The 144,179-nt window shown below is 41.0% G+C and overlaps 1 protein-coding gene across 8 annotated transcripts; it reads right to left on the reverse strand.

Annotated features, from left to right (window-relative positions):
• Positions 1-12,582: 12,582 nt before the first annotated feature.
• On the reverse strand, positions 12,583-121,321 carry AHI1 (Abelson helper integration site 1). Of its 8 annotated transcripts, none has more exons than XM_068149971.1 (25): positions 121,079-121,321; positions 116,276-116,346; positions 114,744-114,865; positions 110,782-111,389; positions 109,349-109,506; positions 107,534-107,747; positions 105,501-105,693; positions 102,037-102,132; positions 100,289-100,474; positions 98,037-98,189; positions 96,444-96,576; positions 94,976-95,099; positions 91,338-91,567; positions 89,891-89,982; positions 89,205-89,323; positions 86,106-86,236; positions 84,659-84,799; positions 80,384-80,586; positions 64,987-65,095; positions 39,477-39,535; positions 32,767-32,832; positions 29,953-30,115; positions 28,614-28,714; positions 20,496-20,575; positions 12,583-13,931 (listed from the first exon to the last, which is right to left on the reverse strand). In XM_068149971.1, exons 2-25 carry the CDS (start codon positions 116,283-116,285, stop codon positions 13,703-13,705), a joined length of 3,720 nt encoding a protein of 1,239 aa, XP_068006072.1. In that variant the 5' UTR covers positions 116,286-116,346; positions 121,079-121,321; the 3' UTR covers positions 12,583-13,702. The 8 variants fall into 8 exon arrangements, with proteins under 8 accessions (XP_068006072.1, XP_068006063.1, XP_068006090.1 ...); XM_068149962.1 differs by lacking the exon at positions 121,079-121,321 and adding an exon at positions 120,967-121,051; XM_068149989.1 differs by lacking the exon at positions 121,079-121,321 and adding an exon at positions 120,987-121,005.
• Positions 121,322-144,179: the final 22,858 nt, after the last annotated feature.

The following is a 144,179-nucleotide window of genomic DNA, read 5'->3' on the forward strand; positions in this document are numbered from 1 at the left end:
TAAAGCAGCTCCAGCGCTTTGGAACAGACACTGAGGAACTTCCTCAGGGCCAGGCGTGCAGCACGCTACGGAAGATAAAATATGTCAAGTGCATTCAGCTGTACATCAGCAGCCCATTTAGAAATGTTCACCTTCCATCATTTGCCACCAAAACCCCCAAAATATTTTAATGGCTGGTGGGATCATTAAAATCCACGTGCCCACGTGTAGCACAAAACTACATTACAGCTGGAGTGAATATATTTTACTTGCAAGAAAGTAGATTTGGTACTTTCAGAGAGTTTGTGGGAATGGGAAAGGGTGGGGACAATAACCCAACCAAAACATGGTGTAATTAATTTCCTCTCTATTATTTCCCTCCTTTCCACCAAATACTGCATTCACTGACTACATTATTTCCTCAACAGAGTGTTAATTCTGAAATGTGGAGAAAGATTCCCCCCTTGAGAAGAAATGTGAGATCATTACATTCATTCACTGGCTGAGATCACAAAAGAAGCAAAATGGACATGAAAAAAAGGCCAAGTTCTCCAACAGTGAGGCTTTCCCAACTGGACTGAAGTGTTTATTTTAACTTAAACATATTGTTCAGTGAATTAATGAACTGAAGGTGCACAGAGCAGGACCCCCCAAGAACACCCACCTCTCCTGTCATAGTGTCACACTGCATAGTTTGCAAAAGCCTAAGTGGCAACAGCATTTATTAGTCCTCTTTCAATATAAAAGTACTCCCACTCCTTAATGAGGGCTTGCTTACAATTGACATAAACACTGGAACTGCAGCACGACCTTCTTATCTTTTGATGGGGCATTATTATCATCTCGTGTAGTGTAAAAGAGGCCAGGTCTCTCCTCAAGTACTCCTTAACACTCTTCTGTTCTATTACCAAATTGGCACACCACCCTATATGTTAGACAGGCATTCCCATTTGTGGGGGACAGCAGCTTGGGTCCTTTCCTTGCCAGCTTATCCAGCATTTATCTTCTCTCTGTGTTTTGATGGTAATTATCACTTACAAATACATGAAACCTGAGGGAAAAAGTAACTTCTCTTTCCTTGCCATGGAACGTACTTCAAGGCTTTGAGTTTTTCGGGCCAGAGTCCCATGCCAGACTTTTGCAGTTCCAGTGGTACTTGTTCCCCAGTCTATTAGAGCTGTCAGGGGAGAGTGCATTGTGATAAGTTATAGACTCCAACTGAATAATCCACCCTTATGAAGGCCTTTTTAAAGCTTTTCATCTCATGTCTGATATTGCCAGCCCCCAAAATAAGAGAATCAAAGTTGCCTATCCAAGCCATAAGACTGAAAAGCATCAGTTTACAGAAGCACATCAACAAAAATAACCCCAAACTCAAAACTTGGTCCCACCATATATAGGAACAATTTTCCAACCACTAACTGAGCCATATAGGTACGTGACAGATAAACTGTTAAGATTCTGCTAGACAAGGGCTTGAGGACTGTGCATTGTCAAGGCAGTTGTACCTAGATTATCTCTCAGGCTGTCTGCAGGACAAATATTAGTATCTCCAGCTAAAGACAGGGAAATTGAGGTGGAGGTTCAATTTACCCCAGGCCATGCCATAAATCATCAGAACAGTACAGTTAAAACTGAATAGCCATGGGCTCGTGAGTTCTGGAGAACGACTTAGGGTCAGGATTTTTGCTCCAGTTAGAGATTTATGACAGAGGAGATAATGAATAAAACATTTTCACTGCCATTTTTTTTTTTCTCAAAGAATGGTTATTAGGCACCAACACTGATTTAGTGGGTGTTACAGATGCTATTGTAGAGGAAGAAAAAGGCAACTCATAATAATATGCTTAGCACAGAGATAGGAAATATATAACCATCTAATTTAAATGGCCCCAGAGATACTTCATTTTGCTCTGTCACACTGCTGTCAGATAAAACTAAGCTTGGGCATAAGACAGAGAAAAAAATTAATACAATAGATATGCCTTGTAATGAAATCACATGGACATAGGTTATACCAGAGAGGGGTGTCTAACCTCTTGCTCTCTGTAAAAACCTATGCACAGTTAAGCATTCCTATCATGTGTCCCACTCCTTATCTCTTTTCCACCCAAATAAAACCAATTCCCTGCGCATTCCTCATAGGTTTCCAAATCTCTTGTCACCTCCACTGCTGTTTCCTGGACACTCTTCAGTTTGTCTACAAATTTCAGCATGTGGTACCCAAAACTAAAGCAAAGGATTCCCACTGAAGCTTCACCAGCATGACTTGGAAAGAAAGAACCATCTTCTGATCTTACACATTTCATCTCTGCTAATATTAAGATTCAGATGACTTGTTTTTCAAACAGCCATAGCATGTTGTTCACAGAATCACAGAATGTTAAGGCCTGGAAGGGACCTTGACAGATCATCTAGTCCAACCCCCCTGACAGAGCAGGATCACCTGTATCAGATCACACAGGAACACATTCAGGTGGGTCTTGAATATCTCCAGAGAGGGAGACTCCACAATCCCCCTGGGCAGCCAGTTCCAGTGTTCCATCAACCTCACAGGGAAAAAAGAAATCCTCCTGTTTCCATGGAACTTCCTATGCCTCAACTTCTACCCATTCCTCCTTGTCCTGTCATTGGGCATCATCAAGAAGAGCCTGGCTCCATCCTCTTGACACTCACCCTTTATATATTTATAAGCATTAATGAGGTTACCCCTCAGGTTCCTCTTCTCCAAGCTGAAGAGCCCCAGCTCCCTCAGTCTCTCTTCATAAGGAAGATGTTCCACTCCATCATTTTTGTAGCTCTCTGCTGGACCCTTTCAAGCAGTTCCCTGAGGTCTTCCTTGAGCTGAGGGGCCCAGAACTGGACACAATATTCAGACGTGGCCTCACCAGGGCAGAGTAGAGGGGGAGGAAAACCTCTCTCAGCCTGCAAACTACATCCCTTCTAATACACCCCAGAATGGCATTGTTGATTCACTTAGCTTGTGTTTGAAGCCATCACATCTAACATTTTCTGCATAAAACTGAAGAGCCAGTTTAGATTTTTGCCTGGTTACTTCTTCATCTACTTAGCACAAATCTTCCTGGCCCACATTTTACTAATTTGCACAATTATTTCCACTTCCCCAAGTAATTTTTAATTCTGATCACATCCTGCAAAGAGCCTTGCAACCTCCTGGTGCCACGCACAGGTTTTACAAATACTACTACATCGTCCAGATCGTTAATGGAAATAGTGACTTGAAGTGACAGAGAACTGACCTCAGGGACCCCACATGCAATATTTCCCTGGCATGATAACTGCACTTGGGTACCTCTTCTTTCAATGCAACTTTCTTTTTGCAATAGAATAGAATAGAATAGAATAGAATAGAATAGAATAGAATAGAATAGAATAGAATAGAATAGAATAGAATAGAATAGAATAGAATAGAATAGAATGGAATAGAACAGGACCAGACCAGGTTGGGAGAGACCTTCAAGATCATCGCGTCCAACCTATCATCCAACACCACCTAATCAACTAACCCATGCAACCAAGCACCCTGTCAAGTCTCCTCCTGAACACCTCCAGTGACGGCGATTCCACCACCTCCCCGGGCAGCCCATTCCAGTGGGCAATCACTCCCTCTGTGTAAAACTTCCTCCTGACCTCCAGCCTGAACGTCCCCTGGTACAGCCTGAGACTGTGTCCTCTTGTTCTGGTACTGGCTGCCTGGGAGAAGAGACCAACATCCACCTGTCTACAACCCCCCTTCAGGTAGTTGTAGAGAGCAATAAGGTCACCCCTGAGACTCCTCCTCTGCAGGCTAAGCAGCCCCAGCTCCCTCAGCCTCTCCTCATAGGGCTTGTGTTCCAAACCCCTCACCAACTTCGTTGCCCTTCTCTGGACATGCTCCAGCAAGTCAACATCCTTCCTAAACTGAGGGGCCCAGAACTGGACACAGGACTCGAGGTGTGGCCTAACCAATGCAGAGTACAGGGGCAGAATGACCTCCCTGCTCCTGCTGGCCACACTGTTCTTAATGCAGGCCAGGATGCCATTGGCCTTCTTGGCCGCCTGGACACACTGCAGGCTCATGTTCATCCTAGCATCAACCAGCACCCCCAGGTCCCTCTCTGCCTGGCTGCTCTCCAGCCACTCTGACCCCAGCCTGTAGCACTGCATGGGGTTGTTGTGGCCAATGTGCAGAACCCAGCACTTGGATGTGTTAAATCTCATGCCGTTGGATTCTGCCCATCTGTCCAGCCTGTCGAGGTCCCTCTTCAGAGCCTCTCTACCCTCCAGCAGATCAACTCCTGCCCCCAGCTTGGTGTCATCAGCAAATTTACTGATGATGGACTCAATGCCCTCATCCAGATCATCAATAAAGATATTAAAGAGGATGGGGCCCAGCACTGATCCCTGGGGAACTCCACTACTGACTGGCCGCCAGCTTATGCATCAACTCCTTATAGTTTCACCTAGAGAAACTGTAAACCACCTTTCCCTCCTTTGCTTATCAAAAAATATGAGCCTTATCAAAAAGCTTACTGGAATAAAATTTGTCACACTTCATGTGCAGTCTTGCTCAGGCCATTTAGAACTACAAAGCAGCAAATTCATTTGGGTATTCAACATCAGTGTTTTTCCACACAAAGACTTTCCCCTCCCTACCGCTCAAAAAAAGGTATTTAAGCACAGACATTCTCCGTGAAAAACTGTCCAAATGGACAACACTTCCTGTGGCAATGTAGCTACTATTTTTTATCTCCAAATCATTGTCTAAAATCACTGCTGGTATTTTCAAAGTAAATACCCAAAAAATTAGGCTAATTAATTAGGTCATTGAGTATTTTGGATGACAGTGTCAGATTAAAGTTGCTTAATCTGATTTAATTTCAAATTCACAAAACCAGCTGTAAATGAGGCCCAACAAACTGGAAACAAACGATAATTTCAACACCTTTTGATAAATCACTTCCTTGCCTTTCAGACAGCACTCGGGTTCCAGACTACAACTTTAAATTTAGCTTTCCAAAGCATTTTCATTTGCTTTTCATCCTAGAGCACGCACTGCAGCAGCTTAGGACAGAAGCAGCTAAAACCAGTTCTACTCACACCTTTCCAGTCAAAGAAAGTTATAATGATAGTGACGAATAACTGGCCAACTAACCTAATCAAAAAAGACAAGCTTCAAAAGGGCCGGCACAAAACCAGGCAACTATATCAATATTTGCACAAATTTGTCCAGGAGTGAATAGGTTCTTTGAATCCCAGGAGGCATGGCTGCCTGAAGAAGTGAGTCACCCTGGGGATGGATGGCGGGGTGTCTGTCAGAGAGAAAAGCAGCATTTGATGCCTGGGCATCTGGCACGCTGCCACCCATCCCATTTCTCCATTTCAGCTGGAGTTTTACAGAGGACGCAGGAGGCCAGCGGGGAACTGAGGGCGGCTGGGAGGGAGAATGGGAGCAGCACCACAAATTGCATGTCCTTCCAGGAGGCCTTAATCCCATGTGACATTTGCCACTGCTTACAAATCTGTGTGCAGCAGGGCCTGTTTGCCACACTGCTGTACCAAGCAGTGGGGAGACTGCCAGAGTGCTGCTCCAACACTTGGCTGGTTTTGCACTGGTTCAAGTGACAAGCAAACTCTCTTTTTCTTTCTCATGAAACTTTTACTTAATTCACAGGATTCAACCCGACCCTGCAGGATGTATTCATGCCAAGGAACTCCAAGTCGCACAATAAACTTTGCAAGTGAGGTTAACCACCGTTCAGCTACAGCTTCAGGTGCAAATAAGTGCACCTTCATGTTTGGAAGCTGTGCTGGTCCATTGTGGGGTCCTAAGTAAGCAGGTATCTAAACTTAGCTGATTCTAGCTCTAAGAAGTGATGGCAGGGTTCCAGAAAAAGGTACCAACAGTTCAAACGAATTAGGAACAGGTTTCTTCAATGATAGAGAGATAAGTTTCCAATATGTATTACCACACATTCAAAAAAGGAACAAAACCAGAAAACAAAAAGAAAACCCAGAAAAAAAAAACACCAGAAAACAAACAACAAAAAAAGATACCCCAGAACTTTCACAGATGTTACAGCACTGCTCTTAGCGTGGGAAACTGGCTGAGTTCAAACGATTCAGTGAAGCAACCTCAGCCTACAAAAAGACTGAACCTTGACAGTCTTTGACCAGTCCTCTCCACATGAAACTTATTCTCAGAATAAGCAACCTGAGATAAACACTAGGATGTATCATCTTTGGTGGCAGGCCCTGTAAGTATATTTAGGCTGAAAATCTTACAGCTTACTCCCCCTATTTTTTGATGGCTCAGCAGAAACTGTAGTTGATAGTGATACGACTTGGCTGTCAGCTTTACAAGTCCTGTTTTCCCTCCTGTTTCACTGGCATGAAAAACCCCCAGCAAATGCTAACTAAGCATTGCCAAAAATATCTCTCCTGATGAAGCAAATTGAATCAAACTGATGCTAGATGGATACCACAAACCAATTAGGAAACTGTAACTTAGATCATGTCTACACGGGTCCCTGTCCTTCAACACAGAACCGGATTAACAACCAGAACCTGGGAATTCATAGATTTTTTTCCCCCACTATGAATTCAGTCTACTCAGGGACCTAGCTGGAAGAAACAAAGTCTGTACCCCTTGGTCTATGAACCTGATATAAAAAACATTGCCTCGAGTGAGTTTCATCAAGAGCCAGGTGCCCAGGTTTCAAACAGGATCCAGACCCCCACCCTATTTTGTTGTCAGAGTATAAAGGGTGATACACAAAGACCCTGCCTTTTGCATGTCGCAAAAAAAAAGTGCTGTCTAGAGCTTCCACCTTGGTTTCCTTGTGCTGGCTCAGTGACTAGAGTGACTGACTCTGCCCTGCTCAGTGCCAACCTGCAGTGTCCTCTCTCAGGAATGTGCCCCAGGTGGCATGCCTCTGGGAAGTAAGTGTGCTCTCCTGCCTACTGATGTGCCCCTAGGGGAGCCCACCTGGTTATCATCCAGACCTCTGGACTGAGGCAACAAATTAGGGGCTTTGGAGTCTAAATTGGGAGTTCTGTTTCCAGAATGTTTCCTTCATTGAAAAGGACCTGCAAGGCTGTATCCTTTGTTGGGCAGCAAGCCAGCAGGCCACATGTTGCTCCACACCTTCTGTCTGCTTACACAGGTCTATGCTGCATCACCAAGGAAAGCTGCCCCAAGATATTAACTGCATTGTAGTATTTGCCTCAGTTAGCAGAAAAGCCATTTTTGGTCACCCACCCATTGTAGTCCAGACCTGAGCAGCTCCAGATACGCTGTTGGTGAAGCAGGAGGGGCAGCAGAAGCCCTCACAGCCACACTGCAGAGCACATTTACTGCCCCTTCTGCCCTTTCCCTGATGTCACTTTCTCATTATAACATTATACCAAATCACAATGGGGATTAACCACCCCCGTATAAGCTTATTATAGGCTTATGCAGGCTGCTAGGGCTTGGCTTTAGATGGCATTTATTTTAATGAGCCTCAGGCTGATGTCACTGCTACACTCATGACTGTATATCCCCGCTAAGTGCTACAATCAACATGGAACATAAAGTTCAGTTGCTTTATAAAGCATCTATACAAATGTGTGAAAATCCTGATGACATGCACTAAAAAAAAAAACCAAGGCTGATGATGCAATGGCAAAATAAAAATGTCAAAGTGTAACTAAGGGAATAATTACAGTCCATAATAAAAAAAAGACACTGCCAAGTGAGTAACACTTGATGGCAACTACCTGCATTTACTCTGCACCATTCACCTGCAGCAACACATATGCAAAGGCTTAACCTGTGCACATTAAAACATGTGGTGCAAGCAAGGACGTAAAACAAGGGAAGAAAGAGGACTTGTCTTCAAATCATACAGTTGTTCAGTGCTGAACTTGCTGTATTTAGCTGTGGATCAACAGCAAAGTCTCCAAGATGGAAGGTGCCTCCAGAAACACATGAAATTCAGTATGTCTTCATTTTAACTGAGAGCTGAAGCAACAAATTTAGGGTAAGAAGATGAGTATGTGGAGGACCTACTTTAGTCACCTTCATGAGAACTAAGCAGTAAGAGACACTGAAACATTGGCTTCTGAGAAATTAATTATTTCTCTTTTCAGCTCACAGACAATTTAACTGAAACTCACTCTTATTAAACAGAACAGTGTCTTTAACATAGGCAGATATAACAATATGGACTGATCAAGAAGAAAGTTAAAATTGGCAGAGTGTTTCAGCTTCACTTCTTATTTTCAGTCTCCAAACACAAGGCTAGAGCCTGCGCTGACTCACAAAATGTGTGAAAAGAGGCTCCTCAGTCGAACATGTCCACAGAACATCATTAACTCTTTTTCTGACTCCCAGAAGAGTGGGATTTAAGCCAATATATTCTGCAACTTCCTTTCCAGTTAGTACCTCTGCCTGCACTGACTTTGCCAGGATCACTTCATGATGTTGGTGAATGTAAGTCTGGGAAAGACGTCTAGATTCAAAGAAACAATGGTAATAGTGACCTTTTTTCTTCTTCTTCTTCTTTCCCCCCCACCTTCTCCTCCTATTCCAACTCTACCTGCATTTTATGTGACTACAGAGTTTTCAAAGAGCTATATCATAACAGCCTGTCGCAAGTGTATTGGGTGTTTCAGTTTGCCAGACCTGTCATAATAAATTAATTACAGGATGTTGCAGAAATGGCTGAGTTCCAGCAGCATCTTGCACAGTTTAATATAGCCCTGTTTCCCCATTTCGATGTATTTGTGGTTAGATAAATCCTCCGAAAATTTACAGCTGCTGCACATGAGTTTATTACACTCCCTGCCTGTGCAGGCGATGTAAGTGCAACAAAAATGTGATGTTCTGCTCACAGCATAGATTTTACTGATACTGCTTTAGCGGCGGGGAAACATTTTTCCGCCAAAAGTGGCATCTGCAGTTTCTGTCAAGTAATTTGCATTCGAGCATTTCGTCTTGTAAACTTGCCTGCCAGTCAAACAGAGTGCAAATTCATTCAGCCTGACATAGTTCTCACCAAAAACAAACCAACCACAATAAATCAGGTGGTTGCGGGGGTTGGATGAAATGTAGCTACCATATTTTATGAATACAAGCTAGAAAATATGTCTTCAGTCTTTAAAGTTAGTGTACTCTAATATATAAACCACAGCCACGATGCTGCTGCTGAAAGCCTAATCCTCCCTGACTTTCCAGGAGTTTTGAGTAGAGGGGCTCAGCCAATCCAAGCAGATTACAGGACTGAGAATCTATTTTTCATGTCACTGCTTGAAAACAGACCCTTCTGAAGGGAAGGCAGCTAGCAGTGGGCACATAACAGACTGAACAAAGGACAAAAGTCTTTCCAAAACCACTGAATAAGACACATCTATGCATAAGGAAAGCATCATAGGATATTTGATGCTGAGAACAGCAGCTCGACGCCTGATGTGAAATTCTCATCTCTGCTCTAGCTGTTTTGTGTCAGATGAAGAGGTTGGAGTGCACTGAATCAATGCAGACCTGCACATTGCAGCAGAAAAAATTATACACACGCCTTCTGAAGACCTCAGACAGAAATTAGGGGACCAAAGCTTCACCTATCCCAAGAGTGCTGCAAACCATAGCTAATACAGATCTTTCTAGCTCAGAGTTAGAACGATACTGAGCTACAAGTCACTGGAGAGAAACAGGAGAATATTCTTCATGGGTTCTAAGAGTTAGCCCAAAATGCTTCTGTAAATGCCATAGAACTGAAGCACATTAAAAAGTGTGTATTAAAACATGACTGAAGCCACCAAAGCTCTGCCATAACATGCCTTCTGTCTTGTTCCTTCTTAAGTTCCAATTTCTAATTGCCACATTCTTGCAAGTCTCCTCCAGACAGCAGTTTCCTTCTTAAGTTGCTTATTTCCTTCTCTCAGACCTCCTCGTTTCTACTCTTTCTGTGCAGTAGTTGTGTTCCTAATAAACATATTTTATACTCCAAGCAGTAACACTCCTTGAACTAACAGAGCATGTTTTTATAAGTGCAGGTGTACATCCGTAAATTAACTCGTCCAAAACATTCTGGAGCGTCACTCTACAACACGCTAAGGGAAAACCCCCCACGTACAAACCTGCACACAAATCTTTCTGGCCACCCTTCAGTATTCAGAAAACGCCTCTATCCCCTCCCAATTTCCACATCCATAAAATGGGCTGCACTGCATACATACTAATTTCATACATGCTAGAAGAAAGATCATTAAAAAAAATTCACCCCTCTTTGTGTTTACCAAACAAGTGTTTTTGCTTCAGTCTGTTCCCGCCTTAAATGAAGTATTTCCTATTCACCTTCGTAATTAGAGCAGAAGGATGTAGTGAATGAAGTGCCTCATTATCAAGTTTGTATCCATGGTCCCTGCAGAATGGCTACCATGCCGGCTATTTTTCATAGCTGTCTGCTTTTGCTTGTAATGGGCCATTGTTAACCCTAAATGATCCTGACATTCAATTCTCCATCAGACAATTGGGTCCAGCCGGCAGATTTAGTTCACTAGTCAACAGAGACTTTCAGTTGTCATGTTCCTCTGTGTTCTCATTAGCCCTTGTTTGACTGTGATCCGTCCCCTACTGCCTTCTGAATTAAGTGATGCTACAAATACACTTATTGTGTTTTATGATGTCTGTTCCTCAAATTATTTTAAGGGAAAAAAAAAACCCAAACCGAACAACCAACAAACCAACCCAATGCAATCTGATGGCTATGGGGAAATAGAGGGAAAATGGGCCAGCCCTTCCTTTCTGTTTTGCTAATTTATGCACTGCTCTCAGTGTCTCTGCCGTGTCATAAAAATGTAATAGGAACCGCGTGCTGTAACCACACTCACAAAACCTAAGCCCGGCAGAACAAGGAAAGGCTCCTGGTGCTGTTATCACCGGGCAGTTACAGCTACCTAATATTTACCCCTTTTTAAAGTAAGGGTTTATCTGCTTTGTTCCAGCAATGAACTTGTATCACCCTCTAAAAAAAAAAAACCAAACCCCAAATATCCTTCAAACAGACTTTTATAAGTCTTGTACTGTAATTCATGGCACAGGAAGCAATTTTGCAGGGCACTAACATTTTAAGACACTTAATGTAGATCTTCAATTAAGAGAAAACAGGAATGAAATGTGTCTCCAGTAGGTAATCTGGATACTCCTGGAATGCTTTTCTTCCACTGAACTTTTAAGTCCTCTTAAATACTTGGGACAATTTTCAGCAAATGTTCATTTGGAAGTGATGTTAAGGAGTAACACCAACAGAAACAAGAAGCATTACATAAAGTTTAAACTAAAAACTTGTTTGTTTGTTTTATTAAGTATTACCTTAATCTAAGCTGTCTCTAACTTTCAACCTGTCTTCTAAGATTAAAGTCTCAATGGCATTGTCTGAAGAGTAAAGAATCTACTAACGCTGAAGAGGAAAGCAGTTTGCTGAAGCCACATTTCCAAAGGAAAGGTCAAACCTGTCTTTGATATTAAGCCATCTCAATTTGTTATGAGATTTTAGAGTGAAGCTCTACTTTGAATCCTGAAAGATCACTTAGACCTTTAAAAAAAATAATCAGATCTTTTTGGTCATTTTCTGCCAAGTGAATGCAAAAAAGAAATCTAGCACCACAGTGGCATGGGATAAAGGATCAGAAGTGTTGAACCAACCATGTGGTAGAGAGGAAGATTAAAAAAAACACAAAGAAAACAAAACAAAAGCTATTGGAAGTGCAACAAAACATTATGAAAAGTTTATTTTCAGATCCCTGCATTTTCATGTTTGGCTCTTATCTGATTCCTTCTGCTTAATTGTTATTTGGAACTGTGCCTTGGAAGACACTACTGCTGCCTCTCCTCTCAATTTGGAAAGTGTGGCAAAGCAGCTCTATTCAGCTTCAGAGCAGTGAACATAATTGGAGCCCTACTTCGCAGGCATGAAAGGAGGTGCTGTGCCTTTGATTAGAACCACCATCTCTCTGTGGTGTTTATCTGAAGTGTTATTTCTGTCTTCAGTGTCCACAATGCCAAATTAACATTTTACAATGCTTTCCAATGAGCTCCCAGAACTTAGCTACTGCTCAGCTCTCCCTGACGTGGAGCTTGATGTCATGCTCTGCCCTTACTTTAAATGTGATCCAGGACATGTTAAGGAAATTAAAATGTTGAGATTTCTCTCTTTTATAAATCCTTTAAATCCTACAAGTTGCACAGAATGATGCATTACATTACATTGCAAAAGCACAGAGGTAAGAGGCTAGGAGCCTCCCTGAAGCAGGCAGTCCCAGGACAAAGATAATTTTACACCACCTCTGAGTGGGGAAATAGACATTGGTAAGTTTCCAGCATACATATGCAAAGCCCCTGTAGGGGAGGATTCTGGACACATGCTGTAGGTAGAGCAAAGCCAGCACTGTTAGTGAAGGACAGTTAACCAGTGGGGCCAGGAAGAAGAGTATTCGCTGCCACGCTTTACTCAAAGGGAGCAAGTTTGCAGATTTTTCTGGCTTTGAAACATGGGCATGGGTGTATTACAATATACAGCAACCAGTCATCTGCATCTGGGTGTATTTCACACATCAGTGCCCAACATGGTTATTCTCACTTCTTTTTTTAATAGACTCAAGTGCCCTGTCTACTGAATAAGGGCTTTCTAATTTTATGTTATTTATTGCTTCAGAAGGGGAGGAGGAGGAATTTCCTTAGCAGAGTAAAAATAAACTGGACATCATCAACCAGAAAAAAATACCAGCACTAACAGATAGAATGTGCTCTGTTTAATATAAAACATAAATTATTTAGCACTGCAGATAATTCAGTCAAGTCATTAGCAAAAGTTCACAACATAATACTCATTAAAAACAGACTGACACTTAGGAGGGGGTGAGGACTACAAGTAAAACAAACAGCACAGTTGGGTATGAAATATTTCATTCAGACACAAGAAAGTGCATTTGGCAAGACTGCTGCCAAAGCAGCCAGGAAATCTGACAAAACTGCAATGCATCTTTATTACATGCAGAAAACCTCATCTGAAAAATACAACTGCCTCCAATTGGCCACATTTATTTACCTTGGTAAGCATGAGTAGTCCCACTGGAGACAGTGTAGTTGCATAGCTGGTTATTCCAACAATTCACTTTGGAGCTGCAAAACGTAGCCCAAGTGAATATTTGATGTTGGGAAAAGTCTTTGTAAAAAGCTGATGGTTTAGGTGCACTGTGATGTTAATTTTCCTTTAGGATTTTACCATCCTGAACATTCCATTTTACTTACAACACATTTTTAAATGCTAATTTAATAACTCATGTAGTGGTTGGGCTTGTTTTGCTCTCCACTTTTTCACTTGATTCTCTGCTTCCAGTGGATTGATCTGCAGTCTACAGAAATGCCTAAGTTCAGTCGTAATCAGATAATAACGTGGTCAATGTTGTTGTTTTCAGTGGGGTTCTCATGAAGTATTAAAGTCAGATTCAGATTTTACCAGTCCAATGAGGAGCTGAACCTTCAAGTTCTGTTGATTTCAAGGAGCCCAGAGGCAAAAGTCTATCAAAACAGGTTTACACCACTTGTAAGTCACAACTGGTGCCATTTTGCATATTGGAGTATTTTATTTGTTCCTTTCTAATCCTAGAGGTGAGATTGTAGTTGCAGCCTTCCATGTGCGTGCTGAACATCACATCAGCATTTGGAATTAAATTATGACTATACATCATAGCATTCAGGCTCAAAGGCAGTGTTTGTCTTTCCATTTGTGGTTAAGTTTGAGCCTTTTGCTGCCTTTTTCTTCTTCTTCAATTCTACCCTGTGGGCTGTAGGTTCATTTTCAACACCGTTAGTGGTAACTGATGATACAGGAGTATCGAGACCCATTAAGTTGTGCTGATTTCCCCTCTCATTCCTCTGTATCCTTTTCTTCTTTTTCTTTTCAACTCTAGAGGAAGGTGGATATGAAAAGAGTAAAAAGAAACACAAAGTTAGTCCAAATTTAGAGCACTTTCCCCTCACAGCTGATGTGTTAGAACAATTGTTTGCCTGTTCCCCTTGAGTATAATGCTGAAACAGCTACAGAAACTACTGTTCCACAGCAGAACAAAGGCAGAAAACCCATGAAGACAAAATGAGAGACCATTCCACTAGTCCATTTTCTCACCTATCATAGCATTGCTTTGAAGAGAACTGATCACAGCTTTAAAAACCTGGACCTCAGCAAGGCTTTTGACACCATCCCCCACAGCAAACTCCTGGCCAAGCTATCAGCCCATGGCTTGGATGGGAGCACACTGCATTGGGTTAGGAGCTGGCTAGATGGCCGAGCCCAGAGAGTGATGGTGAATGGTGCCACATCCAGCTGGCGGCCAGTCACTAGTGGTGTGCCCCAAGGATCAGTGCTGGGCCCTGTGCTCTTTAACATCTTTATTGATGATCTGGATGAGGGCATTGAGTCCATCATCAGTAAATTTGCTGATGACACCAAGCTGGGGGCAGGAGTTGATCTGCTGGAGGGTAGAGAGGCTTTGCAGAGGGACCTCAACAGGCTGGACAGATGGGCAGAGCCCAACAGCATGAGATTTAACACATCCAAGTGCCGGGTTCTGCACATTGGCCACAACAACCCCATGCAGTGCTACAGGCTGGGGTCAGAGTGGCTGGAGAGTGGCCGGAGAGTGGCCAGGCAGAGAGGGACCTGGGGGTGCTGGTCAATGGTAGGATGAACATGAGCCTGCAGTGTGCCCAGGCAGCCAGGAGGGCCAATGGCATCCTGGCCTGCATCAAGAACAGTGTGGGCAGCAAGAGCAGGGAGGTCATTCTGCCCCTGTACACTGCACTGGTTAGGCCACACCTCGAGTACTGTGTCCAGGTCTGGGCCCCTCAGTTTAGGAAGGATGTTGACTTGCTGGAACGAGTCCAGAGAAGGGCAACGAAGTTGGTGAGGGGTTTGGAACACAAGCCCTGTGAGGAGAGGCTGAGGGAGCTGGGGTTGCTTAGCCTGGAGAAGAGGAGGCTCAGGGGTGACCTTATTGCTCTCTACCTGAAGGGAGGTTGTAGACAGGCAGAGGTTGGTCTCTTCTCCCAGGCAGCCAGCATGAGAACAAGAGGACACAGTCACAGTCTTACCCCAGGGGAGGTTTAGGTTGGATGTTAGGATGAAATTCTATTCTATTCTTAATCAGTAGTCAATAGATATAACTAAAACATAGAAATTACCAATCTCCTCCTCCCATAAAAGCCATTGTACTTTCGCCCCCATCATTTCCTAAACTCAAACATCAAAATACTTGCAATTAAAGAGAGATTTGTGATTTATTTTTATTCAAGAAGAATAAGACAGGTAGGCAAGTGCATAAAATAGGTTTTTCCATTTTAATTTACCTGACTATGACAGATTTACAGAGTTAGTAGCCACTCTAAGGGCTATTTATGCTTATCAGACTTCATACAATGCCAAAATCATCACTCAAGCTCCTGCATCTTTCCTAGTTAGTGTCTTTAACAAGGGAATTAGACTAGCCTTGGAGATGATGCCAGGGATTATGCAGATGTTACACTACTTCTACCATGAATTCCCACTCTTGGCAGGAGCTGTAACTTTATTTACCTATCAATACATAATAATATTTCAACTGTAAACTTTCAAGGGCAGGTACTGTCTTTGCTCAAAATTTGCATTATGCCTTGCCCAAAGGGGTCTTGGTTTGTAACCAGAACTGTTACGCTCAATGCTGATGAGAACACATAAATTAGTTGATGAACCAAGATTAAAGTATGTAATGAGATCACAGAATGTTAAGGGCCAGAAAGATCATCTAGTCCAACCCCCCTGCCAGAGCAGGATCATCTGTACCAGATCACACTGGAACACATTCAGATGGGTCTTGAATAAATCCGGAGAGGGAGACTCCATGACCCCTCTGGGCAGCCTGTTCCAATGTTCCATCAACCTCACAGAGAAAAAACGTTTTCCTTCTGTTTCCATGGAACTTCCTATGTCTCAACTTTCACCCATTGCCCCTTATCCTACCACTGGGCATCATCAAGAAGAGCCTGACTCCATCCTCTTGGCACTCACCCTTTACATATTTATAAACATGAATGAGGTCACCTCACAGTCTCCTCTTCTCCAAGCTAAAGAACCCCAGCTCCCTCACTCTCTCCTCACAAGGAAGATGTTTCACTCCCTTCATCGTTTCTGTGGCTCTGCACTAGACTCTTCCAAGCAGTTCCCTGTCCTTCTTGAACTGAAGGACCCAGATGCAGCCTCTTCTGGGCAGAGGAGGAAGAGAACCTCTCTAAATCTACTAACCACACCCCTTCTAATACACCCCAGAATGGCATTGGTCGCCTTGGCCACCAAGAGCACACTGCTGGCTCATGGTCAACCCTCCATCCATTAGGACCCCCAGGTCCTTTTCCCCTTTAATGCTCTTCATAGATGGGGTTGTTCTTTCCCAGGTGCAGTTTGTCCCCAATAAGGGAAAGAGCATTTTTGCTGGCAATGCTGTTCTAATATACTCATGGCAGATGAAAATGTTTACACATCAGCCTTGCTAATGCACTGATGACTATCTACCTGTAGTTTGGATTTTTTCTAAGGTAAATTGTGTATTCAATGAATGCATGAAATGAATGCAAGAACTGCTGCAGCTCTAATACTGGAACAACCTAAGGAAAAGGTTGTGGAGTTTACGACCCTCTGCACTAGGATTCCTGGAAGAATTTGAGAAGTATTGCTGCATCAGGAATCTGGGGTAGAAAATTGTAATTAATCAGTCATACAATTCCCAATCAATCAATCTGAGTGTTCAGCTTGGTCTTGTGCAAAATCACTTGTAAATTTATGCAGAGAGCACTACCTAGTGTAGCTCACCAAAACTGTACAGTAAGAATGTATCTTAGGAGATAATGTTTGCACTGAGAAATAATATCTGACCATTACTATTCCAGGGCAAACACTTCTAGCCTTTTCCAAAGACAGACTCACTACATGCAGTCACTGCTACGATTGCAAAGACAAGTGAATCACATTTCATTACGTTCTAGTCCATGGAAGAGCTTGGCAAGTGCATACTTTCAGATTCAAGCTTTAAGATCAAGGAAATCCATCACTCAGATTTGCATCCTGACCTTAAAGCGTGCAGTGAAACCTGCTCTCTCCATGTCAGGCAATACACAAGCGCCGGGAAAAAAATGCAGCAAAAACATAGGAAAGTCTACAATGTCCTTGTACATGGATGGAAAATACAGCACCAAGGAGGACTGACATGTCTGTCTGGCTCCCTTTCAATTTGGCTCTCCCTTGACAAGGCTGTCCCTCAGCACCAAATGTTACCTCATGGTATCTTTCACTCTCCCTCACTAATTATCAGGTGTAAATGGCTCAGTGTCTTGAAAGCTTGTGAATGAGGCTTTGCCACACTGCTCTTTGCCAAGACAGGGCAGCAGTGACATGAAGCATGACTTCAGAATGGCATTTCCATGATGCTCCTGCTAGTTCAGGAGGTGGGAGTACATTTCAGTGACGGTATCTTGTCACATTTTGAAATGTAACTGAAGTGGTTTTGGGGCTCTCTTTCTGCAGTGTGACCTATTCTAAGGACAGCCTTAGTTTCCCTTAAAATGAATATTTCTCATTTGATGTGACTCAAAAATCTTTAATTTGATCAAATAATTTGTGATTCCACAGTTTAAATCTGTGGTCCCACATTCTTCACTGGATGTCCTGGAAAGGCCACTCCAAATAAATCCTTTCCTGAGGTGCTATTAATGAGTTGAATTACACCAAACTTTTGATACTGGCTTCTAAAATACTGTTCCAACCACCACAGTAACTGTGCTTTTAAGGAACTTCCTTAATGCCTATGCTATCAGAATAGTTATGTCCAAAATTCAATGCTGAATTCTGCCCATGTGTAGTTACATGGCCCACTCCTCATCATCAGGAGGGTTAAACTTTCCACTCACAATTTATTTTCAGATCTAGATCTAGCTTGAGATAGAAAACGAAGATACAAAGGTAAGCTAAAATTAGATATGTATCTGCATCTACACTGTACATGTGCAGATTAATTAGATGGGGAGGGGACCACTCTGGAAAATGATCGGTGAAACAACTGCTTAGATGACAGATACCTGCAATGGCAAACACAGGAAGTATTTTCAGATGTGTTTCTTGAAGTCTGAATGGTTGCAATAGGTAATACATGGTGGAAGCTCTTGTTTAAAATCTTGAGATGTTATCTGTTTGCAGCTTTCACACAATGAACACATACAACCTTTTAGCAAATGTTGTCTTCTCACTACAGGACAAACTTCTGTCATTGACAGCAGTTAATTTTTAGAAGGTGCAAAACCAGATTGCAGTTTGCAGCAATAAAGCCTAATACACACAGCTGATGGATGACAGAGGGCAATCCCACATCCCTGAGGTTTGATTCTTCTTATATGCTTGCTCTTCCTGGGGAGAGAGTACATATGTGTGTCTATATAGACACACACAAACTGTTATTTCCTTCACAGTAAAGGTGAGGGAGCACTGGAACAGGCTGCCCAGAGAGGTTGTGGAGTCTCTTCTGGAGACTTTCAAAACCCACCTGGATGCATTCCTGTGCAGCCCACCCTAGGTGATCCTGCTTTGGCAGGGGGGTTGGACTTGATGATCTCTGGAGGTCCTTTCCAACTCCTAATGTTCCATAATTCTACGCCTCTATAATTCTATGATGCATTCTGGGCTGCACCAAGAGGAGTGTGGCCAAGAGATGTGATTCTTCCCCTTTCCACTGCTCTTGTGACACCCCATCTTGAATACTGTGTCTGGTTCTGGTGTCTCCATCATAAGGAGGACACAGAGCTGCTGGAATGAGTCCAGAGGAGGGCCACAAAGATGATCCAAGGTCTGAAAAACCTCTGCTGTGAGGATAGGCTAAAGGAGCTGGGGTTGTTCAGCCTAGAGAAGGGAGGACTCTGAGGGGATCTTAGAGCTGCCTTCCAATACCTCAAGGGAGCTGACTTGAAGGCTGGAGAGGGACTTGTAAAGATGTCTAGCAATAGGACAAGGGGGGATGGTGTGAAGCCGAGGGAGAGTAGGGTTACACTGGATCTCAGGAAGAAGTTCTTCAGTACAAGGGTGGAGGGACTCTGGAACAGGTTGCCCAAGGAGGTTGTGGATGTCTCCTGCCTAAGGGTGTTCAAGGCCAGGTTAGATAAGGCTTTGAGCAACTGAGTCTAGTTGTGAGGCATCCCTGGCCATGGCAGGGAGGTTGGAGTAGATGATCAATAAGGTCCCTTCCAACCTAAGCCATTCGATGATTCCTTCATGTTTCCTGTGTGAAGTACTTTTGGAATGATTATCCTAAAACTAACTTCTTGCTTTGTGTGCTAGAAAAAAGTAACCCTGACAACATTTCTCCCAGTTTTTTTTAACAGCAGATGTAGAACCATAGAATTGTTTTGGTTGGAAAAGACCTGAAGGATCATTGAGTCCAACTGTTGACCTAATTGCCACCATGGCCATTAAATCATGTCCCAGAGTGTGACGTCTACACATTTTTTTAACACCTCTAGGGACAGTGACTCCATCACTTCCCTGGACAACCCACTCCAAAGCCTGACCACCCTTTCAGTAAAACAAGTTTTCATAATATCTGATCTCAACCTCTCCTGGCCATTTCCTTTAGTCCACAGAATCATAGAATGGCTTAGGTTGGATGTGACCTCAGAGATCTTTTACTCCAACCTCCCCACCATGGGCATGGCTGCCTCTCAGCTAGACTCAGCTGCTCAAGGCCTCACCCAACCTGAAATACTCATTTGCTTTCTAAAAACATTGATTTTGTAAAAAAGTTCTATCACTTGATACTAGGGAGAAGGGACTTGCCCCCACTTCACTACAACCTCCTTTCAGGTAGTTGTAGAGAGCAATAAGGTCTCTTCTCAGCCTCCTCTTCTCCAGACTAACAATCCCTCAGCTGCTCCTCATGAGACTTGTTCTCCGGGCCCTTCATCAGCTTCACTGCCCTTCTCTAGACATGCTCCAGCACCAAAATGTCCTTCTTGTAGAGAGGGGGGAAAAACTGAACACATTACTCAAGGTCCAGCATCACCAGGGCAGAGTACAAGGGCACAATCACTTCCCTCCTCCTGCTGGCCACACCTGATACAGGGCAGGATGCTGTTTGTCTTCTTGACCACCCAAGCACACAGCTGGCACATTTCAAATGGTTATCAGCCAGAATCCCCAGGTCCTTTTCTGCTGGGCAACTTTCCAGCCCCGTTCCTTCAAGTCTGTAGAGTTGCATGGGGTTGTTGTGACCCAAGTGCAGTGCCTGGCACTTGGCCTCGTTAAACCTCACACCACTGACCTTGGACCACTGAACCAGCCTGTCCAGATCCCTTTGCAGAGCCTTCCTACCCTCATGCACATCAGTACTTACACCCAATTTAGTGTTGCTTATGAAATTTGAAGTAACACAGAAAATTGTTTTAAGTATGCCTTGCTTACTGTGTAGCAGGTGAGTCTTCATTTGTGTCACGCTCCAAACTGCATTTTAGGTCCCTTGACTTGCTGGTGACTGGTGACATCTGTAAAAGAGAGGGGGGAAATAAAAAAGCAGGAAGGTAAAACGAAGACATACAATGGGGCCAACACACATACATAGAAAACCCACCAGCTTCCTGAATAAGGAGAGAATATACCTCTTTTGAAAAAGAGTGTCTATCAGCCATAAAATGTTAAGTCCTATGTGGTTACAAACAAGGAAACAGTACCCTGCTTTGAAAAAAAATAAAGAAAGGGGAGGACAAAAAAAAAAAAGGAAGCTACTTGCAAATAAAAGACACTTTTCAGGTATGTGTAGAAGCAGAAGGTTATGAATCTGCCTGAAAGCAGCTTAAAATACATATTGTCTGTAATGAATTATTTTGGCTACTACGTAATTAAAGAGAGAGTGCTAAAAAGCTATCTTACAGCAGAGTTTTCACAGGAGAAACCTATTTTATAAGCCCAGTTCAAATCAGTCCAGGCAACTATAATTTAGGACTAAAAAGCCCAGCAACGCTCCCCCCCAAAAAAAAAAACCCACCCCAAACCCAACAAACAAACCACCAAAAAGCCAAACCACCAAACAACAAACTTCAAACCTGGAAGAATTTAAGTAAATTCTCTAATTTCCAATGCTATTAGTGGCTCTCTATGCAACTCACTCCCTCTATAATGAGGTCTCACACAGGAAATGTGAAAGTCCTTCCTGAGTTTATTGTCTTCAGGGACAAATTATTTTCCCTACAGTCTTACACTCAGTTCACAAGTACCTAGTAACTACCCATTCAGTTTCATTTTCATGGAGGGCAGAAGCCAACATAACTGATAGGCCTTATGCTTCGCTCAAAATTTGCTCTGCTGGAAGCAGGCATACACCATACATCCAGCTATGAACATCAAGCCTCCAGAGCACCACAGCTGAGAAGAACAACTGTGGAAAACAGTGCAGCACATTGTAGGTTCATAGACAAAGCATCACAATGGGAGAAGGATAGGCTTGAAACTAACTCAGCCCATGTTTACAACTTTTTGACAGTTGAATTTCAGATTCATGTCCAGCCTAAAGCAAAACCTACTATATTGTTTCTGAATAGCTCAAATAGCCTTAGTGTTAAAAATATCAGACCATCCAGTTCTGCCAAGCACAGAGATGCTCAATCTGCTTGTAAATAAGACGCTTAATGTTTTGCTATCAGCCTGAATTGCTCCCAGAAACAGTTACACACACTACTCTCTCTCAAACTCCAGTTAAAAATGAGCAACGTGAGGAAGGGAGAATCATTCAGCAGCTCTGGAGTGTCTAACAACTGCATCTCAAAAAACTAACCACAAAGTCAACAAGAGCTTTCTGCAAGCAATATAGAATTAAAAAAACAACAACCAAAAACCCCAGTTCTTGACTCCAGTCTGCCAGTTGTTCATTTTGTGTGACCTCATATCAAATGAAGAGAAAACAGTGGGGCGCTTCACAACAGTTCTTTTTATCACTAGTTTCAGTGCTTCAAAATGGAATGAAAATACTTCATTTTCAGCCCTATTTTCAGACACTAAACTTCTGCATCACATATTTCAAAGCCCTAATGAATAAGATGTAGCATTCCCCTTCTTGACCATAATAAAACTTAGCATTCAAGTACTAATGTCCAGCTTTAAATCAGGATGAAGTGAGGCACCAATGAAAAGTGTCTTGGCATGCTCCAATGAAGATCATACTGGAACCAGAACCTGTATCTCCCAAGCATCAGTTCTAGGTCATGACTAGTTTAATTACTCTCTTAAATTATAAACATAATTAATTAAAAAAATATGTCTACCCAATGTCAGCAGTTGAATGAAATTTGAGCTTTTTTGTCCTGGTCCTGCAGTCCTGCTATCTAGCATTATTTTATTAGCTTAATAGCATTGTTCTGCTGACTTAGAAGAAACAAGGTCAAACTGCCATTGGCTTACTAAATTAATATAAGCACACTGCCCACAACAGCCATACTCAAACATTAGTCACTAGAAAGAGTCTGTTGAAAACACAGAGATTGCTGGATTAGTCTAAGCAGGAGTCAGCCTATTAGAGTATAATAATCTAACATTGGTGGGACTATGAAGAAGCAAAAAAAAGTCTTCCACTTCACATACAAAATCCTTGTTAATACAGTAATAAACTTGAGACTAAGTCAGTGGTAAAAGTAAGCACATGCTATGTCTGTGAATGAGAGAGCCACAGGCAGAGAGGACATGGCCTTGACTTTGCCTCTGATGCACCAAAATTTTGCAAAACCCACATTCTGTTTTCTATCAGAACCCTTTCCTGAATTCCTGTGTTTTCTGCCCTCATTTAAGGAACCTGAAAACACCACATTCACTGGAGCACCCAGGTTACAGGCCCACCTCAATTTCTTGGGATTCTTCATCAGTGCAGCAAGAACTTCACTCCATGAAATTTCTATTGGCAGTTTAGATGTATGTTGTAATTAAAGATGACTGTGACCTAATTCTGTGGGTCAGAAGTTAAGTAACTCATAAGGCAGGAAAACAAGGTTTGCATAAAATGATTATGTTATGAATGCAAAGCTGATGGTAGAAAGTATTTTGAAACTAGCTTCTTTGAACTACAACTTTTTTCCTTAATTATTATTTGCAAAGATTAATATTGGATCTTGAGCACTACACCCTCTTCTAATGTTAATGATTCCATTTTATTCACTCACCATAAAATTCTGATGCTCACCTAGATATGGAAAACTATTTTTCATTAGACTATCTGGTATTATCAGTAATTAAAACACCATTAGTATTCTACATTTTAAGTGCCCTATTTAGCCTCATATTGTAGCAAGCTCTTAAAAGTAACTACTGCGATGGTTTTCAAAGTAATTGTGTTTTGAAGTCTTAACATTATGAGCTTCAGTACTCCCCAGCAAAAAAACCAACTAGGAAGAACAGTCTATGTAGCAGACCTGTGCATAACTCAGTATTTGGGAAAACATGCTTGTGGCCAAAACCCAAACACAACCAAAAAATGCAAGTTGGATCTTCCTGTACTTCAGTATTCCTAAGGTTGGAAGAGACCTCAAAGATCATCGAGTCCAACCTGTCACCACAGATCTCATGACTAGAGTAGGGAGGACACTACTGCCCACTGCAGGCTTGAACTCACGACCTTCCCATTAAGGGTCTTATGCACTTCCTGCTCATGGGAACAACTTAAGCAACAACTTAATTGTTCAATAAATAATGTTTGGATTTGAAAAACCAATAAAGAGGGGAGGGGGAAGGCAGCTCAATTTTCTGCCAAAGCAAATACCACCCCCCCTCCATAAGGCATTACAAAATAATGATTTACCTTATTTCTCATGTAAAAGAAATTTCCTTTCATCAGCTCTTATACTGAAAAAAATGAAAAGAAAGGAAGGAATAGGAAGAAAAGTTGCTGTGTCACTGCTGCAACACAGGAACTGCCATAACCGATCAGCCCCCTCAGTGGTCGTCTCAGCAGTTTTGTCTCAAAAGAATCAGGTGTTGCCTAAAGCCAAAATGCTGTAGAACTTTCCTGCATCATCACAGCTGAATGACAATTTGTTTCGTCTGTGTGGCGCTCTGTAGCTTTTGGAAAGCCGCTGCGTTTCAAGGCATCGCAAGTCTTACACTGAGATTTGATTCATCCTTTGATTCAGCTCACTGTCTTCTTCGCAACTTGAAATTCAAACCCACAACAAAACAGCCTGATTTGTGTTTCCCAATCATTCAGGTATTTTGGGGATCTCAGCCTAAAATGTGTGAGTGAAAAAAAAACTAAATCTAAGCTTACTTTTGACTTGTAGTAGGTAGGTTTAACAAAGATTTTCTTCTACCAGTATTTAGCTGGAGTCCATTCCAGCCTAGTGTGCCCTGAACTTGGTTAAAAGCAGAAGCTGAATACAACAAAAAAAGGGGGAAAGTAAGGATGCACCCAGCTCACTTTTCTACACCAGGTACTCTTTTCTACACTCTTGTCACTGCCTATTCTTTGCTTGTAAGTATACCCTCTTATAATATATCTTGTAAGTATCACAGTATCACTAAGGTTGGAAGAGACCTCGAGGATCATCGAGTCCAATCTGTTACCACAGACCTCATGACTAGACCATGGCACCAAGCGCCATGTTCAGTCTCCTCTTGAACACCTCCAGGGATGGTGACCTCCCTGGGCAGCCCATTCCAATGACGAATGACTCTCTTAGTGAAGAACTTTCTCCTCACCTCGAGCCTAAACTTCCCCTGGTGCAGCTTGAGACTGTGTCCTCTTGTTCTGGTGCTGGTTGCCTGGGAGAAGAGACCAACTTTTCCTGGCTACAACAACCTTTCAGGTAGTTGTAGAGGGCAATGAGGTCACCCCTGAGCCTCCTCTTCTCCAGACTAAACAATCCCTGATCCCTCAGCCTCTCCTCATAGGGCTTGTGCTCACGGCCTCTCACCAGCCCTGTTGCCCTTCTCCGGACACGTTCAAGTGTCTCAACGCCCTTCTTAAACTGAGGGGCCCAGAACTGGACACAGTACTCAAGGTGTGGCCTAACTAATGCAGAGTACAGGGGCACAATGACTTCACTGCTCCTGCTGGCCACACTATTCCTAATGCAGGCCAGGATGCCATTGGCCCTCTTGGCCACCTGGGCACACTGCTGGCTCATGTTTAGGCACCTGTCAATCAGCATACCCTGTTATATAATTTTTCCCAAGACTTGTCAATGATTCATTACTTTTCTCTGGACTCTAGCTGATTTTGTATTGTCCTTGGATGCTGTGTGAGATAAAAAGCAACATATTTGCTTGGTTTTGCACTGTTACTGTACACACTGTGTCTTTTGAATATCTATGTATTATTTAGCCTATTACAAGTGAATTATTAAAAAATGCAGTCAATTTAATTTGAAGTGGCAGAAGAACCACTGTACAGACTATTTTAATGAAAAATTATTATAATTGAGTTTTAATAAAAAAAAGTGCTACTAGTTAGTTCTATTGTTAGAAAAATATGTCAACCACAGGCCCTTGGGAAAATACAAGTGATCAAGACTAATTCTCACAAAGGTGAATAACAAATACCAGCTGTACATTCTAGTAACACTAGCTGGTGCACACAACAGCACTTTGATCCAGTTAACCAACTAGATTCCTGCTATATGAAAACAGGAAATAAGATGTCCCCATGAAAATGATCAAGTCTTTTATGACAGTATACATCTCAGCACCTTTCCCTTCTCTAATGCAGGTATAAGTGAAACTGGAGGACTATAGCAACATAATCCCTCTGGGATACCCTCCTTGCCTCTAGCAACATGAAAGAAATCCCCAGGCTTTCCAGTAATGTTGCAATTTTTTTCCCTGTATTTGTTGCAGTCTGCCTTTACAGGAGCATGCAGAAGTAATGCACACTTGTCTGTCATGCACAATGGTTTGGCTAGGAATTTCTCACTACAGCGAGGTAAAAGATACTTCAGATTAATTATTACCACTTGGTGGAGTGATGAATTCTGTTTTTCAAGTATAGTTAGAAGCAAAACACTTAGTAACTTGATTTATAGCAATTGGCTTCAACGAGACAGCCGGTTTCAGCAAGGCTAACAAGTGAGCAATCTGTACTCAATTTATTAAATGCTGTCTCTCTCTGTTCACCTATGAAAAACAAAAGCTACACAAAAAAAAGAAAGCGTAACAGAAGTAATTTTGAGTGTTTTAACCTTGAGCACTGGAATATATATTATGCAGCTAAGATTAGATAAATCACCTGAAGAAAAAAAAAGAGAAGAATTGTAACTAAGCAACACAGCATCTCTTTTGAGTCCTGCAAATCAGACAAAACATTAGACTCAATTGTAGAAAAGTACATGGAAAAGTCAAGCAATTTGGAAGAAATCTGAAAACAAATTTTGAAGTATTTATATTAGTACCATCTGACTAAATCAACAGCTGTGGAAATCACATTTAAGAAGGATACAGACACTTTGTAATTAAAAATGAATTAAACTTCAGCAGTTATTGGACGACTACTATTTTTTTGATTTCTTTTGCTTACAAAGTATTTCATGTTTTAAGATAATCAGCAGTCTTCAAAGAAGGGGAACATGAGCTATGCAAAGTTTCTAATCTGTGCTTTTTCTGGAGAAGTGAGAGCCATTTGGCCTGCTCTGCACATAGCAATATCTCTAAAGATCTGAAAAAAATAAAATCAGACAAATAATAAAACAAAACCCTCAAAAAAACAAAAAACCCCAATCAAACTCAGAAATCAACCCCCAATTTTTTCCCTTGACCAAAAAAGAAAGTTAGTTGCTGGGTTTTTTTTTATTCTGTACATAGCATATTCTCACTGCTCACAGGAAGAGTTGTTGGCCATTGGAACGGGCTGCCCAGGGAGGTGGTGGAGTCACCAGTGTGCCCAGGCAGCCAAGAGGGCCAATGGCATCCTGGCCTGCATTAAGAACAGTGTGGCCAGCAGGAGCAGGGAGGTCATTCTGCCCCTGTACACTGCACTGGTTAGGCCACACCTCGAGTACTGTGTCCAGTTCTGGGCCCCTCAGTTTAGGAAGGATGTTGACTTGCTGGAACGAGTCCAGAGAAGGGCAACGAAGTTGGTGAGGGGCTTGGAACACAAGCCCTATGAGGAGAGGCTGAGGGAGCTGGGGCTGCTTAGCCTGGAGAGGAGGAGACTCAGGGGTGACCTTATTGCTCTCTACAACTACCTGAAGGGAGGTTGTAAACAGGCAGAGGTTGGTCTCTTCTCCCAGGCAGCCAGCACCAGAACAAGAGGACACAGTCTCAGGCTGCACCAGGGGAGGTTCAGGCTGGAGGTCAGGAGGAAGTTTTACACAGAGAGAGTGATTGCCCATTGGAATGGGCTGCCCGGGGAGGTGGTGGAGTCGCCGTCACTGGAGGTGTTCAGGAGGAGACTTGACAGGGTGCTTGGTTACATGGGTTAGTTGATTGGGTGGTGTTGGGTGATAGGTTGGACGTGATGATCTTGAAGGTCTCTTCCAACCTGGTCTATTCTATTCTATTCTATTCTATTCTATTCTATTCTATTCTATTCTATTCCATTCCATTCCATTCCATTCCATTCCATTCCATTCCATTCCATTCCATTCCATTCCATTCCATTCCATTCCATTCCATTCCATTCCATTCCATTCCATTCTATCCCTGGAGGTGTTCAAAAAGGGATTGGACGTGGCACTTGAAATCATGGTTTAGTAGTCATGAGGTGTTGGGTGACAGGTTGGACTTGGTGATCTTTGAGGTCTTTTCCAACCTTATTGATTCTATGATTCTATGATAATCACATGAACAGGAAATCTTCTGCATACAGTATAGTATGTGATAAATGAACACCAACATAATGCCATATGTAATTGCAACCCAATACAAAAAGATAGTGGGAGTGGAGAGATATTAGATAGTCAGAACAAAAGCTTTTCTTTCCCTTTGCTCCTTCAAACTATGAAGTCCACCTTCCTGAGCAATCTACAGGATGAGTACAAGCGCACTCATTCACATCAGAGAACCCATCAGCAGCTTGCATACTGAAACATCCATTGACAAGAACATTTAGATGCAGCACGTCTCCTAGGCTAAGGCTTTATGATCACACTGTATATCTATAATTAGAATATTATTACATGGGCTGAAAACTCTTGAGAGGAAAAACTTCACCTTTTTTTCCTACACAACCTTAATTTAATAGCAGGAAAATTGAATGATCTGTGGGCAGTGCCAAGAATGGCAGTTAAGTACCCAAAAGTATGTCAGGTTTTGACAAATCCACATTCAACCACTACTTACGTTAGGTAGCTGGAAAAGAATCAGTGAGAGAATTGCCACTCATCACAATGAGTGCAAAAGTAGGCAGAATATTTAATTGGCACATGATGGAACAGCTGTTTCCACATGAGACAAATACTAGATATCTGCTGAAAATCTATCTGCTTACCTGGAATGAGGCTTATACATAAGAAATTCTTCCAAAAGGAATGAGAATTAATACAGGCCACCCAGCACACAAAAGACATATTCCACCACTATTTACAGAATACTTCCTTCTCAAGTTACTACCTTATGTAGTGTTGAAGAACCCTCCTCTGCTTCTGTTGGTCCTTCAGGTAGGAGAGGAGCAGAATCTGGTACTAATCCTGAAGGTTGTTCTTCATATTCTTCTGAAAACAGGATCCATAATTCACCATTATAAAAGAGTCATGAAAGAATTACTGGAAGTATGTACTTTATGTGACTATCAAAAACTATCAAAAATGGGATGTAAACTGAAATCAGTGAGAAGTGTCTGAGGAGAAATTTTATGTGAGAGTTTATCAAAATGTGCTCACTAAATTTTATTCATATTAGTTAGCTTTAAATGTGATTTATATAGAGACCATTTATAACATAGGTTGCTATACAAAAACAACCAAATGTTTACATGACTAAGAACAAATTGCATACTGGCAGCAGTGCAGCTGACACTTGACAAATGTGTCATATGCGTTTCTTTGGATTCAGTAGAAGGATGGTCACCAACTGAAACAACAAATTGCATACCAATGGTTTTTTTGCACAGTTGGATAATGCTCTCAGAACTTTTGTTTTATTTTTAAGAACAACAGATCATCACTGAAGAGCCTTCCTAAAGACTGCTCTTTGGCTAATTTTGCAAGGAATTAAGGAAGGAGAAAATGCACAGGATGTGCAAGTGGAGAACAGAGAGGAAGAGCATTAATTAACTGATTTTAATTATCACCATCAGGCTACCATAGTGCTACAACCAAGTTTTTTTTAAGAAAGAGGAAAAATACAGAGGGAAACACAGAGGGAGGAACTAGAAAATGGAGGGAAATATCTTGAGAAATATTGGGTTAACATTGGTAAACACCTGGTAGCAAGTTCAATGCCCAGATATGAGAGTTAACCATTAGTGTTCTTTTAAAACTTCACACTGAAGTCCACTTCTGGGGAACTCGGTATTCTCCATTAGACTGAGGGGAAAATCGAGAGCTTTTACAGCAGTGACCAGTTAGACCTAACAGAGACTGCCTAATAGCAACCTAAGATGTCTGTGAAATGTTTTGATGTGTCCTAGAACACTGCCAAAGCAGGGCATGAGCTAGGTGGCTATATGTAAGAAGAGACAAGGAATCAATCCACTTGATTGATAATTAAGCTATTACTATATAAACTGGAATGTTTAACTATGTGCCAGTACCTTCCTCAGCCTGCTATGTTAACTTGCTAAGTGCTTAGCTAACATTATACAGTTTCTGCATCACAGTAAGTCAGCACCATACCATTTGTGTGCTACATAAATTCGTACCTTCAGAACAATAAACAGTACAGCACAGTAAAATCTTGGACCATCAGTTAAACCCACACTGGTATACCAGGAAGACAGCAGTAAACTTACTTTCACCAGCCACATAATTAGCTGGAAAATAGCCTTGCTGTCCATTTGCTAGGCTGCCAAACCACCAGTTATCATTATCTTTGTATAACACTTGGATAATGTCACTGCGATGGATGGTTAGCTCATCTGATCGATGCGCTGTGTAGTCATAAAGAGCCACTACCTAAAAGAGAGATAAGAGCACCACAGCTTTATCACAACCATGCCACAGAGAAAAAAGCGCAACATTCACTTCCTCTTGCAGAAAAGCAGCTGAAACCAAAGCTGCACTTTGGTAAAAGCTGAGGCTGTCTCAAGTTTTGCTAATGGGATCAGGGGTGGTGGGAAAGCAGCAGGAGAGGCAAGATAAAGGACTGTGGGATTGTAGAAATGGTTAAGAACATTCAATTCACTAAGATTAGCTTCAAAACAGCAGCTGTTAGTTTTATAAGCAATTTACTTGGGAAGCAAAGGGAAGAGAAAAAAAAAAACAGCCTTCATATATTCACTTTCTCAGAATTGTTACACCACCTTCAGATCCCATTCTGTGTGTGCTCATGAAGCATATGTGTTTGAATAAATACTCCAGCAGCATGACAGCTTTACTGAAGGAAATTATTATTAATGTTTTCTGAAGCAACAAGGATTTACATACACAATTTTACAAATACCTGCCAAAAATACATTTACATTCCACTTCACATAATAAACCCATTTGCCTGTGAAACACAGAGCATCTCTACCTTTCTGGAAAAAAGTACTAGCAGCAGTCAGCACCATGCATACTACAAGAAGGTAGCTGATCCTTGGGGTTCCTTCCAACCTGGCATTCTGTGATTCCATAAAGACATCACCAGAAACCTGATTTAATCACTGAACATCCAAATATTGCCCTACAAACAAAAATCTGACCTGAGGGACTCATAGAAGACTGAAAACAAGTGAACTCTAGCAATAAGGGAATTGCTCACTTTCCTCATCATAAGAGCATAATTATGACCTATTTTACACAATGAACACAGCTTCCCTACCTATCATCTTCACCTCAGATATCTCTATGAAATTCTGAGGTCAGAAACAGGGATCGTTAGGAGGTTACAGGTGACTGATGGAGACAGCAAAGTTATTATGAAGATGGGGACCTGGAGAAAAAAAACTTCCTTTTTATATTACTCATGCACACATTGAAATCCTAAGACTGCTGAACTGTGCAGTGCTTTTCATATTTTTGTTTCTCTTTTGAGTAAGATCATCTGAGAGCTGTGTGTAAAAATACTGACAATGTCACTTGTTTTTTTCCTAATTCCCTATGAGCAATCAAGTGGATTACATCAGTTATGAGTGACAAAAGATGGAAATGATTCTAGCATTGCAAATTCTATTATGTAATTTGTGAGGTGGTCATCATCCAAAAATTTTTATGAGCATAGTTCTCAGTAGCTGGGAAATTCACCAATGCAAACATGCATTCATAAAGCGGTGAAACAATGAAATATCCTTTAGCATAGCTCTCCTCTCTGCATTAGGAAAGCTAATACAGTAATTACAGATGCTGACAATATACAAATAGTATCTATAGAACAGAACCAAACTCAAATATACTAATGAGTACCATAGAGAAACAATACAGAAAAGGAAGCTCACATGATTATGTCCAACAAGGGGTGCTCTACCAGTGCCCACTTCAGTTAAGTGACAAGAGTTTCCTTAGCAGAACTATGAAAATCATGAGGTCACTTAAGTTTAAAGAAGAAAAACACCCCAAAGGTAACATTGATTATTCGACAGCATGAAAAATAATGAGAGGCAGAACAACAAATACTCCTTTTTGCATTGTCTTTTGTAAGATCTGGTGTGATTATGGAGCAAAACTACAAGTGGGTAGATTCAGTCAGGAAGAAATTCTTCCCCATGAGGGTGGTGAGACACTGAAAAAGGTTGCCCAGGGAGCTGGTGGAAGCCCCATCCCTGGAAGTTTTTAAGGCCAGGCTGAATGCGGCTCTGAGCAACCTGATCTAATGTGAGGTGTCCCTGCCCATGGCGCGGGAGGGTGGAACTCGATGATCTTTGAGGTTCCTTCCAACCCTAACAATTCCAATTTTTATTTTTATTGTTGTTTGGAAAAAAAAAATCCCAAAATTCAGTAATGGGAAACGCTGCCAACAAACAGCTCAAACCAATTGAGCAAGTCCCACTGTCTGTCTCCCAGAAATAAAACATTAAAATACCAATGTGCCTTGTAATACAACTGGTTTAGCAAGCCTAACAATTTAAATGAAATGTAGAAATTGCTATTATATTCTCTGGAGACATATGATCAGAAAATGACCATACATACAAGAAATGCACCTCAGGCCCAAACAAGAATGTAAAACACTCACAATTACGCCCAAAGCAATATAACTTCTCCTGTTGTGACATTCAGACATATGGTAAGTTCTGCCTTGCTCTAAGCTCAAGCACAAAGCAAATAAGTAATGACACTGATATTCAGGAACATTTACAAAACTGGATTTTTCAGAAGTGATATAAAAGCAGCAGTAATGTGGCTGTGCTGGTTTTGAACACATCTGTAAAAACTACAATATAGTTAGCCATGGTTTAGTAGTCATGAGGTCTTGGGTGACAGGTTGGACTTGATGATCTTTGAGGTCTTTTCCAACCTTGTTGATTCTACGATTGTATTCTATGATCTAAGGCATTTAAAAAAAAAAGGCAATAATTCCATGAGATCATGCTAAACCAAACAAAAAACAAACCAAACAAGTGCTTTCAAAAGCACAGATACAGTGCAACAGGTGTAGAAAGCACTGAAAAAAATTACATAATACTTACTGTCTCTTGCCCGAGCGGACAACTGCTTCCTCCTCTCATTCCCAGGGCAGTCAGGCAGTCACCATTCTACAAGTAATTATTAAGAAAGCTGAACTTGAAATATTTTTATAAACTGCAATTTTGAGTATTTCTAGGTCTACTGGAAAGCACTAAGAAATTATCTGTAATAAAATCTTTTTATTACAAAAGAGAAAGCAGAAGTGGTGTTAGGCAACAGTGAGTAACACTGGATATTTGCAAGTACGCACACTACACCAGAGACAGCATGGAGGAAGGCAGAGGATTGATGGCTATGAAGTCTAAGCTTGTTTGCATTGCAAATGTTACAGTAAATGTTTAAGGAGTTGCTGCAGTGAACTTTACCTCTGAACCACTCTGCAAAAGATGGCACTTTCATATAATGGAGAATTTCAGGTTGGTCTTAATAACCAATGCTTTCCACTTAATCCTAATTGTTCTACCTTTATCACTTACTCTTCAGACTTCCAACAAAGTCAAAGGGGCAGCAGGTATGCAATGAAATAATTAAGATCTGCCTGTACCTATAAAATTTGATTTCTGTCAAACCAAAGAATTCTTCATTTGAATGAAGATTTAAACCAGAAAAAAATGATTAAAATTAGCTGAGGAACAACAAATTAGGAAGAGATGGAAGCCCTTTGTTGGTGTTAGTTATATTTTTTCAAAGGCCTGTTTTCAAAACAGGGAAATCAGTTCCTCCTAGATTGTGTGTGTCAAAGGACACACTATACAACACTGAATAGAAATATTCCATAGCAATGAAAATATTTCAAAGAATCAAATGTGAGCCTTGTGAAGCAAACATTTCCACCCATAGCACACTGGACAGCCTTACAAACAACATTCACACGTCAAAATTTCTGCCCAACATACTTCACCTTTTTCATAATCTATAGCCCCTCCTTTAATTGCCTTTGGCTTTAACTTCTTTCTCTCCTCTTGCTTTGTCACATACATCGAAAACACCTTGCTCCTTTTATTTTCTGTGAGCTTTTTTGTTTATTTTGGTCTGGTTTTTTGATACACTTTTATTTTTCTCTTTATTTGTGTGGCTGATCCAAGGAACATCATTACTGCAATCTTTAGCAGAATAAATGGCATTCTCCAGAACATAGACTCTTCCCTGCAACATTGTTTTTCTGAGCCTGCTTTATGCCATATGGAAAAGAAATCACTGGCTATCCTGAACACAGAGGTTGCATCTAGTCTCCAGATTGTTTCAATAGTGCCACAGTAGTTACAGACACACTAACAAGTATAAAAGCGAACAGTCTCATTCAGTTCTTATCATCTGCAAGAACATCTAAGCCTACCACCTAAAGAGTTCTGAGTAATTATGCACATAGACAGACTAAAAAAAAAACCCAACAGTGTAGCTGCCTGATTTGATAAACAAATTTTGAACAAAGAGTGGTGGAGCTGCAGTGCAGAGTACGTGGCTTGTTCAGTGGTCTACTGGTAGTTAGCACTGCCTTACAGGTTTCAGCTAATTCTCATTTTCCATTCTCAAGGTTAAGAGAACTGTGCAGGCAATGTGCTTAGCCTGTGGGATGGGAGTGCCTCCTGTTGCTCAAAAATGATTCATCAGAATTATTAGCAGTATTATTTAGGTATCTAGTCCAGATACTCATATTGCCCCATTATTGTGTCTCAACCTCTCTTTTTAATAAAGTATTCATGCGCTCTCAAACACTCAACATAAGAAGAGCTTGAAGAGAACCAGCTATTTGGAAATAACAAGCTAAAATCCATGAGTCATCCTGAGACTATGTTGAATGCTCTCAGACACTTTGTTAAACTTCTAAGGCAGCAACAATCCAAAGTCTCCTCATAAAGAGATACTCTGCAGGGGCTGCACATACTCCTATCCCCAGCGGGACTGGGGAATTGCCAGGGCAGCCTACCACCGACATAGCAACCACCAGGCAGCAGAACTACCTTTGGTGCACCACACCATTTCTCAGCGTCAAACACTAGTTACACTGCGAGTTACACAGTGTCAAATACTAGTTATGAAGCAAGTTACACACAGCAAAAAAACCCCTGGCCTTCCAGTTTAGAAACACAGCTTTTTAACAGTGTTACAACATTAAGACACATTTTCAGGATTCCATACTGAAGTGTATGAATACAACACTTTTAACACTATATTAAGATCTCCTTTTTTTTGTTTGTTTGCTTGTTGGTGGGGGTTTTGTTGTTGTTGGTTTTGTTTTAAATGCAGGATGGAAACTAGTTAGTCCTCTTCTTGCATCAGAACAGATGTGGGGCTATAGCCATGTTCTGAGGAGGCAAACCATCTGTGAGAAACAGGAACAAAACGCTTGCTGAAAATGCTTGCCATTTGTGGTGGATTGAAGTTTCCCCCAGCATTAACTTTAGCCAGACTAACTCAGTTAGAAACAAATGAAGCTGTATTTACAAGTGAAAACTACACTCTACAATGCAATGCAATGAGTATGTAAAAAATATACAGTATTTACAATTAGCAAACGATACAGAAACCCCCCTGGTCAAAAAGAGACCAGGGAATAGACTAGAATAGAACAGAACAGAACTGACCAGGTTGGAAAAGATCTTCAAGATCATCGAGTCCAACTTATGACCCAACAATATCTAATCAACTAAACCATGGCAACAAGCACCCCATCCAGTCTCTTTTCTGTCAAGGTTGCTCTGCAGAGATTTACTACCCTCTAACAGATCAACTCCTACCTCCAGCTTCGTGTCATCTGCAAATTTACTGATGATGGACTCGATGCCCTCATCCAGATCATCAATAAAGATATTGAACAGGGTGGGACCCACCACTGATCCCTGGGGGACAGTCTGCCAACTGGATGATGTGGCACCATTCACCACCACTCTCTGGGCTCAGCCTTCCAGCCAGTTCCCAACCCAGCACAGAGTGCTGCTGTCCAAGCCAGGGGCTGACAGCTTGCTCAGGAGTTTGCTGAGAGGGACGGTGTCAAAGGCCTTGATGAAGTCCAGAGAGACTACCATCCACAGCCTTCCCCACATCCACCAGGCGGGTCACCTGATCATAGGAGGAGATCAAGTTGGTCAGGCAGGACCTACCCTTCCTAAATCTATGCTGGCTGGGCCTGATCCCTTCACCATCCTCCAAGTGTGGAAGCTGCTCCACTGCCCACCCCCTACCCCCCAAACCTCCCAAACCCCCCTTGTACCGAGAGAGAGAGAGAAGCTGGGAGAAAGCAGTCTTATCTCAAGGTCAGCCAGAAGCATTATCTTCTCCCAGACAAAGCAGCACAGCCAAGATCAGAGGAGAAGAGAAAAGGAATGGGAATGGAAGTGAAATGTGAAGAATTGTTAAGATACAGATTCTCTATCCCAGACATTTATCTAATTGATTTGTTTAGAATAATCTTTTGTTTTCCTTTTTACACCCAATAGTAATTTATTTATATCTTTCTACTTTTCTGCTTGAAATCTGAAGCTAAATTTTAAAGGCATAGCCTAAAACTACCACACCATTTCACACTGATTTTGGTTGAAGAAAGCTGATAGGAGCTTTCAGCATAAGGAACATCCTCATAACAAATAGATCCAGCAGCTGATGAAAGGTTCTAGATCATGGAATACCATACTGGTTATCCATGACTAACCCACTTAGACAGCCTTGGCATTCATAACACACACACAGACATTCTCTCTCACACACAAAAACACCCCAAAATGTTTTAAGACACTAAAAGAGAGCACTACAGGTAAGAGTAAACTGATAAATAAGTTGCTGTATCAAGTGTCACTGAAACAATGTTTATTGTTTCTTTTGAACTGGGCAGTTTCAGTGACTGTGGTAACGGAGGTTTGCTTTTATCATGCAGATGTATAGCAGCCAAAGGATTTGGACATTACAAAGCATACTTTCGCTTGGAAGGAGCAACACTGTGTAAGAACAAGTGATAACTCATTACTGCCTTTTCTGTAAAAATCCCAGCATTTTGTTTCTGCTGTGGAACAAATATAATTCACATACCAAATTAGCAAAGTTTAAAGAAAAAAAAAGATATGGAAAAAATTTAAGGCTACCAGTGGTTTCTCATGCTTCTTCCTTATATAAAAATACATCCTTCATTGTAACACGACAGACATACAGATTAAGTCTCACTTCTAATTAGTCATTAACTCTCAATAGCTACACTTAAAAAGTAAGTTTTTCTAAGACTAAGGTTAAGCAGAGACTAGACACACTGTGTTCATCCCGAATGTATGCGTGTGCAGGGCCAAAGCCACTCTCCCTCCTTTTCCAGTTCAGAGTGACAGACTCAGTGACACTGGAGAACAGCAAACATTATTCTCTTGGATGCTGCACAGTGCCATCGCTTCTCTCCACTCCACTTCCCTATACCTGTTATCTGCCAGAATGGAAGAGAAACTGCTCATGCAAACACTCTGGTGAAGACACAGGGATTATGTGTCAAAGCTTCTCTTATTTGTTCACTAGATCTGTGCCTCAGTGTTTAATAGCCTAAGTTCTGGTCCCTTTTGGGTTTTTTTATTGTTGTTGCTGGTTTTGTTTTATGTTTTGTTTGTTTGTTTTTTTCCCCTTTTCTTTTTTTAAAGGAGACAAAGAATGAAATGAACCTGCAGTGCTCAAAGTAACTCACAACTGGCTTGCAAGTGAGAAAATATTGAAAACACAATAATTCTAAAAAGTCAGTCTGAGTTTTTACAGTTGCTCCATTGTTTTCATTTTTCCTTAGGAACCCAAGAGTTAGAAATGTACTTTATCCTCTCCTTCCCCACCAATGTCATGCCATCACTTTAACCCAGTAATTGAGGTTTTAAATGAAATGCTAAATAAGCTGAGTCTTAGCATAAACTAATTAAACATTGTTAGCACTATCATATTTCTGTTCTTGTTCTCTAATCCAATTAATTGTCAACACACTCCTAGCTCAGGACACCTAAGTGATAAATTTAGTCTACAGGAAACAGAAGTCCAAGGCCAGAATTAATAGCTAAATTAAAATTATTCAAAAACATATTAATTGCTAAGAATAATGTACTCTTCGTTGGTCTCAATTAATCTGTCTGTAGATACTGTAAAGTTACTTCCTTAGGCTTCAGATGACTACAATCTTTATTTGATTACAGCCCTTCAATATTTAATGAGCATGGGAATCCATAATCTGCCTAGAGGAAAGAAAAGAAAAGAAAACAAAACTGTTCCAGGCTGCACTTTATTGAAACTTGCAATGCACAAACAGAAAACAGAAATGCAAACACAGCTGCTTTAGTAAACCCTACAGGGATAAAAACCAAAACCAAAACCCAACAAAAAAAAAACACCAAAAAACACAGAAGAAGGAAAAAAGACACCAAAAAAAAAATCAATTCAGAAGCACATGAAATATTCCAGCTCCTCAAATGATTTAAAATCTCTTCAACTGTTTTGTTGTTTGTAAGCATGTTACATTCTTGACATAAATTACAGAGTTCACCACTGCTTACAACATATACAAAAGAAAAAAAATTACAAAACTGTTCAAAACCTGAATTTAACCTTCTCAGGAAAAAAAAATAAATAGAATAAAAATTGCTGCTCTGGAGCCTTTTTTCAAAACAGTTGATCCTGTATGTGTTTATAGAGCTTCCTGTGATGGAGAACACTAAAATACTGATTGAACAATTTATGCTTTTTCTTAAAAGTTACATGTTGACAGCAAAAAGAAATTAAAATGCCAAGAATCATTTGGCTCCTAACAAAACAGCAACACATTGTTTCACAATTTCGTGGTGACCCTATGTATCTTATGAGACTTACACAAACAGATTCTGCTTAACAAGGTAGGTTAAAAATAAGAATCCCTAAATCAACCCAACCCAAAACCTCAAATCCAAACTGTAAAACACCTATAAATGATCCAAGCTAATTTATGTCAATTTCTGGAAGATTACTATTAGCATGCAATTAAGACAGGATATTAAATCATGGCGTTCTGTCCATGGGTGTAGGAGGATTAATATCTCTAGTAAAACAGGCCCATCTTTCTAGAGCCACACTACATTCAGTATTCTGAAGCACCACTTGTTATTCTGTGCCTAGCCTCTCCACTTGTTTTTTTGGTTAATCCAGGTTTATCACGTGTAGTGTTAGAATTAATGGCATTTACACATTCTGTTGGATTTTTATTATGGTGATCAGCATATCAGAAAGGAAGGAACAACCTTAATAATTACTAGCAGTTTCCCATCAACATTTAGCAGATAAGTAATTAAGTAAAGAGAGGATGGCTATGATTTCGCTTGTTGCAAAAAGGTGAAGTATGAGTAAAGAATGAAAACATGGTGCTGCAAATAGGATTCAAGTTACTATCACAGCTTTCTCTACCTACTTATCAATGTCTGTATTGTTAGTAATAATAAAACCCAGAGGACTGTGAATTCAGTTTATTTATTTCTAAGACATCAACAAGCAATTAATGAAAGAAGTAAAAAGCTTTTAATTTGTAGATATCTGAAGTTGCCACCAGCTGGCTGCAGCACAAGCTTATTCGCCCATGTGGAGAATTTGCTTGAAGATACCTGAATAAAGGCAGGATAAAAAAAAACCCAACAACAAGAAAACCCAAAAAACTCCTTTCTCCAATGAGAAATTCTGAATGATGGCATTTTATAGTTAAAAAATCAATTTCCAAAAATGCAAAAATAGAATTCCTTACCGTCTGTAGTCTACCCAATAGTGTTCGGCTAAGAGGATTTCCTACTGGGCTGAAACACCCTGTGAAAAGAAAGGGCTGTGAATTTTCTGCTTGTTATCCTTTCCATCGAATAAACCATTTTATTTTAAAATCATTATGTTAGCAGGATATATTTGACAAAATTCTAATGAAAAGCAGCAGCATCTTTCAGCCACGACTATGCATCCTTCAGTCAGGAACAGTTGGAGGGTTTATTTAACTAACAGACCTGACACGAGGTTAACTAATCCAATATTTCCATTCAAATGATTTGGAGAAATAGCTCAAGCCATGTCCACATGCCACCTCATGCTCAAAGCTGACCCTATTATCTAGGCTGTATTGCTTTTCTCTTCATTGAATTTCTGAGTAATGCATACAAAGTTTTCCAACAGAAATGATCACAAAAACTCTCAAAGGAATTACTTCCTTATTTTATCTGAAAGAATAACTATGCCTATTCAGTAGTTCCCTTTGATCATCTGAGTCCCTATCACAACACATCTTGCTGTTTATTTTATTCACTCTCTACGTAGCGCATTTGAACAAGTACTTGTAAATTCTTTTCTTTTCAAACTATTATGTTAACTACTAAGATCAGGAAAATCCTTTCATCATCTATGGATTTCTCTTTTTTTGTTATTGGTATCTTCCAGGCTATACTTAAGAAAACATCTTAAGAGGAAAAGATAAAGAAATCTGAAAATTGTTGAGCAGGACAGCGAAAAACGCTGGCATCGGTTTCTGAAGTATAGAGATGCCAGACAACACAGAGTTAAGCTCACTGGATTTTTCTCTGATTCCCTTTGTAACAGTCTACTTTCTGAAGTCCAGTGGTTTTGACTTTCAGAGGAGATTTACTCATAAATGTTTAATCATTAAGACATTTAGATATTTCTAAATATGATAAAAGCCACAAGCACAAGTAGTCAGCTAAACTGTGCTCATGCAGATCGCACGCACGTGAATGGTTTTGTACTTGCAATAAATCTTAAGTAAGTGCAACAATTAATTGTTAGATGTTGTGCAGGAATTAAAAGTTTTCTGACCTGATCTTAGTAATTTCAGAAAAGCTGGCATAAATTCCAAAACACTTCCTTTTGAAATTCTCAGTGTGATTTTTTACTACTTTATTTCTATCTCTTTTCAGAAGAAGATGGAGATGAGGATAAAAATAATTTCCTGAATTTAACCCACAGCTGAAGATGGCAGACCCCAAGCTTACCTTCTTTCAGTTAAGCTATTTGCTAAATCATTTGTTCAGCACTAATACTGTAAGTCAGTGAGAATATTGCTCCCAGTAATTTGTTATCTATGTACTCACACAGTTACAAAACGTGGTGCCACAAAGAAGATACTACATATATACTACATGTATACTGTTGCATACAAATATCATATCAATTCTTTGAACTAAAAAAAAAACAACCAACAAACTCAAGACTAATAAAATGTCTGCAAGATAAAAAAGTATATCCTTCTTTTGACAGCTAAGTAGTCTACTGTAAGATTTTTTAGTCTGAGCATTGTAGCCAGTTCACAGAAACTCATTCTAAGATAAAAGCTATATACAACACATGATGAAAACAACTGCTTTGGAAAAAACCTTACAACTTTAATTAAAAAAAAAAAAGTTTGAAAGCAATGGTATTTTTATCAGCAATATCATTGATTTTCTTGTTCTCCTAAAGAAAAGGATGTATTACCCCAAATACTTCTGTACTGTATGTTTATTACGTGAGTACTCCTGTGTAGTCTCCACCTGTAGCTGTTTGTCAGATGAAAACGTTATGGTTGCACTGATATCCCTCCTCCTCCCCCCCCCCACCCCCCCAGACCTCAATGAAGGGCAGCACAGACCTGTTCTGCTGCAAGCATAGGAAAGAGACAGATGTGTGACTCAAAGTTGTAAGGAGTACCGAATTCTAGCACCTGGTACTGGTTTTGACTTCATACTTCCCATAACTAGAGCCTTCATCCAAAACAAGCAGGAAATTCTCATTACTCCACTTGAGTTCTAAATAGTGAACAGACCACGGCATGCCCAGGTGCAAAAAATCCACACTCTGCAGAGCCAGTGCTATTTGTTCACACTAATCATGCTATTGGATACTCCAAACTACTCTTTAGTGTCATTTGTTAGATCTTTTCAATTATAAAGCATTCCTTTAGTAGCTCCTACATTCTGAGCAGTTATTTAAAACAAAACAAAAAACCCACAAAAAACAGCCCCCATGAATATTCAAACTCAAATCTTCCTCATGCACAAAACAAAGTCCACTTGACAGTGAGGATATATCCATCCCTTCTTTCTCCAATGATGCAGTAGATTCTTAAAGCATTTTTACACAGCTATTGGCTTGACGTGGTTCCATGCTTGATGAAGCATGTAAATGACACCAAGCAGGTGTGACGAACAGCCTCAGCAGTGCTTTGCTCTGACCCAGGCTGTGCAAACTTTTCAACTACTACAATAATGTACTGAAATTGTGCTCAGGATCAAAAATTTGCATTTCCACTTGATCAAAAAGTGAATTTTACAGGACACTGTGAATTTTACAGGACACTGTGACCTACTGAGACTATCGCTTAGCTTGGGTTTACACAGAGATCAAACCTGAGAAAAAAACACCACCCAGGTCAACCTAGCCTGCCTTACCTTACAGATACCTCAGCATCACTAATGGAGAAGCATTTTTATAGATCCAGAGGGTTTACTTGACCTTTCCAACAATTTTCTTTCTCAACAGCATTTGCTGTCTTCACCTTCACAACCCTGTACATCACAAGAAGCTAAGCTTCTCTATGAAAATATTAGCATCTTCATTAATGTATTGCTTATTACTCTGCACTGATTCTTCAGTGGTTTCCTTTACATGGAATTTTACCTGGAAAGAAAATACTCTTTCTAGAAAAACCTCCTGCTAATGTCTAAATGTAATGTCACATGACTCAAAATGCTTGTGGTAGTGCTTTTTCATAAATGATCAGAATTTTCATGTTCACACAATTTAACAGCAGGACAGCTCTTTATAGTCCACATAATCCTCTTGCTACCATTATCTTGTGAATCCATGCAATGTGATGACTTTAGGTAAATGCCTACCAAAGAAGAGGTATTTTCTACATAGCTTTCTGCCTTGAGAGGGAGTCTTAGACTGTACTTGTTTCCTGTACAATTGGAACAATGAAATGAAAGCCTATCCTTAGTTACCCTGGGTCACTTCTGGCAATATATCCTCTGCCAGTGTAATTGCAACTAAAGGGAAAAGAAGACAGAAACCAGTAGTTGTCTTCCTATCCAAAATATGTCTGCACTGCTAGTTTTATTGCATGCTTTCACTGAAAAACTACATTCTGCTCTGGATAAACACATTAGTGTGAAGTGATCAAATCTGAAATAGTTGGGCTGAAATACACATGAAGTAGATGAGTTCACTTCCAAACAGAAGTCAAACAGATGATACAGACTATAACAGGAACAATGGCCCCAAACAGCACTTGTAATAATTAAGAACACTTCTTTTTTAAGAACAGTATCTTTAGCTATTACATTTGGTTTTAATTAACAGCAAGACATCCAAAATAGGGGAAAAAAGTCTATCTAGGGAGATGAGTAATTCCATTACTATCCTACTGGAGTGTTTACAATCACCTAATATTAAAGGTTTATGTGAAAAATTCCACTTAATAAAGGCTGCTAATCAGTAAAGGCATTTATGTACCATAAATCTCCAAGGATTCCAGTCTCATGGAATCATCATTGAATCATCATTCAGACCCTTCTGTGATGAACCCTTCTAAAACATGGAGGGGGGGGGGGGGGAAAAAATTGATTGTACCTATTCCAGTTCCACATTATTCTAGTTTTAAGTTTATACTATTAACATCTAAAAAACCCACAAACAAATTCTGAAATACATGAAAACAACCTATCTCTCTAGAAACAGTATTTTTTATTGCAGACATTCTTTTCATAATTTACATTGTAGCCTCTTGCAAGGTGGCATAGGTAAAAGGAACCCAAACAAACACCAAACACTAAGGTGGGGAGGGGGAAGCCAAATCCAATATGTGATGAATACGTGTTTATCAGCTCAGTCCTTTTCCTAATCATACCCTGTGGCTATAAAACTGTTCCCAGTAAACAGAATTATGTTTTCAGCACAGTCACCTATTCAAAAGTATGGCCTTTGTGACCAAAAGATCATTCAATATGCAGCATAAGCTCTATTTTAGGTTCCAGTGGAGGGTTCTGAGGTCTTTTTCAGAAGTAAAGATTTTCAGAGCAGTATTCTTCAGTTCTTTCTGTAATTTTATTTTTCAGACTAGGTGTAATATAAGAGAAAGATCATTCTGTAATGATCTAAGTACATATTAATATTCCCTTCAAGGCTTTATCTTCACAACAATTATGCTTTAATAGATCAAACAGAATTCATTAAACAAAAAGGTTGTTTATATTTTGGGTAAGATCCTGTCTTCCTTGACTTAAACACAGGATCACAAATACTTTCAAAGCCCACTGCAAACATTTTCAGATGCAGTTCACACAAAGTCAAAGGAATGGATGCACCCACTGGACATGAGTGTGCAGTGGACATACGTGTTTTACTGAGATCTGACGCCGTAGGAGGAAACCCACTTCAAATTCTGCTCCACATAACTTTCTCTAGCACCCATGATTTTGAACATATTCCAAGTTGAATAGGAGAATGCATAGGATGAAAGCGTATTGCAAACTGTTTCAATGAAGTTTAATGTGTACCATAACTTTTAAAACTACTTTGGAACACATTTGGCTGAAGGCAGAGCAAGAAAACTGCATTCACAAGCAGTTTGAAGTGAGAAAAGGAATAGCATTGTTAGCATTCTAATATAATGTTCTCTATGCAACTGATACAATGCCTGAGAAAATGGTTCATTCTCTTGAGAGCCTGTATCTTGCAAGCCACTTGAAATGTATGTTCTCAATAGAGATGGCTTTCACATGATATTTTAAAGTGTATATACAAGAGTGCTGTGATGGCACCACTGCTGAATGCAAACATCTAAGATTCTTGCAACATACTCTGCACTGTACAAGTCTACTCAGCATTAGCTGAGTCCTTTCTGTTACAAGCCCTCTCCCAGTCTTTTTCTTACTTTTTTCTTCTGTTAAAGCACCTGAAAAAGATTGAACCACCTCCTCTATATTGCTTTCATTTTCTATAGGACAAATAAAATCCCTTTCTGCTACTGTGTTATTTTCTGTAACAATTAGAGAAACTTTTGTTAATTTATTATACCATTTTACAAGAACTGATTTCATGCTCTATACACTTAAAACTGAGAGAGAATCTTTTGCTATACTGCTGCCAGATGTCACTTCCCCAGTTAGTGCAGTGATTGATTTAGATGGCAGTGACAAAACCAGAAAAAATAATGAACCCCAAGTCCCTCCCATAAGCCACAACGGAGCTGCACTCATCTGTGGAGAAGAATAACTTCTTTTTGTTTCCCCTCCCCATCCCCATTAATACATTGAACATTTGTAAACTAACAAAATAAAAGAAACTTGGGAGCTCATGTCAGTAGATGAGGTTGTAGCTGCCATTCAAAAGACTATAGAAAAGTCTGCACAGAAGAATAAGCTTTCAACAAAAATGCATGGAATATTTATCTTTTAACCAATCCTTTACTAAATGCTGGTATTCAAAATGGTTATCTAGAAAAGCAAGTTGAGGGAGTTACACATTCAGTACCATGCAGTTCCACATATGCTGTTGCTGCTGTCAGTTTCCAATAGATGCCCCAGCTCCAGATGCTAGAAGAAATCACAGAATGTTAGGTGTTGGAAGGGACATTGAAAGATCATCTAGTCCAATCCTGCTGCCAGAGCAGGATTGAGTAGAGTAGGTCACACAGGAACACATCCAGGCAGGTTTTGAGTATCTCCAGAGAAGTCTGGGTTTGCCAACCATGAACTAGTCAGAGTCTTCCTAAACTGAGAAAGGCAACCAGTCTAGTGTGCTTAAACACTATAACTCACTTATCCAAGGAATTGTACAGTTGTCCTTAGCTACTGCATCTGCTTGTCTCTTAATTACCTAGCCCAAATAACCAAGTACACTATTTTGGCAAAACTATGTGAACACTGGAGCAGCAGAATGGAGCAAGGCTTGAATTCACACCTGTAGCTCCGCAGCCAGATACCTTCACTGTAACTTCCAACTAATTCCAAACCTCATCCAGCAGACCTCCAAATCAGAGAGCATCGACAGGAAAGAACCCACTATGCTTGTGGCAGTGCCATATCCTACAAGATATTTGTATCTACCATCACCCAAAAGAATGCATAGAGATAGCCGTTCAAGGCTAGCCACCATTTGCATTCCCAATTTAAGGTGTACAAGGGCACAAAGATGTATTTGCTCCAAAATCTTAGAATAATCCCCCAGAAGGAACTACAGAGACAGTCTGTCACTGACTTTGAGGAGAATATTGTTTCATATGAACACATTTTTCTGTATTTGGGCAGAGTGAACAGACAGAATTTGGCCCTTATTTACAAAGCTATAATGAAGTAAGAACTATTGCATCACAAAAACAATTAAAAATCCAACTTTTTAATTAGAGATTAAAATCAAATACATTTAGTAGCCTACACACCCACCTAATTATTTCTGAGTAATCTTATCAAATCATCATCTTACATTTTTCTTCCAAATGTTAGGTTTCTACAGTACCATATATAAACAATGCAAGTAGTAGCACGTGTCCAAAGCATTCTTTTGAAGTAAAGAGCATTTATTGAATTAATGCTAATCAGGAATGTGCTAATTTATGACAACCTCCAACGTTACATCATAATGGCAGTAGATACAACTGAAAATGAGCAGGGATTGGTTGTAGTATCCAGTTGTTTGTCTCTACAATAGAGAACAGAAAGTGACTAGAGCAAACATCAATAAGCCTGCACAGATTATCATCAGCATTCTGAAATCAGATGGGCAATATTATTTACAAGTTCAAGATAGTAGATAAAAAAGGTGTAAGGAAAACGCAGACTATGACACATATTTTGTATTAAGAAGTTATTTTTCTTCTAGTGCTGTAGAGAGCTTGAAAAAGTAATTATGAGTTTTGCTAAGATCAACAGCACCATTTAAGAGTGAGGGAACTGAACTAAATCTGAAAACACTTTCTGGGATTATATTAAATGAATCTTGTGGTGTCATCCTATTGAAAAACAGCTGTGGATGCACAACACTGAAGTAGTAGCCTTCACTTTTGGGTTTGGTAATGTTTTTGTTTCTGCATTAGCTTATTCTCCCTGCATGAGAGGGAATAGAGCTCTTCAGCAGGATTTGTGCTTCTCTGTTTCCTAAAAATACATAGCACAGTTAAATTCTGTTTAAATGCATTAGAATTAGAATTACATAGAATAAACCAGGTTGGAAGAGACCTTCAAGATCATCACGTCCAACCCTTCAACCAATCCAACTCACCTAAATAACTAAACCATGGCACCAAGCACCCCATCAAGTCTCCTCCTGAACACCTCCAATGACGGCAACTCCACTACCTCCCCAGGCAGCCCATTCCAATGGGCAATCACTCTTTCTGTATAGAAATTCTTCCTAACATCCAACCTAAATCTCCCCTGGTGCAGCCTGAGACTGTATCCTCTTGTTCTGGTACTGGCTGCCTGGGAGAAGAGACCAACATCCGCCTGACTACAACCTCCCTTCAGGTAGTTGCAGAGAGTAATAAGGTCACCCCTGAGCCTCCTCTTCTCCAGGCTAAGCAACCCCAGCTCCCTCAGCCTCTCCTCATAGGGCTTGTGTTCCAAGCCCCTCACCAACTTCGTTGCCCTTCTCTGGACTCGTGCCAGCAAGTCAACATCTTTCCTAAACTGAAATTAACTCCATCTTTAACTCTTGCCATGAAGTATCTACTGACCTCAGGAGGTCTACTCATGTCTTTTATAAACAGACTTAACTAAGGATAAAAGACAAATAATTCAAATTATGCAAGGAAGGAAAACAAAGTCATTAGCTTTGCATGGTTCCTCCCACAACTAACATTCAGCAATGGTCATTTGCTCACAGTTACTTAAACCAAATTAGCCTATTGCACTACAAATAGAAAGCTGTAAGTAAGAAAATACACTCAGAATACCACAAACACTTTTCAAAATCAGCCATTATCACTTTTGTTATAGCTGCAATACAGTCTTCTCAGCTAAAAGAAATACCAGTTATTTCATAAGCTATTGAGCTTCTGTATTACCCAGTAGCTTCACGATGCAAAATCAAGTCTTGGGGGAAAAGACGACTGCAACAACAACTGAACAAAAACCCAAACAGACACACACACAAACAAAACTAAAAGAAAAAAACCAAACACCACAACCCAACCAACCAACCAACCCCCAAACAACCCAACAATGTTTTAATTGCTTGGAGGATGTATATAGCCTCTTTCTAACATTTGCATTCAAGGAAAAATAGTAGCAGCAACCTCATATGATATACATTAGGAAAAAATCAGCTTGATATTTCAGGTCTTTATCATGGCCCAAATAGCCACTAGTTTGTACCTTGACTACCTTCTCCATTAAAATAGCATTTTTAGCCAGCACTGAATACCAAATTTGAGAAAATAGAATAGAATAGAATAAACCAGGTTGGAAGAGACCTTCAAGATCATCGTGTCCAACCTATCACCCAACACCACCTAATCAACTAACCCATGCAACCAAGCACCCTGTCAAGTCTCCTCCTGAACACCTCCAGTGATGGCGATTCCACCACCTCCCCAGGCAGCCCATTCCAATGGGCAATCACTCTCTCTGTGTAAAACTTCCTCCTGACCTCCAGCCTGAACCTCCCCTGGTGCAGCCTGAGACTGTATCCTCTTGTTCTGGTGCTGGCTGCCTGGGAGAAGAGATCAACCTCTGCCTGTCTACAATCCCCCTTCAGGTAGTTGTAGACAGCAGTAAGGTCCTCCCTGAGTCTCCTCCTCTCCAGGATAAACAGCCCCAGCTCCCTCAGCCTCTCCTCATAGGGTCAGAAAATTCTAAGACCTTGCCAAACGACTCCTACATCATTAAATCTAAAAAGCGTGTGACCGTTGGCAGGCACTAAATCTGGAAACTGTTTATGTAAGAGCTTTACTATGGTCTAGAATCAAAAGAGTAAGGAACAAAAGTTCACAGCACATACACTTCTTACTGTATTTTTAGTAGTAGGCAGCTGTGTCCTTAAAATACAAATTTACTTTCCATTTTATAGTTCAGAAACTAGATGGTGTAGATATTTCAGGAGTATGCGTGTGTGTGGTGAGACGAGTCTACCACATGAGTCTTAGTGCATGCATACTTTCAAGTTTTCACACACATTATGCATTGTGCCTGGCAATCCCAGGCACAAATACAGGCTGGGCAGTGACTGGCTAGAAAGCAGCCCTAAGGAGAGAGACTCGGGGGTGCTGGTGGACAAGAAGCTCAACATGAGCTCTCAATGTGCACTTGCAGCCCGCAAAGCCAATCAGATCCTGGGCTGCATCAGGAGAAGTGTGGCCAGCAGGTTGAGGGAGGTGATCCTCCCCCTCTACTCAGCTCTGGTGAGACCCCACCTGGAGTACTGCATCCAGTTCTGGAGCCCCTATTACAAGAGGGATATGGAGGTGCTGGAACGTGTCCAGAGAAGGGCCACGAGGATGATCAGAGGGCTGGAGCACTTTTCCTATGAGGACAGACTGAAGGAGTTGGGGCTGTTCAGTCTGCAGAAGAGAAGGCTCCGAGGTGACCATATTGTGGCCTTCCAGTATCTGAAGGGGGCCTACAGGAAGGCTGGGGAAGGACTTCTCAGGATATCAGGTAGTGATAGGACTAGGGGGAATGGAATGAAGCTGGAGGTGGGGAGATTCAGGCTGGATGTGAGGAAAAGGTCCTTCACCATGAGAGTGGTGAAGCCCTGGAATGGGTTGTCCAGGGAGGTGGTTGAGGCCCCATCCGTGGAGGTGTTTAAGAGCAGGCTGGATGAGGCTCTGGCCAGCCTGATCTAGTGTGGGGTGTCCCTGCCCATGGCAGGGGGGTTGGAACTAGATGATCCTTGTGGTCCCTTCCAACCCTGACTGATACTATGATTATGAACAAACTACTCTGAGTTTTTCTACATACCAGTGATTAGAGCAATTATCACAGAATCACAGAATGTTAGGGGCTGGAAGGGACCTTGAAAGATCATCTAGTCCAATCCCCCCTGCCAGAGCAGGATCACCTATACCAGATCACACAGGAACACATCCAGGCAGGTTTTGAATGTCTCCAGAGAGGGAGACTCCACAACCCCCCTGGGAAGCCTGTTTTAGTATTCCATCATCCTCACAGGGTAAAAATGTTTCCTTATGTTTCCATGAAACTTCCTATGCCTCAACTTCCACTCATTGCCTCTTGTTCTGTCATTGGGTATCACCAAGAAGAGCCTGGCACTCATCCCTTACATCTTTATAAACATTAATTTAGGGGACACAGTCTCAAGCTGCGCCAGGGGAAGTTTAGGCTTGAGGTGAGGAGAAAGTTCTTCATCGAGAGAGTCATTAGTTATTGGAATGGGCTGCCAGGGAGGTGGTGGAGTCACGATTCCTTGAGGTGTTCAGGAGGAGATTGGACATGGCACTTGGTGCCATGGTCTAGTCATGGGTCTGTGGTGACAGGTTGGACTCGATGATCCTCGAGGTCTCTTCCAACCTTGGCGATACTGTGATACTGTGATATTAATGAGGTCACTCCCCAGTCTCCTCAAGCTAAAGACACCATGCTCCCTCAGTCTCTCCTCGTAAGGGAGTTCCACTCCCTTTATCATTTTTGTGGCTCTAATTCTGAGTAAGTAAATATTTTCTAATTAGTTCCCAACTGCAGATGTATGCAAATAAAATAACTGTCTGTAGCAACTCTGGTAACAAAATCTGAATACACTTTTTTGTAAGTGATATCTTGACAAAATGCTTGAAGCTAATGCTGGTATTAACTATTACAGAGGAGTTAAACCCAATGTTAAAGCAACACACAACAGAACCAGTGGATACAGATTTCAACAATGCAGATTTTTTCAGTTTCCTTTTCCCAAGCAACAGTATAAAACAGAGAAAACTGTCTGGTAACACTCTAGAACTTGGAACTCTCAAAGCACATGCCTTTAATAGCCTTGTTCACATAAAAGCACAAAGTTGTTAAATCTTCCTAGATGTTTTCATTTTTTTTTTTCACATTTGCATGTGCCAAATTCTTAACTCAATAGCTGGTGATACAGATAACACTGGACACACCTTGTTCTCTGTAAGATTCCCGGAACCTACCCTGAAAATTTGTTGTTTTGGTAAGAAAAGCTGGTTTGTAATTTGAATTAAGAAGCTTCCTGCAGTTTCAATAGGTGAAGATCCTTTACATGCATGAGTAGAGGAAATAAACATTAAAAAAACAAGACAGAAGTGTCCTTTATGCTCCTTACACAAGGAAACAACTTTCCAACAAAGTGCTGCTATTAAGGTACACATGATGTGATATGTTATAGATACATGTGAAGTGGGCACTGCACTCCAGATTTTCCAAATAGCAGTAGCTAAACCATCCTTTTTCTCTCCTGCTAGTTCTGTTGGTTTTCTTTTAGACAGAAGCAGCAAAATCTGAAGCAAATATAATTGGGCTGAACATATTGTTAGGACTGAACTGCCAGATAGAAAAGGTGAAAAACTTACCAATTAATCAATGTTTAGTACAAAACACAAGTCCTGAATAGAATAAATAGAATAGAATAGAATAAACCAGGTTGGAAGAGACCTTCAAGATCATCACGTCCAACCTATCACCCAACACCACCTAATCAACTAACCCATTCAACCAAGCACCCTGTCAAGTCTCCTCCTGAACACCTCCAGTGACGGCGACTCCACCACCTCCCCGGGCAGCCCATTCCAATGGGCAATCACTCTCTCAATGTATTTATAAAACTAAAAATTCAAAGAGTGTGACTTGGAGGCCTTAAAGGAGATAAATACCAACTCAGTTTTAGCTTGTACATGGCTCACAAGTGAAGTTCTTCAAATAGCAATGTGTACCATATAGAATTTATCAAGAGCTTGGTTACAACAGATTCTCCAGAACAAGCAGAGGAGGTGGCAGACTTCACAGATTACCTCCTCCCCTCCAAACCCCCCAAACCTTCAAGGATAAGGCTATCCGTTTTTGTTAGAAGTGAACTCTGCTTAGATGTGGGTATCCCTAAATGAAAATTCAAAACTGCAAGGAGTAGGAAGAGTTCATTTATCATCTTCACCTGAAGAGAGTAGAGAATATGACATCTTACAAAGTGAATCTTCACAGTTAGTCCTTGCTAGGAAACAGTAAGAAGCTAGGAGAATCACTTCTCATGCTCTGCTGGTGGAGTGAAATCAGAAACCTGGTGAAAGAGTTCTCAAAATATTTTCTGCTACTATGCAATTTATCACACTAAAAATGATCAATATATATTATTAAATAAGGTCTAATTTTCTGTATTTCATTCTTTGGTATATTATCTGCATCAGTCTGCTTCCTTTGACCAGCCAAGATCTGAATGGATTCCAGAAAGGCCTGTACCAACATATGTCACTGCAACACCCTTCAGCTAAACTGGAAAACCCCCCCAACAAATCAATGAGGCACCACAAGCTAGCATACACAGCTGAAGTAGGAACACTGTCCCTCTATTTGAAACAAAAGATATTGACAGAGAAGACACTATCCAGAAGCATATGGACATGCAATATGCTGGGATCAATCTTCAGAGGAGAAACACAGTTTCCAATACTACGTGTAACTAGTCTGAATAAGTCTTCTGCAGAAAGACTATCAGGCACATCAGAGCATGGCTGGGACCAAGTGAGCAGGAAAGACTCTTTATAAAGAGGTTTTTTGATTTGCCTTTGTGTCATTCAGATCTTTTTTCTCTGGCCAAGATAATAAAAAGTGAAGAAACCAGGCCGTAGTTCTGAGGAGAGAAGATGAGGAAGGAACCTGTGCAATCTGTTCCTTCACTGGAATGTGCCATAAGTTTCCAGTACAGTTTTAAAGTGATTGTACTGCCTTATTTGAGGCCAACAAGCAATGAGTCACTGTTCCTTAAAACCTCCAGTAAGCAAGAAAGTAAGCTACGAGTGAGCAGGCAGACTCCAGCAAAGCTCATCTGAATCAAAGCAGCACTTTCAGGCCAGCTCTGCAAATAATGTCAGGTCACTAGGTTGCATGACAACAGCAACGTGTAAGTTATATGCCTCTACAGGCCTTCACTTCTCTGTATGTGCCTTCTGCTTTCTAAGTGCTTTCCCAAGCCACTATCCTTTATCATCACTTTCTATTGGACCAACATGATCAGCATGAAGCTACATTGGTACCCCAGTCTATTACAGGGCGTAATATGAACCACAGATACCCAGAGTGAATTTAAAAGGTGTTATATTAGCAGCATGAATCACACGAAGGAAGCTTGCTTTCACTGACTTTGGTGCCTCAGCAACAAGGGTAGAAACAGTTGCATAAAAAATCATGAAAGCTTAGTTGTTTTCATGCAGATCAAAAAAAAGGTATCTGTCTGTGAAAATTGCAAAGGGTTTTAAAAATACTTGAAAAAGTAGGTATGTATACCACAAAAAAGGGTGGATAATTTACCTTAGAAGTACAGATTTTACCGTTATTCTTAGCTACTTAGGTATTCTTACGTACTTAGGTTTTGCTCACTTGTCAAAACCAGGAATGAAGTCAAAGGACCTAGAGTGTCTTCCTGGGAGAAAGAGGTGCTGCCTTCTGTGCACCATGGCTGCTACTGGATCTTCTGCACAGTTATCCCATATCCACTGGAAATGATAGGATCAGAAGCATTGCAGCAGTGTAAGGAGGGATCAATTCTCTCATCTCACTCACTCATCCTCATTGCTGTACAGTATTCAGTATTCAGTATCACTAAGGTTGGAAGAGACCTCAAAGATCACCGAGTCCAACCTGTCACCACAGACCTCATGACTAGAGTAGGGAGGACACTACTGCCCACTGCAGGCTTGAACTCACGACCTTCCCATTAAGGGTCTTATGCACTACCCACTGAGCCACTATCCTTGGCAGCATCCTTGCTGACCTGAACTTTTTGCTGGCAGGGAATTGATACTTGAACAGAAGAACTGTTTCCACCAGCTAGAACTGCATTTAAGCACACTGTCAACGCTTGCTGTTTTGTGGCTCAGTAGTTCAAAAAGTACAGACAAGCGCTATTTGAAAGTACAGAGCTCTATTTGAGAAGCTCAGACTGAAAACAGTTAACAGGACCTCCCTACTTAGGAATTAATTAGATTTAGTTGTTTTAGGATCCACATAATTGAGAAAGTAAGGGCACACTCAGGCCAAATCACTTTTGGCAGAGTCTTTCCACAGTACTACGTCACACCCTGGTTTTGCAATCTATACCTACTGCTGCCAAACAGAGAGTAATGCTTCATTTAATCCACACCCTTGTATAATTTGGCTGAGAGTACTTCCTTTAGCCTGAGGGCACAGCAGTAATTAACCTAACATACACCAATTTCAAGTAAATATAAATGGTGTTCTTTTGATAAAGTTTTTGGAATCTTCAAAGATTGCTGTTATTGTGCTCTGTATTTAGTGCAATTTTTAGTGAAACATTTTAATTAACTTGGCTAGAAGAAACATGAAAAAGAACATATAATAAAGGAACATGTGTATCTTTGATCTCAGTATATACAATCCAAGCAAGTTTAACTAGAAAATACAAACTCAGATTCTGACATTTATAACAGCTTATCAATCAGATAGTGGAAACTGGATAACCAACCTTTAAAACAGAAGAACTAGATTGTCATTAATGTTAATGGTTTTGTCTCTATGTCTTTATTGTTCTGTTGGAACATTATTGTGGTTAGATGAACCTATCCATACACCTTTTGTTTTCAAATGTAAAAAAATAATGTAGCTTTACTATTAACTTTATAAATGTAAACACTCAACTCTTCTGCCTTAAAAAATGGTTCTGTATTTGTGCTTTGAGTTCCAAACCCTGACACTGGCAACTGATGTTGGTGGCACAGTAAGGCCACAGAGCTCTGATGAAGTTCCTTCCCCTGCAGAATGACCTGAGCTGCCTGTAAGCCACGATGAGGGCATGGCTGTGTCCCTGGTGCTCTTAATTTTCATTTACAGCCATGGCCAGCTGCACAATGGAATACCTTAGATGCCTCTAGTGTGTAAGCAGAAGGATCAAAATCAGGGAAGTACATACAAAGGTTGGCTGCAGGTGACACGCAAGCCTTTGTAATCTGTTTGCACTGAAGAAATGGAGACATAGTTTCTTCAAAAGTAATTTGTACAGACAAAACTGGTTACAAAAGAAGCAGAAAGGCATTAACATTTTAAAAAATGCTTTGTGATTAATATTTTTATTGTTTTAAAAGAAAATGTGAATTCTTCAGTACTTTGTTTGCTACAAGCAAATAACAACAATTAAACTTCACATAATAGAATAGAATAGACCAGACCAGGTTGGAAGAGACCTTCGAGATCATCGAGTCCAACCTATCATCCAGCACCATCTAATCAACTAAACCATGGCACCAAGAACCCCATCCAGTCTCTTCCTAAACACCTCCAGTAATGGTGACTCCACCGCCTCCCTGGACAGCACATTCCAATGGCAAATCACTCTTTCTGTGAAGAACTTCATCCTAACATCCAGCCTAAACCTCCCCTAGTGCAGCTAAAGACTGTGTCCTCTTGTTACACACAAACTGCAAATTGCACACACCAATTACACACATAGTTCATAGATACTACTATGATACTATGAACTATTTAAAAAGTTTTATTTCCTTTCTCCCTTCTCCCTTACACCTTTACCATAAGTAAAAGTGAGAGATATGAATATCTAAAAATGAGTGATCATTTTCCCCAGCGGAGTTCCCATTCAAATTAGTGCCCAGATGTATATAAAAAGCATTTTAGACCTAGCTATTTTTTGGTACAAATATTTTTACCTAACTTCAGTGTAGTTGAGTCAGTTCTTACATGCTAAAGAGATGATTTTTGTTGGTACTTGGCCTCTACTCAGTTCTCTAACCTTCTTTTAAAAAATAAAGAAAAAGACCTGGAAATTGGATTGAAAACTTAATCGGTTATAGTATTTTATCTATGACCATGCAGCACTTTATAGTTAAAATAAAGCATTGTAATGAATGTCAAGGTCTGTATCATTTTTGGTTGACAGGATAAAATAACAATAATAATCATCATCATTAACTAAAAAAAATAGACACCAAAATAAGCAAAGTTTATTCACTTAGAAAGAGCTGGTTTCCTGCACTTTCTTATAAGAGTTTTCAAATGTTATTGTTGTCCAGACTAGGAGGTGAGGGTGTAGTTAAGTAATTCACATTCTGAGAGAGGGAAAATAAACACACTTGATCCAATTAAAGAACTAAAAGTAATTGCACTTTACAAACTCCAGCAAAATGTGAGCATTCGGCAGAACTGCAATTAGCTATTTGCTAGGAGCTGGGGTTGCTTAGCCTGGAGAAGAGGGGACTCAGGGGTGACCTTATATGCTCTCCACATCTACCTGAAGGGAGGTTGTAGACAGGCAGAGGTTGGTCTCTTCTCCCAGGCAACCAGCACCAGAACAAGAGGGCACAGTCTCAGGCTGTGCCAGGGGAGGTTTAGGCTGGGGATGAGGAGGAAGTTTTACACAGAGAGAGTGATTGCCCATTGGAATGGGCTGCCCGAGGTGGTAGAGTCACCATCACTGGAGGTGCTCAGGAGGAGACTTGACAGGGTGCTTGGTTGCATGGTTTAGTTGATTAGGTGGTGTTGGATGATAAGTTGGACACGACGATCTTGAAGGTCTCTTCCAACCTGGTCTATTCTATTCTATACTATTTTATTCTAAAAAGAAATTAATATTTCTACCTTTAGGAGTGCAAAAGAACATTACAGGCAAAATTTTCACCTTTTTAGAACAACTGTCCCATTACAATCATTGAAGGGTCACATGTCAAAAAATTTCCTTCCCCATAAAAAATTTAGAGTAATTCTCTTATGGATTTTTAAAAGGCAGCATCAGGTCTTCAAATACATGACAGAGCAGGGAGACAGAAACACAACTGATAAGGGAGACACAAGTAGTGGGCATACATCGTCCATCTTCAGGAATATTTACCCCTTTCAAACACATGGCAATCTACTATAAGCAAATTATAGCTTGCAGGAAGCTAAACATTTTGTAAGCATTTCTTTCAGGTATTCTTAGACCACTTCCTATTTCAGCAGCACCTCTACAGGACATACTAATGGTATTCTGTATTTATACACAGACAGCTGGTAATAGACTACTAATCAAAGGTATCTCCCCCACTGCACTGCCTCATTACATTGAGGTGACAGTGAACAGGAAACTTGCACATATCAGGACATCAGGGGGGAAAACAAAAGAAAATCCACATGCCTCATAATGCCATCTCAAAAAGCTCTGTGCACTCAGTGATGCTAATGAAACTGAGAGACTGTCAGATTATTAAACATTACTTCCCTTTTGTAGGCATTCTCATAAAAAAAAAAAAAAAAGATTAACTTTCCATCCTCACCTATTCCTCCTAGCAGCTTGCATTGGACTTAAATCACTTTCAACTAATAGTGTGGGTACTGAACCACTTTTAGGTATGTTTTTGGTACTCTTCACCGCAGTATGTTCCTGCCCTGCTTTTAAGATGATGTGGGGCTGAAAAAAAGACATCCCAGTGACTTAAAGACATTATGGTAAATTACTACACTATTTCCATAGCTCTGATCTGTGCAGCCCTGCAGGCTTAATTGCTTTCCCCATCACCGTGTATCTGTATGAAGCTGCTGGGTGAGCTAATGAGGCAACACACACATTACAGTTGAAAAGAGAACAAATATAACCAGACTCTTTCCTGACAAAATTGAGAGTTCTTTTCCTATATTCATATTCTAAAAAATAAATAGCTTGAGTGTATGTAAAAATTAACAATCACTACTCCTTTAAAATTAAACAAACCACAGTATTTACAGTAATGCAGGATTTAAACAAACAAGCAAACAAACAAGGCAACAAAACCCTCTCAAAAGAAAAATATCCAAACCAAACCAAGAACTATCTATTCAAAGTGATCTGCGTGCCATTTAATTTGCATGTACGGACTGGGTCCCAGCAAACAGATTTCTCCAACTGGTGCTGCTGCTGCCACTCCTGCTAAACAAAAGTGGTGCCCCAATGTCAGCATTATATGACTTCCACACAGCAGCGTCAGAAACCTGACAATACTCCTGGCTGTGCTACATGTTTTCTCTCAGTCACTTCTGTCAATCAGTTCTTTCAGTCCTGCCTTTCAGTCACTAACCTGTATCCAAACATAGCCAGAGGTATCCTACAAATACTGTATTTCATGTTACACTTGCACTATATACTACACATACATGCAGCCTTAATTAACACATACTCTGTACTACTGTTTACTGTTCATTTAATGTATTTCCAACAACAGTTTGTATGAAGCTTTCTTCCTTTCATATTTTCTCAGTAAGAGATGAAAACAATAAGGCCACACTGAACTAACTTTCTAAACGCATCCTTCCTTGAGTGGAAGCAAGATAAATAGCCCCAAAACAAATGAACAAAACTGCTGAAGTCCTCCAGGACTGTGGTGGTACTGAATATTGATGCCATAGAGTTGGGGAAAATGTATGAAATATTGAACAAAAAGTAATCAATGATACCAACAGACATATGAGGATGTAACTTTGGACAAGTCTCTGCAGTATCTCTGTAAAAATGTGAATGCTCCTATTTGCCCTATCTCCTTTCTCTGTTCCTAAACAAAACAAAACAAAACAAAAAATCAAACCAACCAGTATTTTGAGTGTGTTTAGTTGATGCACAAATACTTTTTATATTTTTGATGTAGAAACCCATTTCACTGCTTGCTTGAGACTTAAAAAGAGATGTTTTAAACAGTCTATCTAATGTAACAGAGGACTTAAATGCAAAGTCAGGTTTGTTAGTATCTTCAGAGAGTAGGAAAGAATTCTTTGAAGCTAGCATTTTATATAGGTGGAAAACACCTCTGACTGTCAGTTCTATTAAAGGAGAGAAAAATTCTAATTGTTCTCAACCCTGCCAAAGTGTTGTGTTTTTTTTGTCTTCAAGATTTCTTAAAGATACAAGAACCATCATGTTCCCTAGCACATCTGTAAGTAATTTTTAACAGCTCATTTAATTAACTGCTTTTATTGAAGTCAAAGTTTTAGTGAAAATATCTGTGCAGTATTTATAGTCAAACTTCAATCTCCCACATAGTTGATAATTAGGGTCACTGCTGATTACAATTACTTGAAACTCAAAACTCAGTTTTACAAAACATGCCCTGAACACAGTGGGAGTTACCAAGGAGTCACTGTTGAATAACGCTTGAAACTATGAACCATTTCTTTCGCAGCATGCCACAGGTCTGCGAGAGAGGGCGAGAGCCTGGGAAGGTGATTTCACTGTCCAAAGATGCTTAAGGGTCTTAAGCAGGAAAGGCAAACAAAACCAGAGGGGATTTTAATGTCTCTCAGAGAATAGGTAGCTAGAGCTTTTGCTATTCCCTTATTTCTTAACACATAACAAAACTAGGAAATGGGTTATCCTGAAAGAAGCTACAAAGATGACAACATGACAAGGAAAAGACAGGGATGTCTAAGATGAAGTCTTGGACAATGCTTCAGTGGAGTGCAGCATAGGAGTAGTACTACAGACTGGTATGGTAAAATTAGCACTTAAGCATGAGCATATGCAGAACTATACAGCACAAAGAAGGTAAGACCTCAATTACTGAAGACAGGTTTTAGACAAATTTTATTACCATAAATACTTTTAGGAACAGATTACCTAAAGTGTCCTCAATAATAATCAACTAAGAATAAAATAAATCGGCTTTACAACATGGAGAAGTTTGAGCAGAGAGGAAAGACTTCATTAATCTAAATTACAGTATCACAGTATCACAGTTTCACTAAGGTTGGAAGAGACCTCGAGTCCAATCTGTCACCACAGACCTCATGACTAGACCATGGCACCAAGTGCCACATCCAATCCCCTCTTGAACACCTCCAGGCATGGTGACTCCACCACCTCCCTGAGCAGCCCATTCCAATAACAAATGACTCTCTCAGTGAAGAACTTTCTCCTCACTTCAAGACTAAACCTCCCCTGGTGCAGCTTGAGACTGTGTCCCTTTGTTCTGGTGCTGGTTGCCTGGAAGAAGAGACCAACCCCTTCCTGGCTGCAACCACCTTTCAGGTAGTTGTAGAGGGCAATGAGGTCACTCCTGAGCCTCCTCTTCTCCAGGCTAAACAATCCCAGCTCCCTCAGCCTCTCCTCATAGGGCTTGTGCTCAAGGCCTCTCACCAGCCTTGTTGCCCTTCTCTGGACACATTCAAGTGTTTCGATGTCCTTCTTAAACTGAGGGGCCCAGAACTGCACACAGGACTCAAGGTGTGGCCTAACCAAAGCAGAGTACAGGGGCACAATGACTTCCCTGCTCCTGCTGGCCAGGATGCCGTTGGCCTTCTTGGCCATGTGGGCACACTGCTGGCTCATATTTAGGCAGCTGTCAATCAGCACCCCCAGGTCCCTCTCTGTTTGGCCGCTCTCCAGCCACTCTGACCCCAGCCTGTAGCTCTGCATGGGATTGCTGTAGCCAAAGTGCAGCACTCGGCACTTGGACTTGTTGAATGCCATCCCACTGGACTCCGCCCATCTGTCCAGTCGGTCGATGTCCCTCTGTAGAGCTTTTCTACCCTCTAACTGACCAACATCTACTCCTAACTTGGTGTCATCTGCAAATTTGCTGATGTAAATTGTAAAACTTGCAGGGGATGACACACATCTAACAAACTTCTGAAACAGTTGAAATAGCTATCAGCACAGCTGCTGCTTTACTGAGGCAGACACAGCCCCCGCCCCCAATACAGCAACATGAGTTGTTCTCTCAGTGAAGAATTCCTGTGACAGGCTCTCAGGATTGAGAGCAGGAAAACTTAAGTTCTGTGCCTTCCTCTCAAATTTAACACAATCTCTGTGACAGAAATGCACACAACACTTTTTTCCCTTTTATTTTAAGATATCTTTCTAATGGAATGTTTTATACATAACACATAAAAAGGAAGTTCATCCACATCTTTTATCTGCTTTGCTGTTCCTACTTCATTAATGACTATTTGTCAAAATTCATTACTTTTTTTGTTAATTCTAACCATCCTCTTGAGAAAACTTAAAATATATTTCTTGTACAACACTCTACAGCATTGATGGGAAAGCAGCAGATGTTGCCAACCCTGAGCTTTAGCATGACTTTCAATACTGTCTCCCATTACATTCTCATAGACAAACTCATGAAGTATGGATTGTTTAAGACAGTGCAGCAGACTGAAAATAGGCTGAGCTGTATGGATCAGAGGTTTGTAGCCATTTGCATGAACTCTAACTGGAAACCTGCCACCAGAAGTCAATACTGAGGCCCACAGAGTAGCATCTCCATTAATGACCTGAATGATGGGAATGAGCACACTCTCAGTTTGAAGATGATACAACATTCTGAGGAGTGGCTGATAACATGAGAGGACCATGCAGTCCTTCAGAGAGGCCTTAACAGACTGCACAAATTAGAGAAGAGCAGATTTAGATTGGATGTTAGGAACAGGTTCTTTACTAGGAGGGTGGTAGAACACTGGAACAGGTTGCCCAGGAAGATGGTTGGGGCCCCATCCCTCGAAATATTCAAGGTGAGGCTCGACAGGGCTCTGGGCAGCCTGATCTAGTTGAGGATGCTCCTGCTGACTGCAGAGGGGGTTGGACTAGATGACGTTTGGGGGTCCCTTCCAACCCAGACAATTCTATGATTGTGGACACAGGCTCTCTAGGAAGGACTGACAGGGAAGACTAGAACAAAGAGTACTGTAAGAGAGAAATGGCTCAAACGCACAGAGCTACAAAGCAGTTGACAAGTTTGTCAAGATTGTATGGTCAGAATTGGAAAAGAGTCCCAAAAGATGTGGGAGGTATCTACTACAGACTGCCTGATCAAGAAGGGGAAGAGAAGCTTGCTTTACACAGAGCAAGAAGTCTTGCAATCATAGGCAGTTGCTTTTACAGAGGTTTTTAACCACCTCAATATTGGCTTCAGAGACAAAAATACAGGCTAAAAGCAATTCAGACTCCTGGAATGGACTGGGGACACCTTTTTGAAGGAGATGTCAGATAGGCTAAGGGGCCTGCACCCCTGAGCATGTTAATAATGAATAAGGCAGAACTGGTCACAGACAAAGGCAATCCTGCTTCACTAACCATGAGATAACTTACTGTGAGGAAAGTTAAAAAGCATAACAAGGACTAGGGTTTCATGAAAGCTGATAAACATGTGAATGTATGCACTTAAGAAAAGCCAAAACATACTATATGCTTGAGAGGATACAGCATCTGTTAAAATGAATAGGCACGTTTAAAAGGCAGAGCAGTGAGTGAGTTGTACTTGCACCTGGAAAACCAACTACTTCTGTAAATGTATCTGGACACAAGAAGTTGTGTAAGTCAGTAAAAGATCTGCAGTATTACTGATATTGCCCATAAATCACAAAATCAACCAGGTTGGAAAAGACCTCCAAGATCATCAAGTCCAACTGGTCACCCAACCCTATCTAATCAACTAGACCATGGCACCAAGTGCCTCATCCAGTCTTTTCTTAAACACCTCCAATGATGGTGAATCCACCACCTCCCTAGGCAGCCCATTTTAATGGACAATCACTCCTTCTGTGAAGAACTTCTTTCTCAGATCAAGCTTAAAGCCCCCTACACAGCTGGAGACTGTGTCCTCTTGTTCTGTCACTGGTTGTCTGGGAGACACCCACCAGCCTACAACCATCCTTCAGGTAGCTGTGGGCATCAATAAGGTGTCCCCTGAGCCACCTCCTCTTCAAGGCTAAACAACCCCAGCTCCCTCAGCCTCTCCTCATAGGGCTTGTGCTCCAAACCCCTCACTTGCTTTGCTGCCTTTCTCTAGATACATTTGAGCAAGTCATCATCGTTCTTGAACTGAGGGGCCCAGAACTGGACACAGGACTCAAGGTGTGGCCTAACCAGTGCCGAGTATAGGAGCACAATGACTTCCCTGCTCCTGCTGGCCACACTATTCCTGATACAGGCCAGGATGCCATTGGTCTTCTTGGCCAGCTGGGCACACTGCTGGCTCATGTTCAGCCAGCTGTCAACCAGTACCCCCAGGTCCCTTTCTGCCTGGCCACTCTCCAGCCACTCTGACCCCAGCCTGTAGCACTGCATGGGGTTGTTGTGGCCCTGCATAATTAAATTGTCTTGTTAGAAGAAGAAAGTGTTGCATGTATCCAGGCTACTGCACTGTCTGTATCACAGGACACCAGCTACAACCTTACCAAGTTAATACAGCACGCACTTACATGGTTAAGACTGCTAACAGAGCATACACACGCTGCCTGTGGGGACTTCACTGTCTACTAAATACACAGCAAAAGGTGACAGGAAAGTGTGACAAAGAGAAGATTAAGTAACTGTCAACATGACCCTCAGCAATATGTTACCATCTGTTGGACAAAAATGAAGGATCTCTGTACTGCAAGACAGTTCTTAACAAATGCAACATCCCAATAACAAGAGAACAGAAAAGCATGTATGTCATGTGTATAAAACCAACACAGAAAAAAAAGGTTTTGTAATTCCAGCAAAATCCATAAATTAATTACCTGGTTAAGTACAGATCTTTTTCTTACTCCAAAGTAAAATGAAACTGGCAGTTAGGAGCTATGAACATAGGCACCTATCTTCACACTTCGAAACCAATGAGGGAAGATCAAATGAGTAAATCTTTCTCATATTTTCAATTAAACAACTCTATTACAGTAGAACAATTCAGAGGACCCCAAATAATAGAGAAGAAATTTAGGATTTTAGAAGATTTCCTTACAGGAAAATCTATTTCAGTTGTGCTCTACTAGGATTTTTCTAGTCTTTCCCCCTAAAAATCTTCATTTTCTCATTGCTTTCACTGACTGTTGAAAGATCTCTATTTTTACTCCACTTCTCTTGCACTATTAGTCAGTTTTGGAAAGAATTACATTGCAGCACACACAAATGGCTAAAACACATGTCTGTCTGTTCATGCTATTTAAGAAGTTTCCATCAACACATTTATCTGCATGAAGTAAAACTTAAGACAATAAAATGCACTGGTAGTGCCATTTAAAACAACTTAAGGTATACATTAATGTCCTTTAAAAGGTTCCCTTATTTTAAATATTCACAGTATGAAGAACAGCATATGTATTCTTCTGCTCCTGTAAGATTCACACACTCAGGGCATCTGTGGTGTGATAGATGAAGATTATTATGGCTCTAGGGCAGAATATGGAAATGAAGAATTAATTGGTATATAGCCATGTGCATCGTCAGTTAGTGACTGAAAGTGATTCCGAGACTAGTGGTCAATCTTTTAGTCCATGGCAAGGACCCCTTCCCCCACAGCTTAGAAAAGGTAATTGTAACTTGATTTGTAAAGTAAATCATCTGTCTTTAGGCTATAATAATATATAATTATATACAAGACTACCTTTACAGTTTAAATCCCTATTAACTGTTTTTAGTTCATTATATATCCCATCCTCCCCCTGGATTTTTTACTCTTCTCAAGGGTACCAAAAAAAACACAACACTGAGACTGAAGTTTCAGTTTTCTGTGTTATTTTACAGGTGCCAAAAAGAAAAAAAAAAAGGCATGGAATTATCCATTTCATTATTAACTACTGTGATTAGCAATGCAACAGGTACTATTAACAAAGCAAGTATCACAAAAATGAGTATTTTCATAGCTTATCTTTTTCTGAATACCAAATGTCTTTAGAAACAACAATCTAAAAAATGTCTTTAGAAACAACAATCTAAAAACTGATTTAACACAACTGCAAACAGACTACCAAGCACTGTGGTTCTTAAGTAAACTGCTTTTCCAATTAGTGTTTTCTTACATCTGTACACATGCTTTTAAAATGTCATTTTATTGGTTTTCAGTGTCTATGTTCAAGATACTTCAGTAAGTATTAAATACTATCAAATAGTAAATTATGAAAAGTTAATAATCTCATATGGTTCCCAGAAACTCATAGCACTAAAAAATAAGTGTACAGCTTCAAAAAAAAAGGCATTACAAGGGAACATCTATGAGTACTGGGCTCTATCACACGACACTTTAGAAACAGTATCACAAATGAGAATCAGGAAGCTCCCTAAAGAGCTGCCCAGCAAAATTTATGAAGGTAGGAAAAAAACCTTCATGGAACTTATTACCCATTCCCTAGTGAGAGTGAAGAAATAGAGAAACTTACCACTTTTATTAGTGACCGAATACAGAGGATTCAGAGGAGTGCTTGCCAGTCTTAGTTTGGAGTCTGGTGACAGTGATGATGGCGCAGGAAGCAAGAGATTTGAGCTTGTCTGTAATAGGAAAGGCAAATCAGAAAGTGAAGTGTAATTTCCTGGGTTACTTACTGATGCAACAGCTAGAAGAGAAATATTCAGTTACTCTAGCTACTTAATTTCAGGAAAAAAAAAAATCAAGACTGAAGTTGATGATAAAGAAAGTTCCAGTGACAGGGTAATATTTTTGGGAATGTGTGTGTGTGTGTGTGTGTGTGTTCAGAATATTTGGGTACATCAACTTTGAAAAATTACTGAAAGCTGTAAATTGAACTGCTTGTTTAGCTAGGGACACAAGCAATGCAAACAATGTAAGCAGAAGTGTTTGACCTCGCATCATGTTGTATCTCTGCATATAAAAATAAAGTAACATGTGGTTTTAAACTTATAAATGTAAAAATTTGATTTTTGACAGCTCAAACTACACCACATCTATGAAGAAATTACTAAATATCTAAATGAGAGAAAACAGTAAATCTTAAACCAGTCCTAACACAAACCTGACTTCTACAAATCAATAAAGCATATGTAGATCAAATCACCAGACACTTCCTTTATGCAAGCGACACAAAAAATATCTGCAGTCCTCATTTCCACAGCAACAAAGATCATGTACTTCAAATTTGCTTTGCTATGGAGTTTCTTGATGTGCACACACCTATCACACAGCAAAAATCTTACCCAAACTTTACTCTTGACATATTATCCAATATGTGTAATTGTGACAAACTTAAGTTTTTTTTTCCATCTGACCCCACTGACAATAGTAGTTTGTGAAACAAAATTCACCATCTGCCTTGATAATACAGGCAAAGGGGAGGGAAACAGGACTTAAATAAAATATTGGTAACTTTCTTCAAACAAAACAGATTCATATGCTAAAAGTTTTGAGAGTCATTTACATAAAACAACATAATTCTTGACCCTTTCACAAGTCAGGCCTATTACACAATCTAAAATAAATACATAAAGTGACTTAATCCAGCTAAACGCTGGCACTCAGTTAAGCACTTCCTGTGGTCTTTGTAAACTCTAGATCAGACCTTTAAATTTCAGTTGTGGATCTAAACAGAACAATGAGACATTGCAAATTTTGAAACTAGCTTGTAAATTTTGTTTAAAGACAAGAGGCAGCTAAAATAAAGTGAATCAGTGGATTATTTCCAGAACTGATCTAATTTATCTAACTACTGTGTTGTGTCATTTAATAAATATCAAACGATTCCCCAGGTTTATATAAGGCAGAATATTTGGGAATTGGCAGGTGTAGTGGGATGCAGGTTATTTAGCACTAAAAACATGGAACTTAATTGGGTGATAGAATAGCATGCTGAAAAGGACCTCAAGAATCACCTGGTCCAACTTTCTTGGTAAAAGCAGAGGATATCTGTATTACTAACATTAGTTTTATAGTTTCATTCAGGGTTGGAAGGGACCACACAGATCATCTAGTTCCAACCCCCCTGCCATGGCCAGGGAGACCCTACACTAGATCAGGCTGGCCAGAGCCTCATCCAGCCTGCTCTTAAACACCCCCAGGGACGGGGCCTCGACCACCTCCCTGGACAACCCATTCCAGGGTCTCACCACTCTCATGGTGAAGAACCTCCTCCTCACATCTAGCCTGAATCTCCCCACCTCCAGCTTCCTTCCATTCCCCCTAGTCCTGTCACTACCTGAGATCCTGTGTCACTACCTGACATTTTATTGGTTTTCAGTGTCTATGTTCAAGATACTTACATCTTAATGTAATTGGGCTCTGTGTAGCAATATGGCTTTAATTCTGCTGAAAGACATCTATAATAACAACTGTCTTTTACTAGTCGAGTACTCTCTCAGCTACTGAACTTACTGCAGTATACAAATTTAGCAGAATATTAGTAAGTAGTAGCTGTGAAGCATCAGCAGAAAGGAGAGGTCTGTTTTTCTCCAAAAAAAAAGGTATCAATCTGCTTTTCTTGTATTTACACACACAAGTGACTAAGTTTCACTAATACAAATTTTTCCCTGATACACACAAATACAGGGGAAAGTCACTACTTTGTGTGCTTACTCAAACACTGTAAAATAACCTGTTCTGCAAACGTGTCGAGCTCAGCTTCTGAGTGTTTCCTCTTTTCCACCTACTGTCAGCTCCAGGGAGAGTCTTTCTGCACTAAGATAAATGAGATCTCCCTGCTGTATGACTTGCTTGCTGAGTGCACATTACTCCATCAGTGATACAAATGTATGTTTTCCAGTCAAGTATTCTCAAGGAATTTTCTTTCAAATTTGCTATCAAAAAGTTGATTTCACATTACTGAGAAATGAAGATGGGAAAAATCAGACTAAACATAGCAGAGTAGACTAGTCAAAGCTAGACTTAACAAAGCCTTCCAGGATGGACAGTTAAAGTATCACAGTATCACAGTATAACTAAGGTTGGAAGAGACCTCAAAGATCATCGAGTCCAACCTATCAACACAGAGCCCATGACTAGACCATGGCACCAAGTGCCACATCCAATCTCCTCTTGAACGCCTCCAGGGACAGCGACTCCACCACCTCCCTGGGCAGCACATTCCAATGATGAACAACTTGCTCAGTGAAGAACTTTCTCCTCACCTCGAGTCTAAACCTCCCCTGGTGCAGCTCGAGACTGTGTCCCCTTGTTCTGGCGCTGGTTGCTTGGGAGAAGAGACCAACCCCTTCCTGGCTACAACCACCCTTCAGATAGGTGTAGAGGGCAACGAGGTCACCCCTGAGCCTCCTCCTCTCCAGGCCAAACAATCCCAGCTCCCTCAGCCTCTCCTCATAGGGCTTGTGCTCAAGGCCTCTCACCAGCCTCGTTGCCCTTCCCTGGACACGCTCAAGTGTTTCGATGTCCTTCTTAAACTGAGAGGCCCAGAACTGGACACAGTACTCAAGGTGTGGCCTAACCAATGCAGAGTACAGGGGCACAATGACTTCCCTGCTCCTGCTGGCCACACTATTCCTAATGCAGGCCAGGATGCCATTGGCCTTCTTGTCCACCTGGGCACACTGCTGGCTCATGTTTAGATGGCTGTCCATCAGCACCCCCAGGTCCCTCTCTGTTTGGGAGCTCTCCAGCCACTCTGACCCCAGCCTGTAGCTCTGCATGGGATTGCTGTGGCCAAAGTGCAGCACCCAGCACTTGGACTTGTTGAAACAAATATCATCAGAAATTCATCTTAGTTGTGTTTGGATTAATTATATATTTATACATATAATGTATTTTCCTGCTGTCATATGCAAACACTTTCTTTTTACCTGCCAAACAGCATGCTTTGAAAACAAATGCAACAGACACTAACACTAGGAGAATGAATGCACACTCCAGAAGATTTAAGAAAACAGACCTTCTTAAATTGCAAAGTTCTGTGTTACAACTCTTCCTTCCTCTCCAAGGCCTTAAAAACCAAGATAAACCCCATTTTTATAAAAGATACATTAAAAAGAAAGCTTAAAAATGTATTAAATATATATACTTTATAATATATATCAAAAAGACAGTCTTACAGTGATTTATTCCTTCCCTTAACAGCAGTGAAGTTTAGCACAGGTGAGCTATAAAAGATTGCCCATCCAAAGTAAACACAAAATTAGTGTTTTAATGGCTTTTCTCCCGCTAGATCTTAAGTATTATTTAAATCTCTAAAACACCCAAAGAGGAAAAAACTCCACAACTATGTAACAGAGGAAGGCTCAGTTAATAATTATTAATGATTCAGCAGAACTATTTCCAGGTGAAGTACACTGTCCTATGAAGAATTATCACAGTATCACAAAGGTTGGAAGAGACCTCGAGGATCATCGAGTCCAACCTGTCACCACAGACCTCATGACTAGACCATGGCACCAAGTGCCACATCCAATCTCCTCATGAATTCTCCTACAACAGACGTAAGGCTATCTAGAGAAGAAAGTGAAGCAATCATCCTTTTTTTAAATGCATGCTGTGAGAAGTCATTGCCAAATAACTTTACAACGAGTAAAGTTGGCTAAGATAGCCAACCATCAGCCTACTGATTTTTCACAACAGGCTCCTCTTGCTTCATGTACAAACCACAGCTTTATCAAAGACACAGTTTACCACTATCCTGGATTGAGTAAAAGTAAGAGTTGTAACATTCCTGCAGTTTCTGTAGTGAAAAAGGATACCTACACGGTTTTGCCATGTTTAAACAAAGCTGATTTGCATTTTGGCTTGGTTTTTTTGGCAAATTACGTTTTCAAAGGAACTTGTTTTCAGATTAAAAGTCAATTGCATGACACAAAAACCAAAGCACCACAAAACTTGACAAGCAGACAATTACAATTTATCTTTTTATTTCCCCTGAGAATGCAATTTTATGACTTTTGCAATCAATACAATTAGCATTTCTATATATGTACTTGCAAGTCAAATCAAGTTGTTCATCTCTGTATTACCTCTTACTCTTTAATTTTTAGGCTTCCCTTTTGAAAATGTAGGCCTCTAGGATATGTTGGGTTTTTTTATAAAAGATAGTTAAAAACCACTATTAAACCATGATTCTGCAGAATTGAAAAGCTGGCAATTGAATCTGAAATAAAAACAAAGTACAAATTCTGCTATTTTTCTCAAATGATATAGGCAACAATGGTTGAACTAGGAGGGCAGTGCTACTGCTTTTAAATCTGCAATGCAAGTTTTAATCAAGTGTCCACATATGAAAAAAACCAATTATTACTATAATAGCTGCATTAGGAAGACTCTCATGAAGGCTGGGATTCTACTAGGGCAGGTGTCTGGAAATCACTTAGAGACTGCTCTCCTCTGAAGTAACTTCTAGACTTAAACCAAAAAAATCACTAGGAAAACCAAACAAATTATTTGTGTAAGACACAAAAAAGTTAAATACAGGCTCAGTTATACACAGGCTGTGCAGACTCACTCAGACACGAAGCACAAAGAGTGCTCCTGGGCTGGCTAAAACTGGCATTCTGTCTTAAAGGACATGCCTAGATAATACACACATACTAATATTAGTATCCTAATCTGATATAATGAAAAGAATATTAGTAACTCCTATGCAGAATTATCACACAACCCACTCATATATAGTATGATGTCACACACTATGTATGCTGTATACATACTCCATAACATAACAGTATCACAGCATCACAGTATTGCCAAGGTTGGAAGAGACCTCGAGGATCATCGAGTCCACCCTGTCACCACAGACTTCATGACTAGACCATGGCACCAAGTGCCACATCCAATCTCCTCTTGAACACCTCCAGGGATGGTGACTCCACCACCTCCCAGGGCAGCACATTCCAATGACGAATGACTCTCTGTGTGAAGAACTTTCTCCTCGCCTCGAGCCTAAACTTCCCCTGGCGCAGCTTGAGACTGTGTCCCCTTGTTCTGGTGCTGGTTGCCTGACATAACTATTCTATGTTAGGGCAACGATCCATCCTCTTTTTTTTTCCAACAACAAACTGTATTAGATAAGATTCTTAAGTTTAGAGTCATCTTTCTCCTAGGGGCTCTTTCACTTTTATCACTCAACAGTTTAGCAACTTCCCAAGCATCAGCTAGCAGTAATATGCTGTAATAATGTTGAAAATTTCCTTTACAAATCCACCCAAAATCTCTGCAAATGTATGTACTCTATGGCCTTCACCACAACTTCTTGCATGTGCCAACTTAACCTGTTGGTTTTTCCCTCCCAATATTGTTCATTATTTATTTTTGTCACAACTTTCCTCTCACTCATCTTCACTTGCAAAGCTGAGGAGCTCTACTAAGTCTATTTAATCTCATTACATAGGAGCTCTTCAATAGCTCTTGGCATTTGTGTTACTCTTGTTTGAACCTCTGCTCATTTCACTATGTTCTTTTTCAGAAAGAGTAATGAAATGTATCAGTGTTAAACATGTGGACTCAGCCTAGATTTCCTAAATATAATAAAAATAATCATCATCATCATCAACCAGGTTGGAAGAGACCTTCAAGATCATCATGTCCAACCTATCAACCAATCCAACCCACCTAAACAACTAAACCATGGCACCGAGCACCCCGTCAAGTCTCCTCCTGAACACCTCCAATGATGGCGACTCCACCACCTCCCCAGGCAGCCCATTCCAATGGGCAATCACTCTCTCTGTATAGAACTTCTTCCTAACATCCAGCTTTACCTCCCCTGGCGCAGCCTGTGACTGTGTCCTCTTGTTCTGGTACTGGCTGCCTGGGAGAAGAGACCAACCTCTGCCTGTAAAGGGCACAAGCATCCTCCTCATATACATACCAGAATGGATCTTACTTATAATTTTCTAAAAAATACTCAGCTAAAGTTTTGGTCTTTATTATAATGTTTTTTTTCCTCCTCTTGTGGCTTTTTCCCCTCATTTTCTTATGCACAGTTGTGGTGTAGATTGTAGTTTTGCTTGTAAATACAGCTTTCATTTACTTCCAACTGAGCTGGTCTGGCAAATTTAATGTTGGGGGGGGCGGAAATTTCAAGCCACCACAACAGACAAAAACTGGTTTCCTATTCATTTGCAAGTTTTCTTTGGGGAAAAAAAACAAAGAGAAATTTAAGACAATTCTATAAACCTACTCAGTAAAAGAGGTTTTAAAAAGGCTACAAATTTCTTATAAATATGATAGATAAGATTACAGAATAACAATAACTCCTCTGACAATTTATGGATAGAAATCTTGCATTGCAGACATAATCAAGTGAAAAAGCTATTTTGGTCTGCAGAGACACTGTGGCATTGCCTCTCACTTGGCCAAAAATATTCATAGAATTGGCAATGTTTTTACATGAGTCCTCAGTCCTCTGCTTTTCTATCTTCAGGGAAAACTTGTAGTAAGTTACTAAAGAACTCTTCTCTTCTTGATTTGCACTAAAACACAGAAGCCAAGCGTGGTATTTCAGAATCTCCTACAACCAAGATGACCAGGAGGACAGACACTTGAAAAAATGAAAACATACATCACTTCAGCATTCCTCACTGACTCTAGGTCTTTGTTGCAGACACAAGGATAACTTTAGATCTTTTTCCACTTAATGGCTTTGTAGCAGTACCATTTTCATGCATTCATTAAAAAAGCTGCATGGTTTTTTTCTGAACAGCAATGGCTTTGATTCTGCTCTATTTTCACACAACGAGATATATTTTGCATCTCAACTAAATTCTCAAAGGAGACCATCTGGAAGAAGCACACATATTATTTGATGTATACTGTATCAAAGCATCATGTATAACCACACTTTATAGTCATACAGCTTAATGATGAAAGTTCAGTACATTTGATGCAATCCAAGGTAAAAAGCTTCTGGATTTTCACACAGTACCCACTCTGTTAATGAATTCTGGCATAGTAATAAATACACTCAAAGGATAAAAAAACCAAATTTAAACAGCTGTATTTCTGTATATAGAAAAGAATACTTTTATATTCTACTTATCTAATATTGCATTAGAAAAATATAACTTTTTAATATCTCTGAGCATCAGAATTTTGATAACCACTTTGATAACCATCTAGTAACATTTTTCCAGAAATGCACAGTGAAATAAAGACTGGAAAAAACAAACACACTCTTAACAAATTTAGAAGTATCCACATATTAAGAGATGAGGCAGTCAACATATAATTGATTCAAGGACTAGTACTACAGATGTAAAGGTTGTCCTCAAGCACTACAAAGCTGTTTTTCTCCTTCAAATTAGAGTAGGCAAGTTTTGACATCTAAAAATCACAGCTTCAGAGCTAGGATATTTTATCTTTAAAGGAAGCTCTTCTTCCAGTAGCTACATAACTTTGCATAACAAGGGGTGATAAATACTATAAACAGGTATTTTAGAATAGAATAGAATAGAATAAACCAGGTTGGAAGAGACCTTCAAGATCATCGTGTCCAACCTATCACCCAACACCACCCAATCAACTAACCCATGTAACCAAGCACCCTGTCAAGTCTCCTCCTGAACACCTCCAGTGACGGCGACTCCACCACCTCCCCAGGCAGCCCATTGCAATGGGCAATCACTCTCTCTGTGTAAAACTTCCTCCTGACCTCCAGCCTGAACTTCCCCTGGCGCAGCCTCAGACTGTGTCCTCTTGTTCTGGTGCTGGCTGCCTGGGAGAAGAGACCAACCTCTGCCTGTTTACAACCCCCTTTCAGGTAGTTGTAGAGAGTGATAAGGTCACCCCTGAGTCTCCTCCTCTCCAGGCTAAGCAGCCCCAGCTCCCTCAGTCTCTCCTCATCGGGCTTGTGTTCCAAGCCCCTCACCAACTTTGTTGCCCTTCTCTGGACTCGTTCCAGCAAGTCAACATCCTTCCTAAACTGAGGGGCCCAGAACTGGACACAGTACTCGAGGTGTGGCCTAACCAGTGCAGTGTACAGGGGCAGAATGACCTCCCTGCTCCTGCTGGCCACACTGTTCTTAATGCAGGCCAGGATGCCATTGGCCCTCTTGGCTGCCTGGGCACACTGCAGGCTCATGTTCATCCTACCATCAACCAGCACCCCCAGGTCCCTCTCTGCCTGGCTGCTCTCCAGCCACTCTGACCCTAGATAGAATTTTAGACACACAAATAGTGACATACAATAAAAAGTACTTATGACTTCTGTCAATGACCAGAAAAGGGTGTCTTCCCATCAAAAACTTCTCTGCATAGAAACATACATCACTGTTAGTTTCTTGAGGCAAAGATAAATAACTGCTGCCAAGATTCAGGATACTGAAATTTCCCTGTGTGGTAAAAAAATAAACTCTGCATTCTGGTTTCATGCAGAAATTAGTACTTACCTTTTTTTTTTTAAAGGAAATGTCCTACCTTTTGTGAGTTGATAAAGCTTTAGCTCAATACTCAGATCTTGGTTATAATTACACTTCTTTTGCTCTAACAATTTTCTGGGCTAAGAAGGAGAAGAAAAGAGACTTCCCTCTATCACAGAATGTTAGGGGCTGGAAGGGACCTCAATAGATCATACAGTCCAACCTCCCTGCCAGAGCAGGATCACCTGTACCAGATCACACAGGAATGCATCCAGGTGGGTCTTGAATATCTCCAGAAAGGGAGACTCCACAACCCCCCAGGCAGCTTGTTCTAGTGTTCCATCACCCCCATAGGGGAAAAAAAAAAAAAAGTCCTATTTACATGGAAGTCCCTAAACCTCAGCTTCCACCCACTGCCCCTTGTTCTGTCATTGAGCATCACCAAGCAGAGCCTGGCTCCATCCTCTTGGCATTCACCCTTTACATATTAATTAACATTACTGGGGTCACCCCTCTTCCCCAAGGTGAAAAGCCCCAGCTCCCTCAGTCTCTCCTCACAAGGAAGATGTTCCACTCCCTTCATCATTTTTGTGGCTCTGTACCGGACACTTTCAAGCAGTTCCCTGTCCTTCTTGAACTGAGGGGCCCAAAACTGGATACAATATTCCAGATGAGGCCTCACCAGGGCAGAGTAGAGGGGGAAGAGAACCTTGCTCAACCTACTAACCACAGCACTCCTAATACAACCCAGAATAGCATTGGCCTTCTGGGCCACATGAACACATTGCTGGCTCGCGGTCAAGCTTCCATTCACTAAAACCCTCAGGTCCTTTTCCCCTTCACTGCTCTCCAACAGGTCAGTCCCCAGCCCATACTGATCCATGGGGTTGTTCTTTTCCAGGTGCAAGACTCTACACTTGCCCTTGGTGAACTTCATTAAATTTCTCCCTGCTCAGCTCTCCAGCCGAAATCTGGCTGAATGTCAGCACAACTTTCTGGTGTGTTAGCTACTCCATCCAGTTTGATGAATATATTGAATAGTACTGACCCCAGTACTGTCCCCTGAGGTACTCTACTAGTAGATACAGGTCTCCAATTAGACTCCAATCAATTGACCACAACTCTGACTTCTTTCCTTCAACTAGTTCACAATCCACCTCACTACCCAATCATTCAGACTACACTTCCTCAGTTTAGCTGCAAGGATGCTGAGGGAAAGAGTGTCAAATGTTTTACTGAAATCAAGCTAAACCGCATCCACTGCTCTAGCATCACCTACCCACCTGGTTATGTCCTCCTGAAATGCTATCAGGCTGATCAAACATGACTTCCCCTTCGTAAAGCCATGTTGACTGCTACTAATGACCCTTTTGTCCTTCATACGCCTAAAGGACAGTGCTGAAGATAACTTGCTCCATTACCTTTCTGGAGGTGGAGATGAGGCTGTCTGGTCTATAGTTACCTGGCTCCTCCTTCTTACCCTTTTTGAAGATTGGAGGGAAGTTGCCTTCCTCCAGTCTCCAGGCGCCTCTCCTGTCTGTCATGACTTACCAAGGATGGTGGAGAGTGGTCTGGTAATGACTTCTGCCAGCTCCCTCAGCACCTGTGGGTGGATCCCATCGGGACCCATGCATTTATGGATGTCTTCCTTAATTGTTCCCTTACCCAGTCCTCATCAACCAAGGGAAAGTCCTTGGTCATGTCTTCCTCTGGGGCCTCAGGGGGCTGGGGCTCCTGAGGACAGTCTCCAGCAATATAGATGGAAACAAACAAGGCATATAGTAACTCCACCTTCTTAGTGTCCTCTGTCACCATGGCACCCACCTCATTCAGCAGTGGGCCTAAACTGCTTCTAGTGTTTTTTCCTGCAAAGTATTTGAAGAAGCCCTTTCTCTTGTCCTTGACCTCCCTTGCAAGATTGGCTTCCAAGGAGGCTTTAGCTTTCCTAGTTGTCTCCCTACATGTTCTAACAACAGTTTTATACTCCTCCCAAGTAGCCAGCCTCTCCTTCCATGATCTGTAGACTCTCTTTTTCCACTTGAGTTTGCTCAGCAGTTCTGTATTTCATCATGTGGGTCTCTTGGATCCCTTTCTTGATTTCCTAGTTGTTGGAACGCTCTGATCTTGAGCTTGCAAGAAGCGGTCCTTGAACATTAACCAACTATCATGGGCCCCTTTACCTTCCAGTACCCTGTCCTATGAGATTTCCCCTAGCAACTGCTTGAAAAGGCCACAGTTGGCCCTGCTGAAGTCCAAGGCTGTGATCCTGCTTGGTATTCTGATCCTGAACTCTACCATCTCATGATGGCTGCCCTCAACCTTTGCCACTTTAACCAGACCCTCCTTGTTTTTAGTAAATATCAGGTCCAACAGTGCTGTTCTTCTAGCAGGCTCATCTACCATTTGCATTAGTCATTCATTATTGTTCCTGTAAAAGTAGCAAAGAGTAAAAACAAAACCAAAACCAACCAACTGAAATTTGCTTCTAAAGAGACCTGGAAAAAAGGCACTGCTAACAACAGACATGATCAGAGTATTCTCTATTTCTGTCTAGCTAAATCAGATTGTCATGTATTTATAATATAGTTCCAAATTATATAGCCAAGTGACAGACCACTAAACCTTGCACTGACAATTAGTAGCTTTATATCCATTAGTTACGGGTCTTACAGGTCGTACCCATTGAACCCAGAGACCCCTGTGATTCCAGCACCTTCCTATCATAAAACAAGACCCCAGGTGTGACCTCAGGCCAGGTTTACTGTCTACAAGGTATGCTGCTGACATCCTTGTCCCAACATGGTAATCCTTGTGTGTCTGTAACAAGGCTCTGGCATGCAAACGAGACCCAAAGGCTTGCACAAAGCTTATGTAGTTTCCAGTTCCTTTTTACTTTTCCTATCACACAAAGCCCTATGAGGAGAGGCTGAGGGAGCTGGGATTGTTTAGCCTGCAGAAGAGGAGGCTCAGGGCAGACCTTATTGCTCTCTACAACTACCTGAAGGGAGGTTGTAGCCAGGTAGGGGCTAGTCTCTTCTCCCAGGCAACCAGCACCAGAACAAGAGGACACAGTCTGAAGCTGCGCCAGGGGAAGTTTAGGCTTGAGGTAAGGAGAAAGTTCTTCACAGAAAGGGTTGTTGGCTATTGGAATGTGCTGCCCAGGGAGGTGGTGGAGTCACCATCCCTGGAGGTGTTGAAAAAGGGATTGGACATGGCACTTGGTGCCATAGTCTAGTAGGCATGAGGTCTTGGGTGACAGGTTGGACTTGATCTCTGAGGTCTTTTCCAACCTTATTGATTCTATGAAATACACACAACGCCTGAATTCTCATTTGGATTTGCATATTCCAATCCTGTCACAGGGCGCCCTGCCTCCCCTGTGTGTGGCCTCTTAAAGACTCCTTTCACTATTTTCACTTTTCTGTACCCAGATGTATTAGCACACTCTAAGATATGTGGCTGAGTGGCCTATCTTGATGAACACTTCAGTGAAGCATTTATGTAAGTAGCATTCCAGCGAGCATTCCGGCAAAGCCTGCACTTAGTTCTATGCATCATTTTTCACATGAAAAGGGAGTTGAACTCATAAATCATAAAATGTTCTGGGCCAGAAGGGACCTCCAGAGGTCATCTAGTCCAACCTCCCCACAGTTAACAGGGACATCCCCAACTAGATGAGGCTGCCCAGGGCCTCCTCGAGCCCCACCTAGCCTCACCTTGAGTATCTCCAGGGAAGGAGCCTCAACCACCTCCCTGGGCAACCTGTTCCAGTGTTCCACCACCTCACAGTGAAGAACTTGCTCTTAACATCCAATCTAAATCTTGTCTTCTCCAGCTTAAAGCCATTGCCCCTTGTCCTGTCACTGCAGGCCCTTGCAAACACTCTCCCCATTCTTGTAGGCCCCCTTCAGGAACTGGAAGGCTGCTATTACATCTCTCTGGAGCCTCCTCTTCTCGAGGTTGAACAGCCCCAGCTCTCTCAGCCTGTCGTCATAGCAGAGGTGCTCCAAGCCCTTATCTTTTTTGCAGCCCTCTTCTCGACCCTCTCCACCAGGTCCATGTCATTCCTATATTGAGGGCTCCAGACCTGGACACAGTACTTGAGGAGTAGTCTCACCAGAGCAAAGTGGCAGAATCACTTCTCTGGATCTGCTGGCAATGCATCTTTTGATGCAGCCCAGGATGTGATTGACCTTTTGGGCTGCAAGTGCACACTGTCTGCTCATGTCCAGATTCTCATCCATCAGCACCCCCAAGTCCTTTTCATCAGGGCTGCTTTCTAGCACCTCATCCCTAGTCTGTATAGATAGCAAGCATTGTTGCAGCCCAGGTGCAAAACCCTGTGCATACACATCACAAACTCTAACTCCCAATTACAAATTAGTAGATGTACGTATTATACTCTGGGGCTGCCCAGAATGTCTTGTAATACATGCAGGCAATACTGCACCCACATGCAAGAAATGATCCTATTCCTACTTGGAAAGAAGGTACCCTGAGTTCCCCAAGTCTCATGTTGGATTGCTGAAAAGAGGAGTATGAGAAGAAATCCTTCCCAGTATCTTAGCAGATCATAAAGCCCTGCAAGGAAGCACTCTTGGTTTTTTATAATCATCACTGTTATGTGACAGACATCAAACTGCATGTGGACTCTTTCAACCACAGTCCTGCACTATTTGGAAATGCACTTGGGGAAAGACTCAGATGACCTTTCTGACATCTCCCATAGACCCATCTCCATTGGGACCGACTTTGGAAAATGCTGAACAAAACCTTTGTCTGCCTTACTCACCCCAAGCTGTTGATTGAGCAACAGGAATCTAGGCTTACAAAACTCCTATGGCTGAAAGTTATTCCCCCAACAATAGTTGTAGGCTTATCTACTCGATCTAGCTACATAGTTCCACAGAACCACTACATGGTTCTGCTAAACTAGGTTTGTTTTCCACAGCCCAGAAACACTGGCTAATCAGGGATTAAACAGCTGCAATGACAAAGACTCTCAAAAAGGCATTATCCTTGTCTTTTTCCTCAGAAGACATCCAGAAAAGTAAAATTTATTTCTTCTAGAATATTTTCCTGGAGTACTTGTTTCAGACACGAGGTAACATGCTCATTCTCTCCATATGTGCCTCTCTGGCTGATAAACAACTTGAAGGCACTAAGGCCCACCTGTAGATAAACTCGAACACAATAAGCAGAAAACAGAAACAAGGCTTGCTTCCTTTAATTTCAAAGGTCACTACATGCAATTGTAAAGGCAGCAGCAACATGCTATCATTACCCATGTGAGCTTTCTTTTGGATAGTTTCAAAGCACAGGCCTAATGGGGATGTCCAGGTCAGGCAATAAAACTAGACTTAATCCAGAGCAAAACTCCTAAAACATGAAGAGCATCCTCATCAACAACTGCTTTCATTATTTATCTCTTTTGCACTTCCTTATTTATTAATACAGAGAAAGCCTAAAGCTGCATAAAAAAAATCATAACCTATATGCACTCAAATTTACTTAACAATGCAAAATAGTAAACATAAGCCCAAATGCAGTTCGTGCCACTGCAAACAGTAATTATACCTGCACAGTGCTACTGAGGATTATTCTATATTATCCCTGGCTGTAAAATTGTCCCAGTTGAATTTATTGCCAATTACAAATCTTTAATTACTGATTTGGGTATTGAGACACCACACACAGAGTCAAGCAAACACTCAAAAAACCCACTTTTCCACTCTCTTTGTCTCAGCTTCACTTCAGACACCTCTCTTTCCTCATTTCTAGTCTCCAGACTCTTTGCTTTTGCCATTATGTTACACTCAGTCCCTTTGGGAAGGCAATAGGTGGTGCAGGAGTGAGGTTACTGCGCAGCACCTCGCTCTTTTTGCCTCTCTTTGTTTCTTACTCCTTTCAACAGTGTAGGTCTCCACAGGCCAAAAAAGCCGCTCCTTCCCCTGCATCTCCACTTGTAACTCCTAAAATGTTTTCCTTTGCATTTCCTCTGTGCTGGTATCTCCTGTCCGTAGTAGCTACTGACCTTTAGTAAACCTGTTTCTTCCAAGGTGCAAACAGGCTCTTCTGTTTGGTTCCATTTCAGCTGCACAGTGTGTCTGCATTGCCCTTTGCAGAGTTGGTGGGAAATGGCTTTGCCCAGCACAGGGTAGTCTGTAATCTCTTCCCACACAGGTCAGTGCTGCAACCCCCTGCCACTAACCCATTGCCATTTAGGCCACATAAAATTCTAAAGTTCAGTTGTAATGATCTATAGAGTGAATCATATGAGCAGCAATGGACCTTGACAAAAATCATTAAACATCTCTTGTAACCAATATGTGATAAACCAAAATAGCTTCGGTTTATATGATGAATCTCTTCTAAAGACCTACTTACAGGTACATTAATACTAGTGAGAGATGTATTCGTTTCTGAAGAACAGATTTCCAGACTACATATATAGGTTTTGTCACATATCCCAGTTCTAGAACATGAACTTTAGCTGAGAAGACTACATAATTCTGGAAAATAATTAAATTGACTTACCATTACAGAATCAAGTTTGTGTTTCACCTTCTGCATTCTCATTGATGCTCTGGCAACACTGACAAACTGATCTGCTGGGGACATGACTGAACTTTTTTGTACAGGAATTTCAGAAAAACTGCTAAGGAGCTGTGGTCCTCTTGGTGCAGCTGTAGTAAGTGATGAACTGAGATCTTTTATGAGTTCAGCTTCCTGTTGTGCAACTGTAGAAATAACCAATATTGAAGTGTCAGGTGAAGTCTTATGTTGCCATAGAAAGAAAACAATTGAATGCTTGCTCTCCTTTTGCCAGTCATGTCTTCAAACACCATCAGAATCTGTATTAATAGTGCTACATGAAAAACCTGAAAATGACTTAAAATTTTCCCCACACTACTCCATATCCACCTAACTCTCCCTTCTGTGATGTGTTCAGTAACATCACACACAAACCCGGTATTTTAGTTTGCTTATAAACAATAGTATTTACCATGCAGAAATATTGGGGAGGGGAAGAGAAAGGAAATTTTTAAAGGCAATGAAGTTCTAGAGCTTTCACTGAGTTCAACCTGGCTATTTTACTAGTGCATTTCACCTTTTTTCCAGCCTAGTTCAAGTGAGCTTATTATACTTAACTAAAATTTCAGAAGTTGCTAGGTGTATATACAGGCATGGAAGGCACTCTTAGAATAATGCACTTAGAGGACACAGTCTCAAGCTGTGTCAGGGGAAGTTTAGGCTCGAGGTGAGGAGAAAGTTCTTCACTGAGAGAGTTGTTAGGCATTGGAATGGGCTGCCCAGGGAGGTGGTGGAGTCACCATCCCTGGAGGTGTTCAAGAGGGGATTGGACGTGGCACTTGGTGCCATGGTTTCGTCATGAGGTCTGTGGTGACAGGTCGGACTTGATGATCTTTGAGGTCTTTTCCAACCTTATTGATTCTAGGATTCATAAAAGTTGTGCTTATTATTAGAATAAACCAAACCAGGTTGGAAGAGACCTTCAAGATCATCATGTCCAACCCATCAACCAATCCAACCCACCCAAACAGCTAACCCATGGCACCAAGCACCCCATCAAGTCTCCTTCTGAACACCTTCAATGACGGCGACTCCACCACCTCCCCGGGCAACCCATTCCATAGCGCAATCACTCTTTCTGTATAGAACTTCTTCCTAACATCCAACCTGAACCTCCCCTGGTGCAGCCTGACACTGTGTCCTCTTATTCTGGTACTGGCTGCCTGGGAGAAGAGACCATCATCCGCCTGTCTACAACCTCCCTTCAGGTAGTTGTACAGAGTGATAAGGTCACCCCTGAGTCTCCTCTTCTCCAGGCTAAGCAGCCCCAGCTCCCTCAGCCTCTCCTCATAGGGCTTGTGTTCCAAACCCCTCACCAACTTTGTTGCTCTTCTCTGGACTTGTTCCAGCAAGTCAACATCCTTCCTAAACTGAGGGGCATTTAAACAGGTTGAGTTTTGCAATTTTTTGTACTATGGTCTCAGCCAAGAAAGGTTAAAAAAATTCTTCATGCAAGTTTTGCCCAGGATATTCATAAAGCTGTTGGTGTATGTACAACACTTTCAAAAACTGTGTCAGCGACTAAAATTAGTATTACTATATGATTAACTCTTTCAACACTAGGGCAGTAAGATTATCTTCTGAAAGCTGCATGTGTACTTTTAACCAAAAAAAAGGAGCAAAAAGTTAGTAACTGTCAATGTAGAAAAGGCAACAGCTTATGCAAAATCTTACAGGCACCAGTGACTTAGTTAAGCAGATTGTACAAGTAAGTACCAGAATGGTATCTGTGTGATTTCTAAATATACATTCACACATACATATATTTTATACTACTCTATTAGCTTTTTGAAGACTCATTGTCTCCTTAACAGTCAAAAGCATCTTAAAGAAATCCTTCACCCCCACAATTTTCCATTTCTTTCTACAATGCAGACCTTACTGGGTTGAAGCTTAACACTGGGTACTGATTGTAAAAATTTCTCCACTCTGTTTTCTGCAAAAGTCAACCAGTTCAACAGACAGACAACCTAAACTGTGAAAATTGATATGACTAAATTCATTACCACAGGTTGCTTAAAAGGCAAAATGTAGAAATAGAATAGAATGGGATAGACCAGGTTGGAAGAGACTTTCAAGATCATCGCGTCCAACCCATCAACCAATCCAACCCACCTAAACAACTAAACCATGCAACCAAGCACCCCATCAAGTCTCCTCCTGAACACCTCTAATCACGGTGACTCCACCACCTCCCCAGGCAGCCCATTCCAATGGGCAATCACTCTCTCTGTCAAGAACTTCTTCCTAATATCCAACCTAAACCTCCCATGGCACAGCCTGGGACTGTGTCCTCTTGTTCTGGTGCTGACTGCCTGGCAGAAGAGACCAACATCCGCCTGTCTACAACCTCCCTTCAGGTAGTCACCCCTGAGTCTCCTCCTCTCTAGGCTAAGCAACCCCAGCTCCCTCAGCCTCTCCTCACAGGGCTTGTGTTCCAAACCCCTCACCAACGTCGTTGCCCTTCTCTGGACACCTTTCAGCAAGTCAACATCCTTCCTAAACTGAGGGGCCCAGAACTGGACACAGGACTCGAGGTGCAGCCTAACCAGTGCAGTGTACAGGGGCAGAATGACCTCCCTGCTCCTGCTGGCCACACTGCTCTTGATGCAGGCCAGGATGCCATTGGCCCTCTTGGCTGCCTGGGCACACTGCAGACTCATTAGCTTTAGAAATCAAAGTTCATTGCAAATATAACTCAAACAAAAATATTTTACAGATAGGCAAAACTCATCACATAATTTGTATTAACATTATCCCCTGCCCAGATGCAACACGACATCTGAAACAATGTCCTTAATTGAAACGACACTGCTAAAGCTACCCACAAAAACACAACTGACAGAAAAAACCTGCAAAGAACAATCTAAGTTTTATTTTGTCTATGATACATTTTAAGTTAGCATTTATCACTCTCTTCTTTTTAATGTAGCATGTGGAATAAATATATTTCTCCCATAAACAGATGTTACACCTGTTTATTAAATAACCTATAATCTCTCACTGGTTTCTGGATAGCTCCTCAATGTTATTTTCTAACAGCCAGCACAAAATACTGAGTTGTTCATTATTTTTCAGAATGATATAATTTTCTGGCTCCATAACCCTTGATGATGAAAAGTAACATTAAAATATTTGTGTAAAGGTGCCAATATATGAAGAACTGTTGTAAAAATCACACAGGATCGCATACAGGAACACATTAAAAACTGAGGTTGCAAGGCACCTCTGATGACTGGCAGGAACAAAGCCCCTGCTCAAAGCAGAGTCATCTAGAGCTGGGTTCTTGACATCATGGCCAGTTTACTTTTTGCTGTATCCCAGGGTAAAGATATGTATTATCATCAACTTACTTGTGCAGGGTCCTGCATCTGGGTCGAGGCAATCCCAGGCACAAATACAGGCTGGGCAGTAACTGGCTGGAAAGTAGCCCTGAGGAGAGAGACTTGGGGGTGCTGGTGGACAAGAAGCTCAACATGAGCTCTCAGTGTGCACTTGCAGCCCGCAAAGCCAATCAGATCCTGGGCTGTATCAGGAGAAGTGTGGCCAGCAGGTCGAGGGAGGTGATCCTCCCCCTCTACTCAGCCCTGGTGAGACCCCACCTGGAGTACTGTGTCCAGTTCTGGAGCCCCTATTACAAGAGGGATGTGGAGGTGCTGGAACGTGTCCAGAGAAGGGCCACAAGGATGATCAGAGGGCTGGAGCACCTCTCCTATGAGGACAGACTGAAGGAGTTGGGGCTGTTCAGTCTGCAGAAGAGAAGGCTCGGAGGTGACCTAATTGTGGCCTTCCAGTATCTAAATGGGGCCTACAGGAAGGCTGGGGAAGGACTTCTCAGGATCTCGGGTAGTGATAGGACTAAGGGGAATGGAATGAAGCTGGAGGTGGGGAGATTCAGGCTAGATGTGAGGAGGAGGTTCTTCACCATGAGAGTGGTGAGACCCTGGAATGGGTTGTCCAGGGAGGTGGTTGAGGCCCCGTCCCTGGAGGTGTTTAAGACCAGGCTGGATGAGGCTCTGGGCAGCCTGATGTAGTGTGGGGTGTCCCTGCCCATGGCAGGGGGGTTGGAACTAGATGATCCTTGTGGTCCCTTCCAACCCTGACTGATACTATGATACTTTTTCTTTTTCCTTCAAGAGAAGTACAAAGACAAGAAAATAATTTCTACCAACACGATATTTACAGGCATGTATCAACATAAATAAATCTGTATTGTACCTTTATAATCATATATGTATACAAGTATTGGCTGGTTTTGACCAAAGGCACAAAATGACACCATGTGTTCATGTGGATGAAAGGCAACATCACGAAGCGGAGATGTGAAGGAGAGTTCAGAATATATGGCCACCTGATCTCCTGCAGAAGTGAAACATGTTTATTAATACCATAAATCCACATTTGATAGAGCAAAGTAACAGTTTGTTAAAGCATGTATTACCACAGAACAGTGAAGGGCAGTGTAAATAAATAAAATTCTGTCAATCTTCTTATTAAAGAGTACTATTTGGCATAAGCCACAAAACAGTGTATGCTTCTGAGTTACTGACTAAGTGAGAAAAGTCAGTGCTGTTGCAACAGCTGCAGGAAACCCCAGAGGATGCATCGGGTTAGCTGAGTTCTCTTGTACTGATAAGCAAGTTCTGGAAAGGTGGCGTTCCACAGTTTGTGCTTGAGCTTTGCCAGAGATAGCTATCTTAGTTGTGGATCTCAATTATATAATATTGGTAATAGGAGTGAAAGGGGATCACAAAATTATTAAAAAGATTAATATAATCAGCTCTTCAGCTGATTGGAAGTATAGGAAGTATACTTCATTATGGAAGTATAGTGTATAAGCAAGAGTAAGAGCATACCAGTAAGTTCCTCTCTCCTTTTATTGTTTCTTAAAGTTTTCAGACAAATTATGTTGTGGCCTAGATGCAAGCTAATATAGTTGGAAACACAGAAAGAAATTCAAACCAGAACGACTGGTTAGCTGCCAGTTCAAAAATACCTATTTTTTCCTTTAAAAAATATTCTTTAAATCATAACTGGAGACAGAATATAATGTCATCAAACCTAACAAGTGTATTCTGCTGTCTTTACTGTTATTTGTGTCCCGAAACAAAAATGACAAACCCTTTGAAGGTCTCTTCCAACCTGGTCTGGTCTATTCTATTCTATTCATCTTACATTTGCTTAATATTTTCCCAGAAATATTTTGGTAGACATTTTGAAATTACTGAGTTTGAGGAGCAATTCACAAGGAAACCTTACATTCCAAAGGCCCAAACTAATCAGAATCTCTGGCCACTGTTTGGAAACAAAGCCTAATTTCCAAATTCAAACACCATAAGAGAAAGACTGATTTGACTTACAACATTTTCTGCATTCTGTTCTAAGACCCTCATCCACAAGTAGAGAATTGCAGTACACAAAAAATTGAGTTTCAGGCACTCCATTCCTGTTGGATATTATAAACGCTACCTCTGCCTATTAATTTCCTCTAGGGAATTAAATCTCAGATATTTAGTAATAGCCATCTAAAAGGCAGAGCTAAGGTTTCAGAATTTAACATCATCTTACTGAAGTTTCATTCCACATCAAAACTGTTTCAATAAAGCTTACAAAACCCTTTCTCTCTTGGCCTTGACAACCTGCCTTAAGATCATAAAATAGTTACCTGTTTCTGGATTCCAAACATAAGCCTTTCCATCTTCACTTCCAGAAAACAGGAAGGTACCACATGGTGTTAAGGTGCTATGGATCTTTTCTCTGTAATTTGTAGCACCTATGTATTTCTTTGTAGCCAAGCTAGAGACAAAGAACATCTTGACAATGTAGCAGATACTTCAGAAGAGAAAAATACAACTTTTATGTGTCAATCCCCTCCTCTGTTCCTCAAAATAATCAATACACTTTGCACCCTAAACAGATACGCAAGCACCCACCTATTGCACAGTGCAGTGTTTACCCTTTCTTTTCCCTGGTTTTCATAATGCACCTGAAATTACAGATGAAAGTGTACATCCCTGTCTTTCAACAGAGAATGGAAACACTCAGATGTAGAGAATGGATACAGATGTAGTAATTTACATTTTCTTGATCCCAGGCTTTGCAAAATTGGGGAAATTGGCACTAATACTCCAAGCTCTGCCAAAAACCTTTTCATTACGCTTCCTGACTTGATTACATTCCAGTAGTGCTTAAATTTATCCAGCAGCTCTCTTCAGCTTTTCACATTTGGTTAGAAAACCAGCAGTAGAATCAACACATTTCAGACTTCAATGTTGGTTTACTATTAAAATTCATATTTTTAATATTGCTTTGCAACTTAGGTATCCTAATCTTTTTTTCAGTAGAACGCTACTGGTCCGTGTAGTAATGATGACCAACTAAGGAACTCCTGTCAAAAAGTTTATAGGCATCAAGAAAGAATCTGCAAAAGAATTTAAAGAAGCGTAAGGCATGCTTGTAAGAGGCCATGTCAAACATGAAGTATAGGTTGGAAAGCGATAGGAACGTTCAAAATGCAGACTAACACAGCAATACTACTACAGTGCAGAATCTGAGACAAGAAAATTGGTACTAGGCCACAACAACCCTTAAAGACAGAAGACAGCAAGTTTTAAAATGTGCTACTGCAGAAAGAATGAAGGTGCTCTGGGAGAAGTGCAGGGGAAGCTTTAACAGGAAAACTTTAACAATATTCTGAGTAAGTACACCCTAGATACAAGTCTGCTTGGCAAACGAGAGAAAAGGATGTTTTAATGATCACAGTATAAGACCATATTGGCCCAAACAGAAGCTTCAGTTGTGTGAATAAGAAAGATAATATCTCTGAGATGTCATGTAGAAGAGCTCTGCAAGATGTAAAACTAACCTGCATGTGAAACCCTAAGCAGAGGTCTGAACCAAAACCAAATCCCTCATCACATACCTGAGTGACAGGACAGCAGCATTATCAAAAAGGATCAAAAAGACAAGTTGAAAGAGGAAAGTTAAGAACAACTGGCTGTCAATCAAAATGAATTGTGTTGATCTGTGACCTCCACCCCCTCTTTTCTCATGCAGGGAATGAACAGTTAATGCTGACGTGTACAATTATCACGGCTGGGTATCTGACCTTGTGGTTTACTGATAGACTTAAGCCAATGGTGGTCAAAAGCAGCAGTCCTGCTGCTGTCCTCTCCACCCTTATTTTCCCAGGCTCTCCCTCATTTCTTCTCTAATGTTTGGGCAGCTATCAGATGAGTTAGATCAGATAGTTGATTAAAAGGAAAATTAATCATTTGTGTTTGCAGGCTGATTTTGAGTCGGATCAGTTCACTGATCTGTCTTACCCTGCATCAGAAGATCTCTAGAGATGATAAAAAGGAAATGCTAGGAATACATGACCAAAGGTATGGGAGATAGGAGGAGATGGCTTGTCCTATGGAAAAACTGACTTAAAGTAATTGGAAAACTGCACACCATATTAACCCCTTCTTAAATATCAATACGTAAGTCCATTTTTCTGTGTCTAAAAATTTGTACCTTTTAGGAATGGTAGTGATAGAACACTATCTGCTTCAAAACCTGCAGGTTTCCTTCTGTTAATCCACCAATTTTAGACTTCAACTGAGTGGACATTTTAGCCTTCTAACATGGCCATTACTATTTATCATTTATAGTAAAAGATGAAGTATGCACTGTAAGACTGGAAAGTCTTCTGCTAGTTCAAACATCCAACATATCAATTGAAAGTGAGATTTCCTGAGGCAGGATATATATGTACAAAAATAAGTTACAAAATAATGTCGCATGCTACTGGAGTGCAAAGGTATTTCCCTCAGGTAATTTCATGTAGATCATGAGGGACCTATGATTTTCTGCATGGGGAGAGGAGGAAGGGAACCCATCAAATTAAGGGCAAATGTTAAAAAGAGTGTTTATATTTTTAATATGACTTTACAGAACAGAACATTCAGATGCATCATGTGTGTAACTGATAGGAGCGAAACTCTTCTCAATTTCAGACAGTGAAAGGACAAAATGGAATGTGCACAAATTGAAATACAGGAAATTCTGTTCAAGAGGATTTTTTTTTCCTTAATTTATGTTGAGGGTGAAGAAACACTAGACCATGGTCATCACACAACTCTCCATCCCTTGAGATATTCAAAGTCCAACTCATCAAATCTCTGAGTAACATGCTTTCATGCTTTGATTACTGGGGTTGAGCTGGACAACCTCATAGACTCATGTGATTCTGTGATAGTCTATTGTAGTTTATTATTAAAGACTAATGTTCATAACTGTTAAAAACAAGAAAATTATCAAAACCTAAGTTAAAAGTATCTCTCAGCCTGCTTAATGTACCATAATATGTGTATCACTTCATTTTTCAGTATTTATGACAATTTTCCTTCCATTTTATCATCAAAATACTCTTCTCAGAATCTTAACAATGAGAAACTAACACACAAATGAATGTCATTTTCACACCCAGACTGCATTTTTAAAAGTGAATTCAATTTTTATGAGACTAGTGTCTTCTCCTTCATGCCACATTAAACTATCAAGTAGTTTAACAAATTTTGGATACCCTATTCTAAGAGACAACCAGTATCACACTAACGGTCTGCAATATCACAGGGTATTCAAATAATTTCCTAACCCTAATATTGCTATCCTTGCTTATTAGGACTCCAGAACAGTTAATAATTTTATGTTATTTCAATTCCCCAAGTGAGTTTTCAACTAAAAGGAAATACACATTTGTCACCACAAATCTACTTACATTCTGAGATCCATGATTCTCAGGGTACTGTCTTTGGCATGGATTAATAAACGTCTTCCATTTGGATGCATCTCCAAATGATTGATTGGTGTTCCTTTAATATCATTTTCTGCTATTTCCTACACAAAGAAGGTAAGTAAATTAAAAAATTATAACTGTGCTTTAAACCTCCTTATTCATTATTATTCATTTTTATCTTACATTACTCTTTCTCTGCCTCCTTCACTCTATTTGGTTAAGGAAAAAGTTTGTTCCTACATCAAGGCACTCAACGTTTCACAACCATAAAGCAGATTCTGAACTTGTGAAACACAGTTGACAATAAAAAATGTTAACTGAAAATTAGGCCTTTAAGGCATGGACAAAGGTAATTTGTAGAGCCTGTGGCCTATTTTATTGCTGTCTCTAGAAAACAAACCTAATCTACCTGTAAGAACAATGTTCTTAAACCTCAAGCATTTTCATGTTTTTTACACAAAAAAATTAAGATGCAAAACTGTTCAAAAGATTTTAAGTTAGCGAATCCCAGCATGTACTATCAGCTCTTCTGTACTTTTATGTAAAGGAAATGTTAAGTTTTCAGTTAAACAAAAGTTAATGTATAGAAAATTTGAATTAAAATCAAATGTCTAGATTTGGAACAGCTCACACAGAAGTTACAATGCCAGTTTAAGAAACTTGTATACCTTATTAATTTTCCAGTGTGGAGAACTTCCTCTGGCAGATGTATCCCAAACTATTATCAGTCCTGAACTATCTCCTGAGAACATGTGGAGCCCTGTGAAATATAAGAATAACACACAAAGAATTAAAAGAAGTATGTATGAACAAGAAACAACCTTTTTGTCTTTTGTGAATAGGTGAAGAGCAATTATTTCCTCTCTTTTGCTATGATATACTCATTGCAAATACATTTGGCTCATGCTGCATGAGGTAAGTTCACACCATAAATTTGGATTCAGCACTGAAGTCAGACAACAGGGTACTGAATACTCATTCAAGGTATTCCATTTTGACTCATATCTTAGTACCAGCAAAAAATAAGCATTTATAGCTCAATAAGCTTCACATGATAACCTACTGCTTACCTATATGTTCACTGAGAGCATCCTGAACAAGAATAATACTGGTTTCCAACAGATGTTCTTAAATTAAGCACAAATACTTATTCTCTACACAAAAGCAACTCTTTTCTCTTCGTAGCACCTACTCCAGTGAACACTTCCCAAAATGAACCATGCAATTACTAATGATGTCATTAATATTAGAAAAAGTCAAACACTTCCAAGTATCTTATTCATTCAATCTTCAACTCTTCCCACCCTCCACCACTACATGACTCACAGATGTTAATCTACCAGTTAACATTATTTGCAATGGTCAAATTTCTACCCTTCTCTCAAATTTTCACATTCTTTATCCATGTTGTAAAGTTCATTGTTTTCTCACTTCAGTCTAGCATTACAATTCTCACAATTTAAGTACTGCTACCTCATTTTCTTTACTTTTGTACTGCATTGATAATTTTGAATGGCAGTATGGTGGAGCTGTCTTTGACACTGATCTGATCATGTAATCTCCTCTTCTGAAACTCTGTTTCAAGAATTCTCTAGAAGCTGGTTTCAGATTTCCTGCTTTTGCTTTTTAGTACATAATTCACCCACCTAGAAGGGTTCTAGCTGAATCTGTCTTTTTTAAAACTTACCTCTCTACTAATTCCTATGCTTTCCACCTGCATCCTGATGCATTTGTCTCTTCTAAACAGTGGCATCTGTGCTTTATGCTCTGCTAATTTTTGCTGCAATGTGTACAAAGTATTAGCTAGCTAATAATAGCTAGTCATTGGGAGAATGAAAACTAAATTGTGTCCAAATTGCCCAGTCATCATTGCCTGACCATTACATATTTGTGTGCCTACATTTAAATTATCTGAACTTTCTCAGTTTACAGAAGGGACTATGCATCCCTTTGTGCTCCTCATCATAATAAAGTATTAATTGCAAACACAGCTAAACTATTCTGTTGTATCATTTCACACTGCCTCCTCTAACAAAGCAAACCAAGTAACACTCAAGTTTGTCTTCAACTAAACAGAAGATTATTTGAAAAAGTATTTCTAAGCACAGTACATACCTTCTGCATCAAAGCAAAGGGTGTTGACGAAACTTTTGTGACCATCAAGCTCCTGTAGCAGTTGCCCATGGATTTCATTCACATTTGCATTCCAGATTCTAATCACTGAGTCGTAACATCCTGTCACCACCAACGAGTCAGCAGTTGGGTGGTACTTTGCAGTGTAGACAAATGAAGGATGAGGGAAAACTCTCACTGCAGATGCTGCCTGCGTTTCTATTTTCCACATTCTAAAAGGAAAGGATGTTAGGATACCTACTGTACAAGTCTGTATCACATACATGGGTATAACTGATGGCATATTTTGTGCTAGTGGTTCTAGATGCAAACACTTGCAAACACTTAACACCATCTGTTTATCCTACCAATTTGTTCCACCTATATTTAATCCTTCAATGTGGTCCTTTCAAATAAGAATTGGGATGTATTTACTGCTTGACATAGTGCTCTGGATATTTTATACATAAATAAAAGGAGGGTAGAACCACAAAAATAAACCACGAAAGAATATTTAGGACCTTTAGGTAAAATTAAAATAGCAGAATGTTTCAAAAGAACAATAACCTACCACGCAGTGTGATCTCAAGGATGTTTCCTTTACATAAATTCAGCTCTTACTATTCATTTGTTTCCTGGAGCACTGTGTCCAGTTCTGGAGCCCCTATTATAAGAGGGATGTGGAGGTGCTGGAAGGTGTCCAGAGAAGGGCCACAAGGATGATCAGAGGGCTGGAGCACCTCTCCTATGAGGACAGACTGAAGGAGTTGGGGCTGTTCAGTCTGCAGAAGAGAAGGCTCCGAGGTGACCTAATTGCGGCCTTCCAGTATCTAAATGGGGCCTACAGGAAGGCTGGGGAGGGACTTCTCAGGATCTCGGGTAGTGATAGGACTAAGGGGAATGGAATGAAGCTGGAGGTGGGGAGATTCAGGCTAGATGTGAGGAGGAGGTTCTTCCCCATGAGAGTGGTGAAGCCCTGGAATGGGTTGTCCAGGGAGGTGGTCGAGGCCCCGTCCCTGGAGGTGTTTAAGACCAGCCTGGATGAGGCTGTGGCCAGCCTGATCTAGTGTGGGGTGTCCCTGCCCATGGCAGGGGGGTTGGAGCTAGATCATCCTTGTGGTCCCTTCCAACCCTGAATGAAACTATGAAACTATGAAAGAAACTATCCTTCTCTACCCATAGCTGTAAGATCAGATTTTTCTTAGGAAACATTTTTGGTTTGATGCCATACAATTTATTATTGAGCCATGCCTGAAGAGGAGTCTGTTAGGAAAGGAATGGTACCTGGATCATGAAATACAGATGGGGCAGTGCATTTCAGAGTTCAGCTACTATACCAAATTCAATTGTTTGAGTACCACCCTTCCAGGTATTTCTGAGGTGAGTTCTTTACAAAACTGCAATCTCTTAAGAGCGTAGCAATTAACTTGCAACTTGATGTGCAAAGGTCACAAGGAGTCTACCTACCTTGAAGAATGGTTTTTGCTCTAGTAACATAAAAAGTTCACTTACTGCTCACAAATCACATGGGACTAAAACTTGGAAAGGCTCAAGGTACACATAAAATATGATACAAAGCAAAATTCACATAAATTCCTAATTTTCCCTTCAAGTTGCCTTGGCATAGAGTCTGAGAGACGACTCAAGTAGTAAGTTCATGATTTTAAAGCAATGGAAAGCCTCTTATTCCTCATCTTTCAATTTTACCATTTGTCAACAGCAAGATGCTTCCAGCATGGAAAGGAAAAAAACATAAACTCCTTGCCTAAATGAAGACATTTTAAAGAAGCTTAAGGCAACGGACAGTAAATACAGGAACTAGTAACTTGTGCAGTGACTATGCATAGTCCACAGAAAAGGAGTCAGACCACTAGTTTCAACTTGCTGCCACGAATTCAAGAATTGAGGAACAGCTGGGCCTTCTTATAAGCAACATAAATTACTGAAATTGCCATTTCCTTCAATACACAAAAAATCTGATTTCATTTAGAAATTAGCTTAAGCTCTCAAAATACTCCTTTTTTTTTAATGTCAAAGTACAAGCAGGAAAAAAAAACCCACCACCTCGGTTCCATACATACAATGTATCATTTAACAATTCCTCTGGCATTTCAATTATGCAACTGCCTGTAGCATTTCTGGGTTGCATAACAGAAACAACAGATGGGGTTCTGAAGAACACCAAAAAAAAACACAAACTCTGTGAAAAACTATGAAGTTGCTTGTAATAAAATTGTGCAGTGTCACGGCCATATTTTCATGTATTCCTACAGTTTCAAGGGTTTGCTTTTAAACCTTGAACAGATTAGTATTTTAACATTAACACTGCACTAAAGTACACTTTTTAATTGTGAAGGAACATGCATAAATAGTCAGTCTCAGAAATGATACTGTAAAGTGTAATTTATGGAGATTTAAGTTGAATTATTTAACTAAGTGTCTAAAAACTACAGAAACCCCATAATCATGCAGATGTGCTGAGTGGCAAATTTATACCTAACCTGAGTCTTAAATTTCCAATTTTCTGCCTCATGAAGACTTAATACTACATTCATAGCATGGGAGTTTCACCAAGGATAGAATATTCTAACTGTCTCAGTGACTTCTTGAGAGATAAAGACTTGGCTTTCTGCTGCACTGTAGATTTAGACATTCTAGGTTTTGTAAAACCTTTTTTCTCAAACACATATATGTTAGAAAGCAATGTAGTAAATACAGCATAAGTGAAATACTACATCAGAATTTTTATAACATTGTAGGGCAAGTCAGGTTGTAACCCAGTCTTTAACTAAACATTATAGTACAGTTTCACAGTATCACTAAGGTTGGAAAAGACCTCAAAGATCATCGAATCCAACCTGTCACCACAGACCTCATGACTAGACCATGGCACCAAGTGCCACATCCAATCTCCTCTTGAACACCTCCAGGGATGGTGACTCCACCACCTCCCTGGGCAGCACATTCCGATGACGAACGACTCGCTCAGTGAAGAACTTTCTCCTCACCTTGAGCCTAAACTTCCCCTGGTGCAGCTTGAGACTGTGTCCTCTTGTTCTGGTGCTGGTTGCCTGGAAGAAGAGACCAACCCCTTCCTGGCTACAACAACCTTTCAGGTAGTTGTAGAGAGCAATGAGGTCACCCCTGAGCCTCCTCCAGGCTAAACAATCCCAGCTCCCTCAGCCTCTCCTCATAGGGCTTGTGCTCAAGGCCTCTCACCAGCCTTGTTGCCCTTCTCTGGACACGTTCAAGTGTCTCGATGTCCTTCCTAAACTGAGGGGCCCAGAACTGGACACAGTACTCAAGGTGCGGCCTAACCAAAGCAGAGTACAGGGGCACAATGACTTCCCTGCTCCTGCTGGCCACACTATTCCTAATGCAGGCCAGGATGCCATTGGCCCTCTTGGCCACCTGGGCACATTGCTGGCTCATGTTTAGGTGGCTGTCAATCAGCACCCCCAGGTCCCTCTCTGTTTGGCAGCTCTCCAGCCACTCCGACCCCAGCCTGTAGCTCTGCATGGGGTTGTTGTGGCCAAAGTGTAGCACCCAGCACTTGGACTTGTTGAATGTCATAAGCCAAGAAACTGGACCATTTTGGTTTTGGCTTCTGATGCTATCTGTCAGAACACCATCATACTGACCTTACAGTGCCATCAGAGGATGCAGTAAGAAGATATTGATTGTCCTTTGACCAACACAGATCATACACTATGTTAAGGTGACCATAAAATTCTCTCAGGAACCGTCCAGAAGGGATTTCATACACTAATGAAGTTTCAATACAAAAATAATAATAATTAAAAAAAAAGGTAAATTACAATCTATATTTACAATTATTAGTCCAAAGTTGAGTATGATCTTAGGCTGAAGTTTCTGCTGGCATAAGTCAGCTAATTTTCTTTACCTTTTCATTTTCAGAGAACAAGATCAAATAGCTGCTAGACATGCACAGATGGCAAGCATATACTTCCATCTAGTGGTTCATGTGTGTCACAAATGTCTCAACCCTTAAGAATGAGCCTACTTCTCAAAATTATTAGAAACAGATTTGGATCATCATTTATAAACATTTCCATGACTATCCAACAATTTTTGAAATAGATTAACACTGAGATAATTTTCTGGGGCTGAGGAACAAAGGAATTTAGATTTACTGTTCCTTACATTTAAATGTTTATTTTGTGTACACTTAGGCAGGGCTTAAGAACCGATGCTGTTTAAACTAGTGTGAAGAAGGAGCCCAAATCTGAGTAACAGGAATGTCAGGGAATTTGTAGTTACAACTGACCTGGAACATGGAAGACAGCTGCTTCCAGTAATCTGTTTGGAGATGACAATATTTCATGTATCTAACTTTCACGATAGGTTAGGAGAACAACTTACATAAAAAGTGTGTGAGCTAAAGGCTGGAAAAGTTATTTCACTTAATATTTTATTATCAGAAAATAAGCTCTTTATGCTAACTGATTTAATATTTCTCTTAGACCTCAGCACAGAATTAGTGTGACTTCATACCATTACACTGTATATGCATCACCATACATAAAAGCTAATCTCAGCCCTATTAACACAGAAAGAACATTTCCCTCAATGTTCTCTCAGTGTACAGAACAGTTTGCAAAATACAATTATAAAATAGAGCATAAAAAAAACCCTGTAGGAAAGCAGAAAGTATCTATGGAAGGTTTCAGGAAAAGGAAGAACAACAGGCCACTGATACTGGAAGGATGGCATGATGATAAAGAAGGGCTGACCGTGGTAAACAACCTGACATGCCAGGCTTGCCTCCATGCTGGAGAAGACCAACCTGATATGGGATGAAGATAACAATGGACAGCTGCATATCAAAGGAGAAAACCCGATTAGCAGCAGTGATGCAAGAATGTCAGGGAATTGCTTACCCTGCTCGATTTTTCCTATATAAGCTGCTTGTTCTGTACCAATAAACAATTCCTGCCTCACCAACATGGGAGTCTGTGCATGCTTTCCGAAAAAACCCCACCAAAAATCGCAATTGAAAACACATCTTTTGCCCTCTAATTTCAAACTATGTGAGTTACAAGGAAAAAACAAAAAACAAACCACAGCCTAAACTTACTATGAACTTACAAATAATGGGATAGCCATTCCTTCCTGCACATGCTGCTGCCAGTGTTTTTCCATCGTGGGAGAAGCGAATACAGAAGCAGCCCATATCTCCAGCTCGCAGGGAAAACAGGTGCTTGTTGGGTATGCGGCAAGCCTAGCTTTTCAGGCAAGAATTGGGATTACACAGTTATGAATATTATCTCCTCAATGCTTAAAACACATCCTTAGTTCCTCTCATGCATAAGTTTTAAAAAGCTATGAACACCTTAAAAGGAATTTAAAAGAGAAGTTCAACCTTATGAACAGAACCAGTTCTACTGCATAGTTTATCATAGGATGGTCTGGGTTGGAAGGGACCTCCGAGGGTCATCTAGTCCAAACCCCTCTACAGTAAGCAGGGGAATCCTCAACCAGATCAGGTTGCCCAGAACCCTGTTGAGCCTCATTTTGAGTATCTCCAGGGATGAGGCCCCAACCACCTCCCCAGGCAACGTGTTCCAGTGTTCTACCACCCTCATAGTAAAGAACTTAGGCCTAACATAGGCCACCAAACATACCTGCTTTGTGTATCTGTTTCTACTTTATTTTTACAGACAACTAGCAAGTTTAAAAAAACTTAAGAACACCTAAAATGAAAATATTTTCCTTCATGTTAAGAAGTACTTAATGATGATTACTGTGAATAACACAAGCTTTAGAGTTAGTCTGTAAGCCAAGCTTATTTAAGGAGGCTAAGGACAACTTTAGTAATTGCAGTGTGAACCCAGAAGACTAACTACAGTCCCCCAAACTTTTGGTCTACCAAATCACTTCTAGCATTCCTCATCTGTATTTTAATTCCTGATTTTTATTTTAAAATGTAACTGCAGATGAAAGATTTCCAAAAGTTGCACAGCTGTTAACAGTTGTCCTTCCTCTCTCCCAAAATATTTCTTCTTTTTCATCCAAGGCCTTTTTCTCCAGAACTAAATTCCAAGTTTAACAGGAATTAAAATACCCAGAGTAGTTATGTGATTTTAACTTAAACCAGGTTTGTGTTTATGAATAAAAAAATAGTAGGAACAGAATTGTAAGTATACAAATAGATAGATCTACTTGTGAAATAGCTGAATATTTCTAGTTCTTCAGTATAAACAGATCTTGTCAGAAACCATAAATGCTGAAAATCTGAGAAATGGTTTTCTAGCTTACCTCCACTACCTGCACAGCCCTACTCTTTAAAATTTCTGGATGATTCTGGGAATAAAAATACCTGACTTTTTTTGGGAAAAAATGGTTACAGGAGATGTCATTTAGTAAGAAATTCTACTGTTTCTGAGAGTTCCTTATGTTTCCTATTGTGTTTAGTATCTTTTTAATTTGCTTTAATGAATACCTTCATAATAGTATAGTATCAGTCAGGGTTGGAAGGGATCACTAGGATCATCTAGTTCTAACCCCTGTGCCATGGGCAGGGACACCCCACCCTAGATCAGGCTGGCCAGAGCCTCATCCAAGGCTTCATTCTTCTTAATTAAATTCAGCAATTAAAAATTCAGAGAAAGCCATAATGTCATAAAAAGCTAGTATATCTTTAAATTATTTTTCTTGAAAAAGCAAAGAAAAAGATCTCACCTGTCCAGGCAATCTTGTCCATTTAAATGTCTCCTTTTTCACCTCTGGAAAAGGTTCGCAAGGTTTTTTAGATCCTTCTCCCTGGAGTTCACCCAATGTTGCACTACTTCCTTCCTGCTGACCAGCTATCATAGAGGTGAAACAAGGAGCAACCTTAAGGCAAACAAAAGTAAGTATTAAGAAAAAATATTTTTTAAATGAACAGTGCAATAAGTAGAAATATTAAAAGGTACTTTTAACTTTAACTGCATTGTATTTTTGTACCTGAACAACAGAGACTGGAAAAAGTTTAATACATGAAAACTGCCTAGCGAAAACTTAAAGCAACCAGCAAGTCAGAAAGCAATCTGAGCTTCCAAAGTTGTGTCACTCAGATAAAAGATTTTTCAGATAGTTAATACTTCTGTTTTTCTATTAACTATCCAGGTTAGTGAAAATTAGAAATACTTTACCAGCTGGTAAAAGCTGATTAAAAAAAATAAAAGGATTTCAGCATGTACCCTTTCAGCAGCGACATTAACCTACCACCTTCCAATCAAAATATTGCTTCAGCATGAATATGATACTGAAATATATTAACAGCATTGGGTATTGAACAAACTGTGTTCAAGTGCTGCAAAGGAAAAAGCAGGACTTACCACATCTGTGATTTGAATTGTTGGTAGAGCTTATATACTTTCCAAACTTCTCTAAGTATGCTTAGAGAACCTTACCTACAAGTTACACCAAGCCTGAATACACAGAAAGCCTTAATGCTGTGAAGAGCTTATCAAGCCCCATGTCCAATGGTCACACAGTAGTTGCAGTTCTGACCAGTTTCACTAAGACAAGTCTCTTCAGAAACAGATCTGAATACCAGGCAGAATTACTGTTTTCTTCCAGGCTGACAGCTGCTAGGCATTCACTTCAGGGTGAATAACTGTCTAGGTTCCTGTGACTACAAAGGGAGGTCACACACCAAGTATAAACTGATTTAGGAGCTTAAATCAGTTGTTCACACACAGAGATGTCTACTTCCACATAAGATGCTATCTTTTATATGAGACATCTGTTTTTCTATCAGCCCATGCAGGAGGTATAGAGAAGCAAGAGAATATGTAGTGCAATCTTAAATGGAAGCAGAAAACTATGCATAGAAAACTCTGCCATGCTACAAGGCTCTTATTGGGCACTGAAACCCAGGCTTGCCAAATCTGGCATCTACAAGAACAAGAATGAAGTAATATCAGTAGCCAAGGGATCCAAGTCAAGCACAGCTCAGAAAGCCTATGAAAATTCATCATATCACTTGAACTTCATGGAGGACTGTAAAGTAGCGACAGCTGTAAACTAGTCGTAACACCTAAATATACTAGGAAAACTTTCAGGTTATGAAGAAGACAGTCTCAGAAGACTTCCAGAAAGATCAGACAGCTGCTCAAAGTGCACAAAATTCCTAACAACCTCAGCAGCTGACTGAGCAAGAGAACTGAAGATTTCATTCCCATATACAGATCAATGTCCCCCAAACGTATGAACTAATCCCATGAATTAGTGTGGTTTTGGACTCTACCTCACCAGGCCTCCACAGATCACCCTTAACTGCATAAACAGTGAGCAGAAGAAGGACTTATGGCAATTGTAAATATGTATGTATGTAAATTGTAAATGTAAATACAGAAAATGATGTAGAACAATATTCCACTTGCATTACAGAAAAATAAATGCTGACCTCGGGACATAATAGTATGTAGAGGAGTTTTCATTTGAGAAAGAAATATGACTAATTATAGTTTGAGAGCACAGAGAATCAAATTAAGTGGCTTTACATCTTCTCACAGAATTTACACACCTGCATGTGTCTAGTAAATTAAAATGTCATGTCTTCTAGTAAGGAGTATCAGCCTTCAGCAAAGTACCTTTGTGAGGTGTCCCTGCCCATGGCAAGGGGGTTGGAACTAGATGATCCTTGTGGTCCCTTCCAACCCTGACTGATTCTGTGATTCTACCTTGAAACCATTCTGACTGTCAATGGCAAAATATACAAAGTACGAAAGTCCTTTTCAAAAACATCTATGAAGGGCTGAGTTTGGAACACATAGGTTAAGATGCAATTTTCCTATTACACCTATTCACATACTATTTCACATACTGCATGTAAGTACAGCTCTTACACACATGCATTACAAACACATACACTCACATGCTCTTGCTGATAGTTCCTAAAGTCTGTATATTTTTTGATATATGGAAATATTATGTATTTAACTTACATTATCTGGCCGTTTTATGCCTCTTACTGTTACATATAAAGTTGATGGGTAACGATTTCTAGGACATTTTTCCCACCAGTCAAAAATCTCAACCACATTTGAATGTGACTTGGTCCTTGGAGGTGGGTAATACAATTGCAGGCGGAGTTTTCTATCAATGTTCAGAACTCCATTTGCACCTACAAGCTGGAAGGGTGATCAAAAAGAGGGGGGGAAAAAGTGTTACATTAATATGAAAGTAATAAAAGCCAATGTTTATTTCTAGTATCTTAAACAACTACAGAACAGATTCTGAAATCCACTTCTTGCTGGGAACATATACTATCCCTAAAAGCTAAAAAGCTATCCCTAAAAGTGTGTTAAATATGCCCATAATCCCTAGATGTCAGCCTAGATTTGCAACATGCTTTATATGCACAAGAGTAATATCTTGCATGTGGGATAACCTCTGCACAATCACCCTTATTGTTTAAATTACTACTTGCTGGAATCACCCAGACCTCAAAAGACAGTCGATCTAAAAAGAGCCTCCTCCAGCTCTGTCTCTTTTGAAAGCTGTAGCAGAGGGCATTGATAAGGCTTAAAGATACAGCAAAGCAGCAACCTTTCTAGCATCAGAGGAAAGAGTTCTTTCTATCAAACAAGTGTACCTCATGCCATTAACATTGACCACTGTTTATCAGGACATTTTTACTTTGATATAGATGAAAAGATAATGCAGATAATACACTTGTCTCCTCCTCTATGTCTCATCTTGTGGACTGCTCAATGGCTGTCAAGGTCTAATGTCTGCAGGGGTAGGTGTAAATGAACAACCCTGGAGCAAATTAAAGACTCAAAGACCAAATTAGCACATTCAAGTCTCTCCTAAAAGGGTAAAAAAAAAAGAGGAACATGATGTGCTGGCTAAACTACCTTTGTCTCATTGCTGTGGCATTTCAAACTGTGCAACTAAAAAATGTCAGGTATTTTATAATTAGGCTAGGGACACTTTTCAAAGACTAGTCAATTGAAAAAGCCACTACAATTCAGAATAGCTGAGGTCAGTGGATTTGTTGTTTTCTTCGCAGATACAATGTAGCAAAACACACGAAACACAAACCTAACAAAACTCCCACAAACAAAACCTCCTGTACTTTATTAACAACAACAGCAATTTTCTAACTCTTCTAACACTTCCTTCCTACAACTACCTGAAGGAAGGATGGAGACAGGTGGGGGCTGGTCTCTTCTCCCAGGCAACCAGCACCAGGACAAGAGTCTCAAGCTGTGCCAGGGGAGGTTTAGGCTGGATGTTAGGAAGAAATTCTTCCCAGAAAGAGTGATTGGCCATTGGAATGGGCTGCCCAGGGAGGTGGTGGAGTCATCATCACTGGAGGTGTTTAGAAAGAGACTAGAGGGGGAACTTAGTGCCATGGTTTAGTCGATTAGATGGTGTTGGGTAATAGGTTGGACTTGATGATCTCTAAGGTCTTTTCCAACCTGGTCTAGTCTAGTCTAGTCTGGTCTATTCTAGTCTATTCTATTCTATTCTTCACATATTCTCTACTATCAAGCATGTTACTGTAAATTTTATGGGATGAAGAGGACAAGAAGAGCACAACCAAGCAAGGAAGAATTTGCTTTTCCAACTCTGCAAATATTGCAAATACTAAAAAAGTGTTTTCCCATTAGCACAGTTACTGCCTTCTAGATAACTGACTAAGATGACTTACAGTTGTTCTTTCTTCTTTAATTACTTACAGTACCTTTAGAAAGGCCCAACAAATTTTTCGGAAACCACGTTCTTGAATTTGCACATCAGAGTTGTCTCTCACTTCATCCATATTTAGAAAAGCAAGGATCTGAAAGTATTGGTAGGAATATAAAGATATTTGCAATGAGCATATAGTGAATGGTAATTCACTATATACTGCTGAAAATATGCGTGCGTAATGCTCCTAAGTCCTGTATAATCCACAAATCCTACAGATCACAAATCTGACAGTCAAAACCACCTGTATGTTAATCTAGTTGGAAAATGGTAGTTTCCCTTTCCCAGATTTATCACTTCAATCATGGAATGGTTTGGATTGGAAGGAACCTTCAAGGATCATCTCATCCAACCCCACTGCCACAGGCAAAGACATCTTTCACTAGACCAGGCTGCCCAAATCCCTGCCCAATATGATTTTGAAAATCTCCAATTATGTCCATGAGATTCTCCACTTTTCTGGTCAGTAACCAGAATCTTCTCATATTCAGCCACTCCTGGACGTTTATCTGGTATACAAAATCTTGGAATTGTGATTTCTTCAAAATGATACTTCATAAACCATGATGAAGTCACAGAATCACAGAATGCCAGGTTGAAAGGGACCCCAAGGATCATCTGTATCACAGTATCACTTAGGTTGGAAAGGACCTCGAGGATCATCGAGTCCAACCTATCAACACAGACCCCATGACTAGACCATAGCACCAAGTGCCACGTCCAATCTCGCCTTGAACGCCTCCAGGGTCGATGACTCAACCACCTCCCTGGGCAACCCGTTCCAATGCCGAATGACTCGCTTGGTGAAGAACTTCCTCCTCACCTCGAGTCTGAACCTCCCCTGGCGCAGCTTGAGACTGTGTCCCCTTGTTCTGGTGCTGGTTGCCTGGGAGAAGAGGCCAACCCCCTCCTGGCTACAACCACCCTTCAGGTAGCTGTAGAGGGCAATGAGGTCACCCCTGAGCCTCCTCTTCTCCAGGCTAAACAATCCCAGCTCCCTCAGCCTCTCCTCATAGGGCTTGTGCTCAAGGCCTCTCCCCAGCCTTGTTGCCCTTCTCTGGACACGTTCAAGTGTTTCAATGTTCTTCTTAAACTGAGGGGCCCAGAACTAGACACAGTACTCAAGGTGCGGCCTAACCAGAGCAGAGTACAGGGGCACTATGACCTCCCTGCTCCTGCTGGCCACACTATTCCTAATGCAGGACAGGATGCTATTGGCCCTCCTGGCCACCTGGGCACACTGCTGGCTCATATTCAGGTGGCTGTCGATCAGTACACCCAGGTACCTCTCTGTTTGGGAGCTCTCCAGCCACTCCGACCCCAGCCTATAGCTCTGCATGGGATTGCCATAGCCAAAGTGCAGCACTCGGCACTTGGACTTGTTGAAAGCCATCCCATTGGACTCTGCCCATCTGTCCAGTCGGTCGAGGTCCCTCTGCAGAGCCTTTCTACCCTCTAACTGACTAACATCTGCTTCAACCTTTCTAGGTCATAGTGTAGTTTAAAAGAGATGGCCCAGCAGCCTGTCAAGCTGAATCTTAAAACTGTCCAATGTAAGAGAATCCACTGCTTCTCTTGGGAGATTATGCCAATATCTAACTGTTATCATGGTCAAAAACTTTCTTCTGGATTCCAGTCAGAATCTCCCCAGGAATAACTTGTACCCATTACCCCTTGTCTTTTCCATGTGACTCCTTGTAAAAGGGAGTCTCCATCCTCTGGGCAACCACTCTTTGGCATGCTTTCAGTGTAGTCATTCACAGGGTGTTAGGGGTTGGAAGAGACCTACATCATCATGGAGTCCAACCCCCCAAATCATACTTTGGTCCCAAGAATAATGACTTCCATGAAGAAGTTTGACATACTAAAGTAATCACTTCTAAACTAAGCAACTAAGGACTCAATTCTGTAAACTCATTTATGAGTATAACAAAACATAAGCACATGGTGATAGTGTATAAAACCTGCCTGAAACATAAAAAGGAGTTTTTAAAAAAATATTGTATTAGGTTCCCATTTTCAGGTCAATACTACAGAATCTCTCCTTACAGATATTGATGCACTTCAACCCAAAATTACGTTGAATATAAACCAATACATTATGTTGAATATATACAATTTTTCTTTTAAAGCTTTGTTGCACTGGAGAATTAATTTATAATTACTTTGTGAAGAACTGGAGAGAAGTAGATGTCTAAAACACTAATGGAAAACAATGCAATAGTTTGCCATTGGTAAAAGAGTTAAAAAGGGTTTTGCTACTAGCAGGCAAATTCCCTCTTTGAGTTTCTGGTACTTAAGCTTAGTTTCAGATTTCAAAAATGTGAAAAAGGAGAAAGTAACATCCTTTATACATTGTGCCTGGGGGGTCAGGCTGGGGTCAGAGTGGCTGGAGAGCTACCAGAGAGGGACCTGGGGGTACTGATTGACAGCTGGCTGAACACGAGCCAGCAGTGTGCCCACACGGCCAAGAAGGCCAATGGCATCCTGACCTGCATTAGGAATAGTGTGGCCAGCAGGAGAAGGCAAGTCACTGCGCCCCTGTACTCTGCTTTGGCTAGGCCACACCTTGAGTACTGTGTCCAGTTCTGGGCCCCTCAGTTTAAGAAGGACATTGAGACACTTGAACGTGTCCAGAGAAGGGCAACAAGGCTGGGGAGAGGCCTTGAGCACAGCCCTATGAGGAGAGGCTGAGGCAGCTGGGATTGTTTGGCCTGGAGAAGAGAAGGCTCAGGGGTGACCTCATTGCCCTCTACAACTACCTGAAAGGTGGTTGTAGCCAGGAAGGGGTTGGTCTCTTCTTCCAGGCAACCAGCACCAGAACAAGGGGACACAGTCTCAAGCTGCACCAGGGGAAGTTTACACTCAAGGTGAGAGAAAGTTCTTCACCGAGCGAGTTGTTCGTCATTGGAATGTGCTGCCCAGGGAGGTGGTGGAGTCACCGTCCCTGGAAGTGTTCAAGAGGAGTCTGGACGTGGCACTTGGTGCCATGGTTTAGTCATGAGGTCTGTAGTGACAGGTTGGACTCGATGATCCTCGAGGTCTCTTCCAGCCTTAGTTATACTGTGATACTGTGCCATCCCAGCAAATCTGAAAGAATTTTACTAATCTTTCCCAGAAGTTTGACAGTTGACTTAAGAAAGCTTTGTCCTCCTTACGACTATAACAAACAGGGGAGGTTTACTATGACAAATCTCTTCCAACCTGGTCTATTCTATTCTATTATAAATGTTTATTATTATTAACAATCACCAATACCACTTTTTTGGGTATCTCCACTTGATTTTGTATCTTAAGTCCAAGTTATTAATGCAAGATAACTGAAACAAATCAGCTGTGGTGGGTTGAAATTACACACCGCCCCCCAAACCCAGCACGTCAGTCAAATATATACTATTGAAGAAACAAACAGAACATCGTAACACAAACATATACTGGAAGTAAAATATTTAACCTTACCTCAAAAAACAAGATTATTTGAGGGCTTTCTTCAGTGTTTTGAATAAAATAACTAAAACACTTATTAAATATGACTTGCTCCTCCCACTCTGGAACTGTTGATTTAGACTGCCTGAAGTCATATGGTTGTGTCATAACAGGAAGAATGTGCTCCATTTGTTCCTGTTCATGGCGAGGTGAAACTTTCTTTGTGCTGTTTGAAAATTTCCAAAGAGTTAGAATTGCTATAGTGCCTTTTAAAAACCAACTCAAACTAGTACTTTCAGTTACTGAAAGCAAAGAAAAAATACAAGATACCATTTACTTGATTTTAGAAGAAGAAAATGCCTAAAACCATCCACAATTTAAGCCTATTTGCAATGTATAAAGAAGTGCTACATGCTGAAGTTCAAAGTTCTAACAAGCCAGTTATTGTTACCAAATTTATGCATAACAATCATGGTAAAGTATAGCACTCAAACAGTGTTAAAATTTGGTTTTCAGGAACATTATGTGTAATGACAGTGGAAAAAAGTAACTGAAGCAATTTGAAACATGAAAAAGTAAATTTCACTTCAGGAATTTAAAAGTTATTTTATTAAAAAAAAAAAAAAAGGCTGATACTACTTATGCTATGAGTTTTGCTTATTCTCATCTTCTTGGCTTCTACATATTTTTGAGATTTAGGAAATTTTCTGTCTGGAAGAATATGCAGAAGTATGTGCAGAATGGGTTTGATGGATGGACCATTCAGTGGATAAAGAAATGACTTGATGGCCGCACCCAAAGGGTGGCTGTCGATGGGTCCATGTCCAAGTGGAGGCCAGAGACAAGTGGAGTCCCTCAGGGATCAGTACTGGGACCTGTCTCTTTGGTGGAGATGTGGACAGTGGCATTGAGTGCACCCTCAGCAGGTTTGCTGACAACACCAAGCTGCATGGTGCAGCAGACATGCTGGAGGGAAGGGAAGCTGTCCAGAGTGACCTCAACAGGCTGTAGAGGTGGGTCCATGACAAACTCATGAGGTTCAACAAGACCAAGTGCAAGGTCCTGCATCTAGGTCAGGACAATCCCAAGCACTGATAAAGGCTGGGCAGCAACTGGCTTGAGAGCAGCCCTGAAGAAAAGGACCTGAGGGTGCGGGTGGATGAGAAGCTCAACATGAGCCACCAGTGTGCACTTGCAGCCCAGAACGCCCATCACATCCTGGGCCACATCAAGAGAAGCATAGCCAGGATGTTGAGGGAGGTGATTCTCCCCCTCTACTCTGCTTTGCTGAGACCCCACCTGGAGTACTGCATCCAGTTCTGGAACCTCTATTACAGGAAGGATCTGGAGGTGCTAGAACATGTCCAGAGAAGGGCCATGAGGATGAAAAGAGGGCTGGAGCACCTCTCCTATGAAGATAGACTGAGGGAGTTGGGGCTATTCAGTCTGGAGAAGAGAAGGCTCTGAGGAGACCTTATTGTGGCCTTCCAGTATCTGAAGGGGATCGACAAGAAAGCTGGGGAGGGACTTTTTAGGGTGTCAGGTAGTGACAGGACTAGGGGGAATGGAAAAAAAAATAGAAATGGGTAGATTCAGATTGGATGTTAGGAAGAAGTCCTTCACCATGAGGGTAGTGAGACACTGAACAGGTTGCCCAGGGAGGTGGTAGAAGCCTCATGCCTGGAGGCTTTTAAGGCCAGGCTGGATGTGGCTCAGGGCAACCTGATCTATTGTGAGGAGTCCCTGCCCATGGCAGGAGGTTGGAACTAGGTGATCCTTGAGATCCCTTCCAACCCTAACAATTCTATGATTCTATAATACAGAACGAATTTAGCTGTAAATACAGAGACCTCTAGAGCAATACAGCAGTGCAGGACGTTTAGAAATGCCAAAAGAAAAGGAAAATATCACTCCTATTTTCTGTAAGTGTACATGTATTATCAGAGATGTTGAAACTAATGAGTGACTTTGAAAGCTCAAAATTCAGCATTATTCTCAATGTTCTAGGGAAGAATCTGTGTGTGTACAATAATCATTGGTAATATGAACAATTTACTAAAAGTCACCTTTGATCCTTCTTTACATATAAGCCAGTTCTCCGATCAACGACGTGAATTTTAACCACCGGATGAGATACCAGGAGATCAGTTTTAAGTCGATCAGATCGATGGATATAAACTCCCAACACCAGATCATCACCAAATCCAAGCTTAGACTGAGCTGAAACTTCTGAGTTATTCATCTCCTCATCATTTTCTGCAGCAACTTCTGTGTTTTCTTCTAGAAACACGAACAATACAAACCAAGATTACTATGTTCCACCAGTGAGAGTTTAAAGCATAAAAATGCTCCGTGGTCTCTTAACAATCCATGACAAGAATATTTAACATCTCCTTTATGTAATGGTTTAAAATTATCAGATTTGCAGTATTTTATTTTAATGTATATTCATGTCTGTGTTTAATCTATTCCTATTGACATTTTCTATTTACAGTCAGAGGTCATCCTTCTACTGACAAAAGTTCTGACAAACAACTTAAAATCCCTACAGTTCAATATCCTGCTCTGGACTACAGCAGGTTTTAGAATAATTAGAATAAACCAAACCAGGTTGGAAGAGACCTTCAAGATCATCGTGTCCAACCCATCAACCAATCCAACCCACCCAAACAGCTAACCCATGGCACCAAGCACCCCATCAAGTCTCCTCCTGAACACCTTCAATGACGGCGACTCCACCACCTCCCCGGGCAACCCATTCCAATGGGCAATCACTCTTTCTGTATAGAACTTCTTCCTAACATCCAACCTGAACCTCCCCTGGTGCAGCCTGAGACCGTGTCCTCTTGTTCTGGTACTGGCTGCCTGGGAGAAGAGACCATCATCTGCCTGTCTACAACCTCCCTTCAGGTAGTTGTAGAGAGTGATAAGGTCACCCCTGAGTCTCCTCTTCTCCAGGCTGAGCAACCCCAGCTCCCTCAGTCTTGCCTCACAGGGCTTGTGTTCCAAACCCCTCACCAATTTAGTTGCTCTTCTCTGGACTCGTTCCAGCAACTCAACATCCTTCCTAAACTGAGGGGCCCAGAACTGGACACAGGACTCGAGGTGTGGCCTAACCAGTGCAGTATACAGGGGCAGAATGACCTCCCTGCTCCTGCTGGCCACACTGTTCCTGATGCAGGCCAGGATGCCACCAGTGACTGGCCGCCAGCTGCATGTGGCACCATTCACTACCACTCTCTGGGCTCGGCCATCCATCCAGTTCCTAACCCATCGGAGTTTTGCTTATTTGGTTGGGTTTTTTTAAGGAAAACATGAAAAAAAGATAAGCAGAAATTAATGTCTTCTCCAAACACATTTTTCCTGAATTTACCAAACACTGTTTACAGAATTTCCTCATTTACAAGTTATAAGCAAGATCATCACACCTATGAGAGACCAAAAAACCTACTCCACATCAATTTCTGTCATCTCTGCTTTTAAAATTAGTGTCTTATCTTTGGCCTCCACAGTGTTTGAGGAGATGAATTCTCCAATTTGACCATGTATTACATCAAAAAAGTACTCTTTATGTTTGAATTGAGCATTGGGCTAAAACAGTGGTGATACACACTTTATAGCATAAAGTAAGAAAGAATGACACATTAATAAAAATACAAGTAGAATATGTATCTAAGTAAAGCACTGTTCAGATATTATATTATTATGCTTTTAAAAGGTCCACTTAAAAAAAATTATCAATTTCAAAATGATTTACACTAACTGAATTCTAAAGATTATAGACAGATATATAAAATAAGATCCTCCATGCGTTACTACTATGGCAAAGGTAAAGGGGCTTGGATAAAGCAGCACAACATTCTAGCATTTTGTTGGCAGACCTTTTCTGGTTTTCTTTTTAACCTTCTTTGCTTTAGGTTTTTGGTTTTCTGTACTTTCCTCCAGTTTCTGTTCTTCTGATGTAAGTTGTCTTTCCAATGACTGATTTTCATTACCATCTTCTGCTGGGTGATGCTGGAGCTCAGAAAGGGACATTGCACTGCAACATAACAGAATTGCATTGTACTGCATATATGGATACAATTGGTCATTACCATTACTAATCCACTTGAAATTTCCCTTTTAATTCTGCAAGTCATCATCTGTGTATCTTGAAAACCCCACATACACACCCAACATTAGTATCTTGCCTTTTTCATTGCTCTTCCCTCTTCATTTCCCCTTATTTTCCAAATAATTGCAGAACCATTCATGGGAGTAGAGCTATGATAATAGCCTTCAGCTGGATCAGGGCCATCACTCATCACTAAAGAACCACGCACAAAATTACCTTAAATTACTTAAGAGTGTGTTTCAAGTAATGGAGGATATTTATAAATAAATAAAATAGATAGATAAACTAGAATCTTAAGAGTTAAATATTAATCTTGACAGCATTTTGAAAAAAATAAATGTATTTGGCAGTATGTTTTCATAACAGAATCATCCATTTCATCACTTAGAAAAAGGGATGGGATGGGATGGAATGGAATGGAATGGAATGGAATGGAATGGAATGGAATGGACCAGACCAGGTTGGAAGAGACCTTCAAGATCATCGCGTCCAACCTATCAACCAATCCAACCCACCTAATCAATTAAACCATGGCACCAAGCACCCCATCAAGTCTCCCCCTGGAAGAAGTTCTATACAGAAAGAGTAATTGCGCTATGGAATGGGTTGCCCGGGGAGGTGGTGGAGTCGCCGTCATTGAAGGTGTTCAGAAGGAGACTTGATGGGGTGCTTGGTGCCATGGGTTAGCTGTTTGGGTGGGTTGGATTGGTTGATGGGTTGAACATGATGATCTTGAAGGTCTCTTCCAACCTGGTTTGGTTTATTCTAATAAAGGTTTATTCTAACACCTCCAAATATAGAGTTTATCAGAAAACTTCTGCCTATCTTACTCCAAAATGAAACACTTCACTCATAGTTTCATAGTTTCATTCAGGGTTGGAAGGGACCACAAGGATCATCTAGTTCCAACCCCCCTGCCATGGGCAGGGACACCCCACACTACATCAGGATGGACAGAGCCTCATCCAGCCTGGTCTTAAACACCTCCAGGGACGGGGCCTCGACCACCTCCCTGGACAACACATTCCAGGGTTTCACCACTCTCATGGTGAAGAACCTCCTCCTCACATCCAGCCTGAATCTCCCCACCTCCAGCTCCATTCCATTCCCCCTAGTCCTATCACTACCTGAGATCCTGCCTAGTCCTATCACTACCTGAGATCCTGATTCAGACACACAGCATACAGTTTATCATGGTACCTTGTTTCAGATTCACTCAAAACTGCTTTTTCTTTCTTCTTTTTCTTCTTCTTGACCACTTCACTGCTCGATACAACTTCATGGCTTTGAACAGTAGAGGCAAGTTCTGACATCTGTTCTTTAAGTTTCATTTTTATTTTCTTTTTAATTGCATTTGCCTCATCCTCAGCCACATGCATCTGATAGGCTCGAATTAGCTCTTCTTCCTCTTCTAATTCACTTACATTTCTCACTTCAGTCAAGGAATTCTTACTCTTTTTATCACCTTCCTGATGAGGCACATCTGTTTGGGATTTATTTTTTGTGCTCTTCTTTGGAACATCAATCTTTTTCTCAACACTCTCCAATTTAGCTTCATATACATTTTCCTCCTCATTAAATTGTTCTTGTAACAGTGATTTCTTTTTCTTCTTGTTAGACTGTGGTTGTTTGCTCTGCTCCCTGCTAAGAATATCATTGTTTATTTTCTCTGCAATTGAGGCTTTCTCTCTCAGCTTATTTTTCTTAAATCGAGGGCTCTCTTCTTCAGGATTATAGGTGTTGTTTATAATTGCTTCATCATTCACACTCTCCTTTGCTAGATCAATATTACTTCTAAAGGTATCAAGCTATAAATGAGAAGAACATAAAACATACTAAAACTTATGTTCTAGGGATAAACAGTACTGTATTTCTTTAGCAACATTACATACAGTAAAACAAAGATCAAAGGAATTAAATCTAGTTTCTTTCTTGTTTAAAAGTGACAGATTGGAAGGCAACAGAAAAATCACAGTGAAAAATAAAATTCTATGTTTGGGCACTTCACCCTCAACTTTCTTTCACTTGTTTTTATATTACTTTTTTATATTACTTTTATGTCTATCCAGTAAGAAGAATAATCCACAAGTCTACTCCATAAAGAGTGGGGGGGGGTGCTACAAAACAGACACTGAAAATTTTGCAACCTCAAAGCTCCACAGATTTTATTTGACAACTGAGACAGAAGCTAAAGTTCTGAATTAGTCAGAAGAACCTCATAAAATATCCACCTTATGCAAAAGAATATAGTAATTTTCAAGCTTGGAGATAAGACTCACTATTTTTTGCACTCTCATGAAACTCTAGATTCCAACCTGTCATCCAGGGCCTTCTGAAGAAAGGGAAGGAGCAGATTCAGTAAGGTTGGAAGGAAAAAGCTGTAAAAGGATCTCTCTGTTGCAATCCTGCCTTGAATATAAAACCTTAGTTATCAGTGCAAGCCCAGCTCAATATTGTAAGCTGGTCAGACTACAATCTAGAGAAGAAATTCTTGTCTCCATAAGGGGATCTTGCTTTTCACCTGATAGAAAACTTCACCAGCTTCTTCTGAGACCTCTTTAACATGAAATTTATATTGAACCAAATAAAGTAAATGTTTTTTCACACTGACTACAGGCAGTTTAATATATCTGTGAAAAATAATCTGGGCACTGCCTGGACTGAGGCTTGCCTTACTCTCACAACTTGCAATAGGAGACACAACTGGTTAAAAACAAGTATGTTGACTGGTATTCCCGAAGGGATACTGGCAGATTCACTTTCTTACTGCTTATTGCTTGTTTTTTCAGCCATGCCTTCTGGTCTCTTATCCACTGCACCTGTGGCTACTGAGCAACAAAGCAGAACTTTCACTGGCCACAGTTAATGACTATTTCCATCTCCATTACAAGTCCCTCATTTGTATCAGTTGTGACTTCAAACTCATCTTGCCCTGCTGACATCAGCCTTTCCTCTCCTAGTCAGGCTACTTCCCTTCTCTCCAGGCACACTCCATGCAATGGAACACAAAGCAGAGCAAGCCGTTCTGAAGGGACAAGCTCCAAAGCATGCCCGAACCCAGAATATGGGTTAAGCACCTGTGAATGTGCAAACCTGGACATTTCCTGGGGTCCAGACGGTCCAGGAAAAGGTGTAGTACATGTAATTAACCTTGCAACACACAACTGTGAATTGTGTGTGTCCTTGGCCATATATGGATATGTCCCATTCTACAGGTTCAGCTATCAGGTTTCTCTGTTACCAGATTGTCTTCAGACAGTATTTGAACCAGCAGAGAAGGTAGGCAATTTGCCTTGTTCTCACCCAGAAAGCTGCAAGAGCCACATGTTTCTGCAGTTGCAACTGAAGAGCCTGCTCTAGCAGAAAAGCTACACCTGGGCCTTGCACCTGGACCAAGACAACCAACACTCTGAGAGCCCTGCGACTAAGTGCATGAGAGAGACAGAGAGGCCCCTCAGCTCTCTCTGAGCCAAGGAAAAGCTCCAGACTATGAATCGGGCACAAAAGGAGAGAGGCCCCTTAGCCCTCTCTGAGCCAAGAGCCACTTGAATTATAGTTAGAGTGTCTGGGAAGATACCAGACAGAGGAACAAGCCGTGAGTACCCAGATCATTTGCTACAGAATGCCCCGCATAGGAAACTGCAGATTGCAGCACCTTTCTTTCCAATTTAAATCACTGTATTGGAAATTCTCAGATTTGTGCTTAAATCATTTAACTGTCTTCATATGTAGAATGTAATACCTACAACTGAATAACAGAACCTGTAAATATATTTTGTAAGTAAGTTACAGCAGTGTCTTGAAGATACCGCTACCCAAAATATTAAATATGAGATATATAAAATACATATTTTATTACACAAACAAGGATGCAGGTGATCTCCTGTTTTTTAAAATCACAGCAACCTCCTGCAGCTTCAGAACTCAGGTTTGAAGGAAACAGTGGACTATGATGGAAGAGCCTTTATTAATTTAAGAAAGGCTAGATGCAGTAAAGCCAGAAGAAAAAAAAAGGATGACACAGACAACTGTCACAGATAAATTTCACATTATTTCAAGATATGTGAAACTCTGTATAATTAAGTGAGGAATAATATAATATATTATATAATAATAATAAATAGTTCATTATATATTATAATATATTATACAAGAATAAGAATATAATATGTACAATATAAAGTGAGGAAAACTGGGGCAAAAGTAAACAACTTCCCTCTACCTAACTTTTCTTCCCCTCCCACACAAATTTCTTTCTTCCAAAAAACAACTGGTTATTTGCTGAAGCTTTTACATACAGCCAGCATGGAAAATACCAACCTGAGCTCTTGCAACTTTCTCACACTCTAAGTATGTATTCAAAATGTTCAGTGTTAGGTTTGGATACGCATTCTCAAGCTCTCAAAGCACTTTTCAGTGCCTTGCCTGCTATGGCTCAATAAAACCATGAAGCAAAGCTTCCACACTGATTCTAAAAATGGGTTTGAATTTGTGTGCACACCACAAACTTATGATTCAGTTTATGGTGATTCTAAGTGTTTCTAGGTAACGTCAAAATACTAGTGGTTTACATCAGACTTCTGGAATAGAAACCAATTCTAAATCCAAAGTAAGCTTACAAAACCTCTGAGTAATATGTATTTGCCTATGAACATGCAGTTAAGTGCTCAAAAATACTTACTGGTACAGATTTAAAAACTCACATTCCACCAAAAAAGTGAAGCTAGCCAAGGAAGTCTGCACATGTTAGCTATGAAAAGAAAAGAAAAGAAAAGAAAAAAAAGAAAGGGGGGTGGGGGTGGGAGGGAACCCACCTCTTCTATGCTACATTTTAGATACCACACTGATCTGAATTCAAAAATCTTGAACTCTTCTGAAAAATATAACTGGAAAAAAAATGTACTGGCAGACTTTAAAAGAGTGCATGCCTACACGTGCCACTTTCTTTTTACCAGTATTATATTCTATTAAATTTTGGCATGCTTCCAAATTTCAAGGATATCTTGCTGGTACACAACCAACAAAAGCCAATACAGATCTAAAAATACATGTGAAGAAATAGACTTCATTTTTAAAAGGGCTTACATCTTCTACCACGTTTTCCTGATCTTTTTTCCATAAAGGAAAGCAATAAACCAAAGTTTGCATATGTTCAAACTCACCACAATATTCTCTTCAGTGTGAAACTTTTTCTTCTTTGATTTCTTTGTGTCTGCCAGACCAGCATGATGCCCGAAGATTTCCTCAAAGCGGACTCTGGTTTTTGCCTTTGCCTCGCTTTCAACTGGAAAACAGAACTCTAGAGTGTGATTCACGAGGTTCAATAGTCACCATTGCTAATGAAGTCCACAAGCATGCTTTAAAATGGCAAAGCACAAGAATTATTTTATCAGGGAAAGTTTACCAGGAAATTCACTTAGTATTCAGTTAAGAATTTCCACTGACAATGTAAACCACAAGGATAACTCAGAAACATTTTACAAACATGTCAGGCTATTCATTACTCGTTGCTGAAGTCTGTATTGTCTACTGTTTCCTGAAGAAAGCAACGCATCAGGATCAGCATAAAACTGCCAAAGCAGAGGACAGATTATTGCTCTCACTGTTTATGAACAGTGGCACACTGATAACAGAGGTGACAGAGCCTCCAGGAGAAGCAGCAGCTCTGGCTTCTTACTGCATCTGGCAGTCAGAGAAGCATTACCCTGAGAAAATTGGTACAAGGAAGAAGAACGCACAGGTCTGAAATCAGTTGAAGCTGAGAGTTCCTGCATTTCTGTGAATCATAATAGTGCTATCAGCAGCAACTCAAGCCTTGAAGTAGTAGGTATTCTAGACCCCCTGAAATAATGCTTACTTTGTAGCTAAAGAATTAAAAATACAGTCTGGCCCAGCAGTCAAAGAGGCTGCTGAATCCTCAGCTCTGGTGAGACCCCACCTGGAGTACTGTGTCCAGTTATGGAGCCCCTATTACAGGAGGGATATGGACGTGCTGGAGCGCGTCCAGAGAAGGGCCACAAGGATGATCAGAGGGCTGGAGCACCTCTCCTATGAGGACAGACTGAAGGAGTTGGGGCTGTTCAGTCTGCAGAAGAGAAGGCTCAGAGGTGACCTAATTGTGGCCTTCCAATATCTGAAGGGGGCCTACAAGAAGGCTGGGGAAGGACTTCTCAGGATCTCAGGTAGTGATAGGACTAGGGGGAATGGAATGAAGCTGGAGGTGGGGAGATTCAGGCTGGATGTGAGGAGGAAGTTCTTCCCCATGAGAGTGGTGAAGCCCTGGAATGGGTTGTCCAGGGAGGTGGTTGGGGCCCCATCCCTGGAGGTGTTTAACCCCAGGCTGGATGAGGCTCTGTCCAGCCTGATCTAGTGTGGGGTGTCCCTGCCCATGGCAGGGGGGGTTGGAACTAGATGATCCTTGTGGTCCCTTCCAACCCTGACTGATACTATGATATGATACTATGATATTGTCAGTTTTTCAAAAAGGCCTCAAATAGAAAACAAAATACACACACAAAAAAAAACCAAGACCAAAACCAACCAACCAAAGAGTAACACTTTGAAAATTACCTACAAACATGGACTTAAAATACAGTCAACACAGCGTTAAAAATTTGTAGGCAGAAGTAATTCCTAGTTACATCTAGTTCTGACTATAAAATATGTTTGGAAATCAAACACAAAATATTCTTACCTGCTGGCATTTTTAGTCCTCAGTTAGAAGTGGCTCAACACACCAGCTGCTCCTTCTTCAGAATTCACCATCTATATGAAGTAATTAACCACTTCCATTAACATAACTTGTCCATAGGCTTGAAGCTAACGATTGAATGCTCACTAATTAACATCAAGGACAAGCACACACCCTTTAGGAAAATATTTATTTCTAGACTATTTGTCTAAATTACTAGAAGTTCTCTGCCATCAAATCTCAGCTCAGGGTTCTCAGCATCTATCTGATACTTGTTATTTTGGAGTAAATAAAAGCCAGCGCGAGAGCAGTTGAATTTTAGTGTGGTCAGCAGGAGCTGGGAAGTAATTGTGGCCTTTACTGGGCATTGGTGAGGCCACACCTTGAATACTATGTTCAGTTTTGGACCCCTCACTACAAGAAGCACACTGAGGTGCTGGAGTGCGTCCAGAAAAGGGCAATGAAGCTGGTGAAGGGTCTGGAGAACAGGTCTTATGAGAAGCTGCTGAGAGAACTGGGATTTAGTCTTGAGTAGGCTGCTCTGTACAACTACCTGAAACAAGGTTGTAGTGAGGTAGGAGTCAGTCTCTGCTCCCTAATATCAAGTGATAGAAGAGAGGAAATGACCTGAAGTTGCACCAGAGGAAGTTCAGATCAGATATCAGGAAAAATTTCTCTACTGAAAGGGTGGTAATGCATTGGAATAGGTGGCCCAGCAAGGTGATGAAGTCACCATCCCTGGAGGTACTCAAAACTCATGGTAGACATGGCAGTTCAGGACATGGTTTAAGAGCCATGGTGGTATATTAGGTCAATGGTTGGACTCAGTGATCTTAGAGGTCTTTCCCAACTGAAACAATTCTATGATTCTGTGATTCTATGAACTAGCCATGTATTTCTGGGCAACAACCAAATAGTTCAGCACTGTAGTCCTCCAGCCACCTAAAAAAAACAACACCCTACAGTTCATTTCAGTAATACTAACCCATGAAACCATTTACATTGAAGCCTTTCTTAAAAGGTTCCTACCCTCACAAGCATCGCCAGGGAAGTCACATTGTAGCCAGCTGATAGTTTCCAATGCAAAGATTAACATCTGCCAGCAAATCTAACTTCATTACAAATATTTACATATTTATGTTTACATAAGGCATTTGTATTTTACATAAAGCAGACAAGCATTTACATGAAACTCATTTATCTAAAGAAAAAATGTTTAGGCCCTCCTGGTGGTGGAGAAAAGCCTACAAATGCAATCCAAACAAAGCTTGAGGGCAAATTAAAATACTATACAGCTTTATCTTCTCATCTAGAAAATGCAGAATGTTTTACAAAAAAATCTAACACACAAAGCTGTTTTGTAAACAGTGGAACTAATGAAACCTGTCTTTCTATGACTGTGGTATATTCCCTTTAGCCTTCTATGCAATAAACTACCATACATATCTCCTTAACAGCCCATAAGGCAATAGTTTCAAGATCCCCCTAGGTAACATCTCCTTCTGGACACCACTAACTCATGTTCATCCGGACTACATCTATCCTAGTAAGTTAAGACATAGTAGCAAATACTGCTAGACTATATGGCTGCATTATCCTCAGCACCATTTTGGTCCAAGCCACCTAACACTCACACAACTCCCGGGTACAGTTTAGGAACATCATGTGTTACAAATCTTACACTTACATCCCCAAGCATCTGCACTACTGTACCCTCAGAACCCTGTCATCCCCCTGACAGATTACTTGCTTCTTCCTTGTCTCCCACAGGCTTCATACCTAACAGGAAGTTTTGTATTTGTTACAGTAGTTTGGTCTGCTGGTTAGCCAAACCAGAAGAAACAAAAGGCAATGTGTTAGGACTGCTTTGGGATTACAGAAGTGGTGGTTAGTCAGTTGCCAGGTGTCAATAGTTTATTTCACGCATTAAGCAATGCTAAGTATCCAACAGTACAAGGATGTTTGAAAGAAGTGAGGGACTTCACAGGAAGAAATTAAAAACAACCAACCAAAACCAACTTTGTTCTCCCACATGCTTTCATGACACTGACAAAGCAGTATTATTTTCACCAAAATATGTTTTGACCCATAAAGCAAAGCTTTACTTTCACAACTAAACCAGTAGCAGTTAAAAGGAACACTTCTTGCAGGAAACAGAAGCAGCAAACATTAACAAATAAATGTGCTTTTGCAATTTCTACTTAGCTATACCAAAAAAGCCATTTTATTAAGTGCTGCTTTTCAGGTAGTTGGTTGACAATTGGCTAGAGAACACTCAGAATCTTAAAGAGCAGAAAACTAAATGCAGTTGTAAAAATATTACCACTTTAATAATTCATTGAGGATTGTAGGAACATGGAAAAGTCTCTTATTAGTTGAGATATTTCAACCACCCTTCAAGCACTAATTACAGACAGCAAATAAAAAGGTTAAGTGCTCTTAAAACAGCAAAATAAGTCAAGCGCGTATCTGCTCCAAAGATCAAATAATTTCACGGACAAATTTTAACCACACTATAAAAAAAACCTATAGGTAAATTAATTTGCATGTACTTTTGCTTATGATGGAAGAAACACCTTCCCAAAGGTTACAGTCACCTCACATCTGCCAGCCTTGTCTATAAACCATGTAGGTTTGACAATTTACCAGTGAGTGCAGAATCATAGAATTGTTAGGGTTGGAAGAGACCTCAAGGATCATCTAGTTTGAACCCCACCTGCCATGGGCAGGGACACCTCACACTAGAATGTTTTATTTACCTCTATTTATTCAGTAAAAGTCTACTCTCTTCTGGCAATAAAATTAAGAGATGAAGTCCTGTAATGATAGTGCTGTTATTTTACATAATTTCCAATTTTTAATTGCATTACCTTTGACATGATAAATTAAAGCAACTACTAGACTTGTGTAAATATAGATCATTAATCAACAAGGATAAGAACAAGGGTGTTTAGTCAGTGTAATCTCACCTTAAAATAGGAGAGATTTAATCATGTATCAAAGTTCAGCAACCACAGCGCCCCAACCTGCATAAACTCAGTTATCATTAGTCTTGTAAGATGCATTTTTGCCTGATCAGGGCAGTCCAGGAATGCCAAAAATACATACTTGCAACAGGGAGACATTCTAGCCACCAGGAAAAAACTGGAAAACCAAAGCATGAAGCCAAATCTTCCACAAATTTCAAGAATGACTATGTACCTTGCCAAAAATCATCTACTTTGCTCTTCTCTAATATTCCATCTGTATTTATAAATGTGATTTTACATTAAATACTTGCTCTTTTCACAGTATTCTACAACACCCACTGAGTTGCGATATTCTGCATAGGAATTCCCTATGCAAAACCTGCTGCAAAGTCCACTGTTAAGAAAAAAATCACTTTTATTGGTCACTAAAAAAAGCCCAAACAATCAAACCTATACTATAATGGAGCAGAACACACAGAATCTGTACTTCAGAACGGGAAATGACAAATGTCCCACTAAACTAGGACCAGTTGGGAAACTGAGCTGACAAAATGTAATTGCACACCAGGATTTTTATGATGTTTATGAATGTTTTACTTTTTCTTTTGTCATAAGAAGTTAATGTAATTTCCAGTGGCTAAAAATAAGCAGAACATCAGGCCTTGTTTGCTTCTCATTTTTCAGATGAGAACGTTCATCATAGTGGGAAATTCTGGGGTTTACTAGTGGGCTTCTAATTCAGCCATCTGTAGGTATCACCACTGAGCTTTAACTCACAATTACATACCAAAATAACACTGATATATGTTTCTCTTCACTAATGAGAAAAGTGACATCATAAACCAATCTGGTTTTGTTTATGAAAAAGCAGTATTTAAGTCCAGAAAATGGACGAGCAGGACGTTTAAAAGGGCTGGTGCTACCCAGCTTAGTTTTCTAATTGTAACACATTAGAAAGATTTAATTTCAGGCTAACTGCCAAGTTACTTTTCCACAGATTTGGCATTGCTGATTAGGATGTTAAAAAGCCAGTTCCTCCCTTGATGGCAAACGTATGAACTTCGGTTCTGTAGAAGGAAATAGAGCTTTAGGTCTCTGCCTTATCTGGGATCTTAATTATGAAAATGGGCTCGCATCACATGGCCACCCTAAGTATTTTAATTTCTAAAGTGTCATTTTGCTTTGCTTAGAGAAATAAACAACAGATACAAAGGAGCGTTCACAAATCACAACTGGATTAATAGACGGGACGAATGCCTCATACGAAGGAGGCATAGCTGCTCTGGGGTTTAACACGCCAGGCACAGGGCACTGGATCTCAATGTGCCGCGGCTCATGGAATCTCACCCTAGGAAAATCCAAAGGTTGTAGCGCGAGCGGGGAAAACCCCGACTAAGGAACGGATAACGCCACTACTCCGCACCGAGACCGGGGACCGGCATACACAGCGGCCGCCTGGCCAGGTCGCGCCTTCAGCCAGCACCCACGCGAGGTGCGGCCCGCATGCCCCCGGGTAAGGCTGGCCGCGGGCCGGCCCTCGGTCCCGCCGCCTCCCGCTCGCGCCGCTCCTGCCGCGCGCGCCGGAGGCCCCGCCGCGGCGCGCTCCGTAACGGCTTCCAAACACACGGCTGAGCCCCCTGCCTGTGGCGGGAGAGAGGGGACGCAGAACACACAGGAGGGGAGCCGAGGGAGGGAAGAGCAGAGTGGGGGCGTGCCTCAGCCTACCCGCCTCTAGAGCCGCGCACCCGGATGAGTGGCTACAGCGCCCGGCGGGACCCCGGTAGTACGCGGCCTCTGGGTCCGAGCCTTGCCTAACGCGACCCCTCGCCCGCCGCACCTCCGCAGCGCCAGGACATCACTCACGTCAGCTCCGTCCGGGTCTGGCAGCACCCCGGTCAGCCGACAGCTACTGATGCAGTTACCCTGTTTTCCACCCCCCCGGCCTCCAGTGGTCTCTCCCTCGCCCCGCGCTCCCCTTCGCAGCCCCACGCAGGTGGTTTTGCCGAAAACAATCACGGCTGCCAAGGAAACCGCGCACGTGGCGCATGCGTGCGGGGAGCGGCCGGGACGCCGCGATGGCTTAGGCAGTGCCGCCTTGGGCACCGAAATTGTAGCGCCAATGTGCGCATACGTAAAAAGGTCGTGTGGTGTGCATGGGAGCGCCTGCGTAGCAGGGTCGTTCTCTTAGGGAAGAGGAAGGCGAATGCGAGTGGCGGCCGTGGGCCGTTCTTGTGCTCATGCGCGGCCTTAGATCTTATGCTCATGTTCTGCGCTGGCGGGTGGTGGCTGTGGACTCCTTTGGTGCCCTGAGGCGGCGGGAGTGGGATGGGAGTTGACGATGAACGGGGAAAGCTGGCAGCAAGCGTCCCGGGCCGCCTGCGCGGGTGCTCCTGCCGCGCGTCTGCCAGCTGCGGATGCCACCTCCCGGCGGTGCCGCCTTCCCCTTGGCGGGGGCCCTGCAGCGCGGGCCTTGGAGGCGCGATAGCGCTGCCCGCCGCCCGGCCCGCCAAACGGTGCGCCGCTCTGTCTGGCGGACGCGAGGTGGACGAGAGCCAAGAAGCGTCTCCTGGCAGTAACCATCCCTGCAGACGGGTGTTGCCGGCGCAGAAAATGGCAAGCTAAGCCTGCCTTCTCCCCCAGGCCCTGTGTGACTGCACCTGTGAAACAGAACCGGTCAAGCGTGTGCGTTGCAGAGATGTGTGTTAAACCAGGGCAATGTGTTTTAGAAAACAGGCTAAAAAAGTTGCTTGCAGTAGTAACAGTCTCTGGGTGATAGCCTTGGTTGGAGTCAGGAGAATATCTCAGTTGTCTGAAATGGGCATCATCTCTTTGCAAATCCTGAAGCTACGTGGATACCGCAGAAACTTCCTTACTGATTTAGCAGGCAACTCACACATTAGGCTGTTAGGGATTTTTTTTCTCTAGGAACAGTAGCTCATCGTGCCTTTCACAGAAGAACTTTTTGTCACACTATTGGTCAGTTTGCATGTCCCTCAGGTTATGTCAAGTGACGCTGCCTGTCATAAAAATACACATTTTGAAGCCTTGTTTCCCGAGTATTTTTAGTGACACATCTTTCTGGTACTCGTTCTCTTTCTCTAGTTCTTACACGTACATAACCAATAGGTAGAGCAAATCAAATTAATCATAAACAACTGGTTATAATAAAGCCTAAAAAAAATCTTACTCTAGTTACATATGTCAGTTCCCAGTGTCTGATCCCTTGTTTCACCATTCATGCTCCCTGCTTTAGGTTTTGCTTTAATCAAAATCGTCTAATTGACACGAATTACTGCTCCACCCTATTTCTTTTCTCTTACAGCAGGTGTCTGGCATTGCTTTGACTTAACACAATTGTTAAAAAGTAGTTCTTCAGCATTTCTTTTGCAGATTTGTATACTTGGTATGTCTCTGTCCTTGGTAGTACCCAAAACTTGATTAAATAATGGCCTTGAACAGCCTGATCTCTCTTTGAAATTGGCCTTGCTTTGAACAGGAGATGGGTCCAGATAACCAGAGATCCAGATGTCCCTTCCTAATTAAATTGTATGGTTATGAACTTATTTATTATAATTAACTGTATGGCAGTTCTTGTGCAAGCTTTTACAGTAGCCAAGGTATTTTAAATGGTCTCAGGGTCTTACAGTAGACATACTAGTCCAATGCTACCTTTATTTCAGTTGTATGGTCCCAGGAAGTTGCAGCAAAGGACTGAAGCTTTATCTAAATTTTCAGTATTTATAGGTAGGACAACTATAATGTATTCTGATTACAGCAGTCTGTGTCTGTAGCCTAGCAGTAATTCTAATCCAAACCGTAGGCTCCAAATTTCAATGCAGAGAAAAGGACAAAGTGGTTCCTCAGGAGAGCACTGATTATTGTGGTATGTTAGCTGTTTGACTAGCCTTATTGTTGTCTCCACACATTCTTTAGGATGCAGCAGACAAGCTACCTCTTCAATATCTTCCTTTATAAATATCTATACTACTCCTAACAATGTCAAGAAACAGGTCCATACCAGCTTACCAGCTGTGACTGACAAATTGTATTGAAAACATATTTGCTTGAGAATCCATTGTACGACAGTGACTGGCAATGGCAGAGTCCCAAATCTTTCAGTGTACTGCCTGGCACAGTAAATTGAGAGGTCCTCTGCACAGTTTGACAGATACCTGGGTAATGTAGCATCAGAACTGTCCTACATATTGTGACAACACAGCCAGGCATCATCCACCTGTTCAATTAATCTCTTCCTTCCTGAAACCCTTCCTCTGACTGCGGGGATAGAGGAGAACCCCACCACTGTTCCTGATCCTTGTTCAGTGAGATACGCAGCCTCTTTGGATGATTTGATGTTGTGTTGTCCCAATATTATGGGATCCTACATGGTGTAGTAGGAGTGCAAAATAGCCTGCAAACTTTCAGCAAGCTTTGCAGCCTCTGAGTGATGTCATGAATGTCATCTCCTGGTGATCTACATATGCATCTGCTGTGTGTGGGAAGTGGAAAGGGACATCTATAATGCTGATGTAGGGTACAGGTAGGGAGTTTGTAAATGTCAAGTGTATTCTGAAAGTCTTGCAGGAATTCCAGGATGATGAGGAATGAAGCAAGTGTTTTGTTGTTTTTGTTTGTTTGTTTGTTTTTCAGAGCCTAAGCAAAAGGGTAAAATCTATCACATGCAGTAGACAACCTCTGGGTGTCACTTCAGTGTATAAAACAGAAACAGGATTTGCAGTTTTGCATCTTGGCTCTAAAGATGCAATAATGCTGCAGTGGAAGTTAATTGCTTAACTGATCAGTGAATTATTTTCTCTTGAGAGTAAAGTATAAATCAGTTTCTGTCACTGGTATTCTGAACAAACATATATTTATAAGAAAAATACCACAAAAGTGACTTTGAAATCAATCACCAACCTCTTTAATAAACTAAGAGACCAGTTGTGCTGGGCCCTTCAGTTTAAGAAGGACATCAAGACACTTGAACATGTCCAGAGAAGGGCAATAAGGCTGGTGAGAGGCCTTGAGCACAAGCCCTACAAGGAGAGGCTGAGGGAGCTGGGATTGTTTAGCCTGGAGAAGAGGAGGCTCAGGGGTGACCTCATTGCTCTCTACAACTACCTGAAAGGTGGTTGTAGCCAGGAAGGGGTTGGTTTCTTCTCCCAGGCAACCAGCACCAGAACAAGAGGACACAGTCTCAAGCTGTGCCAGGGGAAGTTTAGGCTTGAGGTGAGGAGAAAGTTCTTCAGTGAGAGAGTAATTCATCATTGGAATGTGCTGCCCAGGGAGGTGGTGGAGTCGCCGTCCCTGGAGGTGTTCAAGAGGAGATTGGATGTGGCACTTGGTGTCATGGTCTAGTCATGAGGTCTGTGGTGACAGGTTGGACTCGATGAGCTTTGAGGTCTCTTCCAGCCTTAGTTATACTGTGATACTGTGATATTCTGCATCCTGAGGTTGTTGTATCTTGCATACAAGATTTCTAGTGCTTTGAAAGCACACCCTGAGAGCTAACTATTTTGGAAAGCTAACATTCCCTAAATACGCAGAAACTGGCAGTGTAAGTGTGTGTAGATGTTTATTTGTCAGTGTACCTTTCTGTGGCTTTCAGAGAACTTCAGTTCCTTGAACTGAAAATATTTCCACATTTCTTCAGTCTGTGACCGCCTCCTGTTCCTAAAGTGAGTGCACTTAGGTCAGAGGATACATAAGCATGTAATGTACTGGATCCTTTCTCAGAAGAGGGCTTTTGTATGTGTTTCAAGAATGTCCTTTATCGAGCCATAATTACTGTCTTAAAGTATTTTCCTGAGTAGGGACAAGATAAAACTATTGCTGTGGATATTTTTTTGTTGTTGTTATTACCTATTTTGGGTGACAGCTCTCCCAAAGATGAAGTTGTGTAACGAAGAAGATTTGTTTCACAGTTTACTGCAGTTTTTACTTACAGAACAAGAGCAAAAGATTATTTTATTAGAAGTCAGCAAAACATCTAAAGAAACCTGCCTTTTTTTTTTTTTCTTCTATTTGAAGATGCTTGCAGTTTAGGACTTAGGACTTTAAGAAACAAAAGATTTAGTTACATTAATGCAGTGACTCGGAGCAAGACTGGAACTACAAAGCAGCACAATCCTAGGATCTGGTATTAATATGAAATGTGGGATTCCTAATAATTTTTTTTATGAATAGTTTTATTTTCAAAGTGACATCAATTTAATAGGAGGGTCACATCAACAATCCTTCATATGTGTTCTAAAATGTTCAGCATGTTAAATTAGCTCTTTATGACCATGTATTGTATTTTACAACATGAGGAAAAGACTTAAGCTCAATTCATTTTAACTGCCGGAAAACTAGGTTGCAAATTGACTTCCCAGATAAGGAGGTCACGAGCCCTCTGCAGTGAAATTTTTATTGCAAGTTCAGTAGAGTTAGTGTCTCTTGAGCAACACCTCCTGAGGTATAGCTAAATGATGTTTTCATGCCTTCAGAACAAGAACGCTGATTCTCAGGCTGCTAAAAGCAGGTTGTCGCCTGGAAAACAACGTGCGTGATGTTCACAGACAGCTGCAGGTATCTTGCCACAGGATGGCAGTGTAACAGCACGTGTCTTTAATTTTTCTCAAGTGCTCTGGAAACATTGGCTATTGGAGCTAGAATTTGCCTGCAACGATATGCAGCGTTACTGCTTTTTGACTTTTCAAAATACCGTTGTTTCCTTTGCATACATTTTAATGGCATTGTTTTCTGTTTGTGCTGTTTCTTAGCTGTACAATGAGCTTTAATAAAGATTAATGAATCTCCCAAATTCCCTTATTGTGTTCCATGATTAACAATCTTTGTAGGCTAGTCAGTACAGTATTTTTTTTAATATATAAAATAGTTTAGTCTTTAAGATGTGATTGCTGATTTGTTTGAAAATATAATTGTTGATGTGTTTCATCAGGTATGTTTCTTTTAAAGGGCTTTATTATTTTAGCAGGTTAGTTTGGAGATGTTAGTTCATAGTCCTTTGGTAGTTTTTCATAACTCTTGTCTTCAAAGCCTTCAAGCCTATCATCTTAATTGCTGTTGTTCATCTCACTGGGATATCTTGTCCTTCAGTGTTTTGTTAAGGCTCATTTCTTTCCATGCTTCCAGGGGTTCCTGTACACTGGTTAGGCCACACCTTGAGTACTGTGTCCAGTTCTGGGCCCCTCAGTTTAGGAAAGATGTTGACTTGCTGGAACATGTCCAGAGAAGGGCAACAGCAGAGAGCAGCTTGGGCTCAAGCATGTCTAAACAGCAGTCAGAAGCGAGGTATCTTGCAGTGACTTTCAAAATTTATTCAAACTCCAAAAATACAAGTTTTGACTGGCTTTCATTTTGTTGTGCTACGATATGAGAAGTCTCATCTTCATTTTGTACTGAAATTCTGCATTCAACCTAATGTGCTGCTTATTTCTGTAGTAATGAGCACTGAGTTATTCAGTAATTCTGTCTTTACTAGGGTGATGTGCTGGTACTGTGATATAATCAGATGTTGGTATCTGCCCAGCAACAAACCAAAAACACTTCAGCTTTGATTTGTGTAACTCAAATACACCACTCTGTCAAAGCTACATACAAGGTGTATAAAGACACTTTAAAAGCCACTATAAATTCATGTATCAGATTAATTTCTGAGTGAAATGAACTAAAAATTAATCTTGGTAATGAAAAGGACTGATTCAACATCCGAGCAATTTGTTGATTGAGAGCAAAATGAACACCACATTATTTTTCATAAAACATTTCCTCCTGAAGTACTATGCAAAACAAAGACGCAAATTACTTGTGAAGATCCTTGTAGTTAAAAACACTGCAATTCAGATATTCAACACAGACAAGATCTAAGTCTCTGTTCTCCTATTTCTGCCTCTTATGTTGAGCAAGAAACCAGGAATTGGCTGAAGATAGTTTTTTAGACGTTCAATTTTCAGTGTTGGCTAACTCTGCAATCTCCTCCCTTGGTCTCTAGAGGTCTTTCAGCGTCTCCTTTTGGCAGTTTTTTTCATACACCTTTCCCCTGTCACAATGCATAATGAGTATCTATTTTATCCATTGTCTCTATGTACATTTTATCAATTTTACATTTTCTAACTCCTACTTACATGCCTGTCTTGATTTTGTCACCTCCCAAGTGTGGGCATGAACTCATTTAGAAAGAAATTAGTGGCAAAAAGTTTCCCCAGTTTCTGATTTCATAATGCATTTATTAACTTAGTCCTAACTTTTGTTTCAAAGAACAGAAGTCTAGGAATTGTTCTTGGACCTCTCTCTTTTTCCTTCTACACTCTGTCTACATGGTGTGGACAGGCTTACTCTGCCTGCTCTTTGATTGCAGTCAGAATTTGTACTTAATGTGGTGTTGCCTCCATTTTCTGTGTTTTGGCTGCTTTTTTGTTATTTTCTTCTTTTTCTTTTTTTTTGCCTGACATCATCTTAAGATGTTTCTATACTCTCTGTTAAGCTAGGTAATCTAAAGGCAGCTACTCTTTCTCTTTGCTGCAAGAGACTAGCAATAATTCTTTTGCATCAAGACGTAAAACTTGGTTACCTGTGTTTTGCCATTGGTTTCCCATCACTGCAAAAAAACCATTGTGAAAAAGGACATGCCAACTGACCACATTAGGGGCAAAACCAGCACATGCAGACACATAAATCAATCAAATGAAAAAAACACCTTTGCATAATAGTACATTGGAAAATAACAGTGTCAACATTCATTGATTTACTCCTGCAATACTTAACTAAGTGCTTTACTACTCTTTAGTATTTTGACAGGCAATATTTCTTGATAGGCATTTCTATGATTTCCCAAGTTGTCTCTTGCCTATGGTCATTGTATAATTAGCAGTCTTGTCCTAAGATCATAGGTAGTCAGGTTCTACCTGCTGGACACAGTAATATTCCATACTTCTTCCTTTCAGCATTTTACCCTTTGGTTCAATTATTCTCCTTTTACGTGTCTCTGATCTCTATATTATTTCTCTGACTTGGGCCTGCATATCCTTGCAGGATTAAAAGATTACTGTTGTATTACCCCAACTCTCTGAAGCTTTCTTATACTGCTTGTTGAATCACCTTCTTTTGTCTAAATGGTTTTGTTTTTCCAGTTCCATGCTGCAGCCTAATTCTCTGCATTATTGGATGAAGCTGGCACTAGAATCCTCATGCCTATTAAACAAACAAGTCCTGTTACTAGTGAATGGATATGAAATTACTTTAATTTCTCTCTGCTTTTTGGTGTACTTTGCATTGCTGTGGGTTTTTTGGGTTTGTTTGGGGTTTGGTTGTGTTTTGTTGTCGTTTTGGTTTAGTTTGGTTTTGTTTTCATGACTCTTGCCTTTTGTACTGCCCAAACTTAAGGGGTTTTTTTTGTGACCTGATAGAGCCTGTCTGTCTCAGCCTGGCTCACTGAATTAATTCTGCTTACCACTCTTAGTAGTTGCAATGACTGGCATTAAATGAGCTGCAAAATGTCTGTTTCACATACTTGCCCTAGAATAATAGACTGTGGACTCCAAACTGGCCTGCAAACTGCCCCTTTCAAGGCAAAGTAAATTGTACACATAACATCACAGACTGTTCTTAAAGGTTTTCCAGAGCTGAGGTTTCCACAGCCTCTGCACCCACTGTGTCCTTACTGTCTTGTTGCCCTTGCTCTAATAAAGTTCACAGAACAATCCATTTTGGGAAAAGACCTCAAAAGATCATCTGGTCCAACTTCTCACTTGAAAGGGAGCCTATCTAGATGGGTTCATCTAGCATCCTGTCCAGTCACTTCTGGAAAACCTCCAGTTATGGGACTTTACCATGTCCCATCTATGTGCATACTTCCTCTAGAGTAGGTGAATTTATATAAGAAAGCTAGAGAAAAGTGAGAGCATCAAAAACTCTACAAACAGTGAATGTATGACATCTGTTGTCTCATGCACAAAGCTTGTTTCATAGAGAGAAATTAGGATCTGACACAATTTATTTTCATCATAACTAAGATGAATGTTAGTTCACTTATGGAATGGTAAGGGTTGGAAGGGACCTCTGAAGATTGAGTCCAACTCCCCCTGCCAAAGCAGGATCACCTAGGACATGCCACAGAGGAGCACATCCAAATGGGTCTTAAAAGTCTCTAGAGCAGGAGACTCTCCATGGCCTCTCTGAGCAGGTGCTCTGCTACCCTTAGAGTAAAGAAGTTCTTCCTCATGTTGAGGTAGAACTTTCTCTGTTCTAGTTTCTATCCATTGCTCCTTTTCCTGTCACAGAACACCACTGAAAATAGGCTAGTACCTTCTTGACACCCACCATTCAGGTATTTATAAATGGTTTTAATATCCCCTCTCTTTTCCAGACTAGACAGCCCCAGGTGTCTCAGCCTTTCCTCAAGACAGATGTTCCAGTTCCTTAATCATCCTCATAACCCTCTGTTGAACACTCTCTAGTATATCCCTGTCCCCTTTGAACTGGAGTGCCCAAAACTGAGCACAATACTCCAGATGTGGTCTCACCAAGGCAGAGTACAGCGGAGGAGACCCTCCCTTGACTTGCTGGCCACACTGTTATTAATGCACCCAAGGATACCATTTGCCCTCTTGGCCACAAGGGCACATTGCTGTGTTATGGATAACTTGCTTTCCACCAGGACTCCAAGTTCCATGGAGCTGCTTTCCAGCAGGTCAACCTCTAATATGTACTAGTGCATGATAGTCCTCCACTGATGCAGGTCTCTACACTTACTCTTGTGGAAGCTCATAAGGTTCTCCTTTGCCCAGCTCTCTGGCTTGTCCATGTCTCCTGAATGGCTGCACAGCCTTCTGGTGTATCAGCCGATCCTCTCAGTGTGGTGTCATCAGCAAACTTGCTGTGCAGTCCTGTAGTGGTTTAGTTATTTATTCCAGTGTTTTTTCTTTTTATTTTCTTTTTTTTCCTTTTCCTTTTCTAGGAACTGCTGCTAAACTGAATGTCCAATAATTTCCAAGAAATAGTTTTAATCTTTCCACTACCCTTTTATATTTGCCCTTGACCAGCCTTGGAAGTTCCTAGAGGCGGTCCAAAGAAAGATCACAGAAACAGAACTGCCGCAGAGGACAACCAATTCTGTTCACTGGAAAGAAAGTTGAGCTGACGTAAGTGCCTGTGCTGAGGTGCTTTCACGGCTGAGGTAATTAGCAAGCACATAATGATCCTTAGCTTTGGACCTGGGAAGGAGCCCCTTCTCTGGCTTGACTTGGCAAAACTTTTTCAAAGTTTTGCTTCCTTCGGCAGTTGCTGTATGGTTTGCCTGCTGCTATCATTCGTCTTGGCTTAGCCAGCATCTGTCATTGCTGAGAGCCAAATTCTCCTCTTTGCCTGGGACACACAGCTTAATCTTCTGAGAATCGAAACATTTTCCTATAGTCTTTAAGATTTACGTACAGGTACTTGGATAAAATCTAACCTCCATAGGTTTATTAGATGATTTAATGGTCCTTTCGGCTCATGGATCATAACATTTATCAAAGAAAAATTATTCTGATTTTCTGTTTCCTTTCACTTTCTGGCACCAGCAAGTATGTCCCTTTTGATTATTTTACTTCAGGTTTGTATTAATGTTCAGTTCTGTGTTTGGTGGGAGAAGTCCATATTTCACAGAATAAAAACAAACTCTTCATTGCAGGCTCTCATATGAAGCCACATATTGCCAAATAGTACTTGCTGGTTGCAAATAGTAATTTAGATCAACTTCTATTGGATCAAGTCAACTGAAATACATCTTTCCTTGTTATAAAATTAGGTTTTTATACATTCACTTCTTAAAAAGCTTCAATCTATACATATAGCTGAATCACAGTTATTTATTTTTAACTAATTGTTATATTAAACTCAATGTGTTTTTCCTACACAAAAACTCTGAATGCTGTAAAATGTTCAAGGTAGCTGAATACTATTCCTGTTTTTACTATTTGATGGACAATCTGGTAATTGTTGCTGGATGAAGAACTCCCAAGGTGTACTTTGCCTTCTTGTAACCACTCACTTGAGACCTCATTGCTCTCTACAACTACCTGAAAGGTGGTTGTAGCCAGGAAGGGGTCAGCCTCTTCTCTCTAGCAACCAGCACCAGAACAAGAGGACACAGTCTCAAGCTGCACCAGGGGAAGTTTAGGCTCGAGGTGAGGAGAAAGTTCTTCACTGAGAGAGTCATTCATCATTGGAATGGGCTGCCCAGGGAGGTGGTGGAGTCACTGTCCCTGGAGGTGTTCAAGAGGGGATTTGACATAGCACTTGGTGCCATGGTCTAGTCATGAGGTCTGGGGTGACAGGTTGGACTTGATGGTCTTTGAGGTCTCTTCAAACCTTGGTGATACTGTGAGATACACTACACTACAAAAGCCCTTTTTGTGAATTAAGAGACCTCAGCTTTTTCAGAGGCATCCTGCAAAGGAAGATTTATCAGATCCCTTATGAAATTCAATGCATTTTTCTATTTTTATGTATGTTTTTAGTGAATTAGCTATAAACCCTGAACAGCTAAAGAGAAGACGCTGAAATTTCACAGTCCTCTCTGCACTTCACAGAAAATGCTCAGTGTATGCACAAAACATCACCACGTTTCTCAGCCACAGAGGACTACATTATTTGCTGGTATGTGCCATGGTACATGCTGTGGAACTCCATCATCTCAAGTGGTTTGCAGCTGACAGCATTTGCTTGCTTCAGACCTATTTCTGTTAAAAAGTTCAATTTTCCTTTTTGAATAAATGCACTTGTTATCTTCTATTAACATAGAGAAATAAAACTATAAGGGTTTTTAGTCACTGAAAAGCACCTTTTTCTTTTTAACTTTGCTTTGGTTTTATCTTTTCAATTAAAATACTTCAAAGAATTTCTGTTTCTCTTTAACTTTTTCCTGGTTTACTCAACTATAATACAAGACAACATTTATGACAGAGGCATTGAGATCTTGTGCAGTTGTGTCAGACTGGTTTCATTGGTAATATTCTCACATTTACTCAGGTGTTTCATATAGGCTTTGTGCTCAACCATACAACCCCCACACTTGTACAAGGCCAGAGAGAGATCATAGCTTAACCTGCTGTTATCTGCATCACCAACTGTCACTCACAATATTTTCATGAACTGGTAGGTTTCAGCTAAAACTGTGTTGCCTATTCCACTGTCTTCCTGAGCTGCCCAAAAGAGTGTCCTTAGCCCCCAGCTAGGCTTATTCTGCCTGCATGTGTAGTGAGAGCACTGCATCAGGAATCTGGACTGGTCTCAAAACCAGGAAGGGAGAATTAGAAAATCCAGGGACTGCTTAAGGGAGTTCTTCTATTTTGCTTAACCTGTGACCCACACAATTATTTTCTTCATCTTTCTTTTTCCTCTGGCTGTAGCAGTTGGAAGTGCTCCAGGTTGATACTTGGAGAAAGCAAAGGTGAAATGAAGAGCAGAATGAACTTGGTATGGGGCCCAGGGTTTTGACATATCCAAAATCATGAATTCTTGTAGCAGAAGTGGCAAGTTTCTTCTTTGCTGTAGTGTCATGTTTGAAGTAAGACTAGCTGTGATTTAGATGTACCTAGTGCTAGGATACCTTTATCTCCATTTTCTCATTCATGATCCTGTGTAGTTGTTACAAAGAGCTGATAGAAAAGTACATTCTTAATCATGCAGTTACTATACAATAACTAAACTTCAAATGCATGTATTATAGAAAAAATACGTAGAGAAATGAGGTTGTGTCCCCATGTCATAAAAAGTTATTTGTCATGCTCAGTTTACACAGAAAAGCCAGTATAAGAATGTTTTCTTTGTTGATAAATGAAGTATTAAATCTCTAACTGCCCAACCACAGGCTGCTTTTCAGGCAAACTCCATTTCTTTAGCGAAGATGTTGGAATTTGTTTTCTCTGTTAAAAAAAACTGTACCAAGATAAAAGATTACAGGAAACATGCAAGGGTGTATTTCCACATGAGGGTTTCCTGACTCCAAATAATGGTTCTTAGTCAGAAAGGCTATGCCTAAGGGTACCGTTGTTTCAAGATCTGTGTCACCCTTAACCATTGCAAAAGTTTTCCCTAGTTTCAAAGTCTTGCTTCTGCCAACAATTAATCCTGCATCTGAGAAGGAATAATAAACTGCACCAGTACAGGTTGGGAGGTGATCTGCTGGGGAGCAGTCCCATGGAGAGGGACATGGGATTCCTGGTGGATAACAAGTTATCTATGGGACAGCAACATGCTCTGGTGGACAAGGCCAATGGGATCCTGGGCTGTATTAAGAAGAGTGTGTCCTTCCCTTCTACTCTGCTCTGGTGAGACCTCATCTTGAGTACTGTGTTCAGTTTTGGGCTCCCCAGTTCAAGAGGGACAGGGATCTGCTGGAAAGGGTCCAGCAAAGGGCTATGAGGATGATTAGGGGACTGGAGCACTGCCTTATGAGGAGAGGATTGGATGTGACACTTGAAGCCATGGTGTAGTTAGTCATGAGGTGTTGGGTGAGGTTGGACTGGATGATCTCTGAGGTGTTTTCCAACCTTATTGATTCTATGATTCTATAATAACACAAGGGGGAACTTCTGTAGTGTAAAGATCACAGACTACTGGAACAGGCTCCCCAGAGAGGTTGTGGAGTCTCCTTCTATGGAGACTTTCAAGGCCCATCTGGATGCATTCCTCTGTGACCTGAGCTAGGTTTTATGGTCCAGCTATGGCAGGGGGGTTGGACCCAATGATCTCTTTGGGTCTCTTCCAACCCCTGACATCTTGTGAACAAGGCAGAGCAGAACAGTATCCACATGACACGATGTAGTTTTGCAATTTCTCATTCCATTTTTCACCAAACTTAGTAATACATGATTTGTAATGGAATATTTTTAGTTTATTAAAATAAAATTACTCTTTTCTTCTACAGATTTTCTGGTCCTGAATCTGATTTCACAGTGGCAAATAGTAGATGTTTCATTCCCCTGTAGGTGGGAACAACATTATCATGTCCTGACTCCTCTTGGGGGTTGGGGTTGAGAAGCTCTGAAGAATATGATGGGATCATCTCAAGTGAACTGAAATGGCTTAATCGCTTCCCTCTCTTGATGATTACCTTAGACTGTCCTGTTCATACTCTGGGCAAAGCTGACAAGTGAATGAGCTATTACTGACATACATTCTCCAGGGACACAGGGCAACTAAGGAAAAGAATTAGACACCCAAAATCACAGAGAGAGAAAAAGAAAACTGCACAACCCAACAAAAACCAAAACCCCACAATCCAACAAAAAAACAACCCAAAATATTTTTCCTCTTGAACCACTTCTGTCCATATTCTTCTGAAACTACCTATGGCAAAATCATCAAGCCTTTTTAGATTATTTGAATAACATGTACAAAAGAGCATGAGATGGCTTAATAGAAGGAATATACTCACTTTTATTTGGGAAGGAATGATTGCATTCCAAAAGGAAAAAGCAGAGTGTTCATGTAGACTGAGAGTAGGAAAGGTTTAGAAGTTAGCTGAGTGGGTGTTGTTGCTCTATAAGAGTTGATCATGAGAATGTCAGGACCTCCCTGAGGAGTGGAAGGATCTAAGAATAATCTAGCAGGAACAGTAATTTTCATTGTTAGTGGTTTCAGTGTCCACCTGGTAATGGTGAGATGAAGAACATCTTCACCTGAACCCTTTGCTTTTATTTGGGTTAAATTAATGAGGCAGGAATTACAAAATATGGTTATCTTTATTTTTCCCTGAAAACCCCAGCCAAAAATGATGTATAAAACTTAAATTATTTACAAGTTCTGTTCAGTCATGAATTCTAACAGGATGCTTATGAGCAACTTTAGTACGATTTAGAGACTTCAGAAAATGGTAAAGACTAAGCCACAAAATAGCTTTGCCCCACTTATAAAACCAGAGGCAAGCCAGGACCTTAGGGAAAGCCGATGAGAACGCCGGGTTGTGCTCACGAGGATGGAGCAGGAATTTGGCGATGGTCCCTAGGTCTCTCTTCGGGTGGCAGGCTCCAGAACTGCAGGTTTGTGGCACATATCCGAAAGAAAAGGGACCCAGCAGAATCAAAGTGTCTGTAGACACGGCTGTCACGAGGGGAAACTCGCGCAGTGGCACTGTCTGAACAGTGTGAGCAAGCCGCAGCTTCACGGCAGGCAGGGACACTCCAGCAGCAGGCAAGGAGCAGGACCCCAGAGCAGGCAGGTCCGGGGAGAAGCCAGGTCTGAGTGCTGGTTTCTCCAATTTCACTGCGAATGCAGAGCGAGTCCAAGATGAGAGCCAAAAATGGGAGCAAGAGAGCAGAATGAGAGCGAGAGCCCCGATCGCTTTTCTGGTCACTCTATTCAAGGCGTTTCTAGACAATGTGTATAAGGCCAGTGTATAATGGGCGCAAAGCACCCTGCTTAATCGTAGTTTCCAAACCCAGTGGACTTCCCCCACTGGTAAATACCTGCGAGGGGCCTCCACCCCATCAGAAAGAATGGGCACCGTTTACCTGTCCCCAGGGGAAGGCAATTTTGTCTTTCCCCATTCAATCCTCCGCTGATGGAGATGGGGAAGGGGGGCGGGGGGGTGAGGGTTGGAGCACCCCATAACACCCTTATAACATCTTACTGAAATATCCTGTAGAGAAGAGAGAGAACATATTGCTGGTAGTTCACTGTCCCTCCACACATGAGTTTCACAGGAAGGATTTTACCTCTGTCCCTTTGAGCTGTTTTGCAGAAGCCTCACCTTTCAGATTTGGCATGTAACACAAACAGGGATGTAAACTGAGCTATGTGTTAAGAAAAATATTAAATCATAAAGAGATGACATTTCCTCTCGGGTGAGGTGAATGCAAAGCCAATATTTCCTATGTGGTTTCCATTCAGAACTGCTACAGTTTTGAAGAGAAATTGAGTTAAGGTATACTTAAATATACTGTTGTGGAGCTTTGTTCTCATCTTGGATCTCTTATACATTCTTTTTCTCAAGGGAATGAGGCCAAGAGTTTTATTTTGACTTTATGACAACTTTATACAGCTCTACCCAGCACAGAGATGCCTGATGTGCTGGTTAAAAGCAAACAAACAAAAAAACCCAGCAATTTTTCTTCTAAACAGATTCTATCTGAATGTTATGCACTGAATAGAAGCTAAAAGTCTTTAAAAGTAATGTTCCTTTTCAAAAGGATTAAGCAAGATTCTAAGTTAAGAGAACACCATTGGTTCTCTTGTGTACCTAGAGTTCTATATGGGCAAAAATTAAAACACTATGTTTTTGTTTAAAAGAAATAATCCAGCTTTCCAGTGTGTGGCAATCAAAAAGGATTGCCACCCTTTTACCAACTTAAAATGTTTCTTCAGACACCTGTTGTCTTAATGCCAACCTTGCTTATCAAGTGCTGCGTTGTTATTTTCCGGACAGAAGTGTGTTGATCAGTTTAGTAAGTTGCTGAATAAATTTGTGTCCAGTATTCTCATTATCAATGTTACTTTTTAATTGCTACTTTCCAAACACACTGAATAGAAAAGTTGAGTAAAAGTTTAAGTGAACACTTGTTCTTACTTTTAAAAGCGTCTTATAATGGACTTCTACAATGTTGAGGAAAAAGAGCAGGTACAGAAAACACTGTAGAGAGAAGCAAGCAGTTATTTTACAAGGTGATGAAAACTGATTTTCTGTGGTTCTTTTTCTCTGGGTCTTGGATTTGGGTTGCTAGGTTCTCACCCTGTCCTTTATTTTATTTTTCCTTCTTTTTTATCTTGAGGTGACCCGAGCAAACTTAGCAACTTGGTGAAAGTATGGCACATTATAAAACTGCTCAAATATTTTCAGCTTAAAAATTAGTTCTAAACACTTTATTTCTGCGCAGTTGGGATAGGAGGTAGGACTGGATCTTAATCCTCAAAAACAATAAGCACTGATGAATCAATCCAATACTATCCTGCCTACTGCAGTTACTTACCATAGTGTCAGTCAGGGTTGGAAGGGACTGCATGGATCATCTAGTTCCAACCCCCCTGCCATGGGCAGGGACACCCCACACTAGATCAGGCTGGCCAGAGCCTCATCCAGCCTGGTCTTAAACACCTCCAGGGATGGGGCCTCAACCACCTCCCTGGACAACCCATTCCAGGGCTTCACCACTCTCATGGGGAAGAACTTCCTCCTCATGTCCTGCCTGAATCGCCCCACCTCCAGCTTCATTCCATTCCCCCTAATCCTATCACTCCCTGAGATCCTGAGAAGTCCCTCCCCAGCCTTCTTGTAGGCCCCCCTGTCGTAGGGTTGAGGGAAAGGCCAGGCCCTTCCCCCCCCCACTGTGAGTAGAGGGAAGAAAATTGAAGGGAAAAAAAAAACTCACAGCCGGATTAGCAAAGGAGTGGGTGCTGTATATTTACAAAGCAGTTTAGGGAACGCAGGGAAATATATACAGAATTTACAGTATTTACAATATATGCAGAAATATGCAACAAAGTAACACAGAAATGAGGGTTCCCTCCTCTGGTGAGGGGGGTTCCCCACCTCTGGTCCCCCTTCTCTCCCCCTTTCTCTAGAGAGGGTTAGAAAGAGAGAAAAAGAGAAAAACCAGTTGTTAATTGGAAAGCAGTTAATACAGGCCTTGCAGTTTATCAGTTTCAAGGTCAAGCCTGGCTGAAAGCCCAGAAAACTGCGAGCTGCAAGCCACCGAAGGAGGGGAAGACAGACTGACCAGAAAAACTGCTGTACTCCTAGTTCAAAAGGTGCTTCCCCCAATCTACCAATGAAATTAGTTTAGATCTGTCTTTCGTTTACAAACATCTGACCACAATATTCCCTTTCTTAAGGGGACAGCCTCGAACAGTCACACCCCCTCAGATACTGGAAGGCCACAATTAGGTCACCTTGGAGCCTTCTCTTCTTCAGACTGAACAGCCCCAACTCCTTCAGTCTGTCCTCATAGGTGAGGTGCTCCAGCCCTCTGATCGTCCTCATGGCCGTTCTCTGGACACCTTCCAGCATGTCCATATCCCTCTTGTAATAGGGGGCTCCAGAACTGGACACAGTACTCCAGGTGGGGTCTCACCAGAGCTGAGTAGAGGGGGAGGATCACCTCCCTTGACCCACTGGCCACACTTTTCCTGATGCAGCCCAGGATCTGATTGGATTTAATATATTGGGTTTATCACCTTGCAGTTGTTTTTTATTTTATTTGTTTTTAATAGTCTACATGCAAGGTCCTGACTTAAACTGTAGATGATTTTTGTAAATTGAATTATTTCACACTAAATATCTAAAATTTGCAATTGTGTTGGTTGCTTTGTTCAAAATTTATTCCAGTTTTCATTTGATGCTGAAAGTTTCACTTTACATGGTGAAACACTGACTCTTGGCATACCTGAATAAATTCACTGTTAACAGTCTTGATATATCACTAGATATTCAAGATAAATATGTGATGTATCATTAATTTAATGTTCCACATTTTAGGCCTTTGTTGCTTAAACAAGGCAAAATACCTAATTTTCTGGTTTTCTTTGGTTTTTGTTCGTAAAAATTTCTGATCCACCATTTGCAACAAAGTTGAAACATGAAGGGCTACATTACAATGTTCATGTAATAAAATTATATGCCTATTTATATATTAAGAAATCACCTTGTATTAAGTATTTCAGTAGACTTCCTTCCCTGAGACACTCATGGTAACAGTACTTATTAATTGGCACACTATTATCTTCTAACGATGCACCATAAAACTGTTCAGCTGCTCACATATTTGAATTCCACTATGCATCTTGAATAGTAAATGAAGTAGGTGCAAGTTCATCTGCTGTTTGATTTTACCCAACCTTCATACAAAGGTTGTCTGTATGCACTAGTGATGGAGTTGCTCCCCTGATAGTCGTATGTGGACAATTGTGCAGTCCTACAGGCTGAAAAATAGACCAACTGTCAGAGGTTTTTGTTAAAAGAAAATAGGGGAAACTGCTACAGAAACTTAAGAATCCGTTTCACAAAGGCCCTAAAATGTATTTAAAAACTTTTGCACAGGTGCATGTGATGTAATATCTATCCTCTGAAATAGCTTCATGTATTGAGCACAGTGAGAACTGAGAAGGTGGCTGAATGGCTTCATCCAGACTCTTATTTTGAGGCAGTGCTGGATACTACAAGAACAAAGCATCATTAATTAGGTGGAGATGTTAATATCTGGACGTATCTAGAAATTTAAATCTACATATAAGTACCATGTATCATACCATTTTGCCATTCAGAGTCCCTTAGCATAGAAAAACTGTCTTCTGTATTCTTTTAGATGTTAATATACTGACATGATGAAGCATATTGGTTTTTCTAGGATACAGGTAGGAGGAAAGGAATTATTATGACAGTAATGGCAAAGCTATTGAGTGTTCTATAACAAATTTAACTTTTGTAACTCATTATCACTGCCAGTTCAAGCACTTGTGTCAGTCCTGACTCCTATGCAAACCTTTTAACTTTTTCATAGATGTAATAACAGCCTAGCAGTTCATAATTGCCCTGTCATAAGCCATTGTTTCTCCCAACATCAGCTATTTTCTACCACTGCAGGTCTTGCAGAATTAAGCATGGTTATTACCCTAAAACCCACTAATGCTTCCCAAGCCAAGAGCAGGCAAATGCCATCTCTTGGCAAGACAAAGACAAGAACTCATTATCCAATACTGTTCAAAATTTAATAGGAGAATTTATCATAACCACAGGATCTGTGTTTTCCTAAAAACTTCCACAAGCATCTTAAGGTCTCCTACATTCCCAGCAGCAGAACCCACCCTAGACTGTGAAGGATCCATCAATAAAACTAACTTGCATCCCACACTCTACTAAGCCATAACCTTTGTTCAAACCAGTTGTAATCATTGCCATGTGACTGATTCAACACTAAGCTGGCTCTCCTCAGTGTTGTTGTGGTTAGTTCTCACATTACTTCTCTTGCATTATAGTGCAGCAAAGCAAATTCTTACTAACTACAGCCCACTGACCACCAGATGCCCAATAACCTGCCATGAATCTTTCATTGCTGCTGTTTACATCAGTCCTCATAATTGCCAGGATAAACCTAGATCTTTGGTCACTGTTGTCCTCAGTTCAAAACCTGACACAATCAGACTTGAACCCTGACCTTAACTGTAGACCAATGACCTATACACTATGCTAGATGAAATGTCAGCCAAAGCCCACTTGCCTGATCCAGCCTCCTGTCTAGCCTTCTAGACCTTACATGATCCTAGCTCTAGCAAGCCTAGCTTTTCATCCCCGTGCTTCACTGGGGAAAATTACTTCAGCTATATCCTAAACCTTTAGAGAAAATTTCACATAGTGTTTGGAATTTCTCATTGTCAAGGAACTACGTAGTGGTTTTGGTGAGCAAAGTTAGACTTACTCTTAACATTTCCAAAACACAGTAGAACTCTCATTTCAAATACTGCCAATAAAGCAAAATTATTTTGTATCATTGCTGATTAGCTGTAGTACATTTTTGTTAGCTGATCTATAGTATTGCCCATTTGAACGTAACCAGAGGCAGCAAAGGATGTGTGTTGTTAATATTTACCCTATATTTTATTGTCATAAGTTACTAAGTTGCTTTTCAGCAAAATTTCTTTCTCATATCTGACAAGCAGATGCTAAATTTTGTGTGTGCACCTAGAACTAGATTTTATAGCTTGAAGCTGTAGAGCTTACTGTGAGTTGCAAATAGAAAAATTAACTGGTGCAGAAGAAAATTTGAACGTGTGACCATTAGAGGCGGTGCCTTTAACAAAGGGACACCATGGCCGACTGTTTTATAAACAAAGGACAGGTCTAAAGTAATTTCATTGGTGGAGAAGCAGAGCACTGCCTTAAGTTTGGATTCCCAGTGGGACGTCTCAGTCTTGTCATGCACTTTTTCCTCCTGCAGCTCGCAGCTTCTGGGCTTTTGGCCAGACTGACCTTGGAGCAGATAAGGCCTCTTCTAACATTCTAACACATAACTGCTTTTAATTAACATTTGCTCTTTTTTCTCTCTTTCTAACCCTCTTTGGGGAAAAAGGGGAGAGAAGGGGGTACAGGGGGAAACCCTTCCTCCAGACGGGGGGAAGGGAATCTCATTTCTGTGTTACTTTGTTGTATATTTCTGTATATATTGTAGATATTGTAAATTCTGTATATAAACCTGCATTCCCTAAACTGCTTTGTAAATATAGCACATTCCTTTGCTAATCTGGCTGCAGTTTTTTTCCCTTTCACTTTTCTTCCCTTTACTTGCAGGGGGGGGGAAGAAGGGTTTGCGGCCTTCCCCTCCAATCCTCGACAGAAGGCTATCTTTTTCATTGACTGATACTTGTGAGTAGAGCTTTTGTTGTCACTTAAGAAGTGAAAAAGAAACAGAGCCACTGATACTTGAATTACGATTCTTAATTAGCAGTACTACTGACTTTCGATGATTTGGAAGGGGGAAATTGACAGCATTTTGCCTCATTTTTGTCTCCTGCAGATAAGCCATTCCACTGCATTCTCAGGATAGGGTTTGGAGCACAGGCGCTATGAGGAGAGGCTGAGGGAGCTGGGGTTGCTTAGCCTGGAGAAGAGAAGACTCAGGGGAGACCTTATTGCTGTCTACAACTACCTGAAGGGAGGTTGTAGACAGGTGGGGCCTGGTCTCTTCTCCCAGGCAACCAGCACCAGAACAAGAAGACAGTCTCAAGCTGCACCAGGGGAGGTTTAGACTGGATGTTAGGAAGAAATTCTTCATAGAGAGAGTGATTTGCCATTGGAATGGGCTGCCTGGGGAGGTGGTGGAGTCACTATCATTGAAGGTGTTTAGGAAGAGACTTGATGGGGTGCTTGGTGCCATGGTTTAGTTGACTAGATGGTGTTGGATGATGGGTTGGACACAATCCAAGGTCTCTTCCAACCTAGTCTAGTTCAAATCAGTTACTATGATTGCCTGTTCCTAAAAAAGAAAAAAACAAAACTTTTTGTTACCCAGGTACTGCTATATGCAGAAACAATTCCACTAGATTAATGAAAAAGGTTGTTAATATTTTGTAATGTGCCTGTAATATATACCTCTTACAGTACTGATGCTAATATGATGAGTTACTAAGAAACTTTACAGGTCACAAACTAGGAGAACTTAATGAATTGCACTAAAATTTCATGGTGCTCCACTACTCAATTTATGTCTGTTAAACGTGCTGACTTTTATCATCACAGATGCATTGCTACACATGTAACTTCTTGACAAGATCATCCTAAAAGGCTGATAAAGTGTGATACATTATAAAGCTACCATTTTCTGGTTTTACAGTGAATTCTTTCATCCGGATCTAATAAACAGCTATCATAGTAAATATACAAAATATAGGGTGATTACATAGTGAAAAACCCCATTTGACAACTTTAGAGAGGGATGGAGTTAACCAGAAACAGCCCAGGCCACATAACACAGACTGTGCTTACATGGGGTTTCTGAGCTGATGGGTAGAGGATGTGGCTGCAGTCCCCTAGTGAGGCAGATCAAGGCAATTGGGCCCTATTAGAGCACTCAGAGTCTTGGCAATGCCATAGTTTCCTCCTGAGCCAAATCTGTATGGTGGCCTGTGAACTACCTTGATGAAGGTGCCATGTGGGACTGCTGCAATGGTAAGAAGAAATATTTTCAACAATTGTGTGCAGCATTGCCCCAAGAATCTCCCTAAATTCAACAAGGGGACACAGTCTCAAGTTGCGCCAGGGGAGGTTTAGACTCGAGATGAGGAGGAAGTTCTTCACCAAGCGAGTCATTCGTCATTGGAATGTGATGCCCAGGGAGGTGGTTGAGAAGGACATCGAAACACTTGAACGTGTCCAGAGAAGGGCAACAAGGCTGTGGAGAGGCCTTGAGCACAAGCCCTTTGAGGAGAGGCTGAGGGAACTGGGATTGTTTAGCCTGGAGAAGAGGAGGCTCAGGGGTGACCTCATTGCCCTCTACAACTACCTGAAGGGTGGTTGTAGCCAGGAAGGGGTTGGCCTCTTCTCCCAGGCAACCAGCACCAGAACAAGGGGACACAGTCTCAAGCTGCGCCAGGGGAGATTTAGACTCGAGGTGAGGAGGAAGTTCTTCACCGAGCGAGTCATTCGTCATTGGAACGGGTTGCCCAGGGAGGTGGTGGAGTCATCGACCCTGGAGGTGTTCAAGGGGAGATTGGATGTGGCACTTGGTACCATGGTCTAGTTATGGGGTCTGTGTTGATAAGTTGGACTCGATGATCCTCGAGGTCCTTTCCAACCTAGGTTATACTGTGATACTGTGAAGTAGCTCAGCTTCCATGCAAAACCGATGCTTTTATACTCACGTCGGGTTTGAAAAACCTCTTGTAAACTACAGGACAAAGGTTTTACACTTTAGACAATACTGTCTTCTGAGATGTAAAATGTCATGGGTCTTCACAGAGCTCCTTTTTTCCTTTCCCTTGTGCAATGAACCCTGAGGAAGGAGCGATTCCAAGCACTGCATCCTGTCACATTTCTGAGCTCAGCATATACATGCAGTGTCCAGGCCACTTGGGCTCACTCCCTGGGAGTACAGAAATACTTGTTTGTTGTTAAAATCAGTTTAAGTTTACCTTAGCCCTTGGTGTTCTAATGTTTTCTCTTCCATATGTACAACAAATAGTTACATTTTTATTTGAAATTGTTTCTGTGCTAACTAGTGCAAGCTGGCAAATCTAGTTATAGTTCTGTGAAAATTTTCACTATTTTGAAGTATTTTTCATCCCACATTGGAGCAAAATGTAAAGAATGTACCAATTTGTGAAGAACTAAAACCCCACTAAAATCCCCACACATTCTGCTTTTGGACACAATATGTCAGAATGGAGTGTTCAAAACTGCTGGATGTTTAAATTCAAATTTTTAATCCTTTGGCAAGATGTAGAGAGCAGATATTCACTGCTTCTAG

Source organism: Melanerpes formicivorus, unplaced genomic scaffold (genome assembly GCF_026170545.1).
Source record: "Melanerpes formicivorus ecotype bairdi unplaced genomic scaffold, bMelFor1.0.p_v2 SCAF_2, whole genome shotgun sequence".
NCBI classification, from domain to species: Eukaryota; Metazoa; Chordata; class Aves; order Piciformes; family Picidae; genus Melanerpes; species Melanerpes formicivorus.

Excerpts from the sequence above, each read along its gene's own strand:
- AHI1 (XM_068149971.1), bottom strand. Across the intron at positions 91,568-94,975 it reads TCCTCTGATGGCACTGTAAG|AATGTGGAAAATAGAAACGC; the intron begins GTCAGTATGATG and ends CTTTCCTTTTAG. Across the intron at positions 13,932-20,495 it reads GAAGACTCACCTGCTACACA|AGTTGAAAAGAAAAAGAAGA; the intron begins GTAAGCAAGGCA and ends ACCTTCCTCTAG.